The sequence below is a fragment of the Ornithorhynchus anatinus genome, chromosome 1, assembly GCF_004115215.2.
Source record: "Ornithorhynchus anatinus isolate Pmale09 chromosome 1, mOrnAna1.pri.v4, whole genome shotgun sequence".
In the NCBI taxonomy this organism is placed as follows: domain Eukaryota; kingdom Metazoa; phylum Chordata; class Mammalia; order Monotremata; family Ornithorhynchidae; genus Ornithorhynchus; species Ornithorhynchus anatinus.
This window is the reverse complement of record NC_041728.1, coordinates 108,358,904-108,480,799: the sequence shown is the minus strand read 5'-3', so window position 1 is coordinate 108,480,799 and position 121,896 is coordinate 108,358,904. Positions and strand designations below refer to the sequence as shown.

The following is a 121,896-nucleotide window of genomic DNA, read 5'->3' as shown; positions in this document are numbered from 1 at the left end:
CACAGATTGATTGATGGAGGGGAAAGCAGGATCTGGGGCCTCTGAGGGACTGGGGGGCAGGGATAGAAAGGAAGGCAGGATCCGGGGCCTCTGAGGTGTCATGGGGGAGGGAGAGAGAGGATGGCAGAACCCGGGACCCCCGAGCCGTCACAGGGGCAGGGAGAGAGTGGCAGGACCCGGGGTCCCTGAGCTGTCGGGGGTGTGGGGTGGCGGGCAGTGATATGATTGATTGAATGAATGAATGTAGGGATAACCAGGATCTGGGGCCCCTGAAGCGTCTCAGGGCAAGGAGAGAGAGCAAGGCAGGACTTGGGGCCCCTGAGCCGTCAGGCTGCAGGGAGAGAGAGGAAGGCAGGACCCAGCACCCTGGAGCCTTTGTGGGGCAGGGAGAGAGAGGATGGCAGGACCCGGGGCCCCTGAGCCATCGGGGCAGGGAGAGAAAGGATGGCAGGACCCGGGGCCCCTGAGCCATCGGGGCAGGGAGAGAAAGGATGGCAGGACCCGGGGCCCCTGAGCCATCGGGGCAGGGAGAGAAAGGATGGTAGGATCCGGGGCCCCTGAGCCATATGGGCAGGGAGAGAAAGGATGGCAGGACCCGGGGCCCCTGAGGTGTTGCGAGGCAGGGAGAGTGAGCAGGGCAGGACCCGGGGCCCCTGAGGTGTTGCGAGGCAGGGAGGAAGAGGATGGCAGGATCCAAGGCCTCTGTGCCATCACGGGGCAAGGAGAGAGAGAAGGGCAGGATCCAAGGCCCCTGAGCCGAGGAGGGCAGGGAGGGAGAGAATGGCAAGAGCCGGGGCCCCTGAGCCGAGGCGGGCAGGAAGGGAGAGGAAGACAGGATCCAAGGCTCCTGAGGCGCCGCCGGGCAGGGAGACAGAGGATGGCAGGACTCCAAGGCCCCTGTGCCGTCGCGGGGCAGGGAGAGAGAGGAGGGCAGGACCCCGAATCCCTGAGCCGAGGAGGGCAGGGAGGGAGAGGATGGCAGCGGGGAAGCAGCATGGCTCAGTGGCAAGAGCCAGGGTTTGGGAGTCAGGGGTCGTGGGTTCTAATCCCGGCTCTGCCACTTGTCATCTGTGTGACTTTGGACAAGTCCGTTCACTTCTCTGGGCCTCAGTTCCCTCATCTGTAATATGGGGATGAAGACTGGGAGCCCCATGTGGGTCAACCTCATTACCTTGTAATAATAATAACGGCATTTGTTAAGTGCTTACTATGTGCAAAGCACTGTTCTAAGCACTGGGGAGGATACAAGGTGATCAGGGTGTCCCACGTGGGGCTCACAGTCTTAATGCCCATTTACCAGATGAGGCTAGCTAAGGACCAGAGAAGTTAAGTAACTTGCCCAACATCACACAGCTGGCAAGCGGCAGAGCAGGGATTTGAACCCATGGCCTCTGACTCCCAACCCCAGGCTCTTTCCACTGAGTCACGCTGCTTCTCATAATGTTAGTATTTGTTAAGCGCTTACTATGTGCCAAGCACTGTGGAAAGAGCACGGGCTTTGGAGTCAGAGGTCATGGGTTCGAATCCCGGCTCGGCCACTCGTCAGCTGTGTGACTTTGGGCAAGTCACTTCACTTCTCGGTGCCTCAGTTACCTCATCTGTAAAATGGGGATTAAGACTGTGAGCCCCAAGTGGGACAACCTGATTCCCCTGCGTCTACCCCAGCGCTTAGAACAGTGCTCGGCACATAGTAAGCGCTTAACAAATACCAACACTGTTCTAAGTGCTGGGGAGGATACAAACTGATTAGGTTATCCCACGAGGGGTTCCCAGTCTTTGTCCCCATTTTCCAGCTGAGGTAACTGGAGTGACTTGCCCAAAGTTACAGCTGACAAGGGGTGAAGCGGGCTTTGAACCCTTGGCCTCTGACTCCCCAGGCGCCTGCTTTCCACTGAGCCACGCTGCTTCTCTTGCACCTCTCCTAGCGCTTAGAGCAGTGCTTTCTAGAACAGCCCCCTCTTTCTCTCTTGCTCATCTCCTCTCCCCCCCCGACCCCAGTCCTCTGCTCTTCCCCCTTCCCCTCCTCTCAGCACTGTGTTCATTTGTATATATTATTTATTACCCTATTTATCTTGTTAATGAGGTGTATATCTCCTTGATTCTATTTATCTTGATGCTGTCTTGTTTTTGTTTTGTTCAGTTTTGCTCTGCCATCTGTCTCCCCTGTTTAGACTGTGAGCCCATCACTGGGCAGAGATTGTCTCTATCTGTCTGCTTAGTACAGTGCTCTGCACATAGTAAACGCTCAATGAATACTATTGAATGAATGAATGAACGGTGCTTGGCACATAGTAAGGGCTTAACAAATACCATCGTCATTATTATGATTATTATTAATATTTTTAAGACAGGCCCGGGGGCCCCTGTGCAGTCAGGGGCACTAGAAGAGACCGGGGGGGGGGGGGGGGGGTGTCGCAGCGAGGTCATCGCGTGGCTCAGTGGAAAGGGCCCGGGCCCGGGCTTGGGAGTCAGAGGTCATGGGTTCGAATTCCCGCTCTGCCACTTGTCAGCTGTGTGACTGTGGGCAAGTCACTTCACTGGGCCTCAGTTCTCTCATCTGTAAAATGGGGGTGAAGACTGTGAGCCCACGTGGGACAAACTGATGACCCTATATCTCCCCCGGCGCTTAGAACAGTGCTGTGCACATAGGAAGTGCTTAACATTTTTTTTTTTATTTTGGGAAGGTGGGGGAGATAGAGGGAAAGAGGGAGAGAGAGAGGGAGAGAGGGGGAGAGAGAGAAAAAAAGAGGGGGCCGGAGAGAGAGGGAGGGGAGAGAGAGAGAGAGAGGGAGAGAGGGAGAGGGAGGGAGGGGGAGGGAGGACGAGAGAGGGAGAGAGATAAGAGAGAGAGGGAGAGAGATAAGAGAGGGGGGGAGGGAGAGATAGGGAGAGAGATAAGAGAGAGGGGAGGGAGGGAGAGAGATAAGAGAGAGAGAGGAGGGAGAGAGAGGAGGGAGAGAAAGAGGGGGAGGGAGAGAGAGGGAGGGAGAGGGAGAGAGATAGAGAGAGGGAGGGAGAGAGAGGGAGAGAGATAAGAGAGAGAGAGGAGGGAGAGAAAGAGGGGGAGGGAGAGAGAGGGAGGGGAAGAGAGAGAGGGAGGAAGAGGGAGGGAGAGAGAGAGGGAGGAAGAGAGGGAGGGAGAGAGGAGGGGGTAGAGAGGGGAAAGGGGGAGGGGGGAAAAGGGAGAGAGAGAGAGAGAGGGAGAGAGAGAGATAAGAGAGAGAGGGAGGGAGAGAGAGGGAGAGAGATAAGAGAGAGAGGGAGAGAGATAAGAGAGAGAGGGAGAGAGAGGGAGAGAGATAAGAGAGAGAGGGAGAGAGATAAGAGAGAGGGGGAGGGAGGGAGAGAGATAAGAGAGAGAGAGGAGGGAGAGAGAGGAGGGAGAGAGGGAGAGAGAGAAAGAGGGGGAGGGAGAGAGAGGGAAAAAGAGGGAGGGAGAAGGAGAGAGATAGGGAGGGAGAGAGAGGGAGAGAGATAAGAGAGAGAGGAGGGAGAGAAAGAGGGGGAGGAGAGAGAGAGGGGGGAGAGAGAGAAGGGGGAGAGAGAGAGAGAGAGGGGGAGAGGGGGGAGAGAGAGAGAGAGAGAGAGAGAGAGAGAGAGAGAGAGAGAGAGAGAGAGAGAGAGAGAGAGAGAGAGAGAGAGAGAGAGAGAGAGAGAGAGAGAGAGAGAGAGAGAGAGAGAGAGAGAGAGAGAGAGAGAGAGAGAGAGAGAGAGAGAGAGAGAGAGAGAGAGAGAGAGAGAGTGTGTGTTTACGCGCGCGCGCAGGCGTCGTAGGCAGCGGGATGGGAGGGGGCAGGGGGGCTCGTGCGCCTGCGCGTCTGTCCGGGGCGGGGGGGGGGGGGAGGCGCACGGGAGAGGGGAGGGGCCACCGGAAGCGTAGGGAAGAGGAAGCGGAAGTGTAGGAAGGGGGAAGCGGAAGGGGGCGGGGCGAGGCCGTGATCGGCGGGCGGCGGCGGAAGAGGAGGAGGAAGCGCAGGGGGAAGAAGGAGCCGGAGAAGACGCCGCCGCCTCCTCCTCCTCCTCTTCCGAGCGAGCTGGGGCGCGGGCTGTGCGCCGGGCTTCGTGTGTGCGGGCGGCATGGGCGTCCCCAAGTTTTACCGCTGGATCTCGGAGCGGTACCCCTGCCTCAGCCAGGTGGTGAAGGACCATCAGGTAGGGCCGGGGGGGAGGGGGCACACCGGGGGGGCCGTGGAAGGGGGGAGGGGGAAGCGAGCCTCAGCGCCTACGGCGGCCGGGAGGGGACAGGCCGAGCCGCTTCGCCATCTCTCCCCCAGCCCGGGCCGCGGGCAGCCCGCCCGGCTCCCACCTCATCGGCGCCATCGTCACCACCATCGTCGCCACGATGAGCACGGGCACCTGCGTCGATACTAATGTCGGGATTTCTCAAGCGCCGACTCTGTGCAGGGCACTGTGCTAAGCGCTGGGGGAGCGGCAGGGTCCTCAGGGGGTCCCACGTCAGGCTCACAGGCTTCAGCCCCATTTTAATAATAATAATAATAATGAAAATGTTGGTATTTGTTAAGCGCTGCCTATGTGCAGAGCACTGTGCTAAGCGCTGGGGGAGAGGCAGGGTCCTCAGGGGGTCCCACGTCAGGCTCACAGGCTTCAGCCCCATTTTAATAATAATAATAATGATGTTGGTATTTGTTAAGCGGTGACTAATGTTGGTATTTGTTAAGCACTTACTATGTGCCGAGCACTGTGCTAAGCGCTGGGGGATACAAGGTGATCAGGCTGTCCCTCATGGGGCTCACAGTCTTCATCCCCATTTTACAGATGGGGTAACTGAAGCCCAGGGAAGTGAAGTGACTTGCCCACAGTCACACAGCTGACAAGTAGCAGAGCTGGGAGTCGAACTCATGACCTCTGACTCCAAAGCCCGTGCTCTTTCCACTGAGCCATGCTGTGCAGAGCACTGTGCTAAGCACCGGGGGAGAGGCAGGGTCATCAGGGTGTCCCACGTGAGGCTCACAGGCTTCATCCCCATTTTAATAATAATAATAATAATGTTGGGATTTGTTAAGCGCTTTGTGCAGAGCACTGAGCTAAGCGCTGGGGGAGGCATAGGGTCATCAGGGTGTCCCACGTGAGGCTTACAGTCTTCATCCCCATTTTTATAATAATAATGTTGGTATTTGTTAAATGCTTACTATGTGCAGAGCACTGTTCTAAGCACTGGGGGAAATGCGGGTCATCGGGTTGCCCCTCGTGAGGCTCACAGTCTTCACCTCCCTTTTACAGAGGAGGTAACTGAGGCACAGAGAAGTGAAGTGACTTACCCACAATAATAATAATGATGTTGGTATCTGTTAAGCGCTTATTATGTGCAGAGCACTGTCCTAAGCGCTGGGGTAGATCCAGGGTCATCAGGTTGTCCCACGTGAGGCTCACAGTCTTCATCCCCATTTTACAGATGAGGGAGCTGAGGCACAGAGATGTGAAGTCACTTGCCCACGGTCACACAGCTGACAAGGGGCAGAGCCGGGATTCAAACTCACGACCTCTGGCTCCCAAGCCCGGGCTCTTGCCACTGAGCCACGCTGCTTCTCTAGCACGTCCTGTGGGCCAGGCACTGTGATAAGCACCAGAGTGGAGCCAGGCAAACCGTGGCAGACTCGGTCCTGGATCCTCAGGGGGCTCACAGTCTCAAACCCGTTTCCAAATAATAATAATGACGATAATGAAGGTCGTCAAGTGCCAATGATGTGCCGAGCACTGTTCTCAGCGCTATATCTTAGTAGAAGGTCATCAGGTAGTCCCACAAGGGGCTCACCACCTTCATCCCCATTTTACAGATGAAGTCACTGAGGCCCAGGGAGTAACAATAATGGTGATGACGACGGTATGTGTTAATCGCTTACAATGTGCCAAGCCCTGTTCTAAGCGCTGAGGAAGATACAAGGTGATGAGGTTGTCCCACGTGGGGCTCACAGGCTTCATCTCCATTTTACAGGTGAGGGAACGGAGGCCCAGAGAATAATAATGATGAGGTTGAGGTTGGTATTTGTTAAGCGCTTACTATGTGCAGAGCACTGTTCTAAGCGCTGGGTAGACACAGGGGAATCAGGTTGTCGCACGTGGGGCTCACAGTCTTAATCCCCATTTTCCAGATGAGGTAACTGAGGCACAGAGAAGTGAAGTGACTTGCCCACAGTCCCACAGCTGACAAATGGCAGAGCCGGGATTCGAACTCATGACCTCTGACTCCAAAGCCCAGGCTCTTTCCACTGAGCCACGCTGCTTCTCTGATGATGATGGTCTTTGTTGAGTGCTTACAATGTGCCAAGCACTCTTCTAAGCAGTGGGGGAGATAGAAGGTCATCAGGTGGTCCCATGAGGGGCTCACCATCTTCATCCCCATTTTACAGATGAGATCACTGAGGCACAGAGACTAATGATGGTGATGGTATTTGTTAAGCACTTACGACGTGCCAAGCACTGTTCTAAGCATTGGGGGAGGTACAAGGGAATCAGGTTGTCCCACGGGGAGCTCATCTCGGTCTTCATCCCCATCTTCCAGTTGAGGGAACTGAGGCAAAGAGGAGCGAAGCGACTTACCTAAAGTCACACAGCCGATAAGTGGCGGATCTGGGATTGGAACCCAGGACCTCGGACTCCCGAGCCCGGGGTCTTTCCACGAAGCCACAGTGCTTCTCTGGGCGGGAACTGTGAGGCCCAGAAAAGTGCAGCGACTCGCCCAAGGTCACACAGCAGACAGGCGGCGGAGCTGGGATTCGAACTCGTGACCTTCTAACTTCCCAGGCCCGGGTTCTGGCCCCTACACCACGCTGCTGGCAGTCAGGCGGTCCGTGTGCCGGGCTGTCCCGGGCGCTTGGCGCAGCGCTCCGCGGGCAGTAAGCGCTCACTAAGTACCGTCAGGGGATGGACTGATCGTCAGCGGGGATCCAACGGGCATGGCGGGGCGATGGGCGCGATCCATCCTCCCCGGGGCTTCGGGGGAGACAATCCTCCCTTCAGAGCCCAGGGAGGATATTCCAGAGTTTGCTTAAAAATTAATTTTTACCTGACGCCCCGAGCCCTGGCTTTGTTGTTGTTGTTTGAGCGGGCAGTCGTTGGCACTTCATTCCGATTAGCCAGAGGTCTGGGGGATGGCACGTTTTGCGAACAACGAGCCTGTCTTTGGGCAGGGATTGTCTCTATCTGTTGCCAAATCGTACATTCCAAGCGCTTAGTACAGTGCTCTGCACGTAGTAAGCGCTCAATAAATACGATTGAATGAATGAACAGATCCTAAGTGAATGCGGTTTGGAGAGAAATCCCCGGGGGAACTGAACCCCCACAGGCTTTCGGCGTAAATGAAACTACATTCGAGTGGCTGCTCCGGGTTTTGTTTTCTAGTTCCTTTTATCAAGGACTCCTTTCCTTTCCCATTTGGCAGTGGGTGTTTTTGCCCAAGTTGGACTTGTCAGTATCGTGTTGTTTATGGAGGCAATCTACGGTATCCAGACAAGTGACCTTTTTCTTTATCAGAAGGTGGTTCCAAAGGGGCTGAAATAGCAACAAAAACAACCAGAGCAACAAAAACAACAAATTGGGGAGACTAGTTCCAAGTGACCCTTTTTGAAATTTAAAAATGGTTTAGATGTGGATCTTTTTTTTTTTTTGATGCTGTTGGTGCCTGTCTACTTGTTTTGCTTTGTTGTCTGTCTCCCCCTTCTAGACTGTGAGCCTGTTGTCACGTAGGGATTTTCCCTATCTGCTGCCGAATTTTACTTTCCAAGCACTTAGTACAGTGCTCTGCCCACAGGAAACGCTCAATAAATGCGATTGAATGAATGAATATTTCCACCGGTGATACCTTCCAGGCCGGCTGATTAAGTAACCAGTTATGTAAGGGTGGAAAGTCACTTTACCCCTTTCTTCTCTCGCAGTATTGTGGTAGAGTGTGTAGTAGAGTGTTCTCCACACAATAAGCCCTCAAGTATACCATCGATTGATTGAAGGTTGTGTCTTTTATCAACCCCCTACCCAGTAACTGCAGAGAAATAAAACGAATGAAATCTGCATCATAATTATCTGCCTCCCAAAATCCGTGGATTTCTGTAAATCTATTTACAAGGTTTAGAAGTTTAGAAAGTCACAAATCTGAGAGCAGCTTTCAGCTGTTTGGGTACCCAAACCTGCTAAATTTATCCTAACTGTATTTGCTCACTAGTGTATCAGAGCATTTATAATAGTAATCAAAAGCTGACAGGGGCTACCATGATATTTTGATACTGCCCTGTTTCAAATTGGGCTGTTGGATATTTTTACATAATCACCTTTATTGAGCCTCTCTTATGTGCAGGGCGTTGAATTAAGTCCTTGGGGATCTCAATAGGTATGAGAGAGAGATCCCTGCCCACATTAATTGGAGAGAAAGATGCATTGGTAATGTACAAAGCGGTCAGTCAATCAAAGATATTTGTTGAGTGGCTACTGGGTGTTGAGCACTGTTCTAAAAGCTTGGGAGAGTATACTAGAAATAGTATACTAGAGAAGCAGCCTGGCTCAGGGGAGAGAGCATGGGCTTGGGAATCAGAGGTCATGGGTTCTAATCGTGGCTCCACCACTTGTCAGCTGTTTGACTTTGGGCAAGTCACTTCACTTCTCTGTGACTCAGTTACCTCCTCTGTAAAATGGGGATTAAGACTTAGCCCCACGGGACAATTAGTAGTAGTAGTAGTAGTCTCAATCTAGCAGGTAAGACAAACAATAAAATAAATGAGTAGAATATAAGGATATGAACATAAGTGTTAGGGGGTGGGTGAGAGGCTGAGGAATACGTAAGTGCTTGGATGATGCAGAAGTGCCAAAGAGGCAATGGAGGGACATAAAATGGGGAGGTGAGAGATTGAGGAAGGCTTCTTGGAGGAGATGTGATTTCAGTAGGGCTTCGGTGTTGAGAGAGAAACTGTATGTATAAAAAGTGAAATGAGGTAGTGAGTGAGTATGTTTTGAGATGATAGTTGTCAGGATGTAAACAGGAGAGAAGAAAAATTAATTGGAGAAAACTTCCTGGAGGAGATGGGATTTCAGAAAGGCTTTAATGCTGTGGAGAACTGTGTGAACTGTCCGATTTGCAGGGGGAGGGGTTGAACAAGCTAATAATGATGGATGAGTCAATCAGGGGCATTTTTTTGAGCGCTTACTCTCTGTAGAACACTACTAAGTGCTTGGGAAAGTACAGTATAAGAGTGGGTAGACATATTCCCTGCCTACAAGGACCTCACAGTCTAGAATATTACTAAGAACCGGGTAAATCCGAGTTTACACAGTTCTTATCCCATGCAGGGTTTTCAGTCATAGAGGGAGGGAGAACATATATCTTCTCCCCATTGTACAGATGAAGGAACCAAGGTCCAGAGGGGTTAAATGATTTCCCCAAGGTCACACAGCAGGCAAGTGTCAGATCTCAGACTAGAATGTGGGTCTCCTAATGACTAGACCACTTTAGTGCCCAGAGAGGTGAGGACAAGGAGCAGTGAGTAGGTTGGTTGGGGAGGAACAAAGTGAGGTGTAGTGGGAGAAGAATTGATAAGTAGGAGGGAGAAGACTGACCAAGTCCCATAAAGACAGTGATCACTAATTTGTTTAATCCTGGGAGGAATGAGTAAGGGCCAGAGGTGTTTGAGAAGAGGGGAAATGTGTGCAGAACGTTTTGTTTTGTTTTAAACACTGTTCAGACACTGGGGTAGTTACAAGTTAATTGGGTCCGAAGCAAACCCTGTTCCACATGGGGCTCACAGTAGGAGGGACACTCAGCTAATCCCCCTTTCACAGTTGTGAAAACTGAGGCACAGAGAAGTTAAGTGATTTAATAATAATGTTGGCATTCGTTAAGCGCTTACTATGTGCCGAGCACTGTTCTAAGCGCTGGGGTAGACACGGGAATCAGGTTGTCCCATGTGGGGCTCACGGTCTTAATCCCCATTTTACAGATGAGGTAACTGAGGCACCGAGAAGTTAAGTGACTTGCCCAAAGTCACACAGCTGATAAGTGGCCGAGCTGGGATTCAAACGCATGACCTCTGACTCTTTCCACTGAGCCCGAGGTCATTCAGCAAGGAGCAGGTAGAGCAGGGATTAGAACTCAAGGCCTCGGATTCCCAGGCCCAGGGGTCTTTTCGCTAGGCCGCATTGCTTCTCCTTTTTTAGACGGTTAGTTGGAGCAGCTGCCTGAAGAGAGAGGAGAGGCCGAAGCCAAAGAGATCAGCGTAGCAGAAACCAATGAAACATTCACAGTAGTCAGTTCTCCCATGATGCATGGTCTCAATACGCATTTTGGCTAGAACACTTCTGGGGAATTAGGGAACGACCTTCCGAACATCATGAGTGTGCCTGGATAATAATAATAACAATAATAAAGTTGGTATTTGTTAAGTGCTTACTATGTACGGAGCACTGTTCTAAGCACTGGGGTAGATACAGGGTAATCAGGTTGTCCCACGGGGGGCTCGCGGTATTAATCTCCATTTTACAAATGAGGTAACTGAGGCACAGAGAAGTGAAGTGACTTTCCCACAGTCACACAACTGACAAGTGGCAGAGCTGGGAGTCGAACCCATGACCGCTGACTCCCAAGCCCGGGTTCTTTCCACTGAACCACGCTGCTTCTCTGATGGATCGCAGTACAGTGCAGTATAGTTGTGGGCATATGCCTCATGTTCATCAAGGCAAGCTGTCTATACTCTCCCAAGTGTTTAGGGTAGTGTTCTACATATAGTGCTAAATAACTATCGTTTATTGATTGAATAATGAGAATAATTGCGGGTTTTGTAAGTACTTTGTGCTAAGCGCTGTATTAAGCACTAGGCTAGATACAAGGCAGTCAAGTTGGGAACAACCTCCGTCCCACATGGGGTTCTCAGTCTAGTAATTACTGTGGTATTCCTCAAGCACTTACTATGTTCCAAGCTCTGTTTTAAGGGCTGGAATAGATTCAAGGTAATCAGGTCCTTATCCCACATGGATAGGAGGGAGAACAGATTAGATCTGCCGCCGACCCCTGGACCACGTCCTCCCGTGGTCCTGGAATGCCCTCCCTCCTCAGCTTCGCCAAAATAATTCTCTTCCCCTCTTCAAAGCCCTACTTAAAGCTCACCTCCTCCAAGAGGCCTTCCCAGACTGAGCTCCCCCTTTTCCCTCTGCTCCCTCTGCTCCCCCTCTATCCCCCCTTCACCTCCCCTCAGCTAAGCCCTCTTTTCCCCCCTTTCCCTCTGCTCCTCCCCCCTCCCTTCCCCTCTCCTCAGCACTGTACTTGTCCGCTCAACTGTATATATTTTCATTTCCCTATTTTGTTAATTTTTAATTATTAAATTATGTATTTAATTTCTTTGTTAATTTATTATTTTGTTAATGAGCTGTTCATCTCTTTGATTCTATTTATTGCTATTGTTTTTGTCTGTCTCCCCCAATTAGACTGTAAGCCTGTCAAAGGGCAGGGACTGTCTCTATCTGTTACCGATTTATACATTCCAAGTGCTGAGTACAGTGCTCTGCACATAGTAAGCGCTCAATAAATACTATTGAATGAATGAATTAGATAAGAGCATTTTATAGATGAGGAAACGGAGGTCCTGAGGAGTGAACTGACTTCCCCAAGGTCACAAAGCAGGGGAGAGGCAGAGCCTCTGACTCCCAGAGTTGTGCTCTTTCCCTTAGGCCACAAAGGTTTTCTGTAGTAGAGTTTGTGTGTTTTCTTAACACAAGGTTTGTAAAGAATCCACTCTAATGCATAAATGTAATTTATTTTAGGGTCTTTTTCCCCTGCTAAATTGTAAACTTCTTGAAGGTAGGGGTCGCGTTTACCAACGCTAATGAATTCTCCCAATTGCTTAGGACAGTGTTGGGCACAGAGAATAAGTGTTTGATAAATAACGCAGCGTGGCTCAGTGGAAAGAGCCCGGGGCTTGGGAGTCAGCGGTCATAGATTCGAATCCCGGCTCTGCCACTTCTCAGCTGGGTGACTGTGGACAAGTCACTTAACTTTTCTGTGCCTGTTACCTCACCTGGAAAATGGGGATTAACTGTGAGCCTCAAGTGGGTCAACCTGATTACCCTGTATTTACCCCAGTACTTAGAACAGTGCTCTGCACATAGTAAGAGCTTAACAAATACCATCATTATTATTATTATTATTATTAATGATTGATTGAGTTCAGTGTCTCTGAGTTACTGTGTGTATCTGCCTGCCTGTGCCTCTCCACTGCATTTAAAAAGTACTGATTTAGAATATTTCAGTAGTGAAGGAGTAAGGCTACCCACCCATCTTGGGTGCTAAAAGACTTCAGTCCTAAGGGAGGCCGTTCGTTGTCAGCAGTAGAGACAGTATTCCAGAAGTCTAGGCTGGAAGGTTTGATTCACCCCACAGATCCAGTTCGTCATCAAAACCTGTCGGTCTCACCTTCACAAGATCGCCAAGATCTGCCCTTTCCTCTCCATCCAAACTGCTACCGTGCTGGTACAGACTCTCATAATATCCCGACTGGATTATTGCATCAGCCTCCTCTCTTATCTCCCTTCCTCCTGCCTCTCCCTGCTCCAGTCTGTTCTTTGTTCTGCTGCCCGGATCTTCTTTCTACAGAAGTGCTCTGGGCATGTCACTCCACTCCTCAAAAACCTCCAGTGGTTGCCTATCAACCTTCGCATCAAGCAAAAACTCCTCACTCTTGGCTTCAAAGCTCTCCATCACCTTGCCCCCTCCTACCTCTCCTCCCTTCTCTCCTTCTGCAGCCCACCCCACCCGCTCCGCTCCTCTGCCTCCCACCTCCTCACCGTCCCCCGTTCTCACCAATCCCGCCGTCGACCCCTGGGCCATGTCCTCCCGCTGTCCTGGAATGCCCTCCCTCCTCACCTCCGCCAAACTAACTCTCTTCCCTTCTTCAAAGCCCTACTGAGAGCTCACCTCCTCCAGGAGGCCTTCCCAGACTGAGCCCCCTTTTTCCTCTGCTCCGCCTCCCTTCCCCATTCCCCCTTCTCAATCCCTCTGCTCTACCCCCTTCCCCTCCCCACAGCACTTGTGCATATTTGTATATATTATTTATTACTCTGTTTTGTTAATGATGTGTATATATCTGATTCTATTTATCTTGATGATACTGATGCCAGACTACTTGTTTTGTTGTCTTTCTCCCCCATTTATTCATTCATTCAATAGTATTTATTGAGCGCTTACCATGTGCAGAGCACTGTACTAAGCGCTTGGAATGTACAAATCGGGAACAGAGAGAGACAGTCTCTGCCCATTGACGGGCTCACAGTCTAATGGGGGAGACAGACAAGAACAATAGCAATCAATAGAATCAAAGGGATGTACATCTCATTAATAAAATAAATAGGGTAATAAAAATATATACAAATGAGCATAGTGCTGAGGGGAGGGGAAGGGAGAAGAGGAGGAGCAGGGGAAAAGGGGGGTTTAGCTGAGGGGAGGTGAAGGGGGGTTTAGAGAGGCAGCAGAGGGAGCAGAGGGAAAAGGGGGAGCTCAGTCTGGGAAGGCCTCTTGGAGGTGAACTCGCAGTAGGGCTTTGAAGAGGGGAAGAGAATTAGTTTGGCGGAGGTGAGGAGGGAGGGCGTTCCAGGACCATGGGAGGACGTGGGCCAGAGGTCGGAGAGATAGGTGAGAACGGGACGGTGAGGAGGTGGGCGGCAGAGGAGCGGAGCCTACGGGGTGGGCAGTAGAAAGAGAGAAGGGAGGAGGTTAGACCGTGAACCCGTTGTTGGACGGGGATTGTTTCTGTTGCTGAATTGTACATTCCAAGTGCTTAATACAGTGCTCTGCACAAAGTAAGCACTCAATAAATACGATTGAATGAATGAATGAGGTGCTGTAAAAGTGCGGAGTGTTTGATATGGATGGTTCCCTAGAGTACGCGTGTTTCCTCCACTGTCCCAACTGCTGCCTTCTGACCTTCAACCATTGCCAAGCTATTTCTTGTTCCTGGCACAAGGAATACAACGTATTAGGTACTGGTTTTCTGCCTCCAAGGTAATGAAATGTTGCTCTCTGGCACAGATTGTACCCTTAGAAAGAGACAGGCATGTAGAAGTAAGCGTGCAGCTTTTTATCCATATAAATGCAGTAACTGAGGCCACCAGATTCCTCACACGATAAGCTTATTCCCTAGCATTTTGAACAGAAAGAGGCACAACCTTTTCATTCTTTTAATTATAAAAGTGTTGCGTAGTGTTGCAAAGCAAAACACACTACTGATGTTGAGGGATATTTGACCAACACTTTTGTACATATCTTTCTACTCTTTTGCTTCCCTTGTCAATAGTTTTATTTCACATTCTGCTTCCCCGTCTACTCTGCTTCCCCTGTTTAGACTATGAGCTCCTTGTGAGCAGGGGACATATCTAACAACTCTACTGTATTGCTCTCTTCCTAGCACTTAGTAGTGTGATTGACACACAGTAAGCTTTCAATAAATATCATTAATTAATTCCCTATCTGTAATTTATTTTAATAGCTCTCTCCCCCATTCATTCAATCCTATTTATTGAGCGCTTACTGTCTGTTTGATAGCATTCATTCATTTATTCACTAGTATTTATTGAGCGCTTACTATGTGCAGAGCACTGTACTAAGCGCTTGGAATGAACAAGTCGGCAACAGATAGAGACAGTCCCTGCCGTTTGATGGGTTTACAGTCTAATCGGGGGAGACGGACAGACAAGAACAATGGCAATAAATAGAGTCGAGGGAAAGAACATCTCGTAAAAACCGATGGCAACTAAATAGAATCAAGGCGATGTACATTTCATTAACAAAATAAATAGGGTAATGAAAATATATACAGTTGAGCGGACGAGTACAGGGCTGAGGGGATGGGAAGGGAGAGGGGGAGGAGCAAAGGGAGATGAGGGGAAAAGAGGGTTTAGCTGCGGAGAGGTGAAGGGGGTGGCGGTAGAGGGAGTAGAGGGAGAAGAGGAGCTCAGTCTGGGAAGGCCTCTTGGAGGAGGTGAGTTTTAAGTAGGGTTTTGAAGAGGGGAAGAGAATTAGCCTGGCGGAGGTGAGGAGGGAGGGCGTTCCGGGACCGCGGGAGGACGTGGCCCGGGGGTTGACGGCGGGATAGGCGAGACCGAGGGACGGCGAGGAGGTGGGCGGCAGAGGAGCGGAGCGTGCGGAGTGGGCGGTAGAAAGAGAGAAGGGAGGAGAGGTAGGAAGGGGCAAGGTGATGGAGAGCCTCGAAGCCTAGAGTGAGGAGTTTTTGTTTGGAGCAGAGGTTGATAGGCAACCACTGGAGTTGTTTAAGAAGGGGAGTGACATGCCCAGATCGTTTCTGCAGGAAGATGAGCCGGGCAGTGGAGTGAAGAATAGGGATCCTGTCTACTAGAGTAAGCACTTAACAAATACCATTGATTATCTGGGAATGGAGCTTTGCAGTTGCTGTTAATTGTAGTTCAGTGGAATGATTCATTCGTTCAGTAGTATTTATTGAGCGCTTACTATGTGCAGAACACTGTACTAAGTACTTGGAATGTACAATTCCACAACAGATAGAGACAATTAGGCTTTACAGTCTAATTGGGATGATGAATAGCACCTGTCAACTATCTGGTCTCCTTCTCTCTCCCACTAATCACATCAACTTGCTTCCAGTTAAAAGTTGTAAAGCTTTTTGTGAGAGAAAGGTAGAATTATTCACTATAATTGCGGATTTCAGTTTTCTGTGCCACCACTCTCCTCTTAACCCACATATAATGTGTTATTGTATTTTAATCTCAATGATCTGTTTGCTAAATTATTTTCTCTGTTTAGAAAATTAATTTGATTATACTGTTTAGAAATTGAATGTTTGAGAATAAAATCAGTGATTTACAGGATGTTCTAGTCAAAAAAATTCTAGTGACTGATTCCTCTTAGGGGAATGGACTAATCTAACTGCAGATATCTGGTTTGTTCGGGTTGTTCAGTCTGTGGCTAGGGAGACAAATGAGCTGGTCCAACTTTGTTTTACCTATGCTCCAACTTTAGCGTTACAAATTAGAGCACACACATTTCATGGTGCTCTGTAAATGCTTTCTAATCCATGGTATGTTCATTCGAGAAGCAGCATGGCCTAGTGGATAGAGCTTGGACCTGGGAGTTGGAAGGACCTGAGTTCTAATTCTGGCTTTGTGGTTTGGGGCAAGTCCTTTAACTTCTGTGCTGTTAGTTACGTTACCTCATCTGTAAATGGGGGTTAAGACTGTGAGCCTCATATGGAACATGGACTGGGTCCAGTCTGATTAATTTATATCTACCCCAGCGCTTAGTACAGTAAGCGCTTAACAAATTGAAAGCCTCCAAAAAGCATTGCACAGCTACATTTGACATGGTCTTCGTTTTCCTTGAAAACTCTTTTTAACTTTTTTTTTTAATGCTGTTTCTACCAAGTGGCCGTTTGTGATGATCAAGCCAAACAGGACCTTCAAGTGCATTTTTCCCAATTGAGATTTTTCTTTGGTTTGCACAAATGAACTGTCGTATCTGGGGTGGGGGGGAAGTACTGGATTTTCAATTTTCAACCTTCTCACTGGAAATAGATGCTTTACTCCAGAGCAAGAAGAGTTTTTGCCAACTCCCATAGGGAAGCCTCCTACCACAATTGAGGCTTGGCTACAAATGCTGTAAGGTGCCTTTTATACTTAACTGAATATTCCAGTTTTCAGAATAATGACGGCACGCACCAAGTCAGATAATCAGTGTCATTCGTATTGTACATCATGGTATATGAGTTAGGCCTTTATTTGTAAAGTGTCCATTTCCAGTTTTAGTTGTTAATGATATTTGTTAAGCACTTATTGTGTGCTGGCACTGTTCTAAGCACTGCGGTAGATATAAAAAACCCGGGCTTGGGAGTCAGAGGTCGTGGGTTCTAATCCCAGCTTCGCCACCTGTCAGCCATGTGACTTTGGGCAAGTCCCTTAACTTCTCTGTGCTTCAGTTACCTCATCTGTTAAATGAGGATTAAGACTGTGAGCCCCACCTGGGACAATCTGATTACCTTGTTATCCCCCCAGCCCTTAGAACAGAGCGTGGCACATAGTAAGCACTTAACAAATGCCATCATTATTATAATTATTATTATTATTACAAGGTAATCAGTTTGGACACAGTCTCTCGTACAGATGAGGTAACTGAGGCACAGAGAAGTGAACTTGCCCAAGGTCACACAGCAGAAAAGTGGCAGAGCTGGGATTAGAACCCAGGTCTTTCTGACTCCCAGCCCCGTGCTCTATCCACAAGGCCATGTTGTGAAGGGGGATCTGAAAGAACCTGGGTTCTAATCCCAGCTCTGCCACTTTTCTGCAGTGACACCTTGGTTGCATATCTATCCAGTTGGTTCAGGCAGAACCACCACTGATTTGTTTGCTTGTATTTTTGTTTTGTAATTTCTCCCCCTCTAGACCTTAAGCTTGTTGTAGGCAGAGAACGTGTCTACCAATTCTGTTATATTGTTCTCTCCCAAGCACTTAGAATAGTGCTCTGCACACAATAAGTACACAATAGATACAAGGGATTGAAGGGAGCAGAAGAGGAAAGAAGACCCATTTAAGGGAAGGGAACCAGGACAGACGTCAGAAAAAGTCAGGTTCGTTCTTTCATTCATTCAGTCGTGTTTATTGAGCGCTTACAGTGTGCGTGGCTTGAGTGGGGCAGGCATGAGTGAAAGGACAGAATATCTGTTTCAACAAGATATGGAGAGGGTAAAAGCAGAGGCCCGAGGCTGCAGCTGCAGATAAAATTACCACCTACCGGTGTAGTTAGTCCCCGGGAGTTCACCCATCGAGGCCGAAGCAGGCATCACAGGACTGGGGATTTTCTGGGGAATGAAAAGACATTCACCAGGAAATTCAAGGTTCTGATACTTGCTTGGAAGAGGGGCTGAGTTCACGTGCCTTTGGGTCTCTTCTGGCTCTGTGACACAGTCTGGAAATCGAGGGCTCTGTTCTGGGTCTGGTATGACCTTATGGAAGTTTAGTATTATGGCATTTCCCCCTTGCCCCCCAGATTTGTAGTGTGTGGAGGAGGGAAGGAGAGGGGGAGAGGGTCCACATGTGGCAGTATTGGAATGCCAAGCCAAGGAGCTTCAACTTTTTTACCTTTGAGGGGTTGAAGAAAGCAGTGGGCTGGTTCCCTCTTCCTGGCTTTTGCCTTACTAGTGGCAAAGGGTAAGACAAGGACCCTCCTACCTCCCCCTACAGCAACCCAGCCCACACACTTAGCTTCTCCAATGCTAACCTTCTCACGGTGTCTCAGCGTGGCTCAGTGAAAAGAGCCCGGGCTTGGGAGTCAGAGGTCATGGGTTTGAATCCCAGCTCTGCCACTTGTCAGCTGTGTGACTGTGGGAAAGTCACTTAACTTCTCTGGGCCTCAGTTACCTCATCTGTAAAATGGGGATTAACTGTGACGCTCACGTGGGACAGCCTGATTACCCTGTATTTACCCCAGCGCATAGAACAGTGCTCTTCACATAGTAAGCACTTAACAAATACCAACATTATTATCTCGCTGACGACCCCATTTCCACATCCTTCCTCTGGCCTTGAACGGGTGTCCCCTCATATCTGGCAGACAATTACTCTTCTCCCGCCTCAAAGCCTTACTGAAGGCACATCTCCTCCAGGAAGCCTTCCCTGACTAAGCCCCCCACCTTCCTCTTCTTCCATTCCCTTCCGTGTCACCCTGACTTGCTCCATTGCTTCCCCATTCCCAGCCCCACAGCACTGATGTACATATCTGCCATTTATATTAATATCTGCCTCCCCCCAGCTCTAGTCTGTAAGCTCATTGTGGGAATGTGTCTGTTTATTGTTGTATTGTGCTCTCTCAAGTGCTTAGTACAGTGCTGTGCACACAACAAGTGCTCAATAAATGTGATCGAATGAATACCTTTTCTTTCTCCTAATTAGACTATAAGCCCCATGTGGGACTGTATCTGACCCTATTATCTTGTATCTACCCCAGAGCTTAGCCCAGTGTTTGGCACATGAATGCTTAACAAATACCACAATTATTATTTTAAGAAAAATGATCCAGGCAGCAAAGATTGACCAGGAGAGAGGAGAGTCTGAAGGAACCATGAGGAGACTGATAGAATAATCCAACTGGGATATAACAAGTGCTTGAACGAGCGATGTAGCCATTTGGATGGAGAGGAAGAGGTCAGTCTGGGAAATATTGTGGAGAAAAAACTATCTGCTTGAATATGAGAGTTGAAAGAAGGAGCAGAGTCAAGGATAATGTCAACGATGCAGGCTGCAGAAACCGTTTGGGTGGTGGGGACAACTGTGATGGGAAGTTGGTTGGAGGAGAGGATTTTGAAGGGATGACATTTTGAGTTCAAGGGTTTTATTCCTTTGGTATTTGCTAAGCACTTACTATGTGCCAGGAACTGTACTAAGTGCTGGGATAGACACAAGATAATTGGTTTGGACACAGTCCCTATCCCACCTAAGGTTCACAGTCTTAATCCCCATTTTGCAGATGAGGTAACTGGCGCAGAAAAGTTTAATGATTTGCCCAATGTCACAGAGCGGCCAAGCAGTACAGCTGGGATTAGAACCTAGGTCCTTCTGACTCCAGTGCCCATGCTCTACCCACTAGACCATTCTGCTTATGGTGCCTGCAGGGCATCCACCTGTCCTGGAGGCAATTCACGAGCAGGGAGAGGGGGTGAGAAGTAGAAGCAAGTGAGGAGTGTTGTGAATTGGTGGAATTGGGAGGTGGGGAGACCACCTCATGAGAGAGAAGCAGGGGACACAGTCTCCTCTGGAGTGAACTGGTCTCTAATGGCAGGACGAGTAAGTGACCAGGTCAGTAAGAGGTCACGGACGAAGAGGAGTCTGCCCATAGTGGAACTGGGTTACACAGTTCACAAGGGGGTACTCCTTTAGCATTTTGGCACTCACTCCAGTCCCATAATATTATTATTCTCTTCTATTTCCCCTCTCCCTAGTCTATTTCAACATTTCTTCCTCTCCCCCTATGCCCAAAGACTTTAAGCTCCTTGTGGGGAGAGAGCTCATCTACCAACTGTTGAACTGTACTTTATCAAATGCTTAGTATAGTTCTCTGCCCTCAGTAAATACCACTGATTGATTGATTGATTGATTGAGTCTGGGTTGCAGGATTGTAGAGGGCATGGAACCAAGAGTGGGAGACAATTTTCAGTTGACTTTGTTCACTTTGTTGTAAAGTAGAAAATGTTTTAAAAGAGTAAGTGGAAGAGCTGAAAACTCACCTCCTCCAAGAGGTGAGACTGAGCTCCTCTTCTCCCTCTACTCCCTCTGCCATCCCCCCTTTACCTCTCCGCAGCTAAACCCTCTTTTTCCCCTTTTCCCTCTGCTCCTCCACCTCTCCCTTCCCATCCCCACAGCACTGTACTCGTCCGCTCGACTGTATATATTTTCTTTACCCTATTTATTTTGTTAATGAATTGTACATCGCCTTGATTCTATTTAGTTGCCATCAGTTTTTACGAGATGTTCTTCCCCTCGACTCTATTTATTGCCATCGTTCTTGTCTGTCCGTCTCCCCCGATTAGACTGTAAGCCCGTCAAACGGCAGGGACTGTCTCTATCTGTTGCCGACTTGTTCATCCCAAGCGCTTAGTACAGTGCTCTGCACATAGTAAGCGCTCAATAAATACTATTGAATGAATGAATGAATGTGTTTTGGTGCTTCTCTCATTCATTACTTTTCCCAAATGCTTCTCTGTTCTTTTAAGCCTAGCTTTTCCTTCCCCTCCTAAACCCCAGCATTGATTTTAGGAAATGATGGGAGCTTTAAACCTAGTAGTGCTGACACTAGCCGTCATTTATAGGTTCATTCTGAAGTAGGTTTAGCTGAAAAGGATGATTCCCACAGCCCTATTTGGCATACAGTGCATATACTTTTCTAACCCAGTTAATGCATTTTTTACCTATTGTGAAGATTCGGCAATTATTTTATCAGCATCAGTGGTTCAGTGGTAGAATTCCCACCTAGTCTGGAGGCCTGGATTTGATTCCTGGCCCATGCAGCTAGCTTTGGGGAAGCAGTGTGGCCCAGCGTAAAGAGCACAACCCTGCAAGGCAGAGGATTGGCGTTCTCATCTGCTAGTATAGTCTGCTTGTGATCTCGGGCACTCACTTAATCTATGGTATTTACTGAGCACTTACTGTGTGCAGAGCACTGTACTAATCACATGGGAGAGTACAACAGAGTTCTGTGCCTCATCTGTCAATTATAATAATAATGATAGTGGTGATATTTAAGTGCTTACTATGTACCAGGCACTGTACTAAGCACTGGGGTGGATACAAGCAAATCAGGTTGGACACAATCCCAGTCCCATACGGGTCTCTTAGTCTCAATCCCCATTTTACAGACGAGGTAACTGAGGCACAGAGAAGTGAAGTGACTTGGCCAAGATAACACAGCAGTCAAGTGGGAGAGCCAGGATTAGAACTCATGACCTCTGACTCCCTGGCCCGTGTCCTACTCACTACGCCATGCTGCTTCTCAAATAGGGGTTAATAATAATAATAATAATAATGTTGGTATTTGTTAAGCGTTTACTATGTCCGGAGCACTGTTCTAAGCGCTGGGATAGACACAGGGGAATCAGGTTGTCCCACGTAGGGCTCACAGTCTTAATCCCCATTTTACAGATGAGGTAACTGAGGCACAGAGAAGTTAAGTTACTTGCCCAAAGTCACACAGCTGACAAGTGGCAGAGCTGGGATTCGAGCTCATGACCTCTGACTCCAAAGCCCATGCTCTTTCCACTGAACCACGCTGCTTCTCGGGGTTCAATATCTTCTCCCTCCTTAGATTATGAACCCCATATAGGGCAGGGACTGTGTCTTAGTGTCACCAGGCAGAACCAGCTGCCGGATAATTCTTTCAGCTCATGGATCGGAGAGTTGGAAATGGGTTCACAGACTCGAGGCTTATAGGTAATGGAAGCAGGTTTATTAAGGAGATAGCACAAGGAACCTGCAATAGGTAACCTCAGGAGCAAAGCAATTCCTAGACTAATAAGCACTAAGTCACTGGTCAGCATGGTACCCCACTTCTAAGCAGCTGGTAAAACTGATACCGACTGTCTCCCAGGGGAACCTCTCAAACCACCCCAAACGAGCTTCCTTTCAAGTAACCCCAAATGGGCTACCTCTCAAGCACCCCCAACGGGCTTCCTTTCAAGTCCCCGGGTCAAGTTCCTAGAGTACTCCTTCCTCCTAGCTCCAGCAAGGAGGCCTAATGGGTCTCTCGGCACCACACAGGGTCTGACAGTGGGCGTCCCCGACTCTGGGTAGAGGTGACTTGCCACATTGGTGTGACAGAGTTCCAGTTTTTTACCAAGATTTCATGGAGACCCTTTCCTAGGTATACCTTGCTACTTCCCAATCCTCTTCCCTTCCGTTGGACATATTTGGGGTGAAAAAGGATCATGTGACAAGACCATTTGCAATTTTCTCATTCTGAGTCTAATTGTTGGGTCTTATTACTAACCCGGTGAGCAATAAGTGTTAATGCTTCCTCTCACTCCCTGCCAGCCCCTCCCCATGCCAGTGATCTTAGCTTGGCCAGGGTGTGACCGGTCATACCTGTATTTACCGTAATGCTTGATACTGTGCTTGGCATATGGTGCTCATCAAATATCATAGTCATTGAAACTACACATTTGCATTGGAGAGTCTTTCTAAGCTGCTCAGATAACCATTTTTCTGTCGAAGTAGAATCAAGACACGGAGCAAGACAAGGTATGGCCTCGTGGAAAAAGTGGGTGAGAAACCTGAGTTGTAATCCCAGCTGTGCCACTGGCATACTGGGTGACCTTGAACAAGTCACTTAACTTCTGTGGACCTCATTTTCCTCACCTGCAAAGTGGGGTTATTAGATTGTGAGTCCTGTGTGGGACAAGGCTTGTGTCCGATCTGAAACCACGTACCTACCCCAGTGCTTAGCACATAGTATGTGCTATTAAATACCAAAATTATTCATTCATTCAGTCATATTTATTGAGCACTTACTGTGTGCAGAGTACTGTACTAAGCGCTTGGGGGAGTACAATACAGTAATAAAGAGTCTCATTTCCTGGCTACAACAAGCTTACAGTCAAGAAGCAGCGTGGCTCAGTGGAAAGAGCCTGGGCTTTGGAGTCAGAGGTCATGGGTTCAAATCCCAGCTCGGCCACTTGTCAGCTGTGTGACTTTGGGCAAGTCACTTCACTTCTCGGTGCCTCAGTTACCTCATCTGTAAAATGGGGATGAAGACTGTGAGCCCCACGTGGGACAACCTGATTCCCCTGTCTACCCCAGCGCTTAGAACAGTGCTCGGCACATAGTAAGCGCTTAACAAATACCAAAGATGGGGGGGAGACAGACATCAATACAAATAAATAAAATTAAGATGTATACATAACTGCTGAGGAGTTGGGGGGCGGGGAAGAGTGATGCAGAAGGGAGTGGGAGATGAGGAAAAGTGGTGCTTAGTCTGGTAAGGCCTCTTGGCTTACTAATAAAGCTTTGAAATGATGGGGGAGAGAAATTGTCTGGTGGATCTGAGGAGGTAGGGTGTTCCAGACCAGAGGCAAGGCGTAGGCCAGGGGTAAGCGGCGAGACAGGCGAGATTGAGACACAGTGAAGCAGCATGGCTCAGTGGAACAAGCACGGGCTTGGGAGTCAGGGATCACGGGTTCAAATGCCGGCTCTGTCACTTGTCAGCTGTGTGACTGTGGGCAAGTCACTAAACGTCCCTGTGCCTCAGTTCCCTCATCTGTAAAATGGGGATTAAGACTGAGCCTCAACCTGATTACCCTGTATCTCCCCCAGTGCTTAGAACAGTGCTTCACACATAGTAAGCATTTAACTAATACCAACATTATTATTATTATTATTAAGGATAGCACTAGAGGAGCAAAGTGTGCAGGCTGGATGTAGAAGGAGATTAAACGAGGTGAGGTAGGAGGGGACAAGGTGGTGGAGTGCTTTAAAACCATTCATTCATTAGTATTTATTGAGCGCTTACTATGTGCAGAGCACTGTACTAAGCGCTTGGAATGAACAAGTCGGCAACAGTTAGAGACAGTCCCTGCCGTTTGACGGGCTTACGGTCTAATCGGGGGAGACGGACAGATGAGAACAATGGCGATAAATAGAGTCAAGGGGAAGAACATTTCGTAAAAACAATGGCAACTAAATAGAATTGAGGCGATGTACATTTCATTAACAAAATAAATAGGGTAACGAAAATATATACAGTTGAGCGGACGAGTACAGGGCTGAGGGGATGGGAAGGGAGAGGGGGAGGAGCAGAGGGAGATGAGGGGAAAAGAGGGTTAAGCTGTGGAGAGGTGAAGGGGGGGGCGGTAGAGGGAGTAGAGGGAGAAGGGTAACTCAGTCTGGAAAGGCCTCTTGGAGGAGGTGATTTTTAAGTAGGGTTTTGAAGAGGGAAAGAGAATTAGTTTGGCGGAGGTGAAGAGGGAGGGCGTTCCGGGACCGCGGGAGGACGTGGCCCGGGGGTCGACGGCGGGATAGGCGAGACCGAGGGACGGCGAGGAGGTGGGCGACAGAGGAGCGGAGCGTGCGGGGTGGGCGGTAGAAAGAGAGAAGGGAGGAGAGGTAGGAAGGGGCAAGGTGATGGAGAGCCTCGAAGCCTAGAGGGAGGAGTTTTTGTTTGGAGCGGAGGTTGATAGGCAACCACTGGAGGTGTTTAAGAAGGGGAGTGACATGCCCAGAGCGTTTCTGCAGGAAGATGAGCCGGGCAGCGGAGTGAAGAATAGACCGGAGCGGGGAGAGAGAGGAGGAAGGGAGGTCAGAGAGAAGGCTGACACAGTAGTCTAGCCGGGATATAACGAGAGCCCGTAGCAGTAAGGTAGCCGTTTGGGTGGAGAGGAAAGGGTGGATCTTGGCGATATTGTACAGGCGAAACCGGCAGGTCTTGGTAACGGATAGGATGCATGGGGTGAACGAGAGAGACGAGTCAAAGATGACACCGAGGTTGTGGGCCCGAGAGACGGGAAGGATGGTCGTGCCATCCACGGTGATAGGGAAGTCTGGGAGAGGACCGGGCTTGGGAGGGAAGATGAGGAGCTCAGTCTTGCAGTGGCGGGGAGTTTTTGTTTAATGTGGAGGTGGATGGGCAACCACTGAAGTTTTTCAGGCGAGGAGTGTCCTGTCTTGAACGATTTTGTAGAAAAATGATCCAGGCAGCAGAGTGAAGTATGGACTGGAGTGGGGAGAGACAGGAGGCTGGGAGGTCAGCAAGGAGGCTGATGCAGTCATCCAGGCAGGATAGGATGAGTGATTGCATTAAGGTGGTAGCAGTATGGATGGAGAAGAAAGGGCGGATTTTAGCGATGTTGTGAAGATGGGACTGACAGGATTTAGTGATGAATTGAATATGTGGTTTGAAAGAGAGAGAGGAGTCAAGGATAATAACATCAAGGTCATGGGCATTTGAGACAGGAAGGATGGTGGTGTTGTCTACAGTGATGGGAAAATAACGGGGAGGAAGGGTTCGGATGGGAGGATAAGGAGCTCTGTTTTGGACGGGTTAAGTTTGAGGTGATGGTTGAGGTGATGGGAGGACGTCCATGTAGAGATGTTTTGAAAGTAGGAGGAGGCCCTTACTAGTAGACTCACAGTCATAGCTTCAGTAATATTTCCTTGAAGAATATTTTCCCACTAAGGAAAGTACAGAATGTAGTAGTTTTTATTGAATTTACCCTTATTAAACAAGCTATTTAGAGGTTTTATATGGCTTATAAAAAAAATCTCTTGGACAATTTCTTGAGTATCACCCGGCGAAATTGGCCTAAGGTATGAGAAAACTGCTCATAAGAATTTCCAGGCCTAGGAGGGGATATTTTTCAGCCGTTTCCCCAGACCAGAGGGGAAAATGGTTTTGCACAAGAGTACTCCAAAATCATGCCTCTGCGTGCCTCACCTCAGAAAACTGCTGAATCAATTAAACAATCAGTCAATGGTATTTATTGAGCACTTAATATATGCAGAGCACCGGGCTTAGGAGAGCACAATATAACAGAGTTGGCAGACATGTTTCCTGCTCAAAACAGCTTATAGCGCAGAGGGGGGTTTGCCAGCTTTCCAGCCTTTTCTTTCCCCAAACCTGAGAATCCCCAGGCCTAGTGCCCCAGGCTTGCTCTTCTCAACACGTGGGGATTCTGCCCAGTGTCTAGGAGGCTGTGGGAGTTCAGAGCTCTCCCAGTCATGCAGGCCTGCAGTAGCCATGTGTTAGAATGTAAGGACTTCCTCCTGGCTCCCACTGCTCCTTTACAAGTCCACATGCAGGGTCGGGAGAAGAGGAGGCCAGCCGTGGCCTCTGGTCACCATCATCTGGCCTCCATCTTTCATGCCCTTTTCCCTTGCAGAAGCAGCTCTCTGCCTCTCCAGAAGTAGGCAGGAGGAAACTGGCAAAAAGCGGAGTCAATCGTATTTATCGAGCACTTAATCTGTGCAGAGCACTTTACTGAGTGTTGGGGAGAGTACAGTATTCTCTGCCACAGCTGCAGTCTAGAGAGGGAGACAGACATTAATATAAATAAATAAAATGACAGGCACAAAAGTGCTATGGGACTTGCGGGGGGAGATGAATAAAGGGAGCAAGTCAGGGCGATGCAGAAGGGAATGGAAGGAAAGAAAAAGAGGACCAGTTATTCAGGTGCATGCACAAGAGAAAGAGATCAATCAGTGTTATTTTCAGATGTGTACATAAAAGTGCTGTGGGGCTGAGGGTGGGATGAGGTGAATAATAATAATAATAATTGTGGAAGTTGCTAAGTGCTTACTGTGTGCCAGGCACTGTACTAAATACTGGGAAAGATCCAAGTTAATCAGGTTAGACACAGTCCCTTTCCCGCATGGGCCTCACAGTCTTAATTCCCATTTTACAGATGAGGTACCTGAGACACAGGGAAGTGAAGCGACTTGCCCCAGGCCATATGGCAAACAAGTGGCAGAGCCAGGATTAGACTCCCAAGTTTGTGGTTCATCCACTACACCATGCTATTTCCCCTAAAAGGTGCAAAACCAAGTGCTAAGGTGAAGCAGAAGGAAGTAAGAGAAGAAGAAATGAGGGCTTAGTCAGGGGAGGCCTCTTCTTCTTGTGGTACTTGTAATTATGTGCTAGGCATTGTTCTAAGCACTGGGGTAGATACAGAGTAATGAGGTTGGACACAGTGGCTGTCCCAAATGGGGCTCACAGTCTTAATTACCATTTTACAAATGAGGTAGATTAAGACTGACCAGGGTCACTCAGGGAACAAGTGGTGGAGCTGGGATTAGAAGCAGCGTGGCTCAGTGTAAAGAGCCTGGGCTTGGGAGCCTGAGGTCATGGGTTTGAATCCCAGCTCTGCCACCTGTCAGCTGTGTGACTGTGGGCAAGTCACTTTACTTCCCTGTGCCTCAGTTCCCTCATCTGTAAAATGGGGATGAAGCCTGTGAGCCTCATGTGGGACAACCTGATTACCCTGTATCTCCCCCAGCGCTTAGAACAGTGCTCTGCACATAGTAAGCGCTTAACAAATACCAACATTATTATTATTAGTGATAGTCATCCACCTCTCAGGCCTCTGACAGTGGGCCCAAGTATTTGGTTTTGGGTTTTTCTTAGCCGCTTGGAGGAGATGTGAATGTGAGAAGAGGGGCCTCTATCAGATATGAAGAGGGAGGAGGTTCCAGGTTAGGGGCAGGAAGGGGGTAAGGCGTCGAGTAAAGCATTCACCATCAAATGTGATAGCCATTTGGATGGGGGGAAAGAACAGATTCTGGAAATGTTGTGGAGGAAGAGCTGACAGGATTTCATGAAAGACTGAATGTAAAGCTGAAAGAGAGGAAGCGTTGAGTTAAGCCAAGGTTCCAGGCGTGAGAGATGAAGAAAATAGTGGTGTTGTCAAGTGAGGTGGGAAGCAGGCTGTCAAGGAAGATGAGGAGTTCAGTTTGGACCAATATGGATCTGGAGGCGCTTGGGACTTCCAGGTAGAGGTGTCCTGAGGGCAGGAGGAATTTGAAGATTCACAAAAAGGAGTGAGGTGAGGGTTCACAAGGTAGATCTGGGAGTCTTCCACACAGTTGAAGCCGAGGCGGTGGATAAGCCCTCCAAGGAATGAAAGCATACATAACATGGACAGTACTCTGATTTATTCAACACTCTGCTTCCAGTTAAAACTAAACTGACTCGTTGATTTTGTTTTTAGATTCCGGAATTTGACAACTTGTACCTGGATATGAATGGAATCATACATCAGTGCTCCCACCCTAATGATGATGATGTTCACTTCCGAATTTCTGATGACAAAATCTTCAGTGACATTTTTCACTACTTAGAGGTGCTCTTTCGCATTATCAAACCCAAAAAAGTATTCTTTATGGCAGTTGATGGGGTGGCACCAAGAGCGAAAATGAACCAGCAACGTGGACGTCGTTTTAGGTAAGCAACGTATGTTTTTCACTGATAAATCAGAATTTCTTGGATTCGTTTCAGAGAGTCCTTGTGTGACTATAGACTATAACTGTATAACGTAGTGGAAAGAGCACGGCCCTGAGAGTCAGAAGGACCTGGGTTCTAATCCCAGCTCCTCCACTTGTCTGCTGTGATCTTGGGCAGAGTCACTTCTCTGTGCCTGTTACCTCATCTGTAAAATGGGGGTTATGACTTGGAGCCCCATGAGGGACATGAACTGTGTCCAACCTAATTATTCTGTATCTACCCCAGTGTTTAGTACAGTGCTTGGCACATAGTAAGCGCTTTAAAGGAATGAACACAGCAGTGCCAGCTGTTGTAGAAAGCAACAAAATTAAACAAAGACCCAGTTAACGTGGTGTAGCTTTAAAAGAAGCCAATTCAAATGGGCCATCCTATGGTCATATTACAGGCGTGTCCCTGGTTCCGATCGACCACGGTATAGAAATGGGGAGCTGCAGATCCATGTGCCCAATCTGACGTCAGTCACGCCCCGTGATGGCCCAGAGTAGACCGTTCCCTCCTCACTTTGTCCTCCTCTGGGCCCACCTGCGCTGTGCTGCTTTCAGATCAGTAGTAGCTTGTGGGCTGGGTTTTCCACTTCAGCAGGGGCTCGAGGGTAGGCAGTCGAGGGTGGCGAATTCGGTACTGATTCTCTGCTGCTTGTGGTGAAGCTAGAGAATCCCATTCAGTCATTTCCCTCCCCCGTCCCTGCTTCCCCACCATTAGCTACAACCAAATGACCTGGTGGGAAAGTGCTGTCCCTTATCGCACAGCCAGAAGAACCCATGGGCTAATAATAATAATAATGGGACAACCTGTTTACCCTATATCTACCCCAGGACTTAGAACAGTGCTCTGCACATAGTAAGTGCTTAACAAATACCAACATTATTATTATTTAAGCACTTACTATGTGCCAAGCACTCTTCTAAGTTATCATGTTGTCCTATGTGGGGTTCACAATCTCCATTTTGCAGATGAGGTAACTGAGGCACAGAGAAGTAAAGTGACTTGCCCAAAGTCACACAGCTGACAAGAGGCAGAGCCGTGTTTAGAACCCATGACCTCTGACTGTCAAGCTCGTGCTCTTCCCACTAAGCCACAGTGCTTCTTACGGTGAAAGGGAGCTAGCATCAGGGACAGCAGGGGCTACAGAAGATTTGCTGTCTGTGAATATAGCTGTAAACTCCAAAGCAGTTAACCATTTTTATCAGGTCTTTAAGCTCGTTATGAGCAGGGAACTGTCTGCTATTTCTGTGCATTATATTTTCCCAAGCAGTTAGAACAGTGCTCTGCACATAGTAATAATAATTGTGGTATTTGTTAAGCACTTACTGTGTGCCAAGCACTGTATTAAGTGCTGGGGTGGGTACATGCAAATCAGGTCGGAAACAGTCCCTGTCCCATATGGGCTTCCCAGTCTCAATCCCCATTTTACGGATGGGGTAACTGAGGCACAGAGTGAAGTGACTTGCCCAGGGTCACATAGCAGACAAATGGCAGAGCTGGGATTAAAGCCCATGACCTTCTGATTCCCAGGTCTGTGCTCTGTCCCCTTAGCCATGTTGCTTCTCGATCAGAACAGTGCCATTCAGCATCCCGGTCAGGACTCTATCTCCGACAGAGGTAACGGGAAACTTGGAGAATAGTGTGATGGCTGCAGTCCTTGGCATCCACCTTTAGCTTAGCAGTGTGTCACGTACATTCTCCCCCCCACCCCAATCACTGGTCTTGTGTTGGCCTAAACTCACTGATGTTTTCAACCTGAACAACTCTTTCATTCATTCAATAGTATTTATTGAGCACTTACTATGTGCAGAGCACTGTACTAAGCGCTTGGGATGAACAAGTCAGCAACAGATAGAGACAGTCCCTGCCGTTTGACGGGCTTACAGTCTAATCGGGGGAGACGGACAGACAAGAACAATGGCAATAAATAGAGTCGAGGGAAAGAACATCTCGTAAAAACAATGGCAACTAAATAGAATCAAGGCGATGTACAATTCATTAACAAAATAAATAGGGTAACGAAAATATATACAGTTGAGCGGACGAGTACAGTGCTGTGGGGATGGGAAGGGAGAGGGGGAGGAGCAGAGGGAAAGGGGGGAAAAGAGGGTTAAGCTGCGGAGAGGTAAAGGGGGGATGGCAGAGGGAGTAGAGGGAGAAGAGGAGCTCAGTCTGGGAACGCCTCTTGGAGGAGGTGAGCTTTAAGTAGGGTTTTGAAGAGGGAAAGAGAATCAGTTTGGCGGAGATGAGGAGGGAGGGCGTTCCAGGACCGCGGGAGGACGTGACCCAGGGGTCGACGGTGGGATAGGCGAGACCGAGGGACGGTGAGGAGGTGGGCGGCAGAGGAGCGGAGCGTGCGGGGTGGGCGGTAGAAAGAGAGAAGGGAGGAGAGGTAGGAAGGGGCAAGGTGATGGAGAGCCTCGAAGCCTAGAGTGAGGAGTTTTTGTTTGGAGCGGAGGTCGATAGGCAACCACTGGAGTTGTTTAAGAAGGGGAGTGACATGCCCAGATCGTTTCTGCAGGAAGATGAGCCGGGCAGCGGAGTGAAGAATAGACCGGAGCGGGGCAAGAGAGGAGGAAGGGAGGTCAGAGAGAAGGCTGACACAGTAGTCTAGCTGGGATATAACGAGAGCCTGTAACAGTAAGGTACCGTTTGGGTGGAGAGGAAAGGGCGGATCTTGGCAATATTGTAGAGGTGAAACCGGCAGGTCTCGGTAACGGATAGGATGTGTGGGGTGAAGGAGAGAGACGAGTCAAGGATGACGCCGAGATTGCGGGCCTGAGAGACGGGAAGGACGGTCGTGCCATCCACGGTGATAGAGAAGTCTGGGAGAGGACCGGGCTTGGGAGGGAAGATGAGGAGCTCAGTCTTGCTCATGTTGAGTTTTAGGTGGCGGGCCGACATCCAGGTGGAGACGTCCCAGAGGCGGGAGGAGATGCGAGCCTGAAGGGAGGGGGAGAGGGAGGCGGGAGGAGATGCGAGCCTGAAGGGAGGGGGAGAGGGAGGCGGGAGGAGATGCGAGCCTGAAGGGAGGGGGAGAGGACGGGGCGGAGATGTAGATCTGCATGTCATCTGCGTAGAGATGGTAGTCAAAGCCGTGAGAGCGAATGAGTTCACCGAGGGAGTGAGTGTAAATGGAGAACAGAAGAGGGCCGAGAACTGACCCTTGAGGAACTCCAACAGTTAAAGGATGGGAGGGGGAGGAGGCGCCAGCGAAGGAGACCGAGAATGACTGGCCAGAGAGGTAAGAGGACGCAGTCCATGAAGCCAAGGTGAGATAAGGTATGGAGGAGGAGGGGATGGTCGACAGTGTCAAAGGCAGCAGAGAGGTCAAGGAGGATCAGAATGGAGTAGGAGCCATTGGATTTGGCAAGAAGGAGGTCATGGGTGACCTTAGAGAGAGCAGTCTCGGTAGAGTGGAGGGGACGGAAGCCAGATCGGAGGGGGTCTAGGAGAGAATGGGAGTTAAGGAATTCTAAGCATCGATTGTAGACGACTCGTTCTAGGATTTTGGAAAGGAAGGGTAGTAGGGAGATAGGGCGATAACTGGAGGGGGAAGTGGGGTCGAGAGCGGGTTTTTTTAGGATGGGGGAGACGTGGGCATGTTTGAAGGCAGAGGGGAAGGAGCCCTTGGAGATTGAGTGGTTAAAAATAGAAGTTAAGGAAGGTAGGAGGACAGGGGCGACGGTTTTAAGAAGGTGAGAGGGAATGGGGTCCGAGGCGCAGGTGGAGGGGGTGGCACTTGCGAGGAGGGAGGAGATCTCCTCTGAGGATACTGCAGGGAAGGATGGGAAAGTAGGGGAGGGGGTTAGTGGGGGGGGAGGGGATAGGCGGAGGGGTGACTTTGGGGAGCTCAGACCTGATCGTGTTGATTTTCGTGAGGAAATAGGTGGCCAGATCATTGGGGGTGAGAGATGGGGGAAGGGGAGGAACAGGGGGCCTAAGGAGAGGGTTAAAGGTCCGGAACAGTCGGCGGGGGTGACGGGCATGGGTGTCGATGAGGGAGGAGAAGAAGCTTTGCCTGGCGGAGGAGAGGGCAGAGTTAAGGCAGGAAAGGATAAATTTGAAGTGTGTGAGGTCGGCTTGGTGCTTGGACTTTCGCCAGCAGCGCTCAGCAGCTCGAGCATAGGAGCGTAGGAGGCGGACGGAGGAGGTGATCCGGGGCTGTGGGTTAGTGGAGCGAGAGCGGCGGAGGGAAAGGGGGGTGAGAGAGTCGAGATGAGTAGAGAGGGTGGAGTTGAGAGCGGAGACCCGCTCATCGAGAATGGGAAGAGAGGACAGGGCGGCAAGGTGAGGCGAGATGCTATTGGAAAGACGGATGGGATCGAAAGTGGAGGTCTCTGTGGGGCAGTAGCCAAGATTTGCGGGGGGAGGGAGTGTGAGAGATGAGGCAGGTGAGAAGGTTATGGTCAGAGAGAGGGATTTCAGAGTCGGTGAGGGAGGAGATAGTGCAGCGGTAGGAGATGACGAGATCGAGGGTGTGACCGAGTTGGTGAGTGGGCGCGGTATGGTGGAGGAGGAGGTCGGCAGAGTCGAGGAGGGATAGCAGGCAGGCGGCAGAGGAGTCGTCGGGTACATCCGTATGGATGTTGAAGTCTCCGAGGATCAGAGTGGGCAGAGAGAAGGAGAGGAGGAAGGTGAGAAAGGGGTCAAGGTGGTTGAAGAAGTCGGAGGTGGGACCGGGAGGGCGGTAGATGACGGCGACAAGTAACTGGAGGGGGTGGCAGAGGCGAATGATATGGGCTTCGAAGGAGGGGAAGGAGAGGGAGGGGGGAGGAGGGATAGTGCCGAAGTGGCAACGGAGCGAGAGGAGGAAGCCGACGCCTCCTCCCTTACCGGTGAATCTGGGGGAGTGGGAGAAGGAGAGGCCTCCGCCGGAGAGAGCGGCGGCGGAGACCGTGTCTTCGGGAGAGAGCCACGTTTCCGAAAGGGCGAGGAGGAGGAGAGAGCGAGAGAGGAAAAGGTCATGGATGAAAGGTAGTTTACCTGTAATAGAGCGGGGGTTCCAGAGGCCACACTTGAAAGTAGCTGTGGGTGCAAGGGGGGGAAGGGGGGGAGGGCGGGGGGAGGGGAGGGTTTGGATGGGAAGGAGGTGGCGGGGCCCTGGACGAGGAGAGGGGGATGAGGGGTGGCGGTGGGATAAGAGGACTGGGATGGGGCATGGGTGGGGAAGAGAGAAGGGGGGAGGGGGTGAAGAGGGGGTTTGGTGGGGGGAAGAGTAGGGGGAGGGGGAAGAGGGGTAGCGCTGGTAAAGTGGGGTTCTAGGGCGGGAGAGAGGAGGGGGGGAGGAGATAGAGGAGAGAGCGGGAAAGAGCTGAGCGAGAGAGGGGAAGGGGAAGGGGAGGATTGGAAGGGGCGGGAAGGGGGAGGGGGTGAGGAGGGACATGGCAAGGCCAGAGAGGTAGGTGGCAGCACTGACAACAATAAACAGTAATAAACGAAATCGGTAATATAGCAACATGATACAGTATGATACAATACGGTAGTGCTAATATAGCAACATGACTCAGTATGATACAATATAGTCGTGTTAATAAAAGGGGCGATGACCAGGGTCGGGGGTAGACTCGATTAAGGGGCGACCTGATCAGACTCAAAGTCTGACGACAATAAACAATAACAAGCGAGATCGCTAATATAGCAACATGCTACAGTAAGGCACACTACAATAGTGTTAATAAGCAGGCGATGACCAGGGTCGGGGGACGAGCCGACCCTACCCGATCAGACTCAAAGTCAAGCGGCCAGCGGCCGAGAGAGTCCCAGAGCTCATGACCAAATAACCCTGTGGCGGCGGGGGGGCCCTGAGGTTGTCCGGGGTGGGTGGCGGCCGTAGGCGGCGGCTAAGGTAAGGTAACATGGTGAGAACAAGGACGTCGTCGCCCGGGGCGGGGGCGGGAGAGATGAATCACCTCAAGAGGGAAGAGGGAGCGAGGCCTTCCCAAAATGGCCGCCTCGGGCGGAGTGGGGGAGCGGTCGGGGAGCACAATGTCCCCGGGCCCGAGCAGGGGGACACAATGTCCTTGGGGCCGAGAAGGGGAGCACAATGTCCCCAGGATCGAGAAGGGGAGCGCAATGTCCCCGGGCCTGAGCGGGGGTGGGTGGACTGGAAGCTGGTGGCTGGGGGTCTGTGGGGGTGAAGATCCTTAGTGTCGGAGTTCCCGAGCGGGGGTGCGGAGGTCCAGGTTGCGAAAGGCTGAGGCGGGCGCGGGTCTGGGCGATCCGAGGCTAAGCTCCCCGGTGGAGGCGGAGGAAGCGCAGATGAGTCGGCGAGCGGCAGGCGAAGGGGGGCTTGTCGGGAATCGGGGCTGGGCGGGCCAAGGCTGCGCCTCAGGGGAGCAGAGATCCCAAGCCCACGAGGTAATGGCTCCAAGGGTCTGGGCGATGACAAGGCTCAGCTTCCCGGGAGAGGGGGGTGGTCTCGGCATGGATGAGTCGGCGGTCAGCGGCCAAAAAGCCGCTAAAGTCGGCGGTCGGTGGCCAAAAGGCTGCTAAAGAGCTAGCCTGGAAACGGGGGCGGCGGGGGGAAGGCAGGCAGCCCAAGGAACCACCGACTGGGAGGAGAGCTCCAGAGTCCATGTGGTGGTCGATTCAGCCCCAGGGGAGCAGAGATCCCGGGCTCTCTGGAGTAATGAATTCACACACCTATCGCACATAGAAAAGAAGTGCTTTCTTTTGTTTTTTAGCCTCCCACCTGCAAACTTCAGCGGATGCCGCCTTCCCCTGGCCGTGCGGGATTTTCTTTGGGCCCAGTTTACACCCTTTAGGAGTTTATGAAAATCCCCACCCCCTGGGCTTCCTCCAGCCTGGTGGGGATAAGCCTAAATGGCAGCAAGTGGCCTCCTTGTCTTCGGAGCACCAGGCCACACTTCCCAGAAGAGAGGTTGCCCCCTGGCTGCCCCATCCAGTGCTCCTCCGGCAGGGCGGATAGAAAGAGTGATAGCAGCACTCGTTCCCTACTTTTAGAGCATTGGGAAGGCTGTGACTCTGATAGTTGTTGGACTCTTTGCGGCCTTGCCTGAGAGATGAGTAACCTGAAGCCCTGCTCCTTTAGTTGCAGGTTTCTACTGCTCTTGCGTATTTATTATAATCTTTGTTATTTTCTGCTGTTTTTCTGTTTTTATTATTTCAGTGTCTCCTTAGGTTTCCCTCTTTAACCTCCTTCCCTGGCCTGACTCGTAGGTTCTGAGCTGCTTTAAGGTCAGGAGCCATATCTAATTCTCATCCAAGGTTTTTTTTCCCCACTGCGTAGCAGAGTGCCCTGTACACAGTAAGGCACCCAATAAATTAGGTAGTAGAATCTCTCCCAAGCACTTAGTACAATACTCTGAGCACAGTAGACTTTAATCATAATAATAATAATAGCGATGGCATTTGTTAAGCACTTACTATGTGCCGGGAACTGTATTAAGCACTGGGATGGATACAGGCAAATTGGGTTGAACACAGCCCCTGTCCCACGTGGGGCTCACCGTCTCGATCCCCATTTTACAGTTGAGAGAACTGAGGTCCAGAGTAGTGAAGTGACCTTTCCAAGGTCACAGCAAATGAGCGGCACAGCCGGGCTTAGAATCCATGACCGTCTGAGTCCGAGGCCCGTGGTCTATCCACTACGCCATGCTGAATTAAAAACGATTGATCCCTCAGCTTGAAGATGGTGCTGACAGTGATGAAGCTGCCTCTAGGAATGTGAATGTCTTTGAGAGAGAATATCTTCTAAACTCTCCCTATTTGCTCATGAAAATAGAGTAGCCCACCTTTTTTTCTCTTTTTTTTTTATCCTTTGCCGCTTGGGGTGAACATTGCTCAGACAATATTGGTTAAGTAGGCGAGGTATATCTCTCTCCAGCAGGTCATGCAGTGAAGTTGTTTATCGTAGTAGTGGTGATGGTTTGTGGTGAGTCATCCACACTTCCTCACTTGGCCACCCTATTTCCTCTAGCTGGCACTGCGAGATTGCTAGTGAAGACAACAGGTGTTGCCCCAGAACAAAAGATCCCTCAGACTTCAACAATAGGAGATCTCACTGTGCCCTCAACGTAAAGAAGCACCCTGGCCTAGTGGAAAGAACGCTAGCTTGGAAGTTAGGGGACCTGGGTTCTAATCCTGGCTCTGCAATGTTCCTGCTGTGTGACCTTAACTTCTCTCTGCCTCAGTTTCCTCATTTCAAAATGGGGATTCACTGTGTCCTCCCTCCTGCTTAGACTGTAAGCCCTCTTTGAGATATGATTATTTTGTACCTACCCCAGCATTTAATGTAGTGCTTGACTTATAGTAAGCACTTAACAAATGCCACAATTATTATTGTTATCATTATTATTATTATTATTTGGTAAGTCATAAGGATAATCCTCAGAGTGGCATTGTCATGACTGGGGGGTGGAGGTGGTGGGGCGGGGTGGTATTTTTTGGAAAACTAGAGTAAAAGGAAATAAATTTTAAAAAACCCTAAGAATAGTAGTAGCAGTCAAAGAAGATACAAATTTGTCTTCTATGTAACTAAACAGAACAGGGACAGAAAACAGCATGGCATAGGGGATAGAGCATGGGCCTGGGAATCAGAAGGGCATGTGTTCTAATCCCGGCTCTGCCGCTGGTCTGTTGTGTGACCTTGGGCAAAGTCACTTAACTTCTGTGCCTCAGTTACCTCAAAAAGGGGATTTTTTACAGTTACCTGTAAAAAGGGGATTGAGACTTTGAGCCCCATGTAGGACAGGGACTGTGTCCAACCCAATTTGCTTGTATCCACCCCAGAGCTTAGTACATTGCCTGACACATAGTGCGCGCTTAACAAATACCATCATCATCATCATTATTATTATTATTATTATTAAAAACAGGAGCATCAGAGTAGGGCATATCCAGACAAGGGCAGGTGGTTGAGGGGGCAATCTTCTTCTGAGAAGATTTTGGAGGCCAGCTCCTAGCCACTGTCGGAGTTCAGAGCCCCTTTCTTTCCCTCCCTTCCCTTCCCCTGGGGAGGAGAGACCCTGGATCCTGTCCTCAGGGGTCATTCTTCACTGGGCTGAACAGTCCCACCCACCTGGGGTATCTGTTAATATCTGTGGCATTTGTTGAGTCCGTGTCCCACGTGAGGCTCACATTTTACAGATGAGGTAACTGAGGCACAGAAAAGTTAAGTGATTTGCCTAAGGTCACACAGACAAGGGTGGAGCCACACGTGGCCAAGTTCTATGTGTAAATCCATACTTTGTCATCATTCCGTGGAGCCGCTGTCGGGATAGGTACAAAATGGAAATATGCTTGTATAAAGTGGAGAAAGTTAAGTTCTGTACGACACCTGCAAGCGACCCTGGAACAGCTCCCAAGAGTTTCCAGGGGCCTTTTCCAAGTTTGACCAGTGGGATCGATCAGTCAGTCTATCGTATTTATAGAGCACTTACTATGTGCAGAGCACTGTACTTAGTGCTTGAGAGAGTTCAATATAACAGAGTTGGTAGACACTTCCCTGCTCACAAGGGGCTTACAGTCTTGAGGGGGAGGCAGACATTAATCTAAATAAATATGTTGTAGATATGTTCATAAGTACTGTGTGACTGAGAGGGGGTGAATCAAGGGAGCAAATCCAAGTGCATGGGCGAAGCAGAAGGGAGTGGGAATGAGGGCTTAGTGAGGGAAGACTTCTGGGGGAGATGTGTCTTCAATAAGACTTGAAAATGAGGAGAGTTACTGTCTATTGCTTATGAAGAGGAAGGTAATTGCAGAAGCAGGACATGGGTGAGCATTTGGTGGTGAGATAGATGAGAATGAGGTAGAGTGAATAGGTTGGCATTGGAGGAGTGAAGTGGGCAGGCTGGGTTGTAGTAGGAGAGCAGCAAGGTGAGGAAGGATGGGCAAGGTGATTGACTGCTTTAAAGCTGATGGTGAGGAGTTTGAAGTGGAGGTGGATGGGCAACCATTGGAGGTTCCTGAGGAGTGGAGAAATATGACCTGAACATTTTTGTGGAAAAAATGATCCGGGCAGCAGAGTGAAGAATGGACTGGAGTGGGAGGAGACAGGATGCAGGGAGGTGAGCAATGAGGCTATAATCAAGGAGGGATAGGATGAGTGCCTGGATTAACGTGGTGGTAGTTTGGATGGAGTGGGTTTTAGCAATGATGTAAAGATTGAAACGATAGGATTTAGTGACAGATTCAATATGTGGGTTGAATGAGAGAGATGAGTCGAGGATAATGCTAACGTTATGGACTTGTGAGACAGGAAGGGCGGTGGTGCTTTCTACATTAAAGGGTTTAGGTGGGAAGATATGAAGTTCTGTTTTGGGTATGTTAAATCTGAGTTGTTGGATGGATGGACACATGAAAAGGAGATATGGCTTATTCTGATCATTGTCCTTCTCTGCGTCATAGATCAGTAGTGCTGTATATCCCCTTGTGACTGCATTAGCTTTATTTATGAAAATGCCAATCTGATATCATTGAAAATGTGCTGAAACCAAATGGGAAATAATGTTGATTTTTTTACATTTTTGTTCTTGAATTCTGGCACGATTGGAATGATTTACTTTTGGTGAGTCCGGCTTTATAATTGTTTCAGTTATTATTGAGTCCAGTGTTATCCCTTTTGTAGGAGGGTGTGCAGACTGTTAGTCTGTGGAAGGCCTCTTCAGCTGATTTTAACAGTCCTCTAGACTGTAAATTCATTATGGGCAGTCTACCAATTCTACTGTAGTATTCATTCACTCATTCAATCGTATTTATTGATTTAATGGGGGGGGAAAGGCATGGTATCCCCTCACCCGCATAATATAATATCTAAATATTTATAGTCAGTGGTGATGCTCGCTTTACCGCTTTATGTGGAGAAATAATATTTTGAACACTAATGAAATGGGGTCAAGGGTTCATGAATTTTTGTTTTAAAAAGCAGTTCTTCAGGCTTCTTGTTTTATGAAAAATTTCCCCCCAAATGTCTCATTTTAATTAGTGACTACTATTGCTTTTTCAGAATGCCATTCTTTTTGAATCTTTTAGGTCAGCAAAAGAGGCAGAAGACAAAATCAAAAAGGCTATAGAAAAGGGAGAGACCCTCCCCACAGAAGCCAGGTTTGATTCCAACTGTATTACACCAGGTAAAGAAATGGGTTCCATCACCACCATATGTTGAGCACCCATTGGGGACAGAGAACTCTATCAGAAGAAATTGTCTAGAAGGAGGTTTGGAATTGACTTCTTAAAACACTTTTCATTTCTGTTGTTTTCGGCTGCAGTTTTCTCTGGGTTGGATTTTCCCTTTCCCCAGTGGATACCGTATTTACTTGCATTGTTGCCCTCACATGTAATTGCCCCATCATGATTTTTGAGGAGGAAATAAAAGATTATTTTGGGAAGACATAAACGTAAGCAGAGAAGAGGTGGGACGGAAGGGTGAGAAGGGGACAAAGTAATGAGCTTGCTGATTCAGGGGGGAGTACATTGACAACACGGGGCTGGGGGGGATTAATTCATTGAGTGGCTATTTTGTGCAGTGCTTCGGAGAGTACAGTGCTTAATAAGTACTATTAAGCAGCGTGGTTCAGTGGGAAGAGCACGGGCGGGCGTCAGAAGTCATGGCTTCTGATCCCGGTTCCGCCACTTGTCAGCTGTGTGACTTTGGGCAAGTCACTTAACTTGTTTGTACCTCAGTTCCCTCATCTGTAAAATGGGGATTAAGACTGTGAGCCCCACTTGGAACAACCTGACTTCCCACTCCCACCCATGCTTAGAACAGTGTTTTGCACATAGTAAGCACTTAACAAATACCATCATTATTATTATTATTACTACTTCTACTAGAAGAGAAGCCATTTCAAATGTCTTCTTGTATTTCCTTTGTCCTTCCTTCCCTCCCTCCCTCATTTTTCCTCTTGTTATAATCTGCTCCCCATGTTACTAAAAGTAATTCCCTGCATAATAGCACTCCCAACCCCCCAATTTTAGATTGCAAAAGTGGGCAATTATGTGAGTAAATATGGTATCTCGTTACATAATGGTGTCTCATGGCATTTACCTTGTTTCTCATTTTGCAGAGGCCAGGACTCCATCCACTTAGATGTCCTAATTGGATGTAAGAGTAGAGGAATAAAAGGGGAAGAAAGAGCTTCAGTAGTTGTCCCTTTAGGACCCCAGTCAAATCTCTGGCAACAGTGAAGGGATTCTTTCCCTGATAGCCCTATATGGGGGAGGGGGAAGGTTTCAGGGGGGCAGTGGCTGAGAGGCACAGGGATTCTTGTCCCAGGGTGGGAAGGGTCAGAGATTGGGTTAGGTGGATGACCTACATTGGTAATCCCCATTTTTTTAAGGGCGGATTCACCCTCCTCTCTAGGAGGTCATATTGCCAATCAATTTACCGAGCACCTACTTTGTATTCGGAGTACAGTACTAAACCCTGGTGAGAGTACAACAGGGTAGGCAAGACACAGTCCCTGCCCTCAAGGAGTTTATATGTAGCAGAGTTTATAAGGTAGCGGAAGCAGACACTAAAATATATTACAGATAGGACTAGGAAGGAAAAGGGGAATGTGTATGTAAGTTAGTGCTTAAGCGATAGGGTATGTGAGTTAAGAGAGATAAATGCAACATGGGTTGTGAGTATGGAAGTGTTGGCAGTTGGGAGGGATAAAAATTAATTGGAGAAAGCCCCCTGGAGAAGATGAGATGCCTGAAGGACTTTGAAGGTGGGAAGTGCAGTGAACTGTCAGATGTGATGGGGAAGGGAGTTGCAAGCAAGGTGTCCAAAAGAACTGACAAAATCAACGCAGACAAGCATGCAGAGCATATAAGCCACCAGTTTAATTTAACCCTTCTGGGGTGGGGTAATTAAAATGAAGTAGGAATCTCTACTTACCCTCTTTTTGTCTTTTCCATACTCTCTCCATTTCCACCTATTAAATATTCAGCAGTGGCCCACCTGTGCATGAGGAGCTCCCTCGAGAACCCAAAGGTAGTTGTCAGTGGCTTTTCAAAACTCAGTGCAGAATCAATTCTACCATCTGGAGTTTCCTGAATCAACCAGGGTCGTTTGCAGAACTATGAACTTCAGCCACTAAGTTCATGCATATTAGTGACCTCTTTCTATTGTGTCATTTTTAATCTTCACAACATCTCTAGAATCCCCGTTTTGCTTTACATTCAAATGATTACCACCTGCACTACTCAGTAATAATAATAATAGTAATGTTAATTGTGGTCTCTGTAAAGCACTTAATATGTGCAAGGCTCATATCCCACTGAGACTACTGCATCAGTATTAGCTATCTTTCCTTACTCCAGTCTGTACTTCACTCTGCTGCCTGGATCAATTAAAAGGTTCCATTCATATCGCCGTACTCCTCAAAAATCTCCAATGATTGCCCATCCACCTCCACATCAAACAGAAACTCCGTACTATCGGCTTTTAGGCGTTCAACCAGCTCTCCCCCTCCTACCTATCCTCCTACTACAAACCAGCCCATACGCTTCACTCCTCTGACACCAACCAACTTACAGTATTTTGATCTCAGCTGACTCGCTCCCGACCCCTTGCCCATGTCTTCCCTCTGACCTGAAACTCCTCCCTCCCTTCCTGTCTGACAGACCACCACTCTCCCCAACTTGAGAGTCCTTCTAAAATCAAATCTGCTCCAAGAGATCATCCCCCGACTAAGCCCTCATTTTCCCTATCTGCCCTCCCCATCATTTATACATTCGGATCTGTATCCCTTAAGTACTTAATATTTTCCCCTTCCCTCAGCCCTATGTTTATAACTTACACTCTGCCATTTCTACTATTTCACTGTCACACCTCTCTAGACTGTAAGCTCCTTGTGGGCATGGATCGAGTCTACCAACTCTATTATATTGTGCTCTCTCAATTACTTAGTACAGTGCTCTGCACACACTGTGCTCAATAAATACCATTGTTTGATTATTTTTTAGTTTGTTAGTTGCCCCTGGCTTCCCATTTCAATTGTTGTATTTGATATCGCAATTCTTGAATTTGTATTTGCAGGGACTGAATTCATGGCCAGGTTACATGAACATCTGAAGTATTTTGTAAATATGAAGATTTCTACAGACAAGTCATGGCAAGGAGTCACTATCTACTTATCAGGCCATGAGGTTATTGCCTTTTTAATAGTATAAGGTATTTTTTAAAAGTATACTGTGCAAATTATGTCAGTTTTTTTATTGTTTTTATATTTAGACTCCAGGAGAAGGAGAGCATAAAATCATGGAATTTATCAGATCTGAGAAAGCAAAGAAAGACCATGATCCAAACACCAGGCACTGCCTTTATGGTTTAGATGCTGACTTGGTAGGTACAGATGCAGTGTTTAAACTTAAAGTACATGGTTTTAGGGTATTGGGTTGAACCAAGAATAGCTTTTTTAAATTTTAAAAATCCCCTTGTACAAATTCTGTATATGTAAACCCAACATTTCTGAAATTGGTCTGATAGAAATTTGGCTTTGTGAAAAGTTAACCCAAGCCAACGTAAGTCGTCAATATCTCAGTGTCTTCCCTGGAGTGTTTTATATGGGATCTTTATTGCTGATTTATGCAGGAGTTGGGATCATGAAATACTCGAAGGGGTTTAGACCAGTTGAGAGGAAATGGTCCCGTAAAAACAGGATGTAATTAATTAGGAACAAACACTAGCTAGTAAAGAAGATAGTGTATAGCCAGCTACAGCCGAAAAGGGTTTTGAGGGCCACAGTAGACTACTGGCCGAATATGAGGATTATTCGGAAAGTAATCCTTCCCTTAGTCTCTCAGTGGTCATCACCTCATTAGAATGTTGTACCTCGCTTTAGTTTTCATAGTAAAATAATAATGGAATTTATTAAATGCTACTCTGTACCAAAGCATTGGGGCGGAGACAGCTATAATTGGATCAGACACAGCCCCTGTCCCATAGTCTGGGGGAGGGAGAGCAGGTGTCTTACCCCACTATATGGATGAGAAAACAGCCCCGAGCAGTGGAGTGACTTACCCAAGGTCACACAGCAGGCTAATGGCAGAGCTGGGACTAGAACCTGTTAGGTCTCTGAATCTCAGTCCCATGCTCTTTCCATTAAGCCAAGCCCTGTATAGGACAGTTATGGAGTCCCCGTGAAAGGGATGGGAAATAGGTCCTTTTAGGAGTATTTCAAGGAATGAGATTGTGTAGCCTGGAGAAAAAAGATTTGGAGGGGAATTAATGATTGCTTTCAAGTCTCTGAAGGTTTTTAATGGGGAGGATGAGGATCAGCTGTTTCCCATGTCCACCACGGACCAAAGGAGATTAAATTAAAGCAAGAGAGATCTCCAGAGATGGTCTAATTCTAGTTATTTCAGTTCAGTGTATTGGATTTCAAAGCCAGCAAACAAAAATCCCAACTCCCAGCAAATCACTGTTCAATAGTGTCTCTTGAGCACCTACTATGTGCAGAGCACCGTACTAAATAAGCACTTGGGAGTTAAACTCTTTCATAAAATTTTTCCTTTTAAACACATTTCTGGCCTACCCGAGTTCAATTTTCAGCTTCCTTTCCTCTGAGCCTCTCAGAGTTGAAAAGCGCCAGGCTAGAAGAACCAGAGGCAGAGTGGCAAGAAGACTACCTATCTAGGCTGGCACTAGGCAAGGGCCCAGTCTGGCCTGCAGGAGAGAAAGCAAGGGAGGGAAAAGGTTGAGATTCTTGGTTTTACTGGCCCTTAAATCATCTTTGGTTGAAAATTGATTCTAATCTTTCTTAATGGGTACAGTTCATTGAGAACTTTCAAAATTAACTGCATGAGAGGTCCATTGAAATTTGTTGTAATGCAAGTTTACTTTGAGATCAGAATCGTAACCTTTCCTAGTTTTGTAAGTGTCGTCTTATAGAACGTTATGCAATTTGGGTGATTTAGACTTGTTACTTTTTATGAATTTTCAGTATTCACCTTAAAAAATCAGTCAGGTAAGCGTAAAACCATGATGTTTATTCCCCAGATTGAGTTGCAGTGTCTTTTGTTTCAACAGATAATGCTTGGATTAACCAGTCACGAATCACATTTCTCTCTCTTAAGAGAAGAGGTTCGATTTAGTGGGAAAAAAACACAAAGGTAAATCACTTTTCAGAAAGTTCTATCATGATGGAGGAGATGATGATGTAAGTGCTGATTAAACATGCAGTCATTTGAAGAGAAGGGTTAATGTACAAGGTCTATTTCTGTGTAGAGAAGAAGTGATAAAACATGACATTTGCTTTGCCAGAATAATAAATCTAGGAGAGATTTAGGGGATAAATCCTAGCCACTTCGTAACTTCTGGGAAATCCTGAAATCTTTCTGAAGGTTTCCAGTCTCAAATTGTCATTTGCAGAAGTGTTTCTGCTTCTGAAACTAGAAGCTATGGTACTGTTTTGTTCTTCTTTTGAAAAAGCAATGGTCTTTCGAACTCTAAGTGGTTGTTGACTGTGCAAGAACTCAGTGGGAAGAAATAAATGAAAGTTTTGAGAATCCACATGTAGCTACTCTAATACCTTATTAACTCAGAACCCACCAATTCGTGGAACAGCAGACTCCTCCTCTGCCTCTGTGCTGTATCACGGGTGCAGTGGAGAAGCAGTGTGGCCTATCGAGAAGCAGCACAGGCCTCGAAGTCAGAGGATCTGCATTCTAACATCTTCAGAAGCTCTTCCACTTGCCTACTCCGTGATCTCGGGCAAATCACTTCTTGGTGCCTCAGTCACCTCATCTGTAAAATGGGGGTTAAGCCGTGAGCCCCATATGGGACATGGACTGTGTCTAACCTGATTATCGTATATCTAGTACAGAGCCTGGCACATAGTAAGTACTTAACAAATGCCCTTTAAAAATACCATTGATTAATTGATACCGGTGCCTAATAAATAAACAGGAGTGTGTCCTGGTTTCAGAGCTCCTGCACTGCCACACTCCCAAAACTAAACTGCAAGCTATGCTGTGTAAGGGTCTTGTGCCACAAACTTAGATATTCCAACCCATTCCTCCTCCTTGAGCCACTTGCAAAGGCAACAAGTTCATCCCAGACCTGCTGTTGAACTTACTGTCTTGGCTGGTGGCACGGGCAAGAGAGAAGCTTTTGGAGTTCCAGGGCCGGTAGGCTCCCTCTCCCACAAACCAATCCAACGAGGCATTGGAGGTCCTCTTCATTTGGATTCTGGCTTTACTCACTTGTGACCTGTTGACCTTTCAAGAGGAAATAGCTCTCATTTTATGATGTGACTCTCTTTCAGAGTTTGTGCACCAGAAGAAACCACATTTCACCTCCTGCACTTGTCTTTAATGAGAGAATATATTGACTATGAGTTTTCAGTATTAAAAGTAAGTCTGACTGGAGCTAGGATAACCGATGCGTGTTGTGAATTCTTCCTGGAGCTCATCCCCCCCCCCCCCTCTGGTTTTTGACAGAGCAAGATTTCTTTTAAATATGACATTGAAAGGATAATTGATGATTGGATTTTAATGGGGTTTCTGGTCGGCAATGATTTTATCCCTCATCTACCTCATTTGCACATTAATCATGATGCGCTGCCACTTCTGTATAGAACGTATATGACCACCTTGCCAGAACTTGGAGGTAAGAAATTTTTATCAAAACTACTTACAGATTCCTTCAGAGATGGGATTCAGAACATGTATTCTCACCCAGAGCTCTGAAACTAATAGCTGTACGAACAGTTGTATTCACGGTTAAACTTAATTGAAACTTAAAATATTCTGTATCTCATGGCATTGATTAGAGATTGCTATTAAGAGGTTTGTTTTTTTTTAATCTAAAGGCCCTCAAAAGTGTGGTCTCTTGCCTGATAACCCACTGAGAAACGCAGCTTTTAATCCTGTAGAGTTTTGATTTGGGGCCATGGATTATTCAGGATGGCATTTTTTTGGTTTATATACCAGGTGAGAGCTCTAAATCAAATCCCAGTGTTGTCAAAGGATATTTAGATGGTCAGTAGGTATTTTTATAGCTCTGGACCTTGGTTTCAGTTTTTGTTTTGGCGTATTTTTTTTTTTGTACTTAATGTATCCCAGTTATATTCTAAGGTGCGATAAACCTTAGCCTGAGTCGTGTAAGAACAGAGATTCCATGCTGTTGTACTAATGGTGCCCTGTCACTTAATCTGTTCCTTGTTATGCAAAGAAATGCTTTCTTCATTCTTAGAAAATTTTAGAAAAATTGCCAGTAATCTATAGGTTCTAATATGAACTTTTCTTCTGCCCTGGTAGGTTACATTAATGAAAATGGGCATCTTAATTTACCACGTTTTGAGAAATACCTTGTCAAACTGTCAGATGTAAGTACTTAAAGTGGAAAAGTTTGTTTCAAATTTATGAACTGATTTTAGAAAGAATATCAATTGGTTTGGAGAGTCCGGAATAAAATTCCGAAATCTTCTACACCATCATCATCATTATTGTTACCGGTGCCCAATAAATTATGTTTGCTTTGCACAGTATATAATGTGCTACATTGATTACTAAACTCCTTTTCAAATGCCTTAAAAAATCTCTCCATTCAGTTTGACCGTGAACACTTCAATGAAGTCTTCGTTGACCTAAAATGGTTCGAAAGCAAAGTCGGGAATAAATACCTCAATGAAGCAGCAGGTATTGCGGCAGAAGAAGCTAAGAACTACAAGCAAAAGAAACTGAAGGCTTGTATTGTCCTGTTAATTTTCAGCTGTAGTGTACAACTATTTGCTAATAATTTGTTTTTAAAGGAAATTATGTCTTTGAGCTCAGGAAATGTTGACTTCAAATGTCTATCGAGTAGAGCGTGTAAGCAATTGTTAAAGGAGTGTGGGAGAGAAGGAAGCAGGGATTGGGCAGGCAGCTAGTGCTATAGGAATCAAATTCACTGAAGGAGGCCTTTTCTTCCCCAAAAGAGGCTGTGAAAAGTGATTGGCAACTTCAAAAACAGGCCGTTCAATGCTTGAATGCTCTATTAAGACACTAGCATCAAACATTTTCCAAGTTGGGTTTTAAACATTTGGCAGCTGAATGAAAACAGACTGCTTCACTGTTGCTGTTGAAAAAGGACTGTTTCCACTAACCCGGAGCTATTGATGTGTGTTGCTTCAGTCATGCCATCAAGGGAAACCTCCTAGACTGTAAAGCTCCTTATGGGCAGGGAACGTCTGCAACTCTGTTAGATCGTACTGTCCCAAGTGCTCAGTTTAGTGGTCTACACGCAGTAAGCACTCAGTAAATGTCACTGATTAAGCAGGGGCATGCCGGAACGAGAAACTCTTTGGCAGCCTACGTAGTCAGACGGCCTGTCCCACAGATAGGTGGTAGACCCCATTTCCTTATAAGGCCATAATGTTGAGGTGGAAATGGGTGGATTTGGATTGTACTTAAAACCCCAACTTCCAAAAATGAGGTGTAGGAGCTGGATGACCTCATTTAAGCTCCACTAATCCCTGCCTCATTCCTTGATGTAGGGTCTAACTGGGGTTTCGAGTTTTGCCTGTTTCTCCGTGCCTCCTGTGGTCGGCACTTGGACCCCTGAGAGTTGGGGAAATCACGCACTTAATCATAGAAGGCCAACCTAACCCAGCCCACCAACACTAGCTGTCGGGATGTCCTGTGTAGGCTACCCATTTTCAACCCTGACCAAAACAGGGCTCAAACCTCACGTTTCCCACACATGGAGTATTCACTTAGGCGAGATGACTCTTGTGAACTGCTGGTAGTGCAGTTTAGAGGCCCTAAATTGCAGGATAGGGACATGAGGTCACCCTTTCTCAGTTCAGGCCTGTCCTACTGCAGTCAACTGAGTGGACCCAATATGGAAGCAAGAGTGGAGAGAGAGAAAAATACCTTCAGTTTTCAGTGACAGAGCCAGTCTCTGGCAGTTCAGTTACTGAATGAGTTCGAAATGACCAGCCTGAAGTAGGGAAACCAGGAGGAAGATGGGCAGATGCAGGAGACTCCCTAAAAGATTACTAATTGTAAGGTCCTCCCACTCTCTGATCACTGCCCTTTTATTTGCAATAGCCTTGAAAATTCAAGTTGCCTGTTTTTGAATCTGGGACATGTACTACCTCAGAAAGAACCAAATGTATTTGTACCCAAAAAACTTGAATGGTTTATATTTTGAATTAACTTCTCTTATGTAATCTTGTGTCCATTTACCTTATGTTAGAGTCAAGAAAACTCCATATGTTTGGCTGCTTTAAACAAAACAGAAGGTGAAGCGACAACTTCTAAAAGTAAGAAAAAATAAATATGTATTGTAGTGCTGTCATCAGTTTCTGAAATACACATATTTTATACCCAGAACACACATCTTTCACATCTTTTCCTTATCAGTTCCACAGTAAATGAAGATGATCGCCTCAGTGATGATCCTTACTCGGTAGTTCATGGTTTGTTTAATGTTGCTCCTTCTGAGTTATGGAGTGGAAAGTTTCATAAACCAGAATTGTAGAATGACCTCAGGATCTATGAACACCTATTTTTGATGTGAAAGGAATATGTAAACCATTCTGCTGCTGATTTTGTTTCAGGTGTCTTGGAAGATGAGCCAGAAGATGATGACCTGTTTGAAACAGAGTTTAGACAATACAAGAGAACATATTATATGACAAAGATGGGAGTAGAAGTAGTTTCAGAGTGAGTTTGTTTCTTTATTTGTTAAAACCTAGGAAAAAAGCATCAAAAAAAAGGCAGCCTTAGTGGTTACAAAGAGATGGGAGGACCGTGGATTCAGGAGTCAACATTCAAGTTGTAACCCCCTAGTGCCATTTTTTTTTTATGGTATTTGTTAAGCGCTTAGTATGTTAGGCACTGAACTAAGCACTGGGGTAGATACAAGCCAATCAGGTTGGACCCAATCCATGTCCTGCACGGGGCTCACAGTATTAATCACCATTTGACAGATGAAGTAACTGAGGCCCAGAAAAGTTAAGTGATTTGCTCAAGTCCACACAGCTCACAAGTGGTGGAGCCGGCATTAGAACCCAGGTCCTCTGACTCCCAGGCCCATGCTCTTTCCACTAGTCCATGCTCCTTCTCCATCTTGGACCAGTGAGGTGCAAACTCACAATTCTTCCTATGAGGCCCATAGACAAGAATGGCTCATGGGTCCTGCCCTTCTCCATGTCTACCCTAGATTTGGGGTTAGAAGTGAATTAGCCTATTCTTGAGAAAGACAAGATTAGAGAAGCAGTGTAGCTTAGTGGAAAGAGCACGGGTTTGGGAGGCAGTGGTTGTGGGTTCTAAACCCGGCTCCGCCAGTTGTCTGCTGTGTGACTTTGGGAAGTCACTTCACTTCTGTGTGCCTCAGTTCATCTGTAAAATGGGGATTAAGACTGTTAGCCCCCCATGGGTCAACCTGACTACCTTGTATCTAACCCAGCGTTTAGAACAGTGTTTGGCACATAGTAGGCGCTTAACAAATACCATTATTATTATTAGAGTGTGGGTTAGGAGTTGCCATTAGTCACTCCAGAGGTGCCCATAGTACTGGATACTTTTTCAGAGCCTTTGTGGCTTACATAATAAATCGCATCAAATCAAGTAAGATGTTTTGATGGAGCGTGGCTCAGTGGGAAGCAGCGTGGCTCAGTGGAAAGAGCCCAGGCTTGGGAGTCAGAGGTCTATGGGTTCGAATCCCGACTCTGCCGCTTGTCAGCTGTGTGACTGTGGGCAAGTCACTTCACTTCTCTGTGCCTCAGTTACCTCAACTGTAAAATGGGGATTAACTGTGAGCCTCAGGTGGGACAACCTGATTTCCCTGTATCTTCCCCAGCACTTAGAACAGTGCTCTGCACATAGTAAGCGCTTAACAAATACCAACATTATTATTATTATTATAAACTTCTCTTTCATAATTTTCTTCTGTTGCATTATGCTTCTTTCCTCATCAAATCAAGTAAGATGTTTTGAGGGAAACTTCTCTTTCATAATTTTCTTCTGTTGCATTATGTTTCTTTCCCTATCATTTTTGCAATAAAGAATGTTAGTGCCCACTGCATAAACTGATAAGCCCAGCTGGTGTCAGTGATGGCCTGCTCTTTGATGCTGACATCACCCAGGCCTATTTGAGGGTTCAGCTCTAGGCCAGTACTGGTACAGATCACTAGTGTGAACCTGGGTAACTTCCCTTCTGGTGTCTCACTGCGTGGCCTGGACTCTGTCGAACTGCACTGACTGAGCATTGTACTTGCTGTAACTTCTATTGTTTTCCTCCCAATCAAGCATCCAGAATGATAGAATTGCCCCTCGGAGGTGATCGGAGTTAATTTAGCAGTGGCATTCCCTCATACAACCTTGTTTAGCGTAATCAGATAACACCAATAGAACTCTATCTGTTCCAGAAACCTTACCATGACTTTAGAAGTTCAGAATGAAGAAAGGTAAATTTAAGTCTTTTCCATTTTCAGTGAATTTCTGGCTGACCAGGCTGAGTGTTACATCCAGGCAATACAGTGGATTTTGCACTATTACTACCACGGAGTTCAATCCTGGAGTTGGTGAGAGAGAATCGGGGGGGGGGGGGTGGCAGATGATGATGATAATGTTTTGTTTCCTTTCTTTTTATCTTTTCCTATAAACTTGACTAATGGGATCCTCTTCTCTGAGAGTACCAAAGCATCCCCTCAGGAACTCCTTTTACCACTGATTCTCCCGGTGGCAACAGCTTCCGCTTTGATCCTCACCCATCTTCCTTAATATGTTGTGGGTTTGGGGGTGGCGTGGAGGTGGCCTACTGTGTTTATTAACAGAATCCTCGGGAATAGCCCCAGGCCTGCTCCCAAGAGGCAGGTAGCCACATGAGGGAGCTGTCAGAATGCAGGGCCCTGTAAATGAGCCTCTGGGCCCAGTAAGGGCACTTGGGATGCTCAGCAAACTTGCCCCCCAACCTCGGGCCCTTTTGTGCTGGAGTGACCTGTCTTACCCTAGAGTGTGAGAAAATGAAAAACTCACATCTGGCTAGTGAAAATAGTTCATCTTTTTGTGTGTGTATTGAATCAGAAATAACACTGAGATGCATAGTTATTTGAGACATGGTTTATCTTGTTCGTTGTACAAACTGTTCCTTTCCCTCGTTTAATTAACCTTTTTTTTTTTTAGGTTTTATCCCTATCATTATGCACCTTATCTATCAGACATTCGTAACATTAAGGAATTCAAAATCCAGTTTGAATTAGGAAAACCTTTCATGCCCTTTGAACAACTTCTTGCTGTACTTCCAGCAGCCAGCAAAGACTTGCTCCCTGTGTGTTACCAGGTGGGTTTTAAAACTGAAGTTGTTTTATCCTTCCTGCTCCACCCTCTTCATTCCATCCTTTCCTCTAAAAAAAAACAAACCCCTTGCTAGTTTGTCCTTTGGTATGCCTTTTACAAAGTTAAACTGAAAGACCCAAGTCATAAATGCTAGCCCATTGGGCTGATTACTGGGAGTTTGTGACTGTTTTGAATTTTTGCTGAAACTTGCTGGAGTGTTTGTCCATTTAACTGCTTCATGGAATAAATATTCTTGATTAAAATTGAAGTGCTGGAGGTATTCCAGTGGGTACAGGTGGATGACTGTTCCAGGAATGAGCACTGAAATGGAAGTTGACCAGCTATCAGTCTGTTGTATTTATTGAGCCCTGAGTATGTACCCAGCACTTAGGAGAGTATGATAGAATTAGTAGACCTAATCCCTGGCCTCAAGGAGTTTAAAGTCCAGTGGGGAAGAAAGATACTAAAATAAATTAAATGGGACGAAATGATGAGTATAAAAATATATTCCGTGGAGATGGGAGTACTGAAGGGCATAGGTGGCACAGAAGGGCTGAAGTGGCACTGTGGAAGATATAAATTTGGGAAATTAAAAATTAATTGGGGAAGGCTTCCTGGAGGAAAGGTAATTTCAGAAGGGCCCTGATGATGAGGAGAGTTAGTTCCAGAAAGGTGGGAAGATGAGAGTAGAGATGGGCACAGGATGGATGTGGAGGCGGCCTGGTGGGCAGATGAACTTGAAAGGAATGAAGTGTCCGCATTGGGGTATATTGGAAAAGAGTGCGGTTAAGAGGCAACTGAAAGCTGATTTGACTGCCTTAAAGCTAGTGGTGAAGAGTAGCTAGGGAAAAAGGAAGAAAAGGAAATGCGAAGCCTTGAGAAGAATGTGAGCGGTAGAAAGGAAACAAGTAAAAGTAAAGGAAAAGACCAGGGTGTCCCAGAGCTTTAATACAGGAAAAAATGTGTTTCCCAGTGTGCCATGGAGTCGGGAGTGCAGGTTCATCCAAAATTCTACTTAAGAGAAGGAGGGAGATTCCCAAAATGACAGAAAGTGAAATCCGTCCAGAAGCCCAGCAGTCCTTGGAAACTGCAAGGAGCAGACGTCAGTGAAGAGAAGCTCTTTGATTAATTGAACCATAGGCCTACTGAATTTCAGGCATTTAGTTAGGACTCAGTTCATGAAAATCCTGTCTCACCACCAGCCTCTGAAGCAGGTGCTCTAAGAAAAACTATTAGCTAGTCATTTTAGGCAGGAGTCCCAGAGGGAGCTTATCATTATTACTATTATTATTCTTATTTGAGGGGAACTAGCAACAAAAGTCATGCTTACGGTGTGCAGAGCACTCTTTTAAGTGTTAGTGTGTTTTCTTTGGAGCACTTAGTACAGTGCTCTGCATGTAATGTGCATGGCTTATGTTGCTGGGTCCCCTCTAATAATAATAGTTGTAGTATTTGTTAAGTACTCACAATGTGCCAAGAACTTTACTAAGCATTGGGTAGATACGAGATAATTAGATTGGACACCGCAACTGTCCACGTGCCACTCACAGCCTAGGAGCTAGTGTCATTGAATCTCCATTTTACACATGAGGAAACCCAGTAATAGTGACTTGGCCAAGGTCACCCAGCAGACAAATGGAGCCGTGATAAGAATGCAGATGCTCTGACTTCCAGGCCTGTAGCTCTTTTCACTAGGCCATGCTGCTTCTTGGGAAAAGGGAACATGCCTAGCAACTCTATTGTATTGTGTTCTCCCAAGTGTTTAGTTAGTGCTCTGCACACAGCAAACGCTCAGTAATAATGGTTGACAAGTGCTCAATGCATACTATTGGTTGATCCTTGCAGTTTATTAGTAATAATTATTATTATGGTATGTGTTAAGGTGCTTACTATGTGCCAGGCACTGTTCTAAGTGCTGGGGTAGATAACAAGATAATTAGGCTTACAGTCTTAATCCCCATTTTACAGATGAGGTAACTGAGGCACAGAGAAGTTAAGTAACTTGCCCAAAGTCATACAGCTGATAAGTGGCAGAGCTGGGATTAGAACCCACGACTTCTGACTCCCAAGCCCGTGCTCTTTCCACAGCGTCCTTCCTTTCAGGGGTTGGACTTAAATACCTCCTGATGGATGTGAGTAAATGAATTTGACCTCTTTGTCTAATTAAGCATCCCAGAATATCCATCTGTTCAGTTATTGCATCTTCTTGGTGAGGATGCTGGGAATCTTCTGGCCTGGGAATACACGCTTCCTTAAGGTTTTGGTCCTCACTTGGGCTGGATAAAGCCCCACAGGGAGTGCTGGGTGTCCCCACCACCTCATTCACAATCTGAGTCCTAGCCACATTTGGCTAATAGGTTTACTACTCTTTGGACGAGAGGAGTTTGACTCCTCACTCTTTGGGAGGAGTGGGATGAGATGCCTTTGGGAGGAAAAAGGGAGGAAGAACAGCGTTGGAACAAAAGAGGCAGGGCGCAAAAATCCAACCACGGTTTTTTGGGGTTTTTTTTGGATCTCAGGTAGTCAATCAAAATTATGGTGTGTCGTCTCTGAACTCTTCTCCTGTTTTTTTGTTGGGTTTTTTTTTTTTTTTTTGGCCTGCAGCACCTGATGACGAGTGAAGACTCACCAATCATAGAGTATTATCCAACCGATTTTAAAACCGACCTGAATGGGAAGCAACAGGAATGGGAAGCGGTAGTATTGATCCCCTTCATTGATGAGGTGAGGGTGCAAACCTTAATGTATGGCTGAACCTTGGAATTTGCAGGACTAGGGTTCGTGGTAATAATGTTGGTATTTGTTAAGCGCTTACTATGTGCCGAGCACTGTTCTAAGCGCTGGGGTAGACATAGGGGAATCAGGTTGTCCCACATGGGGCTCACAGTCTTAATCCCCATTTTACAGATGAGGGAACTGAGGCACAGAGAAGTTAAGTGAGTGGTACTGGTTCTCAGTGTGGGTTCAACTTTTCAGACATTTGAAAAATGGGAAATTAAAGCACAGAATCTCAAGATTACCCCAAGGAGTTCACTCAGAATCGAACTCAGTCATTGCCTGGATCCCCTGGAGAAATAATTGATCTTCATTATGTGGCTGACTTTGAATACTAATAAAAATCTGTAGCATTTCATATCTTATCCTGGGGAGGGTAGCGGTCTCAGCCCTATCAGCAAATGAAAATTAAAAATTGGACTTATCAGCTTCTTAGAAAAGGAAAATAGCATAGACTGTGCCTTAGGAAAAGTGTTTGCTTTCTTTTGCCCTGTCTATAAGCCAGAATATTAAATTATCTGTGTGAAGCAAAATGGATTTTATCTTGAAATCACTCCTGGGAAATGAAATATTCTTGGAGATGGCTGATGTTTATTTCTCCACTCTCTCTTCCAGAGCCTCTGGTAGATTCCACATGTAATTATAATATCCCAGTATTTTCCCGTTACTGTTATAGAAATAAAGGAATTTACTGGGGCCTGGTGGCTACAATCCCCTATACCAATTCCTTAGAAAAGTTCAACCTGCCTCAGGAGTTTAAACTCCCCGTCCACAAGGAGTTTAAGCTGTTACTGGGGAGACAGACATGAAAATATTTCAAAAAGGGTAATCAGAATCAGTATATTGACTGAACAGTTGATTTTGTGTGTGTGTAAAGAAAATGTTGGGGATGATAGAAATAAACGTGCTGTTGTGTACACTTGTCTTCTGTGTCAAATGATTTTGTCTTTCCAACAAATAATTAAGATCATTTTGTATATGCACTAAATTTGAGGGGTTTCATAGTGTTGTGGGAAGATTTGACCATTAAGCAAAGGCTAAAGATGGAACTAGGAAGATTTGCATAATTTTCTGCTTCCCAAAGGAGGACAGTTTTTTCAATTAGTGGCAATAGGAGGCAGCACAGCCTAGGAGGAAAAGCATAGAGCTAGGAGCCAAAGGACCTGGATTCTAATCCCGGCTCTGCCATTTGCCCAGGCAAGTGACTTAACTTCTCTCAGCCTCCTTTTCCTCAACTGTAAAATAGGGGTTCAGTATCTGTTCTCCCTCCTATTTAGACTGAGAGCCCAATGTGGAACAGGGACTGTGTCCAACCTGATTAACTTGTTTTTACCCCGGGCTTAGAACGGTGATTGAAACATAGTAAGCACTTAAATACCATTAATTTTTAAAAATACTTTGATTTCATAGAAGCTGTTTAAAATGTGTATGCCAGAAGGAAAAGTAGAATTAGGAATATACACTTGGTGGCTAAATGGTGTCCAGTATAAAGTGTCCAGAAGTGAAACAATAATAATTATGGTATTTGTTAAGTGCTTACTATGTGCCAGGCACTGTACTGAGCGCTGGAGTGGATACAAGCAAATTTGGGTTGGACACAGTCCCTGGATCACATGGAGCTCAAGGCCTCAATCCCCATTTTACAGTGCTCTGCACATAGTAAGCGCTCAATAAATACGATTGAATGAATGAATTTTACAGGTGAGGTAACTGAGGCCCATAGAAGTGACTTGCCCAAGGTCACACAGCAGACAAATGGCGGAGCCAGGATTAGAACCCATGACCTTCTGACTCCCAGGCCCGTACTCTATTACGCCATCCTGGTCTTTCCCTTCTGCTCCAGGGTAGTCAGGATGTACCCTCAGCACTGCAGGGAGGGGAGGGGCCTCCTTACACCTCGTCCTACATGACAGCAGAGGATAATTTTCTGGTCTTGGGCTGTAGCTTAGTTGCTCCCTTCCCAGCTCCCCACAGCGCTTCTCTGTCAAATTGTGTGGTTGTCAGTGGAGAGACAGTGGTAGGGCCCACCCAAGAAGACCTCCAAATGCCATTGGACTAGTCAGTGAAGGCAAAACCTTGGCAAAAGCGTTTGTATAACAGTTCCCTCTCCTACCTCCGCACTGCTCACTGACCCTTTCGCCTTCCCTGTGGAGAAGACCGGGGAAGTCGAAGCTTGCTTATGTACTGTCCTGGGAGGTCCTTTCTCTAGTTGAATTTTTCTGATTATTTCTAACCCTTATTCCATTTCTGAATTCTGTCTAACCCAGAACCGATTGCTGCAAGCCATGGAGCCTTGTAACAAGAACCTGAAAAAAGAAGAAGAGACTAGAAATAGGCACAGTGAGTGTCTGATGTGCTCTTACGACAAAGAGTTAGAGTTCAGATACCTCTCACCATGGCCCGAAAAGTTCCCTGCCATAGAAAGATGTCACACAAGGTAATGGTGTGGTAATTAGCTCGTGTGGACAGGGAATGGGTCTACCGATTTTGTTGTATCCTCCCAAGTGCTTAGTACAGTGCTGTGCACATAGTAAGCATTCAGTAAATACATTTGATAGATTGAATTATTTCTGTAAAGCCAAGAATGCATCTTTGGAATGCAGGCATTCCTGCTTTGATGAGGAAGTAGCATTTTTGAAAACCTTCAGTGTAAAACTCACATTGTGTCCTCCTTTGTTTCAGTAGGAGAGACGATGTTTAGGGAAAGGAAAGGAAGTTTGAAAATAATTTAAAATGTACATGGTTTCTGTCATATCCTAGTGCAATTCAAGGCTGCTGAGAAAAACAAGCATTCTAAAACTTGTTTCAATCAGTCTGCTTCATCAGATCCTTACTCTGACTGAAAAATCTGGCATTTGTCAGTGGAGTACAAATTGCAACTGTTTAAAACCCAATTTTAATAAATAGTGAATTCCAAATAGTTCAGTTTCTTCCTTTTGTGATGCTAATAATAGTATTGCAGTGTGATCCTGTCATTTTGTTTGAATCAGATTTTTAGGTGATCCCTGGCAGAGCTGGGTCAAACTGTAATAAATTCACAGCCGTTTTATGCTAATTATATTCCTCCACCATGTACTATCCAAAACACTCCAAAATGCTGTTCTGACAGGACTGCCTATATTCCTGTTTTGTTCATAGATAGATAATAACTGGTGGTTTCTGTGTGTTAGAAGGAGGCGGGCAATTTTGGTTCCTTTCATTAAAAGCAATCTTTTTAGTTGTCTTAAAATAACAAGAAGTAAAAGGAAATTACAAAATGTTTTTTGCTCAGACTGTTATTGATTTTCCCTCTAAAATCTCTGCAATTTTTAGGTATTCACTAATATCTCTAGATGCTTGGCATGTAGATATTAGCCACAACACGATAACTAAAGTTGACCAGAAGGCATTATATTTCTGTGGTTTTCCCACTTTGAAACACATCAAACATAAGGTTAGTAGTGATCTGTTTTTCAATTTAATTGGTCGTTCATGTGGAGTTCCCAGAGAAAGGAATTCAAATGGGATTCTCTGTGTTTTCCTTGTGCAGTTTTATTTGAAGAAGGCTGGGGTTCAAGTATTCCAGCAGAGCAGCCGTGGAGAAAACATGCTATTGGAAATCCATGTGAATGAGCAACCAAATGAACTTGTAAGCATCTCTTACTGTTTAAAAAACCAACTCTCTGCCTCTGGAGAGAGAGGAAATCATTTATAGTGGACTTGCGTTATTATCCCAAAGTGCTATGAGCCAACAGAATTATGTGTTGTCCCTAGTAGCTAAGTGGTGACTTTTAACAAATAACCTCGTTTTTTCCATAATCTGTGCTTCCCTACTCATTTTGGCTAAATCACCCTTAAGGAATTAGGAAATGTTTTCCCAACAACGTGAGCCTTTTTGGCTCAGCTTACTGCATTATTGAAATAAACTACTTAGGTCCATGGCATTAGAATGGGTGAGTTGTTTAGTGCAAGGATTTTCTAGAGTAAAACTGTACATTATAGGGGAAATGGGTGGAGAATTAGGTATCGATGAACTAATAAAGGGGAGGAGGATAAATTTGGAGGAACAAGTTTAACTTCTGTCGTGAGAATTTGAGAAGTGCAATCTTTGAATACAAAGATACAAGTCAGATTGTTTATATCATAAAATATTGATTCTATTTAGTTCAGTAATTTTCACCTGAAGATTAATAGAGTTTGTGAGTGGAGAAAACAGCCCGGTGACCCGAATCCTGTTTTTGTCTTTGGATATGCTTTGAGAAATTTTAAACCACTGAGTTCAATTTCCCTGCTTTAAATTTAGGTTACATCCTCAGGAGAGAAAGATCTTGTATACAATTACAGAGTTACCGGTGATTATCGTGGGTGGTTTTATTGGTGTGGGCTCGACACTACACCAGCCAGTTAGGAGAACGAGCTTGCTAGACGCGATCATTAACAATATTGAAACCTGTTTTGATAGCATCGAGAGTACTGAAATCAAGTAGCACCAGTGAACAAACTTGTAAATCGGTATTCTGTTCAGGCATATTAAAAGCCACTTACTAGCTGTCCGATACCTGTAATGTCAGTCTGAGAGCTCACTATGTGCAGAGCACTGTACTAAGCCTTCGGAAGAGTACAGTATAATAATACAATAGTTATTCCCTGCCCACAGTGAGCTTTATAGACTAGAAGGGACAAGCACTGATGAGTTTCTGCTTCTTATCAGGTTTTTCAGAATGTGAAAAGCAGAAATAGCAGTCCAAATTTCTGACCTCTCAGCTTTTCCTAAAAACAGGAAGCCCACTGAGGTAGTCTAATATCTTTCTCTCAGAGAGAATAGATTAGCAAAGGGAAAGAGAGACCTGGAAAGGAAGACAAGAGGCTCCAAAACCTTTTTGGGCCAGTACTTCATTGGTTCATTCGCTCGTATTTATTAAGTGCTTACTGTGTGCAGACCATTGTATTAAGCACTTGGGAAAGTGCAATACAACGATAAACACTGACAATCCTTGCCCACAACAAGCTCTCAGTCTCACAGTACGACATTGAGAGGCCAAAGATAAAAATTGAGAACTGAGGACAGATTGAGAAAAAGAAGGAGAAATGAAAAGTTAAAACTACAGAATGACAGGCTGTGGAGTCTAGAGGCAGAAGGCAAAGGGGATGAGGTAGGACTTAGCATCGGCTCTGACTCCATGGAGCCCAAGGGGGCAGTCACCTCCATCAGCTTGGCATTTTCCTCTTCCTCTCCTTCAAGAGTGTTGGATAGAACAGACAGCCAGAGGCAGACCAATTGCCCCTTTTTATTTATGGCATTTGCGAAGCACTTACTGTGTTCCAGGCACTGTACTAAGCACTGGGGTAGATAGAAGCTAATCAAGTCGGATACAGTCCCTGTCTCAAATGGTGCTCACAGCCTTAATCCCCATTTTACAGAGGAGGTAGTTGAGGCCCAGAGAAGTGAAATGACTTGCCATAGGACACGCAGCAGACAAATGACCAAGCCGGGATTAGAACCCAGGTCTCTCTGTCTCCCAGGCCTGTGCTCTATCACCTAGGCCGCACTGCTTCTTTTGAAGCTGAAAAGAGAGGTGGAGCAGAGATAATGGCATTCCAGATCCAGTGCAACTCTTTCTTGTCTAGTGCACTGGCTTCTGCTACCATCAGCAAGGATTCGGGACCCCGTGGGGTAGCTCCAGGCCTTGTGGGGTTCCCATCATCCTCACTGGGCTGTGAGACCAAGCCAATTTTGCTGTCACCCTTGACGCCCGGGGGGCAAACCATTCGAGACCATTGCTCCCCTTCGGTCCTCAACAGGATCACTCTTGGTGCCGTTGCTGGAAATGATGGCAGTGAGTGGCCAGCTTACTGGGCAAGGAGGGGACGCACAACTTTGCCGGGTGGCTCATCCCCCCGGACACCGGGGCTGGTGGGGAAGGTTTCGGCAGAAACTCCATAGGCCGTAGTAATAATGATGATGATGGTATTTGTTAAGCCCTTACTATGTGCCAACCACTGTTCTGAGCTCTAGGGTAGATACAAGGTAATCAGCTTGTCCCACTTGGGGCTCACAGTCTTCATCTCCATTTTGCAGATGAGGTAACTGAGGCACAGAGAAGTGAAGTGACTTGCCCAAAGTCACACAGCTGACAAGTGGCAGAGCGGTAATTAGAACCCACGGCCTCTGACTCCCAAGCCTGTGCTCTTTCCACTAAGCCATGCTGGCCAGGCACTGTCGTTGCAGTAGAAGGGCAGTTTCTCAAACTTTCGGGTCAGAAATTAAATTTGTCCCTCTTCCCCCCCAACCACACTCACACCCCAAGTTCACTTTCAGGCTTAAAATGAAAAATTGACCCTCCTGGGACGTAGGAAAGAGAAACAAAAGAACGTTAGTCAACCTGTAAAGGAAATGCTCCAGAATTTTAAGGAAAATAGAGCTACAAGAAATCGAGACCACATGAAGGTGGGCGAGAGGAAAGGGGAATGTTCTTGAATTTTAAATGGAAAATGCACTTAAACTTGAAAAGAAGTACTAGCTGAAATGATTGTGGGTGAAGTTCTATTATAGTTGAAAGTGTAAGGTAAATGTTTCTGAAAAACAATCTGGTATTACAAAATTGTCTTCTCTGTCCTGGATATAAGTTTAGTTCAGCTAATAAAGTACTAAAATATGTGATCTCTTTTTTCTTAAAGACAATAGAGAATGTAGCCGCATCGGTGCTTGGCAAGTCTGTTTTTGTTAATTGGCCCCACCTTGAAGAAGCCAGAGTCGTAGCTGTATCAGATGGAGAAACTAAGTAAGTGAGATGCCTACAAAGTTATTTTTCCGATGTATTCAGGTTTGTTGTGATTCCTGTTGTATTTAACTAGCCCATTGCCCACTTCAAATTTTAGTAGGAGTTTTTATCCAGTAGTACCAAATTATTCATGAGGAATAATTTGCTTGCATCAGAAAGAACTGTGGAAGAATTCTGCTAAATTCCAGGTGCTTATGTATGCCTTTGTCACCAAGAAAATAAATCGCCTTTCTAAATTCAAAGTCCTAAACTTTGTCATCCAAAAGTCAACGTTTTTGTAAGGCTTATTGAATCTGAACCAAGAATGTTTTTACTGTTCTCTTTTAAGGATTGCCTAGCTGCACAGACCACTCATTCGTCTCAGGAGGCAACATTTTCCTTTGGATTGTCACAACCACCTGCTAATTTTCCAATAGCTGTATCATCTAGGTAGTTAATATGTCCAAATCCTAGAACTTAGCAGGTACCCCTGCCTTAAGTATCCCAAGTTTAAGCTTCAGATTACTAAAAAAGTTGTTGTATTTGGTTATTCCAGAATACTAGTCACATTTTTGTCTTGCTGTGAATGTTTAACATTTTCAGTTACTTAGAAGGAATATCGAGTCTCCTAAAACACCTGGAGTTTATATGCCTTAGTATTATAGTGTATTGTGCAGTTTATTTCTCAGAGAAATTTTGAGAAAAATGCAAATATGCACTCTTAGACAAGGATTCTTTTCTTAAGCAATATTCTCACTATTTAGTTTTACCCCCAGTTAGCTGAAAAAAATGAAAAATGTGGTTTTCTGAATGAGGAAATCCATCAGTAAGGCTCTGAATTGGAAACCTCAAATAAGTGTTTCTTTGGGGTCCCATCTCTTTGGCTGCTAATACCACTGCAAGTAGAGAGCCGTTGCCATTGGACAAGAATGACTTCAGCAACAAAGAGCTAATTACAGAAAATCAAGCACTGTATCACCAACACTTCCTAGAATCCCGACAGAAGGCAGGCCGATTGCAGCCTACATGGTGACATTTAGATTGGGTTAAGGTTGCCGAGTTGTGGAATGCCAAGGATGGGAAGATCAGCATCAAGCCAGGGACTTCTGTGGGGTCACTAGACACACATGCCCTTACTGCCACACAGTCACAACTCAGTGACTGTGGCTCCACGCTGAAGAAAAGCGTGTTGCTCCATGCTGAAGAAAAGAGAATATAACAATATGGGAGCATGAGACCTTCATTTCAATTTTGGAGGATATAACCGTTTCAGTTGCAGGGGTAAAAAATGAGAAAACTCATGGCTGTAACAGCAGACTTGCTGACATTAGCACACAGAGGGATGTTTTCCTCAGATGTTCTTTCTAGGCTTTTCCTCAGTATGTGGGTCACCTTAGAAATACTGAGGGATTTTCAAGATGCCACCGTCACCTTGAACATTAAAAAGAAAGACAAGAAAACTGACTATAGAAGTGATTGCAGGAAGCCATTGCTCTTGGTTGCTCCTGTCGAAAACCTAACCGGTTCCTTCAGACGAGCTACTGGAGAATATTGTTAGCTATGGGCTCCGAGAATTGCAGTTTAATTTCAGAGCACAAGTGAGCACATCATCCAAGAATCGATATTATCGCGTCTATTGTCGTGTCTACCAACATTATTATTATTTTGGGCTCAGAGACAATGCAGGAATGTTGTACAATCGCAGGAGATCTGAACTTTGGCAGCTGCTAAACCAATTGGGTTGCACAGAGAAGTTCAAAAGGATCCTACCGCAGTAATATGTCCAGTTGTGTCAGAGTTGAAGGTGCTGGGTGTGATCCTTTGCCCGTCACCGAGCTAGGTTTATATCGAGAAGCCCAAGAGACCTAAAAAGTGACTTGTAGTGTGGACCCCTGGGAAACTTTTCCAAGTCGACCCATCTGTACTCTTGACTCTGCTCGGGAACCACACCCCCAAAAGACAGGCACGTGATTGTGATTGTGAACTGCTAAGTCCTGGGGATGGCCAGTGGAATCTCAGCAAACTTCCAGTCAAAGTACACAGGTTGGAAATAGGGGAGCAGTCAGAATGACAAACCTTCCCCTCCACCAACCAATGCAAGGTGAGAGGCAAGCAGCAGCATTGAGGTAGAGGCATGGCATAGTGATAGAGCACAGGTCTGGGAGTCAGACGGTCATGGGTTCTAATCCCAGCTCTGCCACTTGTCTGCCGTGTGACCTTGGGCAAGTCACTTCACTCCTCTGGGCCTCAGTTACCTCATCTGTAAAATGAGGATGGAGACTGTGAGCCCCACATGGGACAGAGACCGTGCACAACTTGATTTGCTTGTATCCAACCCAGCGCTAGAACAGTGCCTGGCACATAGTAAGTGTTGAACAAATACCATAAGTATTATTATGGAGAATCTCAGCCTAGGGATAAGAAGTCTCCACCACTTCTGCCTGCTTCCCTTCAGCTCAATTCCAAACTGCCTGGAGCCCTGACTCGTGGTTTCCAGAGGCTGTGGCAGCACAGAGCATCCGACTCCTTGGCGACATGACACCAGGAGTAGGTTCATCCCTCCTGCACTCTTGATCTCCTTCCTCCCTGCAATCACACGTTAGCGCATCCCCTGAATCAGAGGGCCACCCTTAACTGCCCCATGGCTCCTGGATGAAGTCAGCCCACATCTAAACAGAGAGGAACGGGACAAAAAGGAAAGGGTTCTCAATTTATCCAAAAATGTTTAGCAGTTTTCAAAGCAAGTGGGTATATTAATAAAGAATAACTACACATCATTTACCTTTTTTAATGGTATTCATTAAGCACTTACTCTGTGTCAAGCACTGGGGCTGATACACGTTTATCAAGTTGGACACGGTCCTTGCCCCACATGGGGCTCACAGTCTACCTGTCAGTTTTTCCCAGCAGTTTGCTCTCCTTTGGACTTATGTTGGAATAAAAGTCACATTCTCTTCCACTCCCTTGGCAATATCTTCTATTCAAGAAATGCAAGTGGCTACTTCCATGGTGGTTTCACAGATCACAGATAGAATTCATGGATGCAGTTAATCTAAAGGTGATGGTTTTATGTGATGTTGCTTTTTTTCTTTTTTTAAGGTTTTTCTTAGAAGAGCCCCAAGGAACACAGAAGCTTTACTTGGGAAAAACTGCTCCCCCAACTAAAGTGGTTCATATCGGTGATAAGGGACAGTCTATTTGGATAAAAGACATCCAGGGAATTTCCGAACAGTAAGTGTTAACCTTTGCACATGTGGCAATAATCTTTCAGTCATTCATTTATTAGTATTTACTGAGCACCTACTGTATGCAGAGCATTGTTCTAAGCATTCAGAATAAAAGTAAAAAAAAGTATGATCCAGTCCTTGCCATTAAGAAACTACAATTTAAAGTGGGAGGCAGACTCAAACAAATTGTATATCTATAGTGGGAAGCAAGAAGGGAAACAAAGATACAATTGATAACAGAAGAAATTTGGAAAAAAATATTTAAACATTTTAATGGGGAGACAAAAACGACTATATTTACAGCTAGAGAGGTCAAAAGTAAAGTGGGCATTTATACATTAGTGCATTGGGGGGAGGGGTGTATGTATCTGTAGATATAAATAGATGTGGACCTATATTTATCTGTGATATAGATATAAATAAGCTGTTGTTTTTAATAGAGTGAAAGAGATAGATATAGATCTATAGATATATATATAGATTTATATACACATAAATAAGCTGTTGTGTTTAATACAGTGCTCTGATGGGGCTTATGGGTTGAGGAGTTGGGGGTGGGAGAGAGGCCCAGAGGAGGAAATCCCCTGCACTCCCCAGTGTTTACCTCCGATCCCCCACCCAATTCCTATCCAAAATCCTCAAAACAGGTTGTATATGCCCACTGCCTTTCACTTTCTCTCTTCACTTTTTACTGTATTAGAAGTAACATTTATTCAGCACCCACTGGGTGCAGGACTCTGTAAAAAGTGGTCGGGGCACGCAAAATAAACAAGGGACATAATCTCTGCCCACAAGGACTGTACACTAATAGAGACAAATATATGAGTTTGTATAGAATAATCAAAATAAGTTTCCTCAGCTTCAATTCTATTGGTGTCATTTACAGGCCACACTCAGTATCAAATGGCAAGACGATCACGAAAAATGAAGTTCTGGGATGTAGTCAGTCTCTCAGCGTTGAAGCTATATGTTCCACTTAATACAGCTATGCTTGGTGGGACATGTGAGGAGAATGAGAGACATGTGAGGAGAATGAGAGACATGTGAGGATGTACATATAGCTGTTACATGGAGAGCTGAAATTGGGAAAACGAGAGCAAAGAGGACAAGGGAAAGGACACAGAAAAACAGCCTCAGTCAGTGATGCCTCCCAGCCGAAAATTGGGAATCAATTGCCGAGGATAGACCAGCGTGGCCACTGCCATTAAGAAAGGTGCAGTTCTTTTTGAGCGAAAGCTTTGTAACGAACGAAAGACGAGGGAAAAGAAAAAAGAGCACCAGGCCCTGCAGACATTAAACACATCACAATAACAGTGGATAGTCTTTTTCTGTGCCCAGTGTGTCCAGGACTTTGGGTCCCGCATTAATATTTTTAGTCACACATGCCCTAGTAGGTGAATTTCACCCTCACTGGTGTATTCTTCAGATATGAGGGACAACTATACCATCAGAATAAATAATCGAATGGACAGTTGAAAAATGTGTATACCTATGTGCCGAGGATTGGTATAAGTGAGTTACCTCAGTGCTAGAGATGACTGGGTTTATTTGACTTGAGGTGCTGAGAATTAATTGGAGCAGGCATATTGGATAGAAGAGGTGGGCTTTCTTGAGGGATTTGTTATGGTGGGATAGGGAAGAGAGAGAACTGCAATACATCAGATTTGGGGAAGGAAGAAATTACAAACTGGGAAAACTGCGTGAGGAGACAGGTGAGAGACGAGAACAATGTATTGTTAGAAGGTGAGTTTGAGAGGGAAAAAGAGTGAGTTGCAGAGTAACAGAGGAAGATAGCGGTTACGATCAAAGGAGGGAGCTGATGGAGAGTCTTGAAGCTAATTGAGGAGTTTTTACTTGATGCTGAGGAACATGGAGTTGTTGGGAGTGTTTCAAGCACTGGAGAGGCATGTGACAAATGACATTTCAAGACTGTCATTTGTATTAAGCACTGTACAATGCAGGTCCCTCTCTGAATTCCCTCTCAAGCCAACCTATTTACTCTGAATCATTCTTCCTCTCACCCACCTTCGACCCTGACTCATTCCCTTGCTCCTGTGGGGGACTTCCTCCCCCTTCAAAATTGCCACGTAACAGCTCTTCAGAGCCTTTCTGAAAGCCCATTTCCTCCATTTCTACTCACTTCTAAACACTTCTGCAGAAACCTAATTTCTCCTAAAAACCCCTAACTGTGGACCTGAATGGGGAGGGATTTTAGTGCAGAAGAAAAGGCATTTACCATGGTCAGATATGAGAGTCACAAGCCAGATAAAAGATGAAGAGTTATATTAGGAAGAAAGAATAGTGCAAAATGGGGCATACCAAGAGGAGAGAGAACAAATAGGCAAGATTCTTTCATTTGGTGAAGAGCCATAGACCTGGTGATTAGGAGTTTCTGTTTTATGCAAGGGTTTTGAAAATGAAATATGTTCTCATATAAGTAGGAAAGAGCAGATACTCCCCTAAATCAATGTGAGAGAGGTTGAAAAATTGGAAATGTCAGTTAAGGTGTCTTAGTGAGGTATGCTGAGAGGTGGGGCCAGGGTTAGGCAGTTCTAGAAATGTTGGTTATTGTTCAGGTTCCCCCTGCTCCCTTTCACTGAATCCAGAATATTGGATTTGCTCCACGCAGCTTTAGGGTAGAAAAATTGTTTGTTAAATGAAGATAAATGTGTCATAAAGCTGACTGTATTTCCATCAGAAAAAGTTGCGGGGTTTAAGGGCCACTAAAATCTTACATAATTGGGCAAGAAATCATTGTCTTGAAATTTCTCTAGGTTTTTCCTGGTAATTTATTATCCTGGGCTTTCAAAGGCAGTGCTGGTAAGGTGGCCAAAGATAGAGGCCCCATCAGTTTTCTTTGCTCACTCATCAAGTGCATGAGATTAGAATTTCATCATGCAACTGAAATGTTTTGACTGATTTTTCCTGCAAGAAATAAATAGTAATAATGATGATGGCATTTAAGTGCTTACTATGTGCCAAGCACAGTTCTAAGCACTGGGGTAGATACAAGGTAATCAGGTTGTCCCATGTGGGGTTCACAGTGTTAATCCCCATTTTACAGATGAGGTAACTGAGGCACAGAGAATAATAATAATAACGATGGTATTTGTTAAGCGCTTACTATGTGCAAAGTACTGTTCTAAGCACTGGGGGATGGATACAAGGTGATCAGGTTGTCCCACGTGGGGCTCACAGTCTTAATCACCATTTTCAAGATGAGGTAACTGAGGCACAGAGAATTTAAGTGACCTGCCCAAAGTCACACAGCTGACAGGCAGCGGAGCCAGGATTAGAACCCAAGACCTCTGACTCCCAAGCCCGTGCTCTTCCACTGAGCCACGCTGCTTTTCATAATGTTGGTATTCATTAAGCGCTTACTATGTGCCAATCACTGTTCTAAGCACTGGGGTAGATAAAAGGTCATCAGGTTGTGCCACGTGGGGCTCACAGTCTTCGTCCCCGTTTTCCAGATGAGGGAACTGAGGCCCAGTGAAGTGACTTGCCCAAAGTCACACAGCTGACAAGTGGCAGAGGCGGGATTAGAACCCGTGACCTCTGATGCCCAAGCCCGGGCTCTTTCCACTCAGCCATGCTGCTTCGGAGACTCAGTGTAAGGGGATTAACAGCTATCTCTTTTTTGCAGCAGTGAGTACCTTAAGAGACAGAGATCAAGTCTAATTCCCATCTATGTGTTCTTTCTCAACTTTCGTTACAGTGCTCTGCACACGTTAAGTGGTTAATAAATAGTATTGCTACCACCACGCCGCTGCCACTATTCTTCTCTGCTATTAAATACTCCTACACAAATGCAGGAGTTTCCTCCTAACCATTATCTTCCTGCTCTCCAGGGAGGAGAAGTAAGGGAGAGAGCAGCAGTTGCTGATTGAGTCTTCTTCCTGCCTTCCTCTCTCTGCCTCCTCCCCCTTGCTAGATGCAGCAGTTTCTTCCTCCTCCCCTCAGACATACTCTTTCCTCCTTTTCCTAGACCACATTAAACATTCAAGATAATTGTAAGAGAGGATGGTATTTGACTTTTTTTCCCCCACAACCCGATTGTAAGAGAGGATGGTATTTAAGACATTTTCCCCCCCGTGCTGATTTTATGCTTTTGGGATCTGCTCCTCTCTAAACCAGAGGCATTTTGTAAGGAGACTGGTAGTGGATGTAAAGTATTTTAAGCTTTTTCAGGCGGCAGTTACATGAATGGTTGTTCTCACAACATCCTTGTAGATAGCCAGGCCTCCGCAGAAAATCAGTACCACGAAAAAGTCAGCTGTTCCCTGTTCTCTTGTTTAACCTTTGCTTGTTCGTTTAATGGGACTGAAGGAGTAAAAAGAGCAGAAGATAGGACGGATGAACACCTGATAGAGCACAGGCCTGGAACTGAGAAGGTCATGAGTTCTAATCCCAGCTCCGCCACTTGTCTGCTCTGTGACCTTGGGCAAGTCACTCACATGTCTGTGCCTCAGTGACCTCATCTGTAAAATGGGGATTGAGACTCTGAGCCCCACATGGGACAAGGGACTGTATCCAACCCGATTTGCTTGTATTTACCCTAGTACAGTGTCTGGCACATTGTAAGTGCTTAACAAATACCATTATATTTATTATTACTCCTGGCTTATCCTCATACCCACGGTTCTCTGTTCATTTCCTTTTAGCTACCAGAGGAGAAAAGGAATAATAATAAATGAAACTTCTGTAGTTGTGTATGCTCAGTTGCTAACTGGTCGGAAATATCAAATAAGTCAAAATGGTGAAGTTCATCTGGAGAAACAATGGTCAAAGCAAGTCCTTCCTTTTGTTTATCAAACTATTGTTAAGGTAAGGCTTCCAGGACCTTCATTCCTTAATTAAGGCATGGCGTGTTTTCTATATAATGAAAGATGAGTGCTGCTAATGGGAATATGTATTAAAACCCAATAGAAAAAGAATTCAACAATTTTAATGCAGAGATGAATTACTGTATTCATTTCAAGTAGTTTATATTTTCCTAAACATAAAGTTTCTACCTGTTAATTTACCATTTGGTTAAGATTCACTGAGGAAATTGACATCAAAGAAACAGTTTACTTGTTTGCCAATAAACTCAACACTTGGTAACTAGAGAAATGGGTGATGGAGAGCTTAAGAGCCTGTGATGGTTTCTTGGCTGTTCAAAACCAGAATTCCTATCCCACATATGTTTGAGTTTGGTAAATAAAATGATCCTGTCAGACTTTGGTGGGAAGAGGATAAAGGGAGTTCCAGTGGAATCTTTCGAAAGTGCGGTGATAAACTATGAAACCTTTTTTTCATCTTTTTGTTCTGGGTAGGATATCAGTGCGTTTGATTCTCGTTTCTCCAAAATCAAAACCTTGGATGACCTGTTTCCCCTTAGAAGCACAGTCTTCATGTTGGGTTCTTCCTACTATGGCTGCTCAGGAGAAGTGAGTTTAGTTTCTATCTTTTTTTTTTTCTGCTTTGGAGTTTAGAAACTGATGTTCCGTTTTCAAAACAAAGTACAAGCCGTTTAGAGTAAATAGCTGTTTTTTCCTTTAAGGTTCAGGATTCAGGCGATGTTATCTCAGAAGGAAGGATTCGGGTGGTTTTCAACATTCCATGGGAGCCCCATCTTGATGCCTTAATTCAGAACCAGCATGTGAGTATGACGTTTTGCCTTTTACCTTTTCCCCAAGGGACACATGTTCATTCATAACACATTTCAGTCCGAAGTCTCCACCAGATGTCTGTGTGTGGTTTATACCACACCCCGATACCCGCCCTCACCACCCCAGACATATTGAGCAATTAAAATGTCACCATTTTCACACAAGTTTTTCGTGTAGTCTGGCTTCTTGTTAGATCCTGAAAAACCCCTGTGCTAACATCTGAAGAACATTTAGCTCCTAATTTTGCACTTCATTACCCACTTTGACCACCCATGGTATATTTTCATCAAACTAATGGGTTGGGGAATGTCTTCCCCTTCCCAAGTTAATTGACCTGTTAGCCCAGGCCCCAAATTGGCTCCTAAGACTCTCCAAAGTTCTGCCTAATAGGCTTGCTCCTGTGTATTGAAGAGGTCTCTAGACAGGTGCACAGAGGCTGAGGAGCCATGGGGTAGGGTCTTCAGAATTATCACTGTAATCAAACAGCCTAAGAGATATGACCTCAGGGGCCTGTTTGGAATCTTTCTAGGTAATTGGTATATTTACTCAATGATTTGGTTGCTTTTGTAAGAGATACAGAGAGTTTAGAAAGCTGATTCACACTCCCCCACCCTGCAAGCAGAGCAGATGTCCAGAATGCTGGCTGGAACTTGCAGAGTTGAGACTTCAGGAGATAGCAATGAAGCAGCAAGATTTAGGGGCAAGGAATAGGTGCTGCTGCTCCCTGTCACTTGGGGAAATGGGACAGTTTCACCAGTCAAATCTCCAGGCAACTGCCCAAGGGTCTTCAAAATACTCCGGTCCTGCTAACGCCTCTGTTGGGAACCTCTTATTCCTTCTTGCTAGGTGGGAGGAAGGGAGCTACCATGCCCTGGTTCCAGTACAGGTAGCTCTATTTACATTTGCAGAATGCGGGCCCCCAGAGTAGAGACAAAATCACCCACAACAGCAAAAATGGTTGATCTTGCTGGTTTTGAGGGTTGCGTCCAGTTTGTATTTGTGGGGAGAGTGGAGTAGAGTAAAATTAAGGGATTGGAGGAACTCCTATTATAGGAGGAGGGAGATGTGGCCCAAAAGCTTTGAATAGAGGGGTGGGTGAAAAAGTGACTCAAGCTCGCAGTCGCCCCGACCAAGTCAGCCTTTTCCCCAGTATTTCTAAGTCTTCCCCCACCACAGCCAGGAGGAGCATTCTGCACACCATTTGCACCATGGCCTCTCAGCTGGCCCTAAGGGTCCCACTCCTTGGCAAACCCCGCTGAATGTGATGAGAGACTTTGCAAGAGCTGTGCTATCAACCATGGCTCTTGGGCCAGAGTGCCTTGGTTCAGCACTGGGACTGGGAATTCAAACCCCTGACCGGGAACATGAAGTTTGGGTATGTGGTTTCAATGGGAAAATTCAGAATGGTGGATTCCACCTCATGCCTTGTGCCCTGGCCAGGAACTGAGGAAGGCCCAGTGTCTGGGAAAGGAAACCTTGTGTAGGCTGGGTAATCTTCAGAAACCATTTTGGCAATTCTGCTATTCGTACCTTGACTTGGCCGAATTCCTTCAAAGCTACGATTACAATGCTCCTGGGCCTTTCTTGCGAAGGGCACCAGGGATTCTCCCACATCCATTTTGCGGGGTGGGGCCTCGTCGCCTCATAGCCAGCTGATTTCCTTTTGACCCACTTTTGAGAAGTATCCAAAAACATTTTAGGCAGAAAAATTCTGCATGTAGAAACTCGAAAAGCTGATTTGGGCTAATTACTATGAAGAATCCTGTTGTAGCCACAGTCATTGTAATTGGTGAAGTCCTAAATCATCTCTTTTTAAGTGAAAGCAGAAACTAAAGGTAAGGGAACAAAATTAAGCACTTATTTGCTCCTATCCTGCAGTGTAATTATATTTTTGTTTTTATATTTAAAGAAATATTCTATAAAGTACAATCCTGGATACGTTTTGGCCAGTCGTCTTGGAGTGAGTGGATACCTTGTTTCAAGGTTTACGGGAAGTATTTTTATTGGAAGAGGATCTAGGAGAAAGTAAGTTTGCTTTAGATAGCTAGTCAATGCTTAAAATGGCAGGAAACTGCACCGGTACCAAAGTAGTTGGTCTATTTCTCTTTTTTGCCTTAATTTTTTCACCTCTTAAAATTGTGGCTAAAATTCTGAAAGCTTTTTCATTTAGTTAGTTACACCACATCAAACGCCATAAACATTTGAAAGGCCCAGTGATTCGTGGCTATAAAGAACAGGTTAATGATTGAACCTTGAAAAAAGGTATCAATAAATGAATACAAGGGGTGAAAATCCCAAATATATTTTGTTCCCTTTCTTGTTTTTAGTGAAGTGATCCATATTCTTTTTCTCCTCCTTCCCTCCCCATCATACCTCCAACTACTTCTGTAGTAATCACGTGAAAACTACGGGTAGTATATGAGTTAAAGCAAAATGTCATCTCTTAAATTGGAAACAAATCTATTGTTTTAAAATATTAGCCAGATGAAACCCAACTGACTTTTTTATGCTGTTTTGCAGCCCTCATGGAGATCACAAAGCAAATGTGGGCTTGAATCTGAAATTCAATAAAAAGAATGAAGAGGTCCCCGGCTACACAAAGAAGGTTGGAAACGAATGGACATATTCCTCTGCAGTTGAACAGCTTCTTGCTGAATATTTTGAGAGGTGAGCCTAAAAAGAACCAATAGATGTTCTCATTATGGCCGGATTTAAATGGCTGAAGGGATTCATTTGTTTTGTTTTATTTGATCTTAGTTCTCAGAAAAAAGCTCATTTTTTTTTTTTAATAAAACATGTTCAGTGTGTGAAAACTGCAAACATTAAGAAAGATTGAGAACAAAGGCCAATATGGAAAGGAAAAAATGAGTCAGAATATTCTTAAATTGCCATTTAAGAATTGTCAGGATTGGGTTAATCCTGAGAATTTAGGACAATTCAGATAGGATCGTAAAACAATCCTCCCTTGACCCCTCCATTTCTTGCCCCATCTCCATCCTGCCTTTCCTCTCAAAACTGCTTGAGTGAGTTTGACCCACTGTTGAAAGAGGCCTGGCTTAATTGGAAGAGTCCAGGTCAGGGACTCAGAGGACCTGGGTTCTAATCCCTGCTCTGCTACTTGTCTGCTCTGTGACTTTAGGTAAGTCACTTTACTTCTCTGTGCCTCAGTTTCCTCATCTGTAAATAGGAATAAAATACTCCCTCTAGACTGCAAACCCCTTGAGGTTAGGGAACAAATCTTCCAAATCTGTTGTATTGCAGTCTCCCAAGGTAGCTTACTACATACAGTGCTCTGAATAAGTGCTCAATAAATAATAATAATGGCATTTAAGTGCTTACTAAGTGCCAAACACAGTTCTAAGCGCTGATTGATTGAGAACTCTATCCAGAAGTTTTTTATTTAGAAAAATTCTGTATTGCAAACTCAAAAAATTTGTTTGGGCTAATTACTATTAAGAATAATAATAATGGTGGTATTTGTTGAGCGCTTACTATGTGCAAAGCACTGTCCTAAGCACTGGGGGGGATACAAGGTGACCAGGTTGCCCCACATGGGGCTCACAGTTTTAATCCCCATTTTACAGATGAGGTAACTGAGGCCCAGAGAAGTTAAGTGACTTGCCCAAAGTCACAAAGCTGACAAGCAGTGGAGCCAGGATTAGAACCCATGACCTCTGACTCCCAAGCCCGGGCACTTTCCACTGAACAATTGTAACCACAGTCATTGTAAGTGGTGAAGTCCTAAATCATCTATTTTTAAATGAAAGCATAAATTAAAGGTAAAGGAACAGAATTGAGCGCTTTTGTACGCCTATTCTGCAGGGCTTAGAGCTGGTGTAGTTTTTAGTAATATCTTCTGGTCTTTTCGAGCATGTTTTTTATGCTTCAGAAGAGTAATTCTGTTCTTAGTTTATGTGAAGAATTAGTTTATAGCCCATATCAAGGACACAAAACAGTGTTTCTGTACCATTGTTCCAAGTATATAAGAAAACAAAGCCTTGTTGTTGATCAAAGAAGCTTTTAAAGTCTGAATAAGAATCCAGTGTGCTAATCCAGTGTGCACGGGAAGCAGCGTGGCCTAGTGGATAGAGCATGGGCCTAGGAGTCAGAAGGATCTGGATTCTAATTCCGACTTGGCCACTTCTTTGCTGTGTAACCTTGGGCAAGTCACTTCGCTTCTTGGGGCCTCAGTTCCCCATCTGTAAAATGGAGATTAAGACTGTGAGCCCCATGTGGGTCGTGGACTGCGTCCAACCTGATTTGCTTGTATATAGCCCAGGTCTTAGTACAGTGCCTGTCACTGTATGCACTTATCAGATACTATTATTATTATTATTGTTGTTGTTATGTAGATGAGCTTGATGACCAACGCTGCAGGGATGAATCCAAACTTGGCATCATTCCTCTGTAGGGTTCCCCCAGCAGCAACCTCTCTTCCCAACAGGGCCCTCAAAATGGGCTAGGTAAGAAAGGATATGGTGAGCCTGTTCTCTAGAATTCCCAGGTTAAGGCATGCCCCCTCTGAGCAAGGTGCCTAGGGCTCTCTAGAAACACAAAATGTCCATGAAGTTTTAATTTTCTGGCATAATTTTAAATCAGCATCCTCACCATAAGTAATTCCTTTAATACAACTTCTGCATTTAGCTTTCTAGGATTTTTTTTTTCCTGGCAGAAAAACATTTCCTTACAGGTTGACCCATTTTCTTTTATTGCAGGCATTTATAGAGCAATTATAGTGTGCCTGAATTATATCGAGTGCTAGGATAAAATACAAGATCAGTGGAGGCCCAGAGCCTACAAGGATGTAAATCAGACACATTCAAAAGCATAATCCAAGCCACTTAAAATTTAACAGCCCAAAAGGAACATAAAACTCTTACTAGGAAAATAAACAGATTAAAGAGCTTGGAGGGGAAGCCCTCAGGTACTTCCCCATTGGTGACAATCTGCCACAACCTAACCAGTATCATAAAAGTTATTGGAAAGATTCCCGTCCGTTCCTTCCTGTGTGGGAAGAGGGGGCTGCATTCCCAGGATGTCTGGCAATAAGAGGAAGACCGGTCGGAGGGTTGGTTAACTTGGCAAAGCCCCTCTAGACTGGAACTGTGCCAGAGGTAGCGTGGCCTAGTGGATAGACCATGGGCCTAGGAGTCAGAACGACCTGTGTTCCAATCCCACCTGCACCACTTGTCTTGCATGGCTCGATGGAAAGAGCCCAGGCTGTGGAGTCAGAGGTCATGGGTTCGAATTCCAGCTCCACCACTTGGCAGCTGTGTGACTGTGGGCAAGTCACTTCACTTCTCTGTGCCTCAGTTACCTCATCTGTAAAATGGGGATGAAGACTGCGAGCCTCACGTGGGACAACCTGATGACCCTGTATCTACCCCAGCGCTTAGAACAGTGCTCTGCACATAGTAAGCGCTTAGCAAATATCAACATTATTATTATTATTGTCTGCTCTGTGATCTTGGGCAAGTAACTTCATTTTTGTGTGCCTCAGTTCCCTCTCCGGAAAAATGGGGATTGACTGTGAGGCTCTTGTGGGCCGTGGACTGTGTCCAACCTGATGAGGTTTAATCTAACCCAGTGCCAAATACAGTGCCTGGCACACAGAGCTTAGCAAACACAATTAAAAAATGAACAAAAAACTCTTTGCAGACAGGGATCATATCTACCAACTCTATTGTGTTATACTCTCCCAGCCACTTAGTATAGTGCTCTGGAAGCAGTGTGCGTTCAATAAGTACCATTGGTAGCATGGCTCAGTGGAAAGAGCATGGGCTTAGCAGTCAGAGGTCGTGGGTTCGAATTCCGGCCCACCACTTGTCAGCTGTGTGACTGTGGGCAAGTCACTTAAATTGTCTGTGCCTCAGTCCCTCATCTGTAAAATGGCGATTAAGACTGTGAGCCTCACATGGGACAACCTGATTACCCTGTATCTACCCCAGCACTTAGAACAGTGCTGTGCACATAGTAAGCACTTAACAAATACCAACATTGTTATTGATTGATATTAGCATTTTCAGGGATTGTATTCAGTAGTTTAGTGCTCACACTGACTTGTTTCTCAAAGCGTGTTTTCAGTCTCCAAAACATTTGAATAATAATAATTGTAACATTTGTAAAACCAGTGACTATGGGCCGAACACTGTACTAAACCCTGGGATAGATAGAAAATAATTAGTTGGAGACAGTCCTTGGCCCACATGGAGCTCACAGTCTAAGCGGGAAGAAGAAGAGGTATAAATCACTCAGTACCCTCTGCCAGTCCTCTAATGCAATAGATATTTAACTCTACTGCAGCTTCTGCCTCCCAGGAACTATTGTTATGTGAGGAGTATCGTGAGAGAGGAATCAATTACTTATTGCGGGCGAAGAATGTGTCTGTTATAGTGTTTTACTGTACTTGCCCTTGCACTCAGTACAGTGTTCTGCACACAGTAAGCTTTCATTAAATATGATTGACTATTGCACTTTTTAATTTTTGTAGGGTCCCAGAACTATTTAGTTTTGTATCGAAAAATGGCCGAGAAGATGTGTTTTATGAAGATGACATTTGGCCTGGGGAAAATGAGAACGGGTGAGTAGTTGAGGGTTCCTATAGGACATAAGCGGCACCTATTCATTACACTGTTGATTATCATCCTGTTTCAAAGTCTCATGTGTTTTGATAGATATATTTTTTCAAAACATATGTACATCCATAATAAAATTGAAGACAGATACGTAAAAGCTGAAGTTATATTTTCATGTATGACTTGGGATAAATTTCAAAAATCAGAAACCTGAAATAGCTGATTGTTTAATAAAGCCTTGCACTTTACCTAGAAACTTCTCATAGCTCAACTCAGTGGCCCCTGCTATTGAAAAGTTAATACCAAGGTCTCTCCACCTTTTCAAGTCATCAGAATTGTTGGTTTAGTTTTAGTATGACCAGGGTGATGGGATCGTTTTTCATTTATCATCTTGAGTGAACATTTTAAGTGATTTTTGTGCTGTTGGTTTTGGTGCTAAAACAGGAGGCTTGTAGGTTTTTCTTGGATATATACTTAACCCCCAAATTCAATTTAAAGATTTATTTTACATAAGAATTTGAGATTTGTAAGGCTTCAGAAATTTTGATTGGAATGGAAAGAAAATCATTAATTATGTTTTAATATAGTGCTGAGAAAGTTCAAGAAATTGTTACCTGGCTAAAGACTCATCCTGTGAGCACTTTGTCTCGTTCATCTTGTGATTTGCAAATTCTGGATGCAGCTATTGTTGAGAAAATAGAAGAAGAAGTAGAGAAGTGCAAGGTACAGATTTTTGTCCACTGGGAGTATCGGTGTGGCTTTGAATATACCTACCCCCAAAAGCTGTTTTCCTTAACCTTTCGAATGCGTTGTTTGTAAATAGAGGCACATTTTCCCAAAGGCATTATTTTACATGGCAACTAACCCTGGACTTTCTGGACGGACAAATTTTCACAGTGAAAGCAGATAAGCATCTGCATCATTCACACAATGAATAGGGATTTACAATTAGCTTTTGTTTTTGTGAAATGAAAGCTTTGTTTTTAATATGTTAATAAACAAAGAATTATTTACACATTAAAATAAATAGAGCCTATAGCAAGAGATTACTTTAAGGAGAGATTGCCAATCTGGGTTCTGTGGGAGAAAGTATAGGAAAATAACTGCTACGAGAGCACAAATTAGATGCTCAAAAATGAATAGATTGTTAGGGAAAGGAGAAGAAAAGATAGGAGACTTTATTGTCAATACTCGTGTGTGATTAGTCCTAGTAAAACTTTCTTTTAATAATAGAGCTGTCGGTTCTATACAAGACACATTTCTTGTTGGTTCAGTAAAATTCATGTTAGCCAAATTAATATAATCTGAAATTAATAGACTGGTTTGCAGAAAGATACTTTAATAACTGTCCACTGTAACATAGCAATAATAACAATAATGATTATATATAAGTGCTTACCTGAGAGTCAAAGTACCTGGTTTCTAATCTGACTCCCTGTTGTGTTACCATGGGAGAATCACTTAACTTCTCTGGCCTCAATTTCCTCATTTGTAGAATGGGGATTTAGTACCTGTTCTACCTACTCCTTGGACTGTGAGCCCCATGTGGAGAGAAGCAGCGTGGCTCAGTGGAAAGAGCCCAGGCTTGGGAGTCAGAGATCATGGGTTCTAATCCCGGCTCCACCGCTTGTTAACTGTGTGACTTTGGGCAAGTCACTTAACTTCTCTGGGCCTCAAATTAATAATGTTGGTATTTGTTAAGCGCTTACTATGTGCCGAGCACTGTTCTAAGCGCTGGGGTAGACACAGGGGAATGAGGTTGTCCCACGTGGGGCTCACAGTCTTAATCCCCATTTTACAGATGAGGTAACTGAGGCACCGAGAAGTTAAGTGACTTGCCCAAAGTCACACAGCTGACAAGTGGTAGAGCCGGGGTTCGAACCCATGACCTCTGACTCCAAAGCTCGTGCTCTTTCCAGTAAGCCACGCTGCTTCTCTGTAAAATGGGGATGAAGACTGTGAGCCCCACGTGGGACAACCTGATCACCTTGTATCCCCCCAGTGCTTAGAACAGTGCTTTGCACATAGTAAGCGCTTAACAAATACCAACATTATTATTATGTGCTAGAGGGACTCCAACCTGAGTGTACTTGGTACAGTACATAGTAAGTGCTTAAATACTAAAATCAGATGCAAAGCACGTACTAAGTGCTGGAGTAAATACAAGGTAATCAGAAAGGAAACCATCCCTAATCCTCATGGTGCTCACAGTCTAGGAGAGAGAACAGGTAATTCATTCCCATTTTACAGATGAGGAAACTAAGGCACAGAGAAGTTAAAGTGATTTGTCCAAGGTCACCCAAGGCAAGAGGGAGGACCAGGACTAGATGAGAACTCAAGTCATCTGACTTTGAAGCCCATGCTCTTTTCATTAGGCCATGCTGCATCAGTATTATTAGCGATAATCATGAGTTATTTGTAACCAAAATTTTTGATGAAACTCATATCACTTGTGTGAAAATTAATTTTTCAATATAAACTAGCCGCAGAGGAAGAGCAAATCAGGGTTCCTATGGGACGTAAGCAACACTTATTCATTGCACTGCTGAATATCATACTGTTTCAAAGTCTAATGTGTTTTGACATATATATTTCCAAAACATAATAAACATCCATAATAAAATTCAAGACGATAAGTAAAAACTGAAGTTATATTTTCATGTGTGACTTGGGATAAATTTCAAAAATCAGAATCGCTAAATAGCTGATCGTTTAGTAAAGCTTTGCAGTTTACCTAGAAACTTTCCAGATAGTAAATGACACCTTATATGATTCCTTGTTGCTTAAGTCACATTTCCTGTTTTCTTGTTTATCTAAGCAAATTTACATCACCAGAAAGTATGTGATACGAGTGCATTGGCCCGGACAGGGTGGTTTAAAAGCAAATTGAATAGGCTCCTGCCCTTAAGGAACTTCCAGTCTAAAAACTGGAGGTTCATCATTTCCAAATTATCCCTTATGGAAGGAAATGATTTTGAAAGCAGCAATTCCCATAAATTCCTGAAATGATCTTTTAGGTAGAGATAGTTATCTGGCCTGAAAGAGGTCATAGTTATCCAAAAGGTTGTAGTCTGAGAAGCTTATGGTGTAAAAAGAGAATAACTGAGCCATTTATTGAAAAACAAATGTAAAAACTGACGTTTCCTACTTTTAACTGCATAAAATAGTATAAGGTGGAGAGGTAAGAGAGAATGAAAACGTCTGCAGTAATTTCTGAACAAAGATGCTTCTTTCATCTGTACTTGGATGTAATACCTGTATGCATAACATACTTTAAGTGTGATGTAAATGACAGGAAATCCATGATTATCCCCTTTGATTAGTATTAGGTCAGTGAACTTTAGTTCTCATCTTCCTTAGGCCAGTACTTTGTAATCCATTCCAGTGAGCCACCTGTGAGTTTTGGGGTGTATATTGTATCTGTGTGCGGGTAGAACAGCTTTTTCAAGTGAGTCGTTCTTTCATTTGAAATTAGGCCCACCATTTACCTGGCAATCAGAAGTCTGGGATTATTAAATAACTAACACCTTTGAATGTTAAGGAGAAGAAATTTGGGGCTGCCTTAGATTTCATGATTAAATGAAAGGATTAAATTTGTGATATGCAGTTCATACAGAACTTGTGACCTTTTTATATGATTTTGTCTACCGTGTTTTTTTTTACTCAAATTTAAGTGTAAATTTTTACTTAAATTCATCTATGTTTGAGGGTCTGTAGTCTACATACATGTTCTTTAGAATTGGTTCTTTAGAACTGTATTGCGTTTAATAGTATTGAGCACCCAAGGTAAGATGGAGGCAAGTTAATGGAAAGCCTTGAAGATGATGCTGAAGAGTTTTGATGCATAGAGACACAGGGAGCCGCCAAGGCTTTTGAGGAGTGCAGAGATGTGGGCCAAGCAACATTTCAAGAATTTTGGGGAGAATCTTATCATTTTACTTAGGAGAACGTAGAATAAACTTGTCATCTTTAAGGCACTCGAGCGACTACCCCCTCCTACCTTACTGTGCTAATCTCCTACCACCCCGCCCACTCCCTTCACTCCTCTAACACCAACCCTCAAACCTGGAACTCGGCCAACTTTCTTATCACCTTCAAAACCCTATTAAAATCACACCTCTTTCAAGAGGCCTTCCCGGACTAGGCCCTCTTTTTGCTTCTATTCGTCCTCCCTTCAGCATCACCAATACACTTGATCCATATCCTGTAAGCACTTGCAATTCATCTCACCTGCTCCACACAATTTATGAACCTATCCCTCTACTCCCTCATTTCTCCATCTCTAATTTATTTTAATGTCTATCTGTCTCCAACCGCCCCCAAACTCTAACTCCTTGTGAGCAGGGAACATGTCTCACAATTCTGCTGAATTGTTTTCTCCCAAGCACTTAGTACAGTGCTTGGCACACAGTACGCGCTCAGTGAATACCACTCATAGGTTGATTGGTTGATGATAAAATGAGTTGCCTCTAAAGATCTTTGCCCTCTTAATTAAAGTATTTAAAATTAGTGATGCAGTTCGTGAAATCTAGGAATTTTAATGAAAGCCTATTTTTTTCCACCCCTCAGCAACGAAAAAGTAATAAGAAGGTTCGCGTCACAGTGAAGCCTCATTTACTATACAGGGTGAGTCTTTTGTTGAAATGTACAAAATCAGCCTGCGTATATTATTAGAAAGTTAATCAGATATCGATTTCTATGGTTCAGTTCTTTTATACTTAAGGGGAGTCATGGCGTTTGGTGTGATTATTTAAACTTCTTCTCCCAGCCGTTGGAACAGCAGCACGGAGTCATTCCTGATAGAGATGCAGAATTCCGTCTTTTTGACCGCGTCGTAAATGTGAGAGAGAACTTTTCGGTTCCCGTTGGCCTCCGAGGCACCATCATAGGGATTAAAGGAGGTAAAATTTACTTATACCCATCATGGTCTTAACAGAGCACAAAGGATAAATATAGCCATCACTTTAGTAACTGCACGGTTACTTCGAAAACTCTTGTTTCCTTTGTGTATACAAATAAACAACTGTGTCAAAATTGGAAAAGGCGGAGAATGAAGAAGAAGAACTCATATTCCATTTCTCCCACCTCTGTAGACTGTTAGCTCCATATGGGGCGGGATCTGAGTTTGACCTGATTATCCGATACGTATCTTGTATCTATTTCAGCAAAGTGCTCGGCACATGGTAAATGCTTTCCAAATACAACAGTTTTCCAAGAGCAGTCCTATGTGGTTCGAGAAGGAGAAATAGCCCTTCCTCCCACTTGATCTTTCCAAGGAAGAAAATGTAGGTGTTGTACATTTTTGACAGTGCTCTTAATTGATCCAGTCTACTGCCACTTTATTAATTCAACCCTTCTCTCTTCACCCCTCAACACTGTGATTCAGTAGAAGGCACAAAGCTGGAAAAGGGGCCTCCTGATTGAATCAACTCTAAAGTTTGTAAAAGACTGCACTGAGCATTGGAGAAAGCTCATCAAAGTGTTTACTACTTCTGCTTCTCCCACTGTTTACTTTTCTGCAGCTAGTAGAGAAGCAGATGTGCTCTTTGAAGTATTATTTGATGAAGAATTCCATGGAGGTTTAACAATAAGGTTTGTTTCCTCTTTTGATCATTTTTCCCTTGTTTATGTGAATTTGGCTGTGTTTCTATATCTGGCTGCTGATTTTGGATGAAGCATTTTGGATGCTTCATTGAAAAATTAATCATTAGCTTGACTTTTACTTTTCTTTTTTTGTAATTTTGACAATAGTATGTTTAATATTAAAATAGGCTTTTTTGTTTTTCAATTTGTTAGTCTGTGCTACCTGTCGTCTTGGTTACATCACAAGTGGTTGCTTTGGGGACAGTCAGGACGCCACACATTAGAACCTAGAGAAGAGAAATTTAGGATGAAGTAGAATCATCTCTGAAGAATGTTTCCAGAAACTCCCTAAGGAATTAGTAGAGCTATGTCCATTGTTAGTGAGAATTAGATATTGCACAATGCCTTCTGTTATCCACTGTTTTTGAAGAAAGGATTTATGAAGCTTGGAGTTTTTTGGCTATTTCTTAATAGGACAAGCAAATTCCGCATAAGAGTTTGCACAGATTTGGACAGTATAACCCATTACGTTGAGAGAGAGAATGGTAGCCAGGACACTGAGCTCGTTTTACAACTGAGGAGTTAACTTTCAACTGTAAACAATGCCATAGTGGGCTAAAGCCAGTGTTCTCTTCATCCCGGGTCCTGAGTCCAGCAACCGACCACTTGGAAGAACTGTTTGATGATTAACCATCTCCCCTCAACCCTGAGTAGATCAGAATGTCAATTCTCGGCTTTCTGCTTGATAGACTGAATCATATCTCAGTTGATCCTTATAGAGGTTTCTCGTTATTTCTGTTTGCCTTCACTTTCCTTCTCTGGGCTTTCTCTACCTCTCTACATCCTTCCTTAGATGTGGCAACTAGAACTGCGAAAAGCATTACTAATTGGGGGGATGGTCTTTTTTTTGTTGTTGTTGCTATGTAGCAGTCCTGTTTTGTTGTTTGTTTTCCTTGCCCATCTTGGTGGCGCCTTGTTGAAATATATTTTCCCAGCCATAGTGATGGTCTCTATGAAGTTCATTGAATTGTTCCTTTGGTAAGAGTATTGGCTTCACTTACTGGATTTTCCTTCATTTTGGGGAATATTTGAGCTAAGATTGGGCATTTGCTGGTTCCAAGAGAAGAGGCTGATAAATTAAAGTGAAACTTCTTTTGGGCAGCGGACTCTGTTATTTTGTATTTTCCAAGCACCTGGTTCCTTGTACCTCACCAAGTGGGCTCTCAGTAAGGGAGGTGCTACTATCTACTACTATAGCAATTTGTTTGCTTACGTTCATTAGTCGCCTCTCTTGGGGTTTTCTAGTAGGATTTGGGTACTAATCCTGTTACCCACAGTAGCAGGGATAACTCACAGATAAATAGTTGTGAAGAAAAACTAGAAAAAAACTGAAAGTATATAAAAGAATAACTTGAATATATTTTGCATCTAACAACCAGTTCTCCATCAAATAATATTTAGTGATACTTTTTTGGCATGAAGTAGTACAGATTTAAGGAGCTTTCTTCCTAATAATAATAATAATGGTATTTGTTACACGCTTACTGTGTGCCAAGCACTGTTCTAAGCGCTGGGGTGGATGCAAGGTAATTAGGTTGTCCCCCGTGGGGCTCACAGTCTTAATCCCCATTTTACAGATGAGGTAACTGAGGCACAGAGAAGTTAAGTGACTTGCCTAAAGTCACACAGCTGACAAGTGGTGGAGCTGGAATTAGAACCCACGACCTCTGACTCCCAAGCCCGGGCTCTTTCCACTAAGCCACACTGCTTCTACTTCCGCTTCTAATAAGATAACATCAATCAGTCAACCAATCTTTGGAATTTATTGAGCACCCGCTGTACGTCTAGCACGGTCCTAAGTGCTTGGGAGACTAAAATGGAGATAAAAGACACAAATCCAACATGCTGACTTGGGCGGCGTAAGGCACTTTGTCAGTTCCCAACAGGAAAATCCAGCAGTCTTTCTGTCAAGGGACTGTTTTTCCACCATTGAATACAATCCCCAGCCCTACTAATGAACTCTGAGCATTTGACCTCGGACTTTGAGGTGCAATCAGCCAAATGCATTCAGAAATAAGATTGTTTAATAATAATTGTGGCATATGTTAAGCTGTGTGCCAGGCATTGTAGTAAGCTCTGGGGTGGATACAAGCAAATTGGGCTGGACACAGTCCCTGTCCCACATAGGGCTCACAGTCTCAAACCCCATTTTACAGATGAAGTAACTGAGGCACGGAGAATGAAGTGACTTTATCCAAGGAAACACAGCAGACAATAGAAAAGCAGCGTAGTGGAGAGAGCATGGGCTTGAGAGTCAGAGGACGTGGGTTCTAATCCCAGCTCCTCTACTTGTCTGCTGAATGGTCTTGGGCAAGCCACTTCTCTATGCCTCAGTTCCCTCATCTGTAAAATGGGGCTTAAGGCTGTGAGCCTCACGCGGAGCAACCTCATTACCTTGTGTCTACCCCAGCGCTTACAACAGTGCTTGGCACATAGTGAGCATTTAACAAATACCATTATTATTATTGTTATTATTATTATTCATTGGCAGAGTTGGGATTAGAACCCTTGCCCTTCTGAGTCCCAGGTCCTTGCTTTATCCACTATGCCTTACTGCTTCTGAAAGTTCTTGTGGGCAGGAGACTTACCTACTATTTGTATCGTACTTGTATCGTAGAGAAGCCGTGTGACTCAGTGGAAAGAACCCGGGCTTGGGAGTCAGAGGTCGTGGGTTCTAATCCCGGCTCTGCCGCTTGCCAGCTGTGTGACTTTGGGCAAGTCACTTAACTTCTCTGGGTCTCAGTTACCTCATCTGGAAAATGGGGATTGAAACTGTGAGCCCCACATGGGACAACCTGATCACCTTGTATCCCCCAGCGCTTAGAACAGTACTTTGTACATAGTAAGCGCTTAGGAAATACCACCACTTATTTTTATTTTTCTTTCCCAACCACTTAGTTCAGTGTTCTGCATACAGTAAGCACTCAATAAATACCATTGATTGATTGATTAATTTGAGACTTTCTTTTGAAAGCCCCTTTGTGCCTGACTTATAAACGCTTTCTGACTCTTTTAGGTGCTCCCCTGCCAGAGGATATCGCCTGCCCACAAGTGCCTTAATTAACCTTTCTCATGGAAATCGCTCTGAAACGGTAAATCAGAAACTGACAGCCATAGTGAAACCCCAGCCAGCTGTGAATCACTACAATGCATACTCATCAGATTCATCCACTTATCCTCAGAAGGCACATCTAGGAGGCCTCAACCATTCTCCTCGCTCCCTCTTCGTTCCTACTCGAGTAAGACCACTGTCTTTAATCCTCTCTACTCTCGTATTACACCGTTCCAGAGAAATGGGAGCTTTCTCTAAGTGACCACTTTTAACAGAGGCCAGATTTTATTTAGATGAATTCTTTCTGCTCACAGCTGGAAAACGGTGTTCAGTGGTGGGTTAAGGAGAGGAGGTGCAGGGGCGAGAGTCAGCTAGAAAGAGCAGAGGCTTGAGGGTTAAAGAGACCTGCCGGCCCCGCCATCTCTTTTGAGGACAGGTCCGGCGACTCCTCCTGGAAGCTCCCTCCCACTTTGGCAGGGCTCACTCTCAACCCTGGCCTGGGCCCGGGCGAAAGTTTGAAGACAGGCTAAAGAGCACACGGTACAGATCTTTTTGTTCCAGGGGATTGAGCTGGGCAGGGTAAAGCTTGACAAGGCAAATGATTATGGTAACTAGTAGAATGGTACAGAAGGGTACAGCTCCATTATGGGAGGCCTTCCCCACCCCAAGGTCACTTTTCTTACATTAAAGTACAGTGATTTATGTAAACCCAAGCCTGAGACTGCTCTTCAGTTTTAATTTTAGACCATCCTTTTTACCTTCTTATAAAGGTGTGCTCTGAAAGCGATTCCTCACTCCTCTTTCCATGTGTTACCCTCCTCCAGGTTAAAGGAATAGTGAAAAATATATTTTAAAGTGCATTAAACTTATTTTTATAATGGAAGAAGAATGTTCTGCTCCTAAGCGCTAGTGCAGTGCTTGGCACATAGTAAACACTCAGTAAATTCTCACTGATTGATAAAGCACGCATTGAGTGAAAAAGGCTTAGTGAGGGAATTTTTTTATTCAGCTGAAATTCAGTCTGTTCAGTTGTTGAGCTCAGGCTGGCGGTATTCCACTCAGAAAAAAGTGCCTCACACACACACATGAAAGCAGAAAAACAAGTGGATTTTGGAGGCTATTTTTTCTGTAATTTAACATCTGAATAAAGCATTGCTCTTCAGCCTGAAAATCAGGGTAACTTGAGTTCACCACAGAAAGGGGCATTTTTAGGTGACAGTTGGGAACACAAAGTGAATGTGGTGCTACTCAGTTCTCATAAATTTATATTTTATTCATGAGGTAAACATGCCCAGGAACTTGCAAAACTACCCCTAAAAGAACAAATTAACTCACAAGTAAACCCCAATTTTTAAAATTTTGGACATGAGAAATTGCAGATTGATATTTTAAAACAGACAATAATTGTAAATCTCTCACAGATTGAGCCCGGTCCCAGACTGCCAAGTTACCATAATAAAAGAAATTGTTCTCCATGCCCTGCAATTAGGCTGTGATGTCATTGCATTGTCAGTCCTAGGGTTAATGCATCTCCTTCTTGTCCTGCTTCCCACCCTTCCTTTACTCTCCTCTCACCCAAATTTCTTAACCTGATATTGACTCTCATCTTATTCCTAAGCCATTTGTGGTGCCCCTCAGACAACAGCCCCCTTCCCATCTCACTCAGGAGTGTCCAGGAATCCAGCTTTTACAAGTCAAATCTGATTACCATTAGAATTTTGTGTGGAAGAGAGTTTGAGGTTCCGCCTCTTAAGTGGCAGTGGGCCTTTAACACTGGTCAGTTTACTGGTATCCATATTCTCTGGGTTGGAAATACAGAAGCCATTTCAGCCTAAAGACCACTTTGCGGGGGCAGTGTAGGCTTCTTTAATCAGTTTAGCTCGGGAACACTTTTCACTGTTCAACCATTTTGCCCATGAGCCTATCTTCAGAGAGTTCCCAGAATAAAAAGCGGTTCCAGGTCCTACCTGCCTGTTTAAGGACAAAGGGAGCATATGTTTTGAATCTTTTTTAAAATTTATTTTTATTTTCCTCCCTGTCACATGGTATATTTATGTCTGGCATTTCTGTTTGTGGTGTGCCTGACAGATACCTGGAAAAGATGATGATGAATTTTGCAGCATCTGGCAGTCATTACAGGGCTCAGGAAAGCCTCAGCATTTTCAGCAAAATTCACAAGAGAAGGTTGGTTTCCACCTGGCAGAAGCTAAAGAAAGATTTGTTTGTCCCCAAACTTGGTGTAAAGTGAAGGTTCTTCCCTCTAGTTCACTCACCCACCCAGTCCTGAGTGGTAAATGCCTTTCAGGAAACTAAGTACTACTGTAGGAATTCTGTCCCTAAATCTCATAAAAATATGAGTTTTTATTTTTGAACATTATGATTTATTTTTGGAGATGTGTTTTTTTTTTGTTTTTTTTTTCTTTTTCATTTGGCCATCATTGACCCTAAGGATCCATCAGGGCCCCTTCTATAGCTTCTAGGAACATTTCATTAACTCACACTTCTACATTTCTAGGGTTCTTAGTTATTCCATATCCTCAGGGCTACAAACTGGGCAGCACACTGAGATATTAAAAGCAGGTTAGTGATTTACATTATGGACTAAAGAAAAACAGTCTCCAAATTGAAGAATATGTGAATTGAGGGAGGCTCTGAGGCCCCCTAGAGACTCATCCATGTCTTGATAAAGGAAGAAAGGCCCACATGTGGATTTTTGTTTATCTGATTTCTATGGATTATAATCTCCAGGGTGCCATTCTACCTCAAGAAGTAAAGCGAGGCTCCACTGCGCCATTTCACAAACCAGGCTTCAATGACGGCAGCAGTAAGGGTCAGCAGAGGAAGCATGACTCATTTAGAAAATGTAAGTGCCATTACCCAGAACTCGGTTTAGACAGACCGTCCTTTTCTAATCATTTTTTTGAAGTTGGTATTTTGGGCGGGACCTAGCCATGACCCTCCAAGTGTTATGAATCAGCTCAGATTCTTGCCAGGCTTTGCAGAAACACAAATTTCCAAAACTGATTGTAAAATAACTGTTTCAGTGAGGGGCTATGTAAAGTATTAGAGACCAGTAATTTTCCAATTCATTTACTATTTTTTACTCACTGATCAATATTAATCGCTTTGGCACCTATCAGTAAAATAATAATGAAAGGAAATCTGTGTACTAAATTGGCCATTAAAGTCGGTTTTTTGTTTGCTTTTAAATGATCATTACTCTGAAGTTCCTTAAAATTGGCTCTTGGCCCTTCTCCCTAGAGAAATCAGTCTTTCTATTCATGCTTGTTTGGTGATCTCAGATTTAATTTAAAATACGAGATCTTAAAATTGTGGTGATTTACACAGATATCCTTTGGATTCCACGAGGAATCCAGTAGGACCCCGTTTTTCGCCTCCAGCCCGACCGTTCTCTTAGTGTCCTGTTCCATTTTGGCCGAGGTTGGCCAAACAGGGAAGCTGGAGCTGCAGGAGAGCGGGAGACTTGCATTCTTCCTCCCTAGGCCCCTGCTGCCCTCCTTCTTGCCCCTCTCCTCAAAATGAAAAGCTGCGAGAGCACCACTCAGGGACCAAACTTAAGGTACTTGGAGTAGGGAACGGAGGTGAAAGCTCAGCAGCGACTCAGACCATCTTCCTCGTTTGTGTTTTGGTGGCCGGAGGAGGAGAAATGGGAGACTGGGAGGGAATGTCCTCAGGACATCTTGAAAAACTACCTTCTGATTCGTGGGCTCTGGTTATTGGCTGGGACCAGCTGCTGTTGCTGCTTCGCTGCCAGCTGAGACCTGAGAGGAGAAGGGAGACGCGTTGCCTCCCAAAAAGGCCGTCATCCCGTACTCCCTCCACAGTAAGTGCCGCTTGATGATTTGGAGCAAGTTCCAAACTAGCCCCAGCTCCAGTAAAGGCCTGCTGAGGAAGCTGTCTGGCCTTCTTCTCCAGGAAAACCAGTCCCTCTGAACAACACTCAGTTTTTTTACCATCACAGAAGAGCCTCCCTCCGGCTAGCAGGACAAGGGGATGAAGCTGTGGCACACCCCCGCTCAACTGGGCCAATCAGTCCCTTGAAGTCATTGAGCACTTACTCTGTGCAGAGCACTGGTACTAAGCGCTTGGGAGAGCACTATGTAATAGAGTTGACAGAAATGTTTCCTGCCAGCTCGTCGTGGACAGGGAATATGTCTGTTATATCCCTACACTGTATACACGGGATAAGGAATGGTGATCACCTGTTGTCTGCCCAAGCACTTTATACAGTGCTCTGCACACAGTAAGCACTCGCTAAATAGCATTGATTGATTGTTTGATTACTTATTAGTGTAAGCACCCATTGCTTAGGTCATTCAGTGCCTTGTAATGCAACAGCAACAAGAAAATCAATTCAGACCCAATCCCCTGCACGTAGATTGTAAGTTTACTGTGGGAAGAGAATGTGTTTGCCAACTCTGTTTACTGTACCCTCCAAGCACTTAGTACAGTGTTCTGCACACAGTAAGCACTCAAACAGCATTGATTGAGTGATAGATGGTTTGTAGCTTTGGCCCCTGGGGGCTCTCAGTCCCACCTGCACTTTAAAAAGCCAAATGCTGGAGATATTTCAGAGAAGAAAATGTGCTTTCTTGGAAGGGAAAGAGGATAAAAAATTGTAGTTCACTCAGTTCTAAACTCCTCACTTGATGAAGGCTTAAACAAAAGCAATAAAGATGATTAATTCCATTTGCACCTTAAAAAAAACAAACCCTGTGCCTCCTCTTCATGCCCTTTCCATTATCTTCAACTGTCAGTCAGGCGTATTTATTGAGCACTTACTGTATGCAGAACACTGCATTAAGCACATGGGAGAGTACAATATAACAAAGTTGGTAGGTGTGTATTTTCCTTTTTTCTTTAAATGGTATTTAAGTGCCAGCCACTGTACTAAGAGCTGGGGTAGATACAAGATAATCAGGTTGGATACAGTCCCCATTCTACATAGACTTAATCTCCATCTTACAGATGTTTAGAGTAATCACAGAATGAAAGTAACAAGAGCCGAATTGCAGTGTCAACAAGAGAATTGATAGGGAAGCAGTGAAGAAAGTCAGTGCTCACTTTCCAGTGGTTCTTTTCCTTCTGCTTTTAAACACACTCACATGACTCCAATTCTCAAAAACCTTCTTTCAGCTCCAACCGCAGTGATCGCCCCATCTGCCTCCCACCATTCCTGTCCAAACATCTCAAAGAGGATGTTACATGCACAGCCTTCACTTCCTCTCTTCCAACTCCCTCCTCCACCCTCTAAATCTGGCTTCTGCCCTTCCTTTCCGCTGAAAGATCATCTCACCTCCTCTTCTCCAAGTATAACAAATTCTACTCCATACTAAGCGTCCTTGGCCTCTCAGAAGTCTTCAGCGTTGTGGACTATATCCCCATCTCTTGGAAATGCTCAGCTTGCTTTCTCTGACACTGTGCTTTCCTGGTTTTTCAACCTCACTGGACACTCCTTCTTGGTCATTTTTGCTGGCCCTTCCCCTGCTTTCTCCTCCCTAACTCTTCCCCTAACCGCATGTTGCGGGGGGAAACAGAGAAGGCCTTTTAAGACTCAGTTCTGGATCTCCACTAGATTGTAATAATTCCTTGTGGGCAGGGAACATGGCTGCCGACTCTGATATATTGTAGTTTCCCAAGCACTAGTATGGTGCATTGCACACAGTAAGCACTCAATAAATATAATTGATCCCCATTTATTCTCCTGCCTCCTGATACCTCTACTCAGATGTCTCGCTGGCACCTCAAGCTCAACATGTCCAGAATTGAATTCCTCATCTTCCTTTCCAAATCCAGTTCCTCCCGTCACTGCTGACAACACCGCCATCCTCCAAGTCTCACAAGCCCTGTGTTTGGCAAATAGCGCTCAACAAATACCATTAAAAAAAATACAACCATGACATTATCTTTGACTCTGTCTTTCAAAATTCATATTCAGTCAATCACCAAATCCTGTCAGTTCTTCACAGTGTCTCCAGAATCCGCCCCTTCCAATCTGCCGCTGTGCTGGTCCAAACACTTGTCATTTCCTGACTTGACTACTGCTTTAGCCTCCTCACAGGCTTCCCTGCCTCCAACTTCCCTAGCTATACTTCACTCTGCTGCCCAGATCATTTTTCTAAAGCATCGTTCTATGCACATCTGCCCCAGTTCCTCTCCAAGCGGAAACTCCTGACCATTGGCTTTAAGGCACTCGTTCAGCTCTCTGCAAGCTACTTATCCTCGCTCCTCTCTCGCTATTGATTCGATCAGTCGAATCAATCATACTTATTCAGCGCTTACTGTGAGCTGATCACTGTACAGAGCACTTGGAAGAGTACAGTATAACAGAGTTGGCAGACACATTCACAGCTCACATGCTTCACTGCTCTAAAACCAACTAATTACTGTGTCTCATCTCTCTCACCGTAGACCTCTTGCTTTTTCCTTCCCTCTTGCCTGGAACTTAGATACAGATGAGTAAAATTATGCTCTGAAAAGCAGGAGGGTCCCCTTTCACATTTGGCAGACCACTGCTCTCTCCATTTTCAAACCCTTTCGTAAATCATATTCCTTCCAGGAGTATGCTGTCCAGGGGTAATCTCTTGCCTCAGTGATCTTTCATTCCCTCACCCAACTATTCCCTGTACTCCTGTACTGCTGCTTCCATGTCACCAATGCACTCCAGTCCTCACTGCCAAAGTACTGGGTTACTCGCCCCTCTTCTACCCCTTTTCACTGAACACTTATGTACATATTTTACAATTTGTCCCCTTCCTCCTTCGTTTAATTTGTTTTAGTGCCTTACCCCCTTCAGATCGTCAGCTTCTAAAGGGAGGGGATCATGTCTGCCAACTGTTGTACTCTCCTAAGTGTTTAGCATAGCAGAATGAATAGTACGGTGCTCTGCACACAGTAAGCACTCAATAAATGCGATTGAATGAATAAGGCACAGGCCTAGGAGTCAGAAGGTCATGGGTTCTAATCCCAGCTCCACCACTCATCTATTGTGTGACTTGGGTGAGTCATTTAACTTTTCTATGCCTCAGTCACCTCATCTGTCAAATGGAGATCAAGACTGTGAGCTCCATCGAGGACAGGTTCTGTGTCCAACCCAAATTGCTTGTATCAATACAGAGCCTGGCACATAGTATGTACTTAACAAATGCCACTCTCATTATTAGTAGTAGTTTAATGCTCTGCACAGAGTAAGGTCTCAGTAAATACTGTTGTTTGATTACAAAATAGAGCCGATGAGGAAAGGTCGAAAGAACTTGCATTATGTAGCCTAATGAAGAGGAAAACTGAAGGATGAGTAAATGGTTGTAAAAGAGGATCACATTCTCTGACTGTGGAAGGCAGAAACTTGGTTGCGATTTAAAATTTCATGAAAAGAGATTTAGGTGGAAGAATTTAACACTGAAAAGATGTGAAACATTAGAATGAAGTACTTTGTCTAAAGCCTTTAAATATCCAATAGAATGTTTTTGTCTGCAAGAGCAGGTCAGGTTGCAAAGGGTCGGGTGAGTGGTAAACAGTGTTCATTTCATCTATTTTACTGTCTGCATTGCTCCCAAACCAGCTGAGTCTGGATTTAAAACAACCCATTTAATATGATATTTTAAAATAGAAAGATCTTTGTTTCATTGCAAATCAAAATACCTAAAATGTTCACATTACTACATATATGTTCAATGTGGATACAGTTGTTTTTTGTGGTGAATACCAAGTCTAGCATTTTTTCTGATCTTGTCGTTTGCATAGAGGTCTTGTTGTCCATTGCTTTTAACATATTCCTCAATGTGAGTGCACATACACACATATGAATTTTCACACACTCAGCCATTCCCTCGCCATAACTTCCATCCCTTTTCAATCAGTCAGTGATATTTATTGAGCACTTACTGTGTGCAGAGCAGTGTACTAAGGGCTTGGGTAAGTACATTATAGCAGAGTCAGTAGATATATAATGAGCTTGCAGCCTGGAGAAGCACTTGGGAGAAGGATACAATACAACAGACACCTTCCTCTCCTTTGATGTTTTCGAACCCCACTCCCACCACATTCACTCCTTAGGACTATAAAAGGGCAGTAGAACAGCTAAAGCAGCCCAGGGTTGCCCAGAGTTTACCCTTCCCCAGACAAGTAACCTGTTCTCCCTCCTGCAGGGACTGTGTCCAACCCTATTCAATAGTAGTATTTATTGAGCGCTTACTATGTGCAGAGCACTGTACTAAGTGCTTGGGATGAACAAGTCGGCAACAGATAGAGACAGTCCCTGCCATTTGACGGGCTTACAGTCTAATCGGGGGAGATGGACAGACAAGAACAATGGCAATAAATAGAGTCAAGGGGAAGAACATCTCGTAAAAACAATAGCAACTAAATAGAATCAAGGCGATGTACAATTCATTAACAAAATAAATAGGGTAATGGAAATATATACAGTTATATATACAACCCTATTATCTTGTATCTACCACTGCTTAGTACAATGTTTGGCACAGAGTAAACTCTTAACAAGTATCCCTATTATTATCATCATCATTGTAAGAAGCATCATGGCCTAATGGCAAGAGCATGGGCTTGGGAGTCAGAAGATGTGGGTTCTAATTCCACTCTACTTGTCTGCTGCGTGACTTTGGGCAAGACACATCTATTCTCTGAACCTCAGTTCCCTCATATATAAAATGGGAATTAAAAGTGTGAGCCCCACGTGAGACAACATGATTACTTTGTATCTACCCCAGTGCTTAGAACAGTGCTGGACTCAACAGTGTTAAGAACGCTTAACAAATATTATTGTCATCATCATCATCATCATCATTACCTCAAGGCTCAATCAGTGAGGAGAGCAAAAGCATGCCGGAAGGGTGAGCAGAGTCTAGAGGGCCTACAATCCTCCCCACCCCTTCTAGACTGTGAGCCTGTTGTTGGGTAAGGATTGTCTCTATTTATTGCCAAATAGTACTTTTCAAGCGCTCAGTACAGTGTTCTGCACTGCACAGTAAGCACTCAGTAAATATGATTGAATGAATGAATGAATGATTGCAGGTGATAAAGGGCCAAAGATTTCACAGAAAGGGAGTTGAGGGGGACAGTGAGTCATTATTCTGCAGGCAGTCAATCTAAAGAAGCCTCTTTATTACCCCATGCTAAAAATCATCTCTGGAATCCTTGTGTTGTCTCTAGTAAAAAAAAAAAAAAAATCCAGCAGATGAAAAATGCTGAAGGCAGAGGATGGAGTTGAAAATTCTCAGTATCCCCCGAGCCTATAATGAGATCCTCACAAAAAGGTTGCAGTCTTTCCCTCCTGGCTCTCTACATGTCATCCAGGTCATTTCCTTGTTGCTGCATGTCACAACCTTAAGGAATATTTTAATCAGAAATTTTTTTAAGTTATTATTATTGTTTCTTTCTAGACAAAGAAGACTGTAAAGTTGCAAAAAATGATGGTCACTCACATAAGATATTGAATAAACAGGTAATTTTAAGAAGCTTGTGCAGAGACTGTGAGCTCTTCTATCAATGTAAATGCCACCATTTTTAAACCTATTTCCCTTTTCATTCTGCTTCTGACGAAAGGGGCAAACATCCCCAGAACAAGACTTAGAGATTTCATTTAGATCATGTTTTAACATGAAATATATAAATATGATTCAGGCCAGCATTAAAATCCTCTCATTTTTGCATCTGTATAGACTTCTGGAGGAGCTCCTAAATATAACGTTAAACTGTTGAAAAGGAACGAGAGTCCAGTTACTTCTGAAATTCAAAAGACTGTGTCCGGTAATCCAAAAATGCGTGGAAAGGTAAGAAATGCTCAGCAGAATTGCTATTTGCAACAAAGAATCCCTGAGCGTGATTCTCCCCTTTGTCACAAATTCATATTTCCAGGGTTGTTTGGGGCACGAGAGTTGTAAATCACTGGGACCTTCTTATTCACGACACCCTTGACCCCACATCCCCATAAATTTGAACTGTCATTCCCTTCAATTTGTGGAAGTTGAAATTGAAAAGCTGGTGTTTCTTTCTCACCCATCGTATTGACAGACGATCACTGTCCCCACCTTCAAAGCCTTATTCATTCCTTCATTCAATTGTATTTATTGAGCGCTTACTGTGTTCAGAGCACTGTACTAAGCGCTTGGAAAGTACAGTTTGGGAACAGATAGAGACAGTCCCTACCCAAGAATGGGTTCACAGTCCAGAAGGGGGAGACAGACAACAAAACAAGTAGACAGGCATCAATACCATCAAAACAGATAAATAGAATTATAAATAAAAATAAATAAATGGTGGTATTTATTAAGTGCTTACTATGTGCCAAGCACTGGGGGATACAAGGTAATCAGGTTGTCCCACGTGGGGCTCACAGTTTTAATCCCCATTTTACAGATGAGGTAACTGAGGCACAGAGAAGTTAAGTGACTTGCCCAAAGTCACACAGCTGGCTATAGATATACACACATCATTAATAAAATAAGTAGATTAATAAATATGTACAACTATGCACAAGTGCTGTAGGGTGGGGGTGTAGAGCAGAGGGTGGGAGTAAAGGCAATGAGGAGGGGAGGAGGAGCAGAGGAAAGGGGGAGCTTAGTCTGGGAAGGTCTCTTGGAGGAGGTGAGCATTCAGTAGGGCTTTGAAGGGGGGAAGTGTGCTAGTTGGGCAGCTGTGAGGAGGGAAGGCATTCCAGGCCAGAGGTAGGGTGTGGACCAGGGGTCGATGGCGGGACAGGTGAGAATGAGGCACAGTGAGGAGGTTAACGGCAGAGGAGCAGAGTGTGTGGGCTGGGCTGTAAAAGGAGAGAAAGGTGAGGTAGGAAGGAACAAGGTGATGGAGAGCTTTGAAGCCAAGAGTGAGGAATTTTTGCTTGATGCGAAGGTTGATAGGCAACCGCTGGAGATTTTTGAGGAGTGGGGTGACATGCCCAGAATGTTTCTTTAGAAAGATAATCCGAGCAGCAGAATGAAGTATAGACTGAAGTGGGGAGAGACAGGAGGAAGGGAGATCAGAGAGGAGGCTGATGCAGTAATCCAGTCGGGATATGATGAGAGATTGTACCAACAAGTTAATGGTTTGGATGGAGAGGAAAGGGCGGATCTTGGCGAAGTTGTGAAGGTGAGACTGGCAGGTGTTGGTGACGGATTGGATGTGTGGGGTGAATGAGAGAGCGAAGTCAAGGATGACACCAAGTTTGTGAGACAGGAAGGATGGTAGTGCCCTCCACAGTGATGGGAAAGTCAGGGAGAGGACAGGGTTTGGGAGGGAAGATAAGGAGCTCAGTCTTGGACATGTTGAGTTTAGGTGGCGGGCAGACATCCAGGTGGAGACGTCCTGGAGTTAGGAGGAGATACGAGCCTGAAGGGAGGGGGAGAGAACAGGGGAGGAGATGTAGATTTGGGTGTCATCTGCGTAGAGATGATGGTTGAAGCCATGGGAGCGAATGAGTTCGCCAAGGGAGTAAGTATAGATGGAGAAGAGAAGGGACCAAGAACTGACCCTTGAGGAGCCCCTACAGTTAGGGGATGGAAGGGGGAGGAGGAGCCCGCGAAGGGGACTGAAAATGAACAGCCAGAGAGATAAGAGGAGAACCAGGAGGGGATGGAGTCCGTGAAGCCAAGGTTGGATAATGTGTTGAGGGGAAGGCAGTGTCAAAGGCAGCTGAGAGGTCGAGGAGGATTAGGATAGAGTAGGAGCCATTAGATTTGGCAAGAAGGAGGTCATGGGTGACCTTTGAGAGGGCAGTTTCGGGGGAGTGGAGGGGACGGAAGCCGGATTGGAGAGGGTCCAGGAGAGAGTTGGAGTTGAGGAATTTGAGACAGCGAATGTAGACTACTCACTCTGGGAGTTTGGAAAGGAAGGGTAGGAGAGAGATGGGACGAAAACTGGAGGGGGCTGTGGGGCACATGCCCTCGTTTCCTTTTCTCCCACTCCCTTCTGCATCATTGTGCTTTGCCCCCTTTATTTACACCCCACCAGCCCCATAGCACATATGTATATATCCATAATTTAATTTATTGATATTAATGTCTATCTCCCCCTCTAGACTATTGTGAGCTGGTTGTGAGCAGGGATTGTGTCTGTTATATTGTTCTCTCACAAGCGCTTAACACAATGCTCTGCACACAATAAGCGCTAAATAAATTCGACTGTTTGATCATGGGAACTGTGTTGTTCTCTTAAACAGTTAAATAAAACGTGTCATTCTCGTAGATACAGTTAGTTGGCGGATTTTGATTGATCTTTCTCACCATAATGGAAACCGTGTTGTTCTCATAGGCCGACACCGGACTTGAAAGCTACCTGGGGTCCTTGAAAGTCTCGACGGGCGGCGAAGTGCAGTCACCCCGCAGGGAAGAGCAAGCCCAGAGTGAGGAACACCTATCTCCCCAATCCTTCGCTCTGGTCTGTATTTGAACTGCCCTGTGAACTAACAGCCCGTGGCCTCTTCCGGGCTGGATTAGGGTCCAGCCATCATGATTTCTTTCCGCTGTCATCATCACTCTGATGTTCATGCATTCAGGGTACCCTACTCTCAAAAGTGTCATTTTTTTTTTGTGGAGCAAAAGGGTTTTTAGCAACATGACTTGATTGCAGCACATTTGATATCTTTCCCTTAACAGAAAGGAACCCAGATGCTGAAAGAAATCCTGAAAATCGATGCCTCCGACACCAGAGAGAGCAAGAATGAAGCGAAGCCGGGAACCGGCGAACTTCCTTCTTCGGGCAGAAGGCATTCACATGGACCTTCGCAGCCCAAGCAAACCAAGAAGTTGGGTATGTTGTGGCAGTGGGTACTGTTTAGTCATCTTAAAATAATGTAATGAAACAATAATGACAGTGGGCTTGTAATCTGGGTGGATATGAGAGACGTAAACTAGAATGATTACATTTTCACCGATTGAATAATGAGAGAGGTACTCTTCTCTAGCTCTCGATATATGCATGCTAGTCATTTTAGGTCTCTGCCTCTGTTGCTAGCTCTATTGCTGGGTCTCTTCACGTTTCTATGAAGCAGCATGGCCTAGTGGATAGAGCACAGGCCTGGGAGTCAGAAAGTCATGGGTTCTAAGTCTGGCTCGGCCACTTACCTGCCGTGTGACCTTGGGCAAGTCACTTCACTTCTCTGTGCCCCAGTTACCTCATCTGTAAAATGGGCAGTAAGACTGCGAGCCCCACGTGAGACAGGGACTGTGTCCAACCTGATCGTTTGTATCTACCCCAACGCTTCAAACAGTGTTTGACACAAAGTAAGTGCTTAACAAATACCGTAATTATCATTATTATTATATGTGTTTAGAGGTGCCAGCTTTTCATTTTGAGATTGGGGTTAGGGCAGGGGAACAGGGCTTTTAGGACAGGCCGAGGGTTGGACAGGGACAGGCTTCAAAAAAGCCAATAGGCCAGAGATTCACTGTTTTCATCCCAGTTTGGAAACCCTCTGGTCTTGTCCAGAACCTAGCATGAGCAAGTGTTAAAGTCCAGCTCAGAGAACTGTGGGCCATCATCCTCTCCTTCCCCATTGAGTGGGCATGCAGGTTTATGTGTGTGTCTGTGTTTCTCTTTGTGTCTGTTGGTCCTCTCCAGGTGAATGCATCTATACAGCACAGTGAAACCGGGGGTCTGTTGCTGAGGATAGATAGACTGGCACCCTTCGAGCCAAAGCTTAGTAAGGAACAAGAGACAAGGAGGCAGTGGTCCTCAAAGGAAATTTGATAAATAATAACAGTAATAGTATTTGTTAAGAGCCAATCACTGTACCAAACTCTGGGGTAGATACAAGAAAATCGGGCTGGACACAGTCCCTGTCCCACATGAGGCTCTGAGTCCTAATGAGGTAACTGAGACCCAGAGAAGAGAAGTATCTTGCCCAAGGTCACACAGGAGACACGTGGCGGAGCTAATAATAATAATAATGTTGGTATTTGTTAAGCGCTTACTATGTGCCGAGCACTGTTCTAAGCGCTGGGGCAGGGTAATCAGGTCGTCCCACGTGAGGCTCACAGTTAATCCCCATTTTACAGATGAGATAACTGAGGCACAGAGAAGTTAAGTGACTTGCCCACAGTCACACAGCTGACAAGTGGCAGAGCCGGGAGTCGAACCCATGACCTCTGACTCCGAAGCCCAGGCTCTTTCCACTTAGCCACGCTGCTTCCCGTGAGCTGGGATTAGACCTTGGGTCCTTCTGACTCTCGGGCCCATGCTCAATCCACTAGACCTGCCTGCCTGCTACTAAGCTGGGTCCTTGGTAGTTTTTCATTGTGAAACTAGACTAATAATAATAATAGTGGTGGTGGTGATCGTATTTAGTAAGACTTATTGTGTAGCAAGCGTCGGTCTAGGCTCCAAATAATGAGTACATACAAAGTCTCCCAGTCATCATCACTAATGAAAAATCAGCACCCACATGAGACCTATATGGGGACAGTACTTTAAAATGCACTAGCAGTCTCCCTCCTGCTTTCTGAGAATCTCAGTTTCTTTCAGTTCATCTGCCCGTCTCTTAGTCTCGACCTTTGCCTTTCCGAGGAAACCTCATCCGATAAACAGTCGATCCCAACTGCTGTCGTTTGGCTTCTTTTCGTTTCTGAAAAGAAAAGTCATTCACACGGACTCTGATTTGTACCGTTCCTCTCGTAGCCGCTCACGCGCCCAAGCCTCATGGTGCCGGAGGCCATCACCACCCTCCAGCTGTGGATGCGTTGGGCCGCCCCGTCATCAACCAGCAGCAGGCTGCCATGTCTACCCCTGTCGCCGAACTCTCTCGCCTCTGTTCCCGCATGGGAATGCCACAGCCCGACTTTTCCTTCCTCAGAACATCTCAGGTAGCGAGTTGCATTTCTGTACACCCACCCGGGTCTGCCCTTTCACAAACGTTTTTTCATCGGCAGTGGGCCTGTGCATCTCGGGCCCCAGTAGGGAGGGGCCGGATCAAGCTTGCCCAAACCAAGACTATAAGCTCGTGTGGGCAGGGCATGTCACTCTTTATTGTTATGTTGTACTTTCCCAAGCGCTTAGTACAGTGCTCTGCACACAGTAAGTGCTCAATAAATATGATTGAATGAATGAAGGACGGTCTCTCTTGCCTTGCCTCCCCACCTTCCAAGGCCTGAGCACAGTATTTCCAATCGGGGATTACCCCGATGCCATGAACAGGACAGGCAGAGACCTTCAGCCATCCCTACCCCTCCTCCCTCCCTCCCTCTCTCTCTCTCTCTCTCTCTGTAACCCATCATTCTCATGGTTCATGGAGCTCCACGAGTCTGACCCAGTGCTCTGAATACAGCATGCTCAATTTCTCTTGTGCTTGATGATGATTAGCCTAGGTCAACCTGGCTCATGGCAGAGTGGATTGAGCACAGACCCGAGAGACAGAAGGTCATGGGTTCTAATCCCAGCTCTAGCACTTGACTGCTGTGTGGCCTTAGGCAAGTCACTTCACTCCTCCAGGCCTCAGTTACCGCATCTGTAAAACGGAGATTAAGACCGAGCCCCATGCGGGATTGGGACTGTGTCCAACCCGATTTGCTTGCATCCACCCCAGCGCTTAGTAGAATGCCTGGCACATAGAAAGCACTTAGCAGATCCCACTAAGGTTACACCCATCTTCGGCTTCCTTACCTCCCTGGCAACTTGGGTCTCTCATCTGTTTCCCCAGTGCTCCCAGGAAAATTTCCAAGTGGCTCCAGGAGCGGGAGGCCGGTCCATGCTTGTTAACAGTGCCAGTTTGAAATCCTTGGGGCTGCTGTGCCAAGCCAGGCAGAGAAGCAGAATGGCAGGTTTTTTTCGGTTGCCTGAGCAGTGCTGATTAGAATAAGTCACCTGAGCGCATTCTTGTTTTTCCCAGACGATGACCATCTGCCAGGTCAAACTGCCCAACGGCTTGCTCATCAATGGGCCGCAGTGTCATTCGGAAAGTGAAGCCAAGGAGAGAGCAGCATGCTTTGCTCTCCAGCAGTTGGTAAGAACAATCGCACCGTCCTCGTTAGACTTGTCCGCTGTGGAGAGAGCGGGCCCTCCGTGACCCGAGCCGACTGCCTGGTCCCAGTCAGCAAGGAAGCGATCGCTGCTACCGTAGATATCTCTGGAGCCCTGCCGTGCCCGGGCACCGCTGGCTGTCATCAGGGTCCCTTCAGGAGGGTCAAAGCAGGGGCACCGACCCAGGGTTTGCAATGAGGAAGAGTTCATTGCCATGGTCAATCTTAGGATTTGTACCCAAGTCCACGAGTCCCCATAATTGGCAGGAACAACAAGCACGTGACCGTTGTGCTAACCGCAGGCTCTTTGACAGCGTGTTTTTTTAATACTGTCCTAGAATCCTTTAGGAATGAATTTCGCCTTTCCTCCACCGATGTTTCCAAATTACCCACCCGCTGTACCACCTGGAACCATTCCTCCAGTCTTTCCCCAAACTCCTGGTAAGTCCTTAAGCTTTCCTTAATTTTCTAAAAATGGGTTACATGGTTTTATTGGCACGGTATGAGGCGATTCATCATCACCCAAGTAAATAAAGTAGTCAGTAGTTTACTTACTGAGAAGCAGCCTGGCTTAATGGAAAGAGCCCAGGCTTGGGATTCAGGGGTCGTGGGTTCTAATCCCAGCTCCGCCACTTGTCAGTTGTGTGACTTTGGGCAAGTCTCTTAACTTCTCTGTGCCTCAGCTGCATCATCTGGAAAATGGGGATTAGGACTTTGAGTCCCACATGAGGTGACCTCGTTACCTTGAATAGAACAGTGCTTGGCACATAGTAAGTGCTAAACAAATACCATCATTATTATTGTTATTACCTCTTAACTTTCTCATCGCAATAAGCCCTCTCTGGTTTACCCCTTTAAGGATTTTTGTAAACAAATATTTAGCCTGAAAAAACCAGGAAGGAATTAGCCTCTTGGCACCTATACAGTACCAGCTCAATGGAGTCATATACATACTTCAGTGCTTGCTCATAGAATTAAATCGGGATGCTTTGTGAAACCAGATCTAAATGAGCTATGCAGATTGAATTTTGGAAAATTCAAAGTGGGACTTGGGGCTGGGGGAGACCTCCAAGAGGGTGAGGCCAAAAGCCAGGAGGGGAAGACAGAGAAAGAGAAACAAAGGTAGAGAGATGAATGGTGAGGTCAGGGATCAGGTGAATGTATGTGTTTGTGTGTCTGTACTTGCATATGTACATCCACACACTCATACCTCTCCCTTTCCTACTACTCTCATCCATTTGTTTCTGCTTCCTCAGCCATCCCTGCCCCAGTGGCCTTCCTCGGGGGGATTATGTTTTAGTTGCCATGGCAGCAAACTCACACACTTGGTGACACGGGAACATCCAGGAAATAACGCAAATGTGGCCAGGCCAGCCCCGGTTGAGGAGAAATCGGGGCAGCCTCCCCAGCACCTCCCCTTACCGGTTTGCTGGGCCATCACCACCAACTTCCCAGTGGAAACTGGCCCCACAAGCCCCTTCGAGGGTGGTTGGACAGGACCCTGAAATTCATCACCATTCCACCTTACTCTGAGGCCCGAGTAGCTGATTGCCTCCATTTTCAAGTGGATTAGTTGCCCTGGACATACTGAAAGCTTTCCTAGAACAGCTCCTTGCCCTTTATGCAGGAAATTGATGGGAGCCCTAGAAACTCCCGGGAACAGAACAGCAGCCCTCAAGTAACTGCCCCCAAACATTAAGGATGAGATCCGGCTCAGTCAATCGATGGTATTCATTGAGCACTTACTTTGTGACTATGTGCAGAACACTCTACTCAACGCTTGGGAGAGTACACTACAACAGAGTTGGGAGACATATTCCCTCCCCACAAGCAGCTTACAGTCTAGAAGGGGAGCGAGACATTAATATAAATAAATTACAGATCTGTATGTAAGTGTTTTGGGGCTGAAGGTGGGGTGAACTTCAAGTACTGAAAGGATCCAGATCCAAATGCACAGATGATGCAGGAGGGAGATAATAGGGCTGATGAGAGCTTAATCAGAGAAGACATCTAAGTTGTATTGCCGGTGAGTGTCACAACCCTTTTTCCCCACAGAGTGTTTTTTGTTTTTTTCAACATTTACTGGCAAACAAGTTATGTGCCCTTTTTTAATGGTATTTAATGGTATTTGTTACTGTGTGCCAAGCTCTATACTAAGCACCGGGGTAGATACGGGATAATCAGTTCTGGGTGATTATATACTAGAGACTCTTTTCTAGGGAAGCAGCTTGGCTTAGTGAAAAGAGCGCGGGCTTGGGAGTCAGAGGTCATGGGTTCTAATCCCAGCTCCCCCATTTGTCAGCTGTGTGACTTTGGGCAAGTCACTTCACTTCTCTGTGCCTTAGTTACCTCATCTGTAAAATAAGGATTAAGACTGTGAGCCCCACGTGGGACAACGTGATCACCTTGTATCTACCCCATTGCTTAGAACAGTGCTTGGCACATAGTAAGCCCTTAACAAGTATCATCATCATCATCTTTTCAGTGTTTGATGTCTCTTTTGAAAATTGCAAAGAAGATATTTACAGCATTTTTGATGCACAAATAATGCTCAGCCCAATTAGTCTTCTTCTGAGGCTCCGGAATTATGGGCAAAGTGTGTCATGGTTGTTCCCCTGGACACTGACCCAAATGTACTCCTAAATTTTCCCCCCCAGTGTCCATTACAGGCCACTTGTCCTTTCATGTATTCAAAGGGTCCTAAATATACTGATATTTTTAGCTGCTCATCTTCCATAGGGAATGAGTTCCGTGTGCTTAACTTACTGCTGGGGTGAAGAATTTCCTTTTGTTTGTCTTAGAGCTACCACCCTCCAGCTTCAGAGAGTGCTCCCTTGACTTGGTTGGGTGAGATTTGGGGAACAACAGGTTCTTGTTCATCCTTTCCACACCTTGATGGTTCTGGAAACTTCAATCATGTCCCCTTTCAGCTCAAGTCTTGGTGCTCCATCCCCTGGAGCATCTGCCCTACTCTAGTTATATTCTGGCCTTTCTAAGATGCAATATCCAGGAGGACACACAGTATGTACCAAGATGGCAAAATTCTGCCCACAGGGGTTTCGCATACTTTAAAGATATATATGCATAAAGACATACTCTAAAAAATAGTGGACCAACAATATTCCCGCAGATGGAGAACTATTGCTGTCGTATATTTGTGAGAAGCAGCGTGGCCTAGTGGAAAGAGCACAAACCTGGAAGGCAGGGGACCTGGGTTCTACTCCCAGCTCCGCCACAGGCCTGCTCTATGACTTTAGGCAAACCACCTCATTTCTCTGTGCCTCAATTTTCTCATCTTTAAAATGGGGACTTAATGCACGTTCTCCATACTTCTTAGACTGTGAACCCCGTGTGTGAAGGGGACTGTGTCCAACCTGATTATTTGTATCTACCTCAGCTCCGAGTTCAGTGCTTGCTTGGCACAAAGTAAACACTTGACAAATACCACAATCACCATTATTATCATTATTATTACTATCAATAATAAATTCTGCATAGTTCTCGACTCTTCTTTCCAAGACTGGGTGTGGCTTCTGTTCCAGAGAATTTTATAATGCAGTAACGAAACTAAGCGAGGAACCCGGTAAAAATAAGTTTTGTTTCGGTCAAGGTAAGTGTTAGAATGTAACTTATAAGTAGTCTAGGATCTGTTTCCGTGAGAGATGTATGATTTCCAGACCGGAGCTCTCTTGGTTTTTTTGTAGGCTGGGACCACTATGGAAGCACCATAGCCTTTGGGGCAGGTGAGATCCTGAAGCTTACTTTGTGCCCTAGCTTTGCCCTGGGTGCAGTTATCCACAAGGCCATGTAATTACCGCAGCCTCTCCGGCGAAGACCCCTTCCGAGAGTGTGGGGAATCTAGACGGGTGGCGACGCAGGGCAGCAAGCTTGGTACCACTTTCCCCATTGAAAGTACCAGTTGACTAAAGTAATTCCTAGGGCCCAGTCGGCACCGTCGGCTGGCTCCCAGGCCAGAGCATCTCAAGCCGGAAGGGCGAAAAGGGAATAAAAATAGATGTGGCTTTACTTTTTCCCCGGGAAGGAGTTGGGGCCTGGGTTCGGAGGGCTTTATGCCATTCTCTCACACCAAAAAATGACACCTTGTTTCCGTGACTTTTGCAGCTAACCTTCTGCCGCCCTCACCGCACATCTTCAGTTCGGTGCCCTGGGGAGCTCCGGGGCCAGTTCCTGGGAAAGCATATCACCAGGCAGCCTATCCCGGGAGCGGGTCACTCACAGGAGCCGGGCCCGTGGGCCCGCATAATCAGTTCATCCCTCTGCAGGTAAGCGGGAAAAGGAGTTCAGTTTCTGTCACCCCTGCTCTAGAAGGTGTGGGCACAAACCTCCAAACATACGTCAGGTCAGATCGACCTCCTATCTTCCGGGCACATGGGCAATTAATCCGTCAGGGGTAGGGGGTAGGGGACAGGGTGTAAGGAGGAACATAACAGCACAGTCTAGTGGAAAGAACCTGGGGTGGGAGACAGAGAACCCAGATTTTAGTCCCGGCTCTGCCACTGGGCCTGCCGTGTGATCGCGGACAAGTTACTCAACTTCTCGGTCTCCGTGTCTTCATCTGTAAAATGAGAATCAGGTACCTGGTCTCCCTTCCTCTTAGATTGGGAGCTTCATGTTGAACCGGAACTGTGTCCATTCTCATTATTTACCCCGGCCCTTGGGATGGTGTTTTGGCCCAGATTAAGGTCTCTGTAAATGCCGTTTTTATTATTTTTATTAATACCAGTGAACTCTGGCTTACCTCCACCCTACAGTATGTGAATCGGGAGACACATAATGCACCAACGATTACCACAACTCAAGGTCTTTGAGGCCCATCCTCCCCTGCGCCCCTCCGTTCTCGCCCTCCCCTGTTCCAAGCAGCTGCCATGTCCTCTGTAGACTCCCAACTCAGGCCCTACCGTAAGCTCCTCCTTTGTACAGAGCAATACTAAGCCCTTGGGAGAGTACAGAATTGGTAGACACGGTTCCTGCCCTCAAGCTTACAGTTGAGCTGGGGAAACAGACACCTGAATAAATTGCAGGTAAGAGGAAGCAGCAGAGTATAGAGATCTGCACAGATGCTCTGGCTGTGGGGGTGGGGTAAATACCCCAGTACCCAAGGGGCACTGGTTGGGGGGACGGTGGGGAGATTAATCAGGGAAGGCCTCCTGAAGGAAATGGGGAGAGGGCTGGTCTGCTGGATGTGAAGGGGGGAAGGAATTCTAGGGAGAGCTAAGAATGAGGCACAGTAAGTAGATTGGTATGAGGGGAATGGGTGTGCAAACTAGGGTATAGGGGAAAGGAAGGGGGTGAGTATGTGAGGAGAAAGCAGACCACTGGTCAGGAGTTTCTGTTTGATGTGGAGAGAAATGGGTAACCTTCTATCTTCTCCCCAGTATTTACTGATTACTTCAACCAGCGAGCCCCTAGTGTCCTACCCAAACTCCGTGCTCCCAACTGAGTTCCTCTTGAGGACCAGTCATCTTAGTCCTGCCCTTCCTCCTCGCCCCAAGCGGTGTCTGGGACTGGCTCTGTTTTACCCAACTACTTCCCTTTTTCCTGCTCTCCGTCAGCTCCCATGTCTTCTGCCCTCACAGTTGAAACTGTGTATAGCGGTGGGGCTGGCCATTCTGCTTGAGTTTGGCGGTAGGGGAGGGAGGGAGAGAGACAGAGAGGGAGAGGCAGAGAGACAGAGAGAGGGAAGGAGGTAGGACAGAGGCTGTCCGTGAAAGTGGGAGCTGACAGAGCCGGCGACAAGCATACCTGGGCCGAGCTGGCTCTTTGCCATTTAGGGCAGGGATTTGGGGGCCAACACTCGGGCATCTGGCCTCAGGGTCCTGGCTGCGGCCCCATAATAATAATAATGATGCTATTTGTTAAGCGCTCACTCTGTGCCAAACACTGTACTAAGCACTGGGGCGAACACAAGCAAATCGGGTTGGACACAGTCCCGGTCCCACGTGGGGCTCACAGTCTCAATCCCCATTTTACAGATGAAAGAACTGAGGCCCAGAGAAGTGAAGTGACTTGCCCAAGGTCACACAGCAGACAAGTGGCAGAGCCAGGATTAGAACTCCTGATCTTCAGACTCCCAGGCCAGTGCTCTATCCACTATACCATGCTGCTTCCATCTCCTAGCTCCCCCTCGTGCCAGCAGCGGCGATGGTACGGGGCTTCACGGGAGATGTGCCAATTTGTTTTACAAAAGAAGTGGAATACTGGGAGGTCTGGAAGCGGGCAGGAGAGATGGGTGGAGGGAGCCACATTTGGGGTACACAGCCATCAGGAAAGTCCTGAAGAATAATGAAGGGAAAAGAACCAAGGGAGGGCGTTAGCACCGAGTGATCTCGTTTCATTTTTAATTACGAGTACAGCTCATGTGGGAGCTGCTTCCAGAACAGAACCAAACTAATTGCTTGAAAATCTCTGGGAAACTGAGCTCCACAATACAGTTGCATTTCTGAGGAATGTATATGGATTTATTTATCATCGTCGGTGGTATTTATTTAGTGCTCACTTTGGAGAGTACAATACAGAGTTGGTAGACGCGTTCCCTGCCTGCAACTAACTTACTAGGTGCTAGCGAATATTACTGTTATGAAATGCTAAGTGTCTTAGAAAAGCCCTGAATCGGCCAGTTTGGGTGAGTGAGCATATGGATGTCGTTTACGTAGAGGGCTCCTGGACTGTGTTAAATTACATAGCAATTTACCGGAGGATACTTGCCGAGTGGAATTTTTGGTAGTCAAGTCGTCGGTTATTGGGAGGCTGTCCTATTTTTTTTTCCCCGCAATTGAAAAAGCCTGTGATCTTTCTGATTTAAAATCAAGCTTCTTGCGATGAGAGTGGATGGTCCGCCAGCCCAGCTCCACAGTCTAACGTCAGCAAATCCAGGTTCTCTGGAGATATTAATTAGGGTCAGTTCAGGCCTCACGCTTTGTTAACACTCCCGTCCTGCTTCCCAGGTGACAAAGCAAAGGGCGGCCAACCGGAAGAACTGGGAGAACAGAGAGGCCCCCGGCCCTTCTCATCCCGCCCCGACCAAAGCCGAGCGGCCCGGCCCTCCCGACGCCACCAAATCTGCGCCCCAGGACCGGCCTTCAACTTCGTCCTTAAAGTCGCCTCCAAATCCTTCCCCGACCGCTTCCTTTCCAGACAAGGTAGCCCCTCCCAGCTCGGCGGGCGGCCGGGATAAAGCGACCCCAACCTCTTCTTCCAGGAGAAAACCCAGGAAATTAGCTGTCAACTTTGGAGTCCCTAAACCCTGCGAATGAACACGGCCCCCTGCCTGTTCCCTCCCCACCCCGAGCTTTCTATCGACAGCGTCGCCAGGGTTAACCCTGGGCCGAGACCTCGCTCGGGCTGTGGCTGAATTAAACCGATAAACCCGAAAAACAGTGTGGTAAAATAACTCTGAGGACCCGAACCTAAACGCAAGGAGACGGCCAGGTTCGAGTCGTCCCCGGATGTCAGACCCGCGCATGGGATCTTCGGACTTAGTAGCCGCGGTTCTAGGTCCACGTACGTTTCTGAGGCAGATTATGGGAGAGGATTTTAAACAGTCTCAATTTATTGTTACGATTCTTCGAATTTTATCTCTTTTTAAATAATGTACCGGGTTATGGGAGTGGAAATGATTGCTTTAATTTATTTGAATTTTAGGGTACGTTCTGAATAGAACATGATTATTGTGCCGCTGCCCGGTTCGTATACAGTTTGGTTCATAGCCAGATTTTCGACCAAAGCAACTTCCCAGTTCTCAGACTATCAGTCTCGCTTTGGGCCTAGAACTATATTAGGCGGTTAGATTTCAGCAAGGATTGAAATACCTAGGTTCTTGCTGAAGAACTATCATTAGTGTTCGTTAATAAGATGGTCAAATGGAAATAGCTACAGGGTACAGTGACTGCCCGTTCACCTTCCGGGGGACTCTCATGCGAAGGTCGATCGCCTGGGCCGACTCTGGTGATGTCCCTTGCTTGACTTGCAGCCGGGAGTCCGGTGCTACTTTGAGCAAGGGGAATCTCGGGCTCTCAACTCCCGGGTTTTCAAGAAAACACCCAGCCCACTTTATCTCGCAGTCCTTGTTCACCTGTGACCCTGCAGAGTGATTTTTAAATTTTTATTTGTTTTACATTATGGTTATTTTTTATGCGTATTAGAAAGGAATAGCTGTCTGATTTTGGTGCCACCCCTTGAAAAAAATCAAATTCCCATTTAAAGAAAAAAAAAAAAAACCCAGCATGACCCAAGTAAAGTTTTCATCAGGGTCACTTTCTTTCCTGGCTCCTCACCACAGGGACGATTGCAAGAGCGCACACATCTAAGCTGGCATGATTTGAGCCTGTTTTCCTTCTAGTTCTTCAGTGTTAACTTGGAGCTCTTCTGCTATTTGACTACAAGGCTAAGGTTCCTGTTCAGTGGGCATGGCGTCAATCCTTGAGCAACCCTTTTTGGCGCCCGCTGAGCAGGGAGGTGGGTCCGATCGTGCGGTGTTTGTGTGCGCGCACTCCCGCTGTGGCCTTCACAAACTCCCTCCCACCCCGTTCTCTGACCCGATGGGTCATTGTTGGCATCCAGTTGTTGGGGCACTGGATTCTTTGACTCTAGAAATCCAGACTTCCACTTTGGAATCCCAAGAACCAGGTCTGTCAGAAGCAAAGATATCTGAGGCCCCCTGTTTCCAAGTGGACAAGACTTCATTCCAGACTGTAGTATATAGGCAGCATCTGGCAGTCTCATCGCTCCAGGCTCAAGAGCATAGAAGACCAGACAGTTGCCATTTAGGCTTGGATGGAGGATTTGGGGTTGTGAGGATGCCATTCCAATACCCCAGCACTCACAAAGGAAAGGCTACGACAAGGAAGGTTAGTTTTGACTTAAAACTTTTCGTTCTAACCAAAGGATTTCCCTTATCTCCTGCTAAGGCCTTGGAAGTGTTTGGCTCTGTGGGGCCGGTGCCCTGTGCCTGCACCCCCAACTTCTTTGCCAGTCCAATACTGCCCCGTCGAGCCTCCGCGATGACCGGGAATGGGAAACCGCTAAGGCCTGCAGTCAGGCCGCAGCCCGGTTCAACCTGGGCTGGGGGAGCCGATAAAAGAGGGGTTCCGGGCCGTATCCCGGACGGACCCGCTCCAGGGGTTGGGGACCCTTAAGCCCTTCATCCCTGTCTGCGCCACGGTGGACCAGGTCAAGCCTGGAATGCTCTTCCAGTCTCCAAGGAGGGCGGCAGAAAAAACGCTCTGCAGGGTTCACTGTCTTTCTGTATCGGCTGCCCTCTTGATGGGGAGAAAAGCGCAGCCCAAAGAGTTTCTCGGGCTCCGCCTCTAGAACTCGTTGAAGCCGTTCTACACCGCAGTTCCTCGCCCACCTCCAGCTGCAATCGGACCCACCCCATGGACCGCCATGAGCGTGGCTGCAAGTTGTGGCTTCTGAACTCTAATCCACCTTCCGGAACCCGCCAACTGGCCTGGCTCTTGGCAAGTCGGCCCCCTTGCAGATAGGCTGTGTTTGCCGGGCCGGGCTTTGTGAAGATGAGTGGTAATCCTCCCGAAACAAATTCCACACTGCCTATCCCATCCCTGGTGAATCTTTGTTCCAACGCATGGACGAGATTGTGACCAGTTGGGACTGGAAATACAATTTTCCCTTGGGAAGAAATGACTCTTTCAACCATTTTATGGTAATTTTCTTGGGAGCAGGTACTGGTTCCTTTGGCCTGGTACTTTGGTACTTCCCAGTGGAGCTAGCCTGCTTCTCCCAATAAAACAGAATCCTTTCCAAGCAAAGGTAATGTATTTCTGGGCCCTTGGTCTGGAGCTACACTTTGAGCCAGTTCCAAACGCCCCGGCCCACAGAGCGGCTTTCCTGTGCTTTGGGAATAAAGCGTAGCCTTTTCCCATCTCCTGGTGGCCGCTTGGATGGCGGGAGGACAGCTTTCCCCCTGAGGTCCGCGTTTTCTCGAACTTATCTTTTCCAAGAGCAACATTCATTTCATAAAGAATCAAACTTTGGTTTGCTTGGGGTGGGGTCTGTTTTTTTGAGGGGCCTGGGCCAACCGGACCCGCTCCGGCCCACGTTACCCAGTGACTTGCCAGCGAGCCTCCGGAAGAGCCTTGTGAGAATCAGCCCCTCTAAGAAAAGAGAAGGTTTGAAGACTTATCGAACTCCGATAGAAAACGTTTCTGATACATCCTTGGCTTTCAGGCCGAATCCAAGGATCTCCAACTTTCGAGGCTGCCTGTGCATTGGGTGAGGTAAATTGGGGAAACTCAGGTGAGGTGAGTTACCTGCTTGACGGAGGGGGTCCTAAATTCCAGAGGTGGAGCCACAGATTTCTGTGGGATCACCTAAAACCCCAATATTTGGGGCTGGTGGGATGAGGCTATGGAGTGTACTCTGGGAGTAGATGGCCCTTTATGCGTGTCCTCTGTGAGATGTTTGAGCGCTTGTCCCTTTTGCAGGGGGGGCAGGACGTGGAAGAAATTCAGCTTCCGGATGACTCTTGGGATCACCACTATCCCAAGAGTAATCCATGACTGGCCACCATTTTGGGCCCGTGGACAGTTGGGTTTGGAGGCCCAGATCCATCGGGTGTTGGGCTAAGAAGTTAAATCTGCTGAAAATATTCCATTTCACTCAATGATGCCTTGCGCTATGAGCGCATACATATCATTAAAGTGCAATTCACGGAGGAGACTCCAGCTCCTAGGAGACAACTGTTGTGGTTTGGCTTTGTTTTGAAATCTCCATTAATAGTTAACTTTTTAAACCAGTGTGTGGCTTTTTTTTTTGCCAGTGCTATATCCATCGCCAGCAATCATACCTGTAATGCAATGTCCTGGGCCCCGGCCACGGGCCGGGATTCGGTTTGTTATCTGAGGCCAGCGTGTTCGTGCCCCTCCATCTTGCCCCCCCCCAAAATCTCCTTCCTAGGGAGCCACTGGCCCCGGTTCTGCTGGGTCGTGTCTTACTTTCCAACTGCCTGGAGAACTGTTGGCTCTTCCCTCCCACCTACACACTTTACCCTACCTGGAACCGGGGTTTGGTTTAGCTCCCACATCGGGCCGGAAGGGGACGGGTTGCATCACCTCTCCGGAGACTTCTCCTCGCGTTTTGATTTTAGTTCATCCCAGCAGAACTGAGTGGTTCGTCATAGATATAAATATTTTATAAGTACTGGAATTTTTCATTAGATCTTATACAGACAGAGCAGTATTTTATTAAAAATCCAAAAGGGAAGACTTTTATGTGCTCATTTTTGTAGTTCTGATTTTTTTTAAATGCATTTTCATCGTCCCTCTGCCGAGTAAAATGTTTTAAATCTGCATTTGATTGGATTCCGAATGTATTTTTGTGTTTCGTGTCGAATTGTGCATTTATGGATTTTTAGCATGTAGTTTGCCTAAAGGACTGTGCGAAAGTATTTTAAAATATGACTCTTAAGAGACACTGAAAAAAAAATAAAGTATCCAAAAGATGAAAATGCTGCACTGAGCTTTTATTGAAACCTGCAGAATGACTTTCTTCTCTGTTTTGTTTTCTGCTTGGATACAACATCTGAACTTTCCCTTCTTCCTGTCCCCTCTTCCTCCCCGCTCATCATTTCCAGATGCCTTTCCAGAAACATAGGCCTATGGGGTGTGCCTGTTCAAGTAGTCTCTCGCTAAAACGAGCCGCGCAATTTGCACAATTAAACAATTTTCTGAACCCAAAAGATTCTTAAAAGTGTCGAGGAAGATTCATATGCGAAAAGCTAAGGAGTAGAAAAAGGAACGAGAACAGTCCTCAGAGACACGTTGGGTTGGTGGTCCTGGGCATCCCGGACTTCGGCTACCGTGAGATGTCCTTATTGGAGCCGATTTCCCAGCCTGACAAGGACCGGCCCCTGGGGAACTACAGCTGGGTGGGGGGAGGTGGAGAGTTTCTGCTCCATCACTGCCCCTTTCCACCCAGTGTGGGAAAGGCCAGAGTTTGGGGGAGGGACCTGAGTCACAGCTCGCCCAAGTCTGGCACCAACTGGGCAGCATCTCAATGTGGGCCACCAGATTTGCACCTCCCATTAACAGGGGTCGATCAGCTCCTGGGAATGTGGTGCCTCTAGTCCATTTCATGTTTGCGAGGGGCGATGAGGTGCTCTCCAGAAGGGAGTTGGGTGGCATTTCCCTTCGCAGCGTGCCTCCTCACTGGCCGATTTCGCTCATAACGAACCCTCTCAGGAACACATCTGCTGCTGCGCTAAAGATCCTGTATTAAGCACTGGGGCGGGGGGTTCAGAGCAGGTGGAAGAAAGGATAAGTAAAACAAATATAGTCAGTCAATCCTATTTATTGAGAGCTTACTGTGTGCAGAGCACTGTACCGAGTGCTTGGGAGAGCACTATGGAACAATATAATGTATCATGTTAGGCATGAGGTATTGTGTAACGTATTACATATTCCCTGACCACAGTGAGCTTATAGTCTAGAGGGGGAGACAGATGTTAATATAAATACATTACAGAGATGTACATAAGTGCCGTGGGGCTGGAGGGGAGGGATCCATTCATTCAATCGTATTTCTCGAGTGCTTACTGTGTGCAGAGCACTGTTCTAAGCGCTTGGAGAGTACAATTTGGCAACAGATAGAGACAATCCCTACCCAACAACAGGTTCACAGTCTTGAAAGGAAGCAAGTCAGGTGGAAGGGAATGGAAGAAAAGGAAAAAAAAGGGCTCAGTTAAGGAAGTCTTGAAGGAGATGTGCCTTCAATAGGACTTTGAAGGTGGGAGAGTATTTGTCGGACTTGAGGGAGGGCTTTCCAAACCAAAGTCAGGTCTTGGGCGAGAGGAGGCAGGCACTGTTCAGTGCCCTAGTCGACATCCAGAGAGTAAAATTGGCCTAGCAGCTGGCCTAGCACCTTCCACCACTTCTCTGAGTCCCTGGGGCTGGCAGGTTTTTTGTTTTTGGGGTGTTTGTTTATTTTTACGGTACCAATTAAGCGCTTACTAGCCAGATACTTTACTAAGCATTGGGGTAGATACAAGCTAATCAGGTTGGACACAGTCCAGGTCCCACGTGGGGCTCATGGTCTTAATTGCCAACTTACAGATAAGGTAACTGAAGCCCAGAGAAGTGAAGTGCCTTGCCCAAGATCACAGAGCACACAGTGGCGGAGCTGGGATTAGAACCCAAGTCCTTCTGACATCCAGGTCCATGCCCTATCCATTAGGCCGTGTTGCTTCCCAGTTTTTGAAGTGAACTTTTCATTAGAAAAATCCATCCCAGCCTCAAAGCAGACCAGGACACAGCTATCCATAAATAATTGCCCCAGTCAGATACAGTCAGTACTTTTGGACTTGCCTCAGAGACTTCCAGGAAACCTGGCGTCAGCACAACCCCCTGATAAGGCTACAGTTCTAGCTCTTCGGTCCCGTGACCCCCATCCACTGAGGTGCCCCAGCAGAGTCCAGGTAAATCCAGCACCCCCGACATAATACTCCCTCAGTCGGGAGATTCCAATCGCCTTCCTTGTCCTCTCTTCAATTCCACCTGCTGACCTGTGATGAGAATTAGTGTTGGGTGGAGAGTGATGGTAAAGATGATTGTGTTCAAGATCCCCAGGGAAAGGAGAGATGTCATCCAGGGCTTTTTTTTCCAACAAATTTTAGCAGCCCAAAGGCACTCATGAAGGGTGGAGTGAAAGGGACAGCCTGAGAGAAGCAAGAAGTTGCAGGAATTTGACTATTATTCCCAGAGATAGTTCTGCAGTGCAGAAGCAAACCACCTCTATAGAGAAAGGATCAATCAGTCAATGTGTGCAGAGAGCTGTATTAAGTGCTTAGGAGAGTACAATACACGTTTCCTGCCCCTCAGGAGCTTAACAGTCTAGAGGGGGAGACAGGCATTAATGTAAATAAATTACAGGTATGAACAATAAATGACATGGGGCTGAAGGAGGGGTGACTCAAAGGGTCTTGTCATGCCGTCGAGTCGTTTCCGACCCACAGTGGCACCGTGGACACATCTCTCCCAGAATGCCCCGCTCCCTATCTGCAATCGTTCTGGTAGAACGATCCATAGAGTTTTCTTGACCAAAATATGGAAGTGGTTTACCATTGCCTCCTTCCATGCAGTAAACTTGAGCCCTCGCCCTCAATGCTCTTGCATGCCGCTGCTGGCCAGCATGGGTGAGTTTTGACTTGTAGCAGATTGCCTTCCACTCGCTAGCCACTGCCCGAGCTAGGAATGGAATGGACAGGCCTCTGCTTGACTCCCTCCCATAGCCAAGACTTAGGGTACTGGAAATTGTCCAGTTGTGACCCTGAGGGGGCTAAAAGGGTAGAGATTAATAAATACTATTACTACTATTAAGGATCCAAGCGCATAGGCGAAGCAGAAGGGAGACCATGTGGGAGGAAAGAGGGGTTTAATCAGGGAAGGCCTCACCTGCCAATGGGAGATGGAGTCCAGAAATGTGAAGGCAACCTTTTGAACACCTTAGCCACACGCAGTCCCTTGTAGCAGGCTCCTGACCATCCTCCTGACCATCTCTGCAAAGCATTGTGTCCTAGTGGAAAGAGCATAGGCCTGTGAATCAAGACCTGGATTCCATGTACCTGCTGTGGGACCTTGGGCAAGTCACATAATTGTTATGAGACCATAACAAGCTGCCTTAATGACTGTTTGTGATCCCAGGTACAAGAAGGAACAGACTTGTGCAGCCACTGATGCGCTCTACTTGAGGCAGGTGATTGTGGGCCTGTTAAGGGAGGTGGGACTTTTTCTCCCTCTTCTACCCAGTAGTGGGCCCGGACCAATCAATGACTGCCATGTAGCGCCGTAGCTGTGACGCCTAAAGCAGGTAAAACGTCCTCGTTTTGAACCACAAAAGGGCATGTGGAGAAGCACGCAGAGCAAGAAGCATCTGGAGCAGTAGAAGGTAGCAGCATTTGGAAGCAGAAAGAAGAAGCATCGGCAGGATGGGCTCCTTTGACCACAGACTGGTATTGGGCCCTTCGTAGAGTTGAGTGAGCGTGTAGTTGTGTCACTCCCTTGCACGTTGGTAAAACTAAGTAAAAAACTTTTCACAATAACCTTGGTGATCAGAGGTGTGGTTTGACTTTACTACCTGTCAGTGAGGCTCCCCCGGTCCAGGAAGTACTAGCCAGGGGGCGGGAAAGCTCGTGACAATAATAATAATGATATTTATTAAGTACTTATGTGCCAGGCACTGTATTAAACGCTGAGATGAATACAAGCAAATTGAGTTGGACAGTCGCTGTCCCACATTTGGGCTCACTGTCTCAATCCCCATTTTCCGGATGAGCTAACTGAGGCTCAGTGAAGTGAAGTGACTTGCCCAAGGTCACACAGCAGACAAGTGGCAGAGCTGGGATTAGATTTCACGACCTTCTGACTCCTAGGCCCATGCTCTATCCACTACATCATGCTGCTTCCCTAACTTCTCCGAGCCTCAGTTCTCTCATCTGTGAAATGGGGATTCATTACCCGTTCTCCCTTCTACTTAGACTGTGAGCCCCATGTGGTCACTGATCATCTTGTATCTACTCCAGCGCTTAGTACAATGAGGACATTGGATTGGATTGTCAGAGTTCACGAAGGACCGCTTTGGTCCTCTGAATGAGATACGATGAATGGTACTAACAGTTCCTCTAGGCTGGCTCTAGGGGAAGAAGAAAATATAATCCCTGCCCTCAAGGAATCAGTGGTCCAATTTCGGAGTACCAACAGCAGAAACAGCCCTATAATTTTAGTTCCCAGAATTAGGCATAAATGTTTGGGGGTGAGACTACCAGAGCCCACTGGGGCTGAAGCCGGGAAATAATGGTTATGGGACAGGCCAGCCATTCTCTCTGATCCCTGGGCTCCTCGGTATCTATCTGACGGCGCAGTCCTGGATAATATTCCAGCTCTGTGATGAATGAATAATAATGTGTTATTTGTTAAGCGCTTACTAAATTCCAAGCATTGTACTAAGCACTGGAGCAGATACAAAATCATCAGGTTCCACATGAGGCTCACAGTCTAAGTAGGGGGGAACTGAGGCACAGAGAAGTTAGTGACTCGGCCAAGTTCACACAGCAGGTAAAGTGGCAGAGTCCAGATTGGAAGCCAGGGCCTCTGACTCCTAGGCCCTGTGCTCTTTTGACTAAACCACATTACTTCCACCAAGGCGTGCTTTTCAGTGCTACATTTGAATCTCCCCTCCTCAGAAACCTCCAGGGGTTGCCTATCAACCTTTGCACAAAACAAAAACTCCTTACTCTTGGCTTCAAAGCTCTCCATCACCTTGTCCCCTCCTACCTCACCTCCCTTCTCTCCTTCTACAGCCCATCCTGTACACTCCGCTCCTCTGCCGCTTACCTCCTCACGGTCCCTCATTTGTGCCTGTCCCGCCGTCGACCCCTGGCCCACATCCTACCGCTGACTTGGAATGCCCTCCCTCCTCATATCTGCCAAACTAGCACACTTCCCCTCTTCAAAGCACTACTGAAAGCCCACCTCCTCCAGGAGGCCTTCCCAGACTGAGCTCTCCTTTCCCTCTTCTCCTCCTCCCCTCCCCATCGCCCCAACTCCCTCCCTCTGCTCTTCCCCTTTCCCCTCCTCACAGCACTTGTGCATATTTGTATATATTATTTAATACTTTATTTTGTTAATGATGTGTATATATCTATGATTCTATTCATCTTGATATTGATGCTAGACTACTTGTTTTGTTCTGTTTTGTTTTGCTGTCTGTCTCCCCCGTTTAATAATGTTGGTATTTGTTAAGCGCTTACTATGTGCCAAGCACTGTTCTAAGCACTGGGGTAGATACAGGGTGGTCAGGTTGTCCCACGTGAGGCTCACAGTTAATCCCCATTTTCCAGATGAGGTAACTGAGGCACAGAGAAGTGAAGTGACTTGCCCACAGTCACACAGCTGACAAGTGGCAGAGCTGGGATTCGAACTCATGACCTCTGACTCCCAAGCCCAGGCTCTTTCTACTGAGCCGTGACTGTGAGCCCATTGTTGGGCAGGGCTTGTCTCTATCTGTGCCGAATTGTTCATTCCAAGCGCTTAGTACAGTGCTCTGCACATAGTAAGAGCTCAGTAAATACGACTGAATGAATTAAATCATCCCTATGCATGGCAGAAGTATGGCCTTGGTGACCATAAGAAGGAAGAGCTCATTGTCAGATCCAGAAATCTGTGTCGCAACTGCACCATACAATGGTCCCTCTGGCTGTTTCTTGGAAGCAAAAGCAGAGAATAAGGTGGCAGGGGGATTTTATAGGGTTTGGCTGCTCCTTCGAATGAGCAGGACACTTGACAAACACTGGGTCCCTTGAGAGAGGGAGAGTGCCTCCCACCATTACCACCCTAAAGAGCCAAGCAAGACTAGGAACAGGGACAAAGAGGCTTTTCAGGATTTTGCTCTCAATGTTGGCTCCACTACTAGAAAGTCAGCACATTTAGTACTGACAAAAGAAACTCTGTTAGAACTCATGAACGCTAAGATTTCTAGGCCAAGAGGGAAAAATAGTTCTAAGAATGTGAGGGCCTTGGAACTTCTCAAAGAATTTGTTTAGCCTCATTACCTTGCTCCATTTAAAGGAACCAAATGGGGAAAAATTGAAACCTGCGGTCGAATTGTGGTATTCCTTTTGTTATAAATCTTTCCGATCGATAATTTATATTTGGCTCCAAAGTCAGTGAATCTGAAAGTTAAAAAAAAAATTGAAAAACTCTTCCAAGACCTTACAGTTTGTACCCTATTTTGACTGAAATCTTAACGGAAATGGTGTGTTTTTGATGTTGTTCTCTTGGTGTTTTTATGGCATTTGTTCAGCGCTTACTATGTACCAGGCTCTGTACTAAGTACAGGGGTAGACACAAGCTAATCAGGTTGGACACAATCTATGTCCCACAAGGGATTCACAGTCTTAATCCCCATTTTACAGATGAGGAAACTGAGGCCCAGAGAAGTGAAGTGACTTGCCCAAGGTCACAAAGCAGACAAGTGGTAGAGTCAGTATTAGACGTCAGGTTCTTCTGACTCCCAGGCCCGTGCTCTATCCACTAGGTCATGCTGCTTCCTTACCCACAAACTAATGAAATCTTAATATGTTTCCTTTTGGGTTCCTGACAAGGGAAAGCTCCCATGGTGCAGAGACAGAAGGGGTGGTTTTAGCTCTTTTCCTCAGCATCAGACTCCCAAACAGGAGAAACTTGAAAACATTCTTGGCTCATGACAGAAAAATGCTCCCCACTCAGTTCAACTGGTTAGGATTTTTTATTGTTGGGTTTTTTTGTTCATGGTATTTAAGTGCTTACTATATGTCAAGCACTGTTCTAAGCACTGGGGTTAATATAGGCTAATCAAGCTGAATACAGCCCCTGTTCCACGTGGGGCTCACAGTCTAAGTAGGAAGAAGAACTGGGACTGAATCCCCATTTTAGTGATGAGGCAACTGAGTCACAGAGTAATTCAATAACTTGCCCAAGGTTAAACAGTAGGCAAGTGGCAGAGCTGGGATTAGAACCCAGGTCCTTGGATTCCTAGGCCCATATACTTTTCACTAGGCCATACTCTTCTTGTTCCTATTCATCCACTGTGGAGGTTACAGGAGATTAGCAGCAGCTGAAAACCAATTTTACATTAATTTTTCACCATCTAGGTCATCAGAAACTCTTTTGCATCTAACATTCCCTTGTATCAAGTGGTTAGAAATTGTGCCCCACATACACATTTTCCTAATTTTCCTCAGAGCCCGGATCACCCATTCTTCCAGGACAATCAGTTTCCATTCAAGGTCATGGAATGAGTGGGAATCTACTTTTAAAGAGATCAGGCAGGGGAAGAGGGTTGGATTTCCTTCAGAATCTTTATTCTGAAGACGTCGTTCTTAAAGCTCCAAGAAATCTTATTGATCAATTCCATTCATCCCAAAGAGCACCTAATTCAGAGCAAAAAACTTTTCCTCATCTTTTTCCCAACTGTTCTCTTCCACACCCAGTTCAAAGTCCATGTTCCCAGCCAGTTGCATTTCAGAATAAGAGTTTTTACTACCTAGATGAACAAAAGGCTCGTTCCCCGTTGGATGTGCCAAAGTCCTGTCTAGTAGAATGCTACCTCTCCTAGAAGAGCAAAGTCTTTGAAAGCTGAAAAATCTCAGAGAATGGCCAGCAGAAATCAGTCAACCCATCAATCAGTGCTATTTATTGAGTGCTTACAGAAGTCTACAAAACCACTCCTGTCCCCAGCCAATTCCAGCAAGATTTTCAAACATATCTCCAGGATTCCATGCTGAACAGCTTGGTGACTAGCAAGTTAGCTGAGCCAAGTAACACGAAAAGTTATAGGTGTTTTTTCATAAATGCAACTGCCAACGAGCACAGAGATTAAAGCCAAAGACAACAATTTGTCATTCTCCCCAGGAGTCCAAATTGGTCAACAATAAGACCTCAAATAAATCTTCTATATGTAAAATGCCTGATAAATTCAAGAATTCTCACATCATTTACATCTATAGCAACTTTGGAAATACTGGAGGGCCCAGACTGAGCTCCCCTTTTCCCTCTGCTCCCTCTACCCCTCGCTTCACCTCTCCGCAGCTAAACCCTCTTCTCCCCCCCTTTCCCTCTGCTCCTCCCCTTCTCCCATCCCACCCCCTCAGCACTGTACTTGTCCACTCAACTGTATATATCTTCATCACCTTTTTTTTGTTGTCGTTGTTTAATGAGATGCACATCACCCTGATTCTATTTATTTGCTATTGTTTTAATGAGATGTTCTTCCCCTTGACTCTATTTATTGCCATTGTTCTTGTCTGTCCGTCTCCCCTGATTAGACTGTAAGCCCGTCAAAGGGCAGGGACTGTCTGTTACCGATTTGTACATTCCAAGCACTTAGTATAGTGCTCTGCACATAGTAAGCACTCAATAAAAACTATTGAACGAATAAATATGTCATTTATGCTCCACGCAGGTCCGGGTCATTTCTTCTCATGGTAGGAAGGGATTTCATAACATTGTTGCAACTGGCAAGGCCAAGTCAGCGCTGCAGATTTCCTGCTCTGGCTGGCTGGGATCCAGGCCCAAAATCAGTGCTGCTGAACCATGTCCAAGGAACAAGCCAGAAGCCATGACATCCAGGGCAAATCCACTGCTCCAACCACAGCAGTTCCCTCCCTGCTCCTCCCCATCCTCCTGGCCACCATGGTCAAGGCTGATGGCCCATTTTTATCAGGTAGTAAAATCAGATCAAATCAGAGCAGTAACCATTTGGTCTCAAACCTAAGGTTAATCTTGAGGGCTTCAGAGCCCAACTTTTGTAGATTGTTTAAGAAAAGAAGAAAAGAAAAGCCTTCAGAGCAGAATCCATAGTAGACCAGACACCCTGCATTATAAAGGGGGTTTTGTTGTAGGGAAAAAGAAGTCCAATTGTATTGTTTTCCCCCTTTTCGATCCTTGCCATTTTGTAAAGAGCAAAGAATTTTCTTAGAAAATGTTTTTCTTGATCCTAAAGCTTCCCAGTGAGACTATGGTTGTGCCCCAGACTGTTTTG

General features: G+C 45.7%; 1 protein-coding gene across 5 annotated transcripts; it reads left to right on the top strand.

The window, feature by feature from the left end:
* The first annotated feature begins 3,957 nt into the window (after positions 1–3,957).
* Positions 3,958–112,831, top strand: XRN1 (5'-3' exoribonuclease 1). 5 transcript variants are annotated; one of them, XM_029050743.2, is made up of 43 exons: positions 3,958–4,152; positions 28,197–28,429; positions 39,470–39,567; positions 42,465–42,574; positions 42,660–42,770; positions 44,457–44,539; positions 45,694–45,781; positions 45,869–46,037; positions 46,688–46,755; positions 46,981–47,115; positions 48,609–48,675; positions 48,973–49,078; positions 50,851–50,940; positions 51,542–51,698; positions 54,299–54,418; positions 56,737–56,906; positions 57,782–57,902; positions 57,999–58,097; positions 61,127–61,230; positions 64,309–64,440; positions 69,101–69,263; positions 69,755–69,868; positions 69,982–70,080; positions 72,000–72,115; positions 72,611–72,757; positions 76,581–76,670; positions 77,253–77,388; positions 81,235–81,291; positions 81,434–81,566; positions 82,188–82,257; positions 85,325–85,547; positions 87,449–87,544; positions 88,109–88,223; positions 94,783–94,844; positions 95,062–95,172; positions 97,646–97,771; positions 97,990–98,143; positions 100,010–100,194; positions 101,217–101,330; positions 101,685–101,787; positions 105,051–105,089; positions 105,469–105,629; positions 108,312–112,831. In XM_029050743.2, exons 1-43 carry the CDS (start codon positions 4,078–4,080, stop codon positions 108,618–108,620), a joined length of 5,259 nt encoding a protein of 1,752 aa, XP_028906576.1. In that variant the 5' UTR covers positions 3,958–4,077; the 3' UTR covers positions 108,621–112,831. The 5 variants fall into 5 exon arrangements, with proteins under 5 accessions (XP_028906576.1, XP_028906809.1, XP_028906726.1 ...); XM_029050976.2 differs by lacking the exon at positions 87,449–87,544 and having other exon boundaries at positions 85,325–85,400; XM_029050893.2 differs by lacking the exon at positions 87,449–87,544.
* Positions 112,832–121,896: the final 9,065 nt, after the last annotated feature.

Bases quoted from the DNA above. Each gene is read 5' to 3' on its own strand.
- XRN1 (XM_029050743.2), top strand. From the start codon at position 4,078: ATGGGCGTCCCCAAGTTTTACCGCTGGATCTCGGAGCGGTACCCCTGC. The intron at 81,567-82,187 runs GTAAAATTTACT...ACTTTTCTGCAG, and splicing joins CATCATAGGGATTAAAGGAG to CTAGTAGAGAAGCAGATGTG. The intron at 85,548-87,448 runs GTAAGACCACTG...TGTGCCTGACAG, and splicing joins CCCTCTTCGTTCCTACTCGA to ATACCTGGAAAAGATGATGA.